The sequence below is a fragment of the Pteropus medius genome, unplaced genomic scaffold (assembly GCF_902729225.1).
Source record: "Pteropus medius unplaced genomic scaffold, Ma_sr-lr_union100, whole genome shotgun sequence".
In the NCBI taxonomy this organism is placed as follows: Eukaryota; Metazoa; Chordata; class Mammalia; order Chiroptera; family Pteropodidae; genus Pteropus; species Pteropus medius.
The window spans coordinates 5726734-5870912 of record NW_024349505.1 but is presented as its reverse complement, the minus strand read 5'-3'; the positions used below and the strand labels follow the sequence as shown (position 1 = coordinate 5870912).

General features: G+C 41.1%; 5 protein-coding genes, 1 long non-coding RNA gene, 1 other non-coding gene and 1 pseudogene across 10 annotated transcripts in view; 6 read left to right on the top strand and 2 right to left on the bottom strand.

Moving 5' to 3' along the window:
• AMOTL1 (angiomotin like 1) overlaps positions 1-10099 on the top strand; it is a 113409-nt gene extending 103310 nt beyond the window's left edge. For all 3 annotated transcript variants that reach the window (XM_039882014.1, XM_039882016.1, XM_039882015.1), the window contains exons 11-13: positions 1-119; positions 2930-3193; positions 4151-10099. The exon at positions 1-119 is cut by the window's left edge and continues 108 nt beyond it. In XM_039882014.1, the coding sequence (XP_039737948.1) occupies positions 1-119; positions 2930-3193; positions 4151-4257 (490 nt within the window). In that variant the 3' untranslated portion in view covers positions 4258-10099. The remainder of the gene's footprint in view (positions 120-2929; positions 3194-4150) is intronic.
• Positions 10100-16968: 6869 nt separating this feature from the next.
• LOC120618111 (uncharacterized) lies at positions 16969-20678 on the bottom strand. Its single transcript, XR_005657146.1, has 4 exons — positions 20505-20678; positions 18903-20422; positions 18194-18430; positions 16969-17136 (listed from the first exon to the last, which is right to left on the bottom strand). It is a non-coding gene; the product is annotated as an uncharacterized LOC120618111 (long non-coding RNA).
• A 43925-nt stretch (positions 20679-64603) lies between these two features.
• Positions 64604-77052, bottom strand: CWC15 (CWC15 spliceosome associated protein). 2 transcript variants are annotated; one of them, XM_039882011.1, is made up of 7 exons: positions 76897-77052; positions 75501-75639; positions 74823-74935; positions 74120-74208; positions 72574-72687; positions 69259-69377; positions 64604-65442 (listed from the first exon to the last, which is right to left on the bottom strand). In XM_039882011.1, exons 2-7 carry the CDS (start codon positions 75629-75631, stop codon positions 65313-65315), a joined length of 696 nt encoding a protein of 231 aa, XP_039737945.1. In that variant the 5' UTR covers positions 75632-75639; positions 76897-77052; the 3' UTR covers positions 64604-65312. The 2 variants fall into 2 exon arrangements, with proteins under 2 accessions (XP_039737945.1, XP_039737946.1); XM_039882012.1 differs by lacking the exon at positions 76897-77052 and adding an exon at positions 76646-76859.
• Positions 77053-77116: 64 nt separating this feature from the next.
• LOC120618109 (lysine-specific demethylase 4D-like) lies at positions 77117-100328 on the top strand. The gene is made up of 3 exons (XM_039882010.1): positions 77117-77475; positions 79067-79160; positions 97884-100328. Exon 3 carries the CDS (start codon positions 98206-98208, stop codon positions 99760-99762), a length of 1557 nt encoding a protein of 518 aa, XP_039737944.1. The 5' UTR covers positions 77117-77475; positions 79067-79160; positions 97884-98205; the 3' UTR covers positions 99763-100328.
• Positions 86348-86466, top strand: LOC120618163 (uncharacterized; annotated as a pseudogene).
• Positions 100329-110825: 10497 nt separating the features above from the next.
• On the top strand, positions 110826-112664 carry LOC120618129 (lysine-specific demethylase 4D-like). The gene has a single exon (XM_039882040.1). The coding sequence runs from the start codon at positions 110826-110828 to the stop codon at positions 112662-112664; it is 1839 nt and encodes a 612-aa protein (XP_039737974.1).
• A 10757-nt stretch (positions 112665-123421) lies between these two features.
• On the top strand, positions 123422-126751 carry LOC120618128 (lysine-specific demethylase 4D-like). The gene is given in 4 exon segments (XM_039882038.1): positions 123422-123467; positions 125498-125538; positions 125541-125618; positions 125882-126751. Coding segments are annotated over 4 exon segments (1035 nt in total).
• A 9326-nt stretch (positions 126752-136077) lies between these two features.
• Positions 136078-136196, top strand: LOC120618144 (5S ribosomal RNA). Its single transcript, XR_005657150.1, has one exon. It is a non-coding gene; the product is annotated as a 5S ribosomal RNA (ribosomal RNA).
• The last annotated feature ends 7983 nt before the right edge of the window (positions 136197-144179 follow it).

The window sequence follows — 144179 nt, the reverse complement described above, 5'->3', positions numbered from 1 at the left end:
CGCCCGCTCCGTCCCGTCCATTGCCGCGGCCACCGGCACACACTCCCGCCAGACCTCTCTCACCAGCAGCCAGTTAGCCGAGGAGAAGAAGGAAGAGAGGACCTGGAAGGGGAGCATAGGTGAGCCCCGCGCCTCCTTCAAGGTCAGAGTCGGGAAGGCGAGAGCTACACAGACGTTAAGAGGCAATGTCATCTGGTGGAAAGGGTCCTGACGCTTTTGAGGTATCTGGCTCTGCCACTCATGGGACACAGAAATGTCACTGAATATCTCCAAGTCTCTGTGAAACGGGAAGGGTAATCAATCATACTTTGGTTGTGGAAGTTAAATGAGATGTGTGGGAGCAAAGGCTAGACCACCAGAGTAGCTATTAGCCATGGACTGAACCACAGAATTATCATTTATTGTTAGAAGTCGAATGACCCTCTACAACATAAAATGTTCTGATGCGAAAAGCCCAGTCAGGCCTCAGAACTCGGCTCTGTCCCAGACCAGTTATAAGACTGCTCCACCTCTGCTTCTGTGCCTAGAAAAGCAGGGTAGTGTCTGCCCTGTTATCACATGGGGCCACGGTGAGGGCAAAATGAGATAACGGGGAGAAAGCACTTTGGAAGAAGTACGCTTGAGCATGAGAGGTTGGTGGTGGTGGTTCTCGTATTATTTTTGCACAGGCAGAATTTTGAGGAGGATTCCACGGATGTGGTCTTCGCCACGAATGGGCTTCCTGGGGCGAGGGCCAGCCGGTTGATGGGGCTAGCCGAGTCTGGAGAGGGAGTAGGCAGCACTCCCAGACACACGTCCTCCACTCTCTTTCCCTGCACTCTGGCAGCTCCAGGAGTCTGGCCCTCCTTTGATGCACTTCCCCGGTCAGCGTGTGTTTTGTTTATCTGTGGAGCCGAGAGCCAGTTTTTGTCAGCACAGAACCCCAGAGGAGCCTGGCCGCTTTGTGCCTAATGGGATGAGAGCTTCCAGCATGAACCTGAGTGGAGGGGATCAAAGGGGCCCAGCCAGAATCCCTGTTTGAAGTTCCTCCACGGGTTGCTTCAGCAGCCCCTGCCCTCCAAGGAAATGGACTTCAAAGGGGACGTGTGTGGACAGCAGCTGGGATCATCAAAGACCCTCCCAAGGACACTTAACTCACCACCCCAGTTAGAGAGCCTGGGAGGCAACACTCAGGCCTGATTAAAGAAGTCTGAAATGTGCTCAGGCTCATCCATGACATCCAGCCAGGCAGGCTTTTCTCTGGGGTCTATGCCGGTATCCTCTAGCGTTTGGCACATCTACGCCAGGCCTGCGAGCCTGAGGACCTGGTCTGCAGGAAGAAATGCTGTGTTCTGCACGTTGTCATTATAATTGTCATCCACATGTCACAGAAACAGAGAGGGACTCTCTGAGGGGCCAGGCAGACACACATTCACGGGCCACTGCGTGGTTCCCAAAATGTTTCCATAGTTAGTCTCTTGCCTGATGGGCTCTGAGGAAGTAGAGGTGACAGTGTATACATTCCTCGTGGCTCAGGGGCTCCCAGGTGAGATGATTGGCTAGTGATTTAGTTTCACAAGAACATCCTTGTCAGGCTGCAGAGTTTTGACAGGCAGCTGATTGAATGGGAAGAACACAGATTGGACTTAAAATTAGGCACGTCTGGGTTCACATCCCATTTCTGCCGCTTTTTAACTATGAGATGTTAATTTCTCTGAGCTTCCGTTTGCTTTTCTGTAAAACAGAGGATAACAACAGAACCCGTCTCATAGGACTGTTGTGAAATATAGAGTGAGATGATGTGTGTGAAGCATCTAGCCGAAGACCCTGGCTACTCAAAGTGGTCCATGGACCAACAGCATGGGCATCCTCTGGGAGCTTGTTAGAGAAGCAGCATCTCAGGCCCTGCCCACTTAATCGAATCTCCATTTTAACTAAGTAACTGATAGGCACATTACATTTGAGAAGCACTGCCGTGGACAAACTGAATTGCTCTGTGTCGAGTTATTAATGGGCACCTTGCAGCCCTGGTAAGGGTACTTTATGAATTGCTGACTAGTTGAGTATACATACATGAACACAAATAGTTGATTGTGCTGACCACATTTTCTATAGGCTTGTTTTCTGGGGTGCTGGCACTTTTCTGATCTTGTGCCATATTTCACTATTAAAAATTTAAAAAGTTGCTCTCCTGTCCAGCTCTGCAGGAAGATATTGAGGAAAAGGGGCAGCACTGTCCATCATGCCTCCCTTTCCCTAGCCAGCACGCCCTCCCTTCCAACAGCCTGTCTCCTCGAGGTGGAGTGGAGGAATCCAGCTAGTTTCCTGCTTCTTGAGGCCAGAGTTCTTGACTGCAGGGATCTGTTTTGAGAAGATGCACAACTCATGGGCATCTGACCTGGAAGTGTGCTTGTTTTTGAGCCTGGGCCTGCAGGAGACTCTCCAGTACCAATGCAGGGTAGAATTGTGGGCCATTCAGAAGCACAGTAGGCCCATGGGACCATGTCTGGGACCTGGGAAGCATCTAGTTTTTCATGAGCACATAGCCATGCTCAGGGCCAGCCCTCCCAGGCCATGTTAGGTAAAGCAAGCTTCAACTCTAGAAAGCCTAGCAGAAATGCCCCCACCCCTTGACACTGGCTATTGGGCACCTCTTACCACCCTGAGAATAATTTTATCCTACTATTTATCATATTATATTGTAACCAATTTACTTGAAAACTCTTCCTCCCCTCAAAAACTAAAGGAGGGGACTAGGTCTTTTTTTAATTTCTTCAGTGCTTGTCGTTTTATCAGGCACATAATAAGTGCTTAGGAAAGTATTTGGTGAATGAATGAATCAATGAACGAATTAAATGATCTTCAGTCAAGAAGGGAAAGATCTTTAAGACCAGGGGGTTTTGTTTTGTTTTAAAGAATGGCATTGAGAAAGCTGTTTTTCTGCCCTCAGGGCTGCTGCTGGGGAAGGAGCACCATGAACACGCTTCCACACCCGTGCTGCCCACCCCACCTGCCGCAGCATTGTCCTCGACAGGGACCAGCAGCGCCCACGCGAAGACGGGCAGCAAGGACAGCAGCACCCAGACAGACAAGAGCACTGAACTCTTCTGGCCCAACATGGCCTCCCTGCCCAACCGCGGGAGGCTGAGCGCAACCCCTTCTAACAGCCCGGTCCTGAAACACCCAGCCGCCAAGGGGACTGCAGAGAAGCTGGGTAAGAGGTTCCCACCTCCTTTTACATTGTGGGGTAACTGTAGGGCTCTCTGGCCTGAGAGAGGAAGCCTGGTGTCGAGCAGGGGAGGGATCAGGAGCCCTAATCAGCTCTCACTTTATGGTATGTTGGGTTTTTTAAATGATTATGATTACCCTAATGCACTTAGGCCACATGGGCTCTTATGGGAATAAAACATGTGTAGATACGCCTAATTCATTACCATTTAAAGGAATACACAACTGGAGCGTGCCTGTGAATGTATGCTTTTTACCAGGCCCGTCCCCAGAAGGAGCGGAAATAGGTACTCCGAGGAATGTTGCAGAGCTGGCACCAGGTGCATCAGAGGCATGAAGTACATAGATGGGGCCTTCAAGGTGCCTGCTCGGCAAGGGTTTGGGGTCTGGAGCACCTCCTGACCAAAGGAGAGGGCAGAGGAGGGGAACTTCTGGCATGGCACTCAGACCAACACTGATGAGTCGCTTTAAAACAATTGTAGAGGTCAGTCAGTGTGGGAGGGGCGAGCTTTCAATGAGCCCAGAAGCATCCAGGGGAAGAGTGCACTTGACTTTGTCAGGGAGTGAGCCTTAGTCATGGGCACGACCCTCTTCAGGAGTTCTTCTGAGGAGGTGGGGGCCTAAGTTAACAATTTTCGCCAAAGGGGCTCTTTATTTACATCCTATAAAAATAGACAAGTATACAGCATTGTTGGGGTTTTTTGTTTTTTGTTTTTTGTTTTTTGTTTTTTGTTTTTAGAGATTTAATTTCTGGAATGAACCTTTCCAAGGAAGGCAGGGGAAGTAAAGTACCTGGCTCCACCACGGGCCGGGTTATGTGGCCTTCCTTACATATACAAATGGTCAGTGGTGGTACTTGACATAGTTTTATTTTAGAGAGAGCCGATAAGACCCGTGCCCCTCTTGAGGAACAGGCTGCCAATGTTACCCTTCTGTTTGGCAGAGAATTCTTCTGGCCACGGGAAGTCACCTGACCACAAAGGCCGAGTCAACAGCTTGCTCCACAAGCCTGAGTTCCCCGACGGGGAGATGATGGAAGTTCTCATTTAATGCTGGCATCCCTGTTGAATTTCGTGACGGGACATGGACAAATGAGGAACATGTCAAAGAGGGAGAAGAAAGATCAAGAAGGTTGTGGTTGGAAAATCAAGAATGATTTGAACTGATAAAGATTTCAGATTAATAAGAACACTTTTTATATATGTTTAAAAAGAAAAAACAGGAGACCTACATGAGTGAAGATGAAGAGAAGGTTATGGATTTTTATTGCATATGGTGGAAGAGAGACGATGCATGTAGGTTTGGAACAAAGAAGAAATAGGAAATGGAATTTTTCATTGTACAGAAAATGTATCTCATGGGGAGGGTCCGTGTACACCCATTCTCTGATTATAAACCAGATAAACCTGAACGTGGATCTTCTTTGGAATACTCCTATTCCCCTTGCCTCTTAGCATCTTTTGTTTAAGCAGAACCTCCTAGAATCTTGGAGAGCCCATCCGGGCATAATGTAATATCCTGTGCCATCCATGGGGTGTCCTGTGAAGGTCTGAGAAGAAATGACCAGGGGCAACAGGCAATTTAAAACGTGGTCCTCATCTAGTTACCTGCTTGGTTTGGGTTTTCTGGAGATTTGGGGACTTCTTAGCTTCTGTGGACTCAGCAGTATTTTCTAAACAGGATGGGGGCATTTTGATCTTGGCGCTCATCCTCCTTAACTTCTCTGACTTCATTTCTGTCTCTGCTTCATTTTCTTTACTCTTTTTTTCCTTCATTTTTTCCCCCCTTTTTAATTAAGATATGGCAGGGTAGGTCTGGGATTTATTGGAGCAGTATCTGAACTGTCACCATTCCTGCTGTGTTTAATAGTGACCAGTGGGACAAAACCATAGGCTGGCTTCCTGGCTGATTCTTCCACCTTCAAGTAGTTGGGCTGCAGCTATTAATTCTGTTCTGACTTTGACAAGGCAGAAGGTCCATGGTCAGTGTGACACCTTGCATTAAGATGATAGCCCTGGCTTTTTCCTCTCATGCACAGAGCTTGGTATTTCCACCGTTTCTCCATTGGGGTCAGACCTTCAGGACTGCACTCCAGGAAACGAATGACACTTGGCATGATGGCATCCAGAACCTCACCAGGCACCTTGTACACTTTCTAGTGTTTGTGGCTCTGAAGCACATTCCTCACCCTTCCCATCCCTCGCTGCTGACGAGCACGTAGGTTCCCGTGACTGTCAGCTCGTGTGTTAACACATCGGTTTTCCTCGGTTTTCCTCTGTCATGAGCTTGCTCTGTGACCTTACAGGCCAGTTTATATACAGTGTGGTCAGGTTTTTGTAGGTTTCAGTTTGGGGCAAGTTGTTCAAAGTAAGATGGAAATACCATGTTAAAGAGCCCAGAGTGAGTGAGGAGTGGGTCCCTTTACCCCTGTGTGTGACAGTTCACGTCTAACTCCTGAGACACGGCTTTCTTTATAAATCTAGGATGTGCTGGATCAGAAAAGAGGAGAAGCTGACCAGGCCATCAGATGTTCTTACAGGGCCCTGATGTTTTTCTCCCTCCAGGCCAACTGGATGCATGTCATTCCAGGTCACTTTCTTTGTGCTTAAATGTGGGGTGGGGGTGGGAAGTTCTAGGTCTGAGACTTTCAGGTCCCACCCAAATGAAACCCTGAAGACAACACTGCTCAGGAAATCTTGCTTGGGTAGTTTATTTGACGTTGGTCTTTGGAGTTTAAGTTGGGTGGAGTTATAGCCTCCCCAGCTTGAGGAGACAGAAGGATGGCAGAGATGTCAGCTAGAGAAGGGGAGGGAGGAAACCAATGGCTTTGCCCAGAGGGGCCTCAGAGCTGTCCAGCCTGACAGTAAGCAGGAACTGACTCTTCTGGGCTCTGCTCTGCGGTGGGCACTGAGCTTTGTGCTTCATGCTTGTCACCTTTCAGTCCCAGGTTAAGCGTCACTGAGCATTGTGCAGCCTGGGAAACTGAAGCAGCTCCAGAGGCCAAGGAGCCCGCTGAATGCCCTAGGGTGTGGGGGAGAGCACAGAGGTTCCATTAGTGAGGAAAGGGTTGATATGGATGCTGGTGTGGATGGGGTGGAGGGTCTCATCCCAATCTCTGTTCCCATCACTTCTTATGGGTGATGAGAGTCAATAGATGGCAGCCAGCTCTCAAGGACATCTGACCCCTGCTGAGGATGTACCAGGAAGACAAGAAAGTGTCTAGAGATAAGAGAGCAAGTCACCTCTGCCAGCACCCCACCTGCCGCCTGCCCTTCCCCCTGCTTACGTCTGGGCCACCCCAAACTTGGGCTGCCTTCCCTAGAATTGGGTGAGAGAGAACCACAGTCTGGTTTTGCCCAGACCTCGTCTTCAGCATACCTCGCTGGCACACTCCAGCAACAGGCTGGCACACACTCATCGGTCCCCTGAATTGCCAGGCATAGCGTCAGAATGCAAGCACAGGCATCACCGTATTTCAGTTGTGCTGTGGTCTTTGTCAATCTTTTTTCTTCTAACCTGCTATGACTCTTCCATAAGAAAAGGGATCTACAGCTTTAAAAAGTCTTCTTTATGGGACATTTCCTGCCAAGCCAGGGCCCCTGACACTTTACATCTTCATAGCTTTTTAAAGCCTTGCTTATATGTAGGAGAGAGGGATGGCCAAGGCTGAGCACCCAGTGTGCGTTCTGAGTGGTTTGCAATGTATTATCTCATTTAATTTTCAGAAAGATAATTCTAGCTCATTTTTCAGTGCTGACTGTATGTGAACACTGTAGAAAGTACCTTTTAATAAGAGTCCTCAAGCCACCTAGGAGCAGGGGCAAGTTTATCATCCTTATTTCACAGGAGGAAACAGGCTCAGGGAGGTTAAGTCCCCTCCCAAAGCCTTGCAGCCAGGAGAAGCTGGGATCTGAACCACGGGTTTGAAGACGAGCTGGGCCTTCATCACAGGCTGGACTGCCTCCGACACAGGAATAACAACTGTCTCTTGGTGTCACGCCTTGGCCTGCTCTATCCCCATCTCCGATGTGTGTGCACACGCATGTGCGCACACAGCTGCCCCAGTCTTGGGAACTAAGAATTAGGACTACAGCCCAGAATTCCTAGATTTGTTCATAAACACCAGGCATAGATGGAGATCTCTGTGTTCTATAATAAGCAGGGCTACAAAATCCATTTAAAGAAATACTTGCACATTGTCCAGAGGCCTGGACTTCTGCAGAATGTCCCAATGGTGTCTTAATTATGGAACTTGCAGGTCCTATCTCAGTGCGAAGGGTAAAGGCTGTAGCTTTGTGTGAAGACATGCCAGAGTAATTCTGCTTCCTCTTAGAATGTGTCATCTGGCAGCTTCTGCATGCTGTCCAGGGTTTATTATATAGACTAGGTGGTATTGCTGGATTCTGGCAACTAATTTCAGAGCAGATACAGAACCTTTCCTTAGCATTTTCTTTTCTCAGCCTTTCTTCTGCTTCCCAGAGATTGGTAGCCAGTGATGGCATTGAGTCCACCCTGTTCCAGCAGGGTGGAACACTGGACAGGGCTGCCACGTCCCATCCAGGGCTCCGGTTGGAGGGCAGAGAGTGATGGGCCTTTTTCCTTCAGTCCTGCCGGGCTTGCTCATTGGAGCACGTGAGAATTTGACTGCACAGGGCTCAGGTTGGATATCGAGATAGTTGCTCCAAAAGAGTTCTGAACTTGAAACAGGGAATTCATTGGTTCTGTTGTTCAGGGAAGAGGCTGTCAAGATGCCCCCTGCAGAGCAGCTGGTCCTGTTTGTTCTCTCCTGGGTTTGCCCTCAGCCACCTGTATCCTCATGATGCAGTGGCTGAAGCACCTTTATGCTCCGTGTTGGTGGAATGAGAAGTTCTCCTTGTCCAGCAGCTTCTGAGTCTAGAGACTGACATGAAGACAGACGTCACTCCTGGGTTCCCAGGAGGAGTGAAGAATAGATTAGGGGTTTAAAAGGCTTCGAGGCAGAGAGCTCACACTTACACACGGGGAGCTATGCTGGGCAAAGAGGTGTGTTTTCCAAAACCAAAGTCCCGCTACCTGTCTGCATTGGCACCAGTGGAGTGTGTGTCTGTGCTCCGAATGACCTTGCCTCCTAAGCAAAGGACAATGGTCTTGGTAAGCAGGAGCCCGTGAATGTCCTTAAATGGTAATGGCCTTAGGTACCAGAGAACATCCAGCCCACAGTTGGCTTCTTCACGTCCCCAAACCTGAAGCGGCCATGGCATATGATTTATAAATGTTGGGTTTCTTTTCTTTTTTCTTGTTAATTAATCTCTGCATTTAAAACGTCTTCATTCAATGTGAGGATTGTTTAATGGGTTTGCCTCTGATGTGTGGCTCCTTGAGAGATGGGCAGAGTAATTAAGAAGTTACCGGAAGCTGATCAGCTGGGAGCATGTAAAGGTCAGCATTTCCGTAAGTGGATTTCTTCTGGAACTAATGGGCGATTTTTTTTCTCCTCCTTTTAAGTAATATATCCTTCTCTCATTTAGTAATTTAATGGTATATAAAGACGTGTGTCTATGTATGTGCATATATGTGAGGTGTGACTATAAGGCTGTGTGTCAAGTTTCCTTTCTTAATATCCAGAAGATCTAAGTGTTTCATCTCACCCCATCTTCCTTAAAAGGTAACCCTTTGAGAGACTGTACTGATCACTGAAGTGCTACCCAAATAGAAACATTTTGCAAATGCCTCTGTTGGAATGGCCTTTGGGGTCTAGTAGTTTCCTTTGATTATTCTTAGAGATGAGAAATCTTCATCCTTTGAGGATGGAATTAAATTTGGAAGTAACCCAAGTCATTGACTCAGTTGGATAAGTAAAGACACGTGATTAAAGTAAGTCACACCATTTTAGCTTAAAAAAAAAAAAAGAACCCTAAGATGTTCCTTGGAATGAGTCTTTGAAAACCTAGAGCCTCTCGAAGAGGCTGCTTCGAAGGAGGACATTCGTCGTTAGTACGTGGAACTTCTAGTGAATTTGTTTTTAAAAATCTGTTCTCTTGCCATGCCTTGTATGTGTTCACATCTCTGTGCACACACAGATGTAGGTGCGTATTCATTAGTATAAAACTCCAGTAGGTACCTTGTAAAGCCGTGTTATATTTAGTGCATGTTATTGTCATGTTATGCTCTGACTGAGGTGTTTATCATGAAACTTTGCTTCTTTACAGAATTAAAATATTGTTCTCAATATAATGAAGTACATATACAGCATTTTCTTGTATCAGATCCTGAAGTTTTGATGCCCAGTGGTGTGTTTACATGTGCTTTTGCCTAGGATTCTTTTCACTTATAGATACCTGTAAGTATTTATTACAAAACAAAATATAAGCAAATTTATATCCACAGTGGTTCTCTTTGAATTAAGGTGTTTCTCCCTTCTGCGGAGGGACAACAGCGGAACCTCCTTCTCAACGAGGCACGTACAGAATATGTGGAATTCTGCGAAACAAGGGCGGGCGCCTGCACTCACCTCAGCCAAAGCTAGGACAGCCCTCATGCCACCGCTCCCTTGCGCCTGCCCTGTGTGTGTCGTTGTGCTTTGTGGCAGCGTGCTGTGTGCTCTCCCGTGGACTCGGGGGTAACATTTTGGCATCTTCATCTTGCTGGTCTGTATTGAAGGGGGTTGTACAGAGCTGCACAGCCGGGTGGGTCTGCGTAGAGAGTGGGGGGAGTCCAAGAACGTGGTGTGTCCCCCACAGCAAATACCGACACTGTTAGTCAGCCAAAGATTTTCCTATTCTTTGCTGCTTAAACTTGTGCCTTAATATTGTATATAATAAATGGATAATAGCTCTTCTTTCCCTTATGCTTGCTCTTTTCATTCCCAAAGAACTGATGTACTGGGCACTCAATAAATGTTTGTTGAAATTCATTTCATTGTATGGCTCGGAGGCGGCCCCACTTGCTGTTTTTCATCCCGGGGCATCTGGTGCCCCCCTCATGGGCTCGCTCGCACCAACACATGCTCTTGATTCCAAGAAGGAAATGAGTCATGCAGACCATTGGCGTTTGCCGTCTACCCACTCCTGGCTCCTCCAGACAAATAAGGCAAAAGGAAATGCAAGGAGGCTGGGCCCAGGGAGACAGTGTCACTTTGATCTCATCTGCGTGTCCTCTTTTGGGGTTCCTGGGTTCAGAGCCTGCCGGTAACCACTGTCACATTAACCCAAGCAGCATGGGTCCAGAGTTGGGGCTGGAGTCAGACATGGCTCTGCAGCCCGGGATGGACATGGGCAATGTAGCTGCCTTGTTAGTGTCTTGGTGTCACAGGAAGGGAGGTGCTTTGGCAGAAAGGGGTCACATGGTAAAAAAGAAAAAAAAAATCACATGGTCAGATTCAAGTGGGAGCTTCTTGACTGAAGCAGCAGAACAGTAAAGCCTGTGAAAGCCCCCAAGTAAAAGCTCCTTTCAAAGAAACTGACCTCCCAAGGGGACGCCATTGGGGAGGAGGAAGTGCCCTCTGTTTGTTCTCTGGTAGTGCCTCTCAGTGGAAGTCTGTCATCTCACTGACCCCTGGGCCTAGCATGGGAAGAGCTTCCCAAGTGTGAGCTCAGAGAGAGAGTAACGACCTCTAGTGCCCCAGTAATGGCTGATGTGATTACATGCATCACGTCCTTTAGTCCTCACAACAGCCTAGTCCTCCCCACTTTAAAGACAAGGAAACAGGCTCAAACAACTTCGGGCAAGTAATGTGCGAAAGATGGCAAAGCAGTATTTGAACCCAGGTCTGCCTGACGCAGAGCCTGTCCACTTGCAGTGGAAGGTGGATAGGTACTGAGAAGCAGCAAAGCTCGAGCTCCTATCTGCTTGGGTTTCTCCCTGCCCTGCCTTCTACCCAGAAGACCTCTCTGCAGTGACCCCCAGATCTCTGCAGACATGCAGGTGTGACTCATGCAGCTCCCACCCTCCAACTCCCTTGACTGCTCTGGGAAGACAGCTGGAGGACCTCATTGCCTGTAGGGCTCAGCTGAAGACCCTTCTGAGCTGGTGTCTGCTTCTGCCATCTCTCTGCCCTGACCCAGTGCTCTCCGTTTGTGTGAGGCACCTCCGAGCTCTGGCCTTTCTCGTGGCTTCTTATACACCACAGGAGAGAAATCTGCGCACCCTCAGCCATTCTGTGTAGTTCTTCCAAGTGGTAATCACACGAGTTGTACCCTGAAGGAATGCTGGCCTCTGTCCTGGGGTCCTGGGCTGGGACCTCGGTGAATTACAGAGGGTAACCGTGCCTTTTAGATCGCCTAGGCTCTTCTTACCAGGAGTTAGGTCCCCAGTGAGGAATGAATTGAAGCTCTGCAATTCTTTTCTTAAAAAAATAAAAAGTTCTGTGACGATGAAATAAAAGGAGATTTCTGTCATCAAAGAACTGTTGTTTTACTGTTTCCCCATTTTTGATCAAGCATGACCGTGTGTTTCTGATGTGCTTCCTTTACTGTCCCTGTCCCTGGCAGGCAGACGGCGATACCATGTCCAGTTGAGCCTGCGTGCTCTGGAGCAGTCTGTCACCCTCAAAACTTCCAGTACGGAGCCCAGGAGGAGGCTCTGCCCATCTGGTGTGTATTTCTGTCAAAAGGTAGCTCTCCCCAGGGTCTTGGTGTAAATACAGAGAATATAGGTCTCACAGCCTACATTGTTGGTAATTTGGAGTAAAATAATGTGAATCATAGTCATATTGCTGGAAACTAATAATACATAACTTTGCATCTGGACTGGTCTCACCCTCTGACTGTTGGCGAGGGGGGACGACCTAACATTCATCGAGGTGACTTTGTGATATTACTTCCCTGTCACAACCCCTGTGGTGGGCATCGTCATAAATCTTCACCCCTGAGTTCCATGTGAGGAAACAGGCTCACGAGAAGTGTGGTGCACACTTGGGCTGCACTGTCCAACCCAGGCCTGCTCAGTTTTAGGTCCCTGTCTTCTCCATGTATGCTATTGTGGCCTCTGACTTTTCGTTTTTATTTGTAATGGCTTGTTTACTTGGTTTTGTTTTCAATAGTTCTAAAGAGATTTGATAGGCACGTGGCTAATTTTTTTAAAAAAGTAATTTTGACGCTCTTTTTGGAAACATGTTATTTCCAGCGGAAGGCCTGTACCGGATGGACAAACTGGATCGAAGCCTCTGGTCCATTTGTAAGATACAGAGTTAATCCAGAGCAGCTTAACTGTTTAATAACAGGGTACACCTGGTGGGCAGCGTGGACAGAAGGGACCTAAAGGCAGACACCGTCTCAGGATCCACTCTCAGGCTCTCAGGCTGCAGTCCCGCTCTTGTTTTCCCTTAGACGTATCCTGAGACCACAGGGCTCACGGTTCAGAGATGCCGAGGGTAAAACGGAAGGGTCTTTGTTTTTTAATCAAATGAAGTTCTTGATTGTATCTGATGGACGTCAATATGTGGGTTTCCCAGTCACTTGAAACATGGCCCCAGTCCAAACCTAGTGCCTTCCCTACCACACTCACTGCTCTGCTAGCCACGCCATCCTCTGGTCACCTCTACCAGGAACCCAAATCATCTTGGGCTCCTCCCTCCCCCTCCCTCTTGGCTAGCCATTCACCTGTTCCTGTCCTCTCCACCTTCCCACGTTGTTTCCATACTTTCATTCTCTCCATCCTCACAGTTCAGGACCTCATCTCATCTTGGACAGTTGCAGTAGCCTCCTGCCTTCCATCTTACCCGACTCCATCCTTGGCACAGACACCAGAGAAGCGAGAGTAATGACTGACATTTATTTATTGTCGTTACACTCCCAACACTCCTGTGACCCTCTCATGTATTAGGACATTGAATTCTTACAATCACTCTGATGCCAGCAATATTATTATATCACCATTTGACTGATGGAGAAACTAAGAGGAAGAGAAGTTAAAGTCTCTTGCCCAAAATTCTAGAGCCTGAGTGGCAGGCTGGGATCTGAACCCAGGCTGACTGCTCTAGGCCATACTATTCCCCACTCTAGAGCTTGTCTGATCACATCAACCCCCCGAGGGAATCGAACAAACAGAAGAATCATATCTCCCTATGGCCTTCAGGATAAAATTCAAACTGCTAATAAGGCACTCATGCCCCATGCAATCTGACCTCGGCAGATCGTCCCGCTGGTTTCTCTCGATTCCCCAGTCCACCCTGCCCTCAAGTTGCTCTGGAACCACCACTCTGGCCTGAAGCTGATCTGCATTTCCATTTCGACCTCTGCCCACTTGGTCCTTTGTCTTGGCGTGCCCTCTTGTCTGTCTCTCCAGGTCTATTCATTCTTTAAGAAGAGGGTCAAATGTCACTTCCGTCAGGGAGGACTTCCAGACCACCAGGGTCAAAATTAATTGCCCATCTTCCATTATTAGATGAGTCACCTTGAGAAAGTCGCCTCACCGCTAAATTTCTCATTTGTGAGATGCCACTGAGCAGGTGCTGTGTCTATTTCTTCACGAATGTGAACCAGGCACCTAGCATGTGCATGACACACCATAAGTGCTGGAGTATTTGATGACCGAATGAATCAATCCTAATAGAGAAGAGTTATAGTGCACCTGCACATAGTAAGCCCTCCACCAGTGACAGCCCTTGGCGTCATGGCATTTATCCCTGCCCTTGCCAGGAGGCATCCTAGTACAGTGAACTACACATGTGAGTATCTTGTCAGCTCATCTGTATGGGGGAGGAACCGTGTCCTGTATCCGGAGTAGATGCTCATTAAAATTTGAGCTAAATGTGAATCATTCCAAGCTTCTTATTACATGTTCAGTGACTATTTTCTAGGAAACTAAAGTAAAATCTTATTTTAAAATTATGCAAGTAATACACATTGTTATAAAAGCAATCAAATGATACTGAAGTGTACAAAATAGAAGCCACTCCCTCCCCCAAATCTCTATTAGTAACCACTGTTAACAGTTGTTAACAACCAAATAAGTAAATAGATGTGTGTGGATGCATATTAATTTTAAAAAATGAGATCATGCCGTTTCACACAATTTGCTTTTCTCACTCGACAGTAGATCCAAGGCAGATTTCTCTACCAGCATATATGGATGTATCTTATTACCTTCGTGGCTGCACAGCGTCCTGTGTGTGGAAGACGGGGAGTTTATTAAAATCCATGCTCCTTTGCTGCCACCCAGCTCCCCCCAGCATATCCCCAACAGCAAAGAGAGGCCTGAGAACATGGGGAACCTGGGGAGATGTTCGATTTTTCTGCTCAGAGGCCAAAGTTTGCAATCTACTTCAGGCTTGCCCAAGCGCTGTCCCCAAGCTCTGCCAGCGCATCATAACATTTCCAGTTGCCTGTCCAAGCACAAATCGGTGATTAATGTCATGATAATGTTGGGATCCCAAGGACTGGACAGTGCCTTGGCCCCAGCTGATGGCTCAGGCCCAGCCTGGACTGGCCTGCACTGCGTCTACCCAGAAAACCTGTCAGCTCTCTGTCTGAGGGGTTCATTTTCCATCCAACGTCCTAGCCTTTGGCCTAGAGAAGAGCACATTTTCCTGGTATAATCCAACTCGACACTAGCCCCAGTCTGACTTTGTCTAGAATGTCGATGGCATCGATCCTGCGTTTGTCTTCAGCACTTCCATTTTGCAGAGTGTCCATCAGATTTTTACAAATATTAAGCTTTAAGAATAGCCTGTACACAGAAGCCCAGTTTGTGATTTACTTATCAAGTTATTACTAAAAATTAATTATGTGCCCAGCATATTTCAGATCCTGGACGGAAGCCAGAGGGTACAGAGTGCTCTGACAATTCCTGTCCTGAAGGAAGAAGAGGAGGAACTGAGGTGAACTCACCACCTACTGTGTGCCAAGCATTTTACATCAATCACTGCATTCAGTCCTTAGGACAGCAAGTGCAGGGAGATTTGGAAAGGTTAAGCAAATGTCCCAAGGTCTACACTTAATCCAAGTAAGTGGCAGGGTGGGATTTGAGCCTAAGCCTCGGTGACTAAAAGCCAAGATTTTCTCACTATATCATGCAGCCTCAGTGTTTAAATCTAATTGGGGTCACAAGACAAGTACAATTTGCTCCTTGCTCATCCTCATTGGGGCATGTGCGCCAGGGCCCCTGGACAGATCCATTAAGATCCTCCCACTTTCGGCACTGGCAGAGAATTCGGTTGATGGTGCCCAGATATGTGCTACAGTCCCCGGCCCCAAGGTGACTGTGTGGACATCCTACCCCAGTGCCAGCAGACATAGGCTCCACCAAAGTTTGCATGGGTCAGTCTCACAGTTAGGACACTCTTAGAGAGCCCAGACTAAATCTCCCCTTTTGCTATCTCTATCAGCTCCACTCCCACTAGTAGGGGTCATCTGCTGTCCCGCCCCAGCCTTCCCCCTACAAAGGAGCCAGTGGAGTTTCATGACCTCCTCTCTTGCTGGCCTATTTACTCTTTCGATATAATTTTACCTGGAAGAAAGGTAGTTGGAGGCAGTCAGTATATTTTTTTAAAAATTTAAATGTCAATAATTAAATTTTTATTTTAATTTGTGTTTTAGTTTAAATCTTTAGATGTCAATCAAGAATAGAAGAGAAGAGAATAGTAGTATAATAGAATATACAATAGTTTATATCTTAGCAAATAAAAAACCCCCTTCCCATTTTTTCCTTCTGTTGCATCACATTCCTCTTTGCCACCGAATTCAAATTCATTCTTGGGCACATGCCACAGCTTGCCAGGCATGTGCAACGAATGTCATACATCAGTTATAAACAGGAGGTAAGAGACAGCAAATGCAAAGACAGCCACTGCTCAAGCTGTATGTGCCTGTCAGTCAAGACCATCCCAGTGTCATGGAGGAGATGATGAAAGCCCACTGTGTTAGGGCTTCCGGTAACAAACAAACGAGACACCACCACCCGCATCTGTTTTCTGTAGAGTAATACTAGGCATTCGATGAGTGGCAAATAAATTTGAAATCTCTACTTAACGTCTCTCAGCCTGTGAAAATGCCTTTTTTTCTCACGAGCCTAAGTATGGCCTTTATACTATTAATGCTACCTAGGGACAGTACCATGATTCCACTTTACACAGCCGGGAGAAACCATGACAGACCTGGAGCACTTTCCCAAGGTCATGGTGAAGAGCCAGCAGAGCTAGCCTACAGCCGGGACCTCTTGTAGCCCTCTTGGCACTTTTTGGGCAGAGTGAGCGATCTGTGCTGATGCCGTGTGGGCACCGGGCCTTTGCAGAGCTCTGCCCCCTTCCCTGCCCAGAGATCGGTACACCGAGAAGTGATGGGTGTGATGTGGATCAGTAGGGCAGTCACCTAAGAAGAAGAGCCCTCACGTCTGACTCGTGTCTAAAGAGCCAAGAGTTTCCGCAAAGGCACTGTTCTGGACTGAGGAGTTAGGATTACTCCAGTCGCAGAGCCAGGACGGTTGGGCCCAGTGTTATGCGATGACAGCGGAAGAGATGACTCTTCCTTTGACAGCCTTAAAACGCCGGGACCTTAAAGCAGGGCCGAGAATGGCCATGGTAGCAAGACGGTAGATGAAACAGACAAGGGGACCTTTCCCCAGGGATAACAGAGCTGATGACAAATGCAAGTCTCTTTTGCATTTGCGATACAAGGTTGGAGAGATGCCACTCACCACAGTCTGGCAGAGACAACACGTAGCAACTGGTTCTTCAGGATTCTCAGTATGTGAAGAATGTATACAACATCACAAATAACTCATGGTGCAAGTAATTCACACTGAGAATAAACTTAACTGTAACGTACACACATATCCTCACACACATTAATTCAACATGTTTTTATTGTGTTAAATGAAAGGTGTAAAGATGAATAAGGTGCTATACTTGCCCTTCTCGTCCAAGTTCATAGTCCGGGTGAAAAGACCAGAAGGGACCATAGTACCATGTATAGTAGTGTCAAAATCACGGGTTGTACCGTGCGTTCTGTTGGTCTGTAGGAGGGGAGAAATGGAAAAGCAGGTGACATGTGAGTTGAACATGGATGAATGAAAAGAGGAGACAGACAGGGCTGAGGTTCGAGGGCCGAGGGAACAGCAGGCACCGAAGCAGGTCATGCTTGGGACACAGCAACCCTGGCAGTTGGAAAGAGGCTGGTGGTCCTCTAGGTGCCTGAGCTGCTGTGCTAATGAATATGACCTTTGTCCTGCGGCAATAGAATGTTGAGAGCTGGCAAAGGTGTATTTAAGCAGGAATGTGATCTGATCAATGTCATTTTATAGAAAAATAACAGGGCTGTGGAGAGTACATACTATTAGGAAGAGACAATAAAGGCATTGGCTGTTTTCGTTTCTATGCTCATGTAACAATTACCCCAAACTTAGCAGCATTAAAACAACCATCTATTTTGCTCGAAACTCTGTAATTTGGGCAAGGGTTCTTGGGGGTAGTTCAACTCTGCTCGGCTCAGTTGATGGAGCACTAAGGCAGGGACTGTAACACTAAGGAGTCCTGGGGCATCTCCAGCTGCGTGGTCTCTCCACAGGGCCTCTCCAGCTTCAGCACGGCTGGACTTCTCACGTGGGAGCTCAGGGTGTCAAAGGCACATATAGAAGAGAGAGAAAGATAGAAAAACAGATGAGGGAAAGAGAGAGAGAGAGAAGGAGGGAAGGGGAGGAAGGAAGAGGGAGGAGAGAGAGAGAGAGAGATTGAGAGAGAGAGAGAGAGAGAGAAAGCGAGAGGAGGCAGAAGACATACTGCCTTTTATGACCTGGCCTCAGAAATCACACAGGATCACTTCTGCCACATCTAGACTGTTTGTCTCTTCTTCAAGGCATTTATAAGGACCTTCAGGGTTCAAGTGGGTGGGAGGCAGGGCAGAGTAGACTTCGCTCTTCAAGTGGAAATGGCAAGGTTCTAGAAAAGCATGAGGGACTGGAAATACTGCTATCGCTGTGACCACTTTGGAAAATAAAGTCGGCCACACTGAATATCAGACAGACCCAATACCTAAGGTTTTACATATATTTTGTCATTTTATTCTCCCCTTACCTGTGAGGTTGGTATTATTTCATCCATTTTATATACCAAGGAAGGAATCGAGGTTTTGAGATGTTAAGCGGTCTGCTTAAGATCACACACCAAGCAGAGATGGAGCTGGTTTCCTTGTGTCAGCCCATGACCTCAAGGTCTCTTTCTCTGTCCTTGCTGCTGCTTCAGCCATAGAAAGGAAAGCACGAAGGCAGACGAACTCAAAGGTCATTGTCCTGCCCTGGAATGTTCCCACCACTAACAAGGGAAGACAATTTATGAGGCTATAGCAACACATCTCACGGACCCATTGAATCCATGCAGTATCTTCATCATAGATACTCTATGACAAGCATTTCTGTGATCATCATTGCAAAGCACCGTGAATACCAAGGAGTCAGAGATAACAGCTACTGACCACTCACCAAGTACCGGCTCTGTGCTAAGCAAGCACTTTACATGCATTATCTAATTTAATATCGCAGTAACCCTATGAGATGGGTATTATTGTTATTGTTGCTTACAGGCTTCAGTAATATTGCACAGAGAGGACGTCACCTCCACGGGGCCCCCACCTCCCTGCCGTGAATCCTTTCCCCGATCAGCAACGTGATTAGAAGAATTGATGGTCTCCTTTCTCGGTGGTTCTACAGGCCACGGAGTCAGACAGGTAGAGTCAGGAACCAGCTCCACTATTTACTAGTTGTGTAAGCTTGAGCCAGTCACTCACCCTTTCAGTGCTTCAAGTGTCCTCATCAACAACATGAGGATACAGCTCCTTTCTTGTAGAGGTTCCTAGCAGGAGTATGAGACAAGCCTGGACAGTGTTCAGTGCAGGCACAGAGAAAGCACTCACTGCACGTGAGCTACTGTTCTGAGCTGGTGCTGGTGCCCATGGCAACTCAGGATTGACTTGCAGACCATTCTCACGGTCCAGGGATCTGTGTTGTTTTCTGCAGAGGGCCAGGAAGCTACTTGTTTATACTCGGCTTATTAGGGTGGGGGGTAGAGTTAATCTGCCCAGACACGTGCGAAGCATAAACCAACCAATAACATGAGGAGTGAGGTGAGGGTTCAGTGGCAGGAATTTGCAGACACTGTGCAGCCTCATGGATCCTGGAAAGTGCAGAGAGCTGGCCCCAAAGCCAGGGGTGCCGCTGATGCACCGAGTCCCGTGGGGCCCAAACGGCTGTGTCCCAGTGAGGGCAGGAGGCCCTGGATTTAGGCTTATGTGCTTTTTGTTAGCCAAGTTGCCATAAATGAGGAAGAAGGAGCCACTGTAATTGTCAGCATCATTCTTAGGCAAACACTTCTGCTTTAAGAAGAAAGAAAGGGAGCGCATTCTGTTGTGCCCAGGGAGGCACAAATAACAGAGACCTGCCTTAGACTTTGAATTAGGTCCATTTTTTTTAACCAGCCCCTGTCCAAAGTCTTCTGTTACATGGAGAAGTGTCCTGGGTGGTGTCTCATCCCGCTGTTGATCAAGCTACACAGAGAGCCTTCTCAGACCAGCAGGCACATAACTGCAAGGAATCAGCCCACAACCAGAGGGAAGGGAGGGCCAAGAGCTCCCCAGGAAGGCTCTGCAGGCTTCATAAAGACTTCCGCAGCTACTTTTGGAAGAATGAAGACAGAACTAAGACTCCAGAGCTCTTGGACAGCCCTGCTGTTTGGCTTACACATTGTAAGGGACATCCACTGTTCCATCGCCTGCAGAGCCCAGCACCCGCCGCCTTCTTCTGAGACTCTAACCACATTCTGGGATTCTAACCACATTCCGGGACTCTAACCACATGGTTAGATGGGAGCTGCCATCCATAAACAAGCCACACCTCCTGTCTGCTCCTGACAGACCAAGCTGGCTCCATCTGGCTCCTCCTCCTCACCTCAGAGGACATAGGTGTCTGTGTTGAACTGGTCAGTCACAAAGTCCCCCCACAACTCTGCATCCCCTCCATGCAGACCTTTTCAACTTGCACCAGGCTGCACTTCTGCTCTGGTGGTGGTAGAGCTGGGATCTGGCAGACAGGTGCCCAGCATCATGGAAGCAGGGCCGAGAAAGAAATGAGCAGAGAGAAGCAACGAGGACGTCTTGGCTGAGCGCCTTCCTGCCTGTGGTTTCCATCGTTTCCTGCCCAGGCACACTCCCGTCTTTCTGGTGATTTGGTAATTTGGTTATGTGAGCCAAAACATCTCTCGTCCCACCCAAGCTGGAGATTTGGGCTCTTTTGGTTCCCATCACTCCGAGTCCTGCAAGCACAGAAATGTCCTGGCTCAGCCAAGGTGGCTTGCCTCCTATGCCCCACAGTAAGGATAGTTAGAAAGTACATACCATGACCTTGACCCTCAGGCTTCCTAAAACCCTCCTTCCGTGTGTAGTTGCTGTGAACCACACTATTTTAAGACCCGCTAAGGCAGCACTCTGGCGGTTCCAAATGCGAGAAGGTCCCTCCCTTCTTTCTATATCATCAACGCCATAGGCTTTCTTGTAGCTAAATCTTTTTGTTCCTTTCCTTTCTGAAAAACAAAAATCAACATTAAAGACTATAGTTACGCCTGGATTTAAAACACAGCCTTCCTGATGGGAGTCCTGTGACAAGGAATGATCTTCCGCGGTGCAGTTCAAGTAGGAGTTTGACAAAACTTCTGTTTACACACAGCTCTCAAAGAATACATCAATTTCACGTTCTGAAAATTTCTGTCACTGCCTTTTCTCACTTCCTTTGAACGTTACCAGCATATCCCCCAGGAAAGAAGAGTGTGGGCTTTTCGCCTTTCTGACATTCGTCTGCTTGCTTGTTTTTTATCTTTCATCTTCCCCACAAGGATTCCAGACGGCTAACAGCAAAGTAAACACACACAGAATAGTTAATAAAATAAAAACAGGAGCCCCTTCATAGTTGGGATTTCAAATTCCCAGTTTCGGCTATTCTTTAATAATGCTGAATATCAATGACAGGATAATTTTGAAATCCTTTGAAATTCGGGCCGCGCAGCCTCAGCCCCATTCCTGGGAGGCAGGACAGGCGGCTGCTTACTCCACAGTTAGTAAAGCGTCTCAGGCCTTTCCCCATCCCTCCCACCCTCCCTCCCCAAGGCCAGCAGCACCCTTCTCTAGGACACAGACAGCAGCATGGCCATCTCATCCAACTTACCTGCCTGCCTGACTCATAAGGCCCATCCAAGGCTGTGCCGATGTCCAAGAGGGCAGGTGTGTTGATAAATTTCAGTGTGCTCTTTTGCTCTTACTCTGCCCCTCGTGTGTTTGATAATCAGATGTAGCTTCAAAGATAAAAAATTTCTAAATGACAAATCCCCGCAGTTTATCCTCCCAACTAGTAGCCTCCCAAAGCCCCCCTTATGGGTCTGGGATTTTACCCTACCCCCAAAATAATAAGCTAGGCTGGTACTGTTTCATGGATGCTGACAGAAGACTTAACACTCCTGGTCAGTGACAAAGGGCTTTGTTATTCATAACACAGAAAGCAGAGTAAGCATCACGTGGGCATTAGTTTCCCTTGTCCCCAAGTCACACAGGACAATGCGGAGGGGCCCAGGGCGATGCTGTCCACACAGTGGGTTTGCAACACAGCTGAGGATCATTGAGCTTGAAGAAACCACCACTTTTAAAGAAAGTGGTAAGCAAGCTTGCTCTTTGTCCAGAGGGAGACATTACCTCATCCCTCAAGGGTGCTTACTGCAAATACAACCTTGAAAAACAGTCTGGGTAAAGAGCAGTTGAGGCCTTGCATTCTTGGCATACCTTGCAGGAATGCGCAGGGGAAGCTCAGAGCCCAGGACAGATCTTCCCCCTCAATTTCCTTCCTGTTAAGCATTCGGGGAGGGATGCCTGGATGGGCCTTGGTGGGAATGAAGCCCACTTTCCCCAGCCGCCCAGGCATCTCAGGCTGCAACCAGACTGCAAAGTGTTTCTCTATTCTAGGTCTATGATTTCCACATTCCCAGCCTAGCCCATTTCTCTGACTGCAGATCTGACATCCAGTAGCAATAATGATAGACAAACTCTGTGGAGACTTGACTGCCTGGCACTATGCCAGGCCCTCTACCTATATTATTTCTTTTAATCCTCACAACCACCTTTGAAAAAGTGTGAGTCCCCCCTCCACCATTTACAGATGAAGAAACTGAGGCATAGAGAAGCTAAAAAACTTAACTGCCTGTCAGCCAGCTAATAAGTGATGGAGCCCAGATTTGGCCTCCAGTTTGGCTAGCTTCAGAATCCATGTTTTTTATCATCCCTCTGGTGCTTCTGCTCCTTTCATGATCAATAGGATATGATTTTTTTTTCTTTTAATTTTCTGCCTTTTTTGGGTGGGGGAGGAGGCAAATTCTTCTAAAAGGCATCCTTCTCTGACCTCCAGCCTCTATCCCAACCCCAAGTCTTGGCTAGAGTTTAGCAGGTTCTCAGTAGATTTTGGAATTAGCCTGAACAAAGGTGCATAAGGAGGCCACCAAGCAGGAGCAGCCATCAAGGCTGATCTTCTAGGCTTCTGGAACAGCCCATCATGGCTCCACTTCTTTGCAAATAGACGAGCGACTGCAGCCATGTCAAGGCTGCTGAGGGCTCCAATGGCACCTTTTGCAAATGAGAAAAAAAAGGCCACCCTCCCTCAAGACATTTGATCACCACTTGCTGGAAAACTGAGATTAGAAACGTACACATCCAGGAAGAGGACAAGGCATGATACCTCCTGCAGTCGGATATTGTGTAACCTGTGCAAGCAAACTGGTCAGTCTGAGTCACACAGACCTGGTTCTACCCTGGTTCTGTCTTTTCAGAAAAGAGTGACCTAGCTGATTGATCTTGGGCCGGTCAGTGGACTCTCTGTGGCTCAGCTGCCAATAGAACGGAGGCAGTATTGTTTCCTGTTCAACTCATGAATAAGTTGGAAAGAGGTGTCACTTAAGACCGAGAGGGAGAGCTTTTTGTCTTAAGATAAGGTGGAAATATTAAAACTCAGACACCGGGACCTTGTCCCAGGAGGATATGCAACCCTCCATGCCTCTCCATCCAGCCACAGGTAGGAAAATGGGAATCCTTTTAAAGTCCATATATGTTTTCCTTGTCACAGTAGAAAAAGAGTTGGGCTAGTAACTGAGTCTAGTCTTCGGTTTCCTTGGCTATTCCCTTTTCAGTGACATATTCCTTCCATAAATCCCACCCTTCCCCACCCTCCTTTTCTTCCCATTTCTCACCTACTCTCTTCCTCCCATTCAAGCCTCTTTTCAGAAAATGACTGGAAAGGCTTAATGAGTCATTGGAAATTTGCCTCTAAATAAACTAGGTAAATGAACAAACAAACAAACAAAAACTTAATATAATCAGTGCATTCTGACCTCAGGGAAAGATATTTTGGAGCCAGTGGCTGTATATGACATGAAAATATCACCAAGAAGTCGGCCGTCTCTTCCACCTTCAAAACACTTCTAATGGAAGAAAATGACCTGGTGTCAGAGTTGCTGCTCTGGCAACAGCCCCCTCTAGTGGTTTGCCGTGGGAATGGCCTCCTTTCTCCCTTGGAGTCCCACTTCGAAATTGTGCTACTGCAATGCTAGCTAGCTCCTGGCATCTGTCCAGCACTTTATACAGTCATGGCAACGAGGCAAGACATTATTTGGACCTGGCTGTCCTCCTCTGATGTTACTCTCCTTGGATTGTTCGTGATCCCAGGACTCTACACCCAGCCTGGTCATTAGCTGGGGGCACTTCTGTGTGCTTGAGTTTCCTTATCTGTAAAGAGGTTAATGGCACATGGAATCTGTCTCACACTGACTGTCGTGAGGATCAGAAGAGACAGTAAGAAACAAGAGAGATGAAAGCTCTTTGAAAATTGCATCCATAAATGAATGTGGTGATGGTTCCGATAGATTGTCTAACACGGTAGCTGCGAACCACATGTGACTAATCAATTAGAACAGAAAATCCAGTCCCTCAGCCACACTAGCCACATTCCAAGTGCTCAGTAGCCACATGTGGCTCGTGGTACCACATTAGAGAGTGCAGAGCTAGAACATTTCCATCATTACAGAAAGTTCTACTGGACAGCCCTGAAGTCTAGCAAGTTGATTTGAAGAACAAACTTCACGTTTCCCAGTTCTGCTCTGCTCCTTGAAGGAAAGAAAGCATTTTAGCAGGAAGAAGATGCCTAGATCATAATCACCTGGGGTACACTTTAATTATCCAAATGAGTTAAACCTCTCAGCCCTGTCTGTTAAGTACAAAACCATCTTCTATTTACAGATAAGAAAATAAGGCAAGGCTAGAATGCTTAGTACACGTGTCTAAGGACACACAGCCAGGAGCTGGCTGAGCTAGAATTTGAACTAGGCTTAATGCCAGAATCTATGCTCTTTTTCAATGTATCATGCCAGCTCTCTGCTGTTCTTATCCAGCTGAACTTGCTCCTAAAAGATGCAGATGCGATTTCAGATGACTAAAATGTATTTCTCATATATGTCCCTGGCTCATAGCATCTTTTGTTTTATTTGGTCTCTTGTCCTCAATTCCCGAAATCAGAGCCATAAAGGTAAGATGGGTGTCTTTTTATTCATAACAAGGCCCGGTCCACCACAACTGGGTTTATGTTAATGCAGTGACTTGGAAAGCGCCTAAGGTGGGGGCTGGTTGCCAGGGAAACCAACTATGAATAGAGAATTGGCACTTTCAGTCCCACACCTCAACCTCCCGGGAGGGCAGAGGGGCTGGAGGATGATTCAATCGCCAAAGGCCAATGTGTCGCTCAGCTATGCCTATGTAATGAAGCCTCCAGTAAAAACCCCAAAAAGAAGAGGTTCAGAGGACTTCCATGTTGGGGAACCAGAAGGCTTCCCTGTGCCAGGCCCCAAGCTCCACGAAGACAGAGCTTCTTTGTTTGGGCCCTCGCCCTATGTATCTTTTCACCAGGCTTTTGATTCATATCCTTTAATATCCTTTGTAATAATCAGTAATGTAGTGAGGTAAACTGAGTTCCGTGAACTGTTCATAAATTAATCGAATACAAGGAGGGGGCCTTGAGAATCTCTAATCTATAGCCGTCAGTCAGAAGCGGAGGTAACGACAACCTGGACTTGTGACTGGTGTCTGCAGTGGGGTGGAAGTGAGGGGTGAGAGTCTTGTAGGACTGAACCCTCAAACTAGATGAAATCTATTTCTGGGTATATAGTGCCAGAAGTGTAGAAACTCACCCCCACTCCCCCGCCCCAAACACACACACATTGGCATTTGTCCCGGAATCTTTAATTCATTTAGCATATTTTAGAAAGTCATAGGAGTCAGGCTTCCTGCCCTTTAAAACTGGGTCTCTGCTGACACAGCAGAGCACAGGCACAGGGAAGCGGCTGCCTCGCTGCCCCCAGGCTCTTCCTCCTGCCTCTGAGAGCAGCCTCAGTCACCGGCTTTGTAAGGTGATATCATTTGTGGCTCAGAGGATGGGCTGTGGGGTCGGAGAGACCTGGATTCAAATCTTGATTTTGATGTTACCACAAGCTTTGGGCAACTTAATCTCTTGAGTTTCAGCTTCTGCATCTGTTTGGGGATGACTTTTGTCTCCCGGGGCTACTGCTGGCAACCTGTAACCTGATTACTCAGATGACCCACAAGTTCGCAGTACGAGCCTGGCACATACTCAGTACTCAGCAAACGTCAGATACGATTATTGCTAATTTTGCTCTACAGAAATTTGGCAAATCTGCCAAAGAGAAGAGAGCATGGGGAGATGGAGAAGGAGTTATTTTCTTTCTGTGTTAATTATCCTACAGCTACTAGAGAATAGAATCCAGGCAGCCTCTTTCTGGCTGCAGATTTCTTATGGAAAATGGGCCTAAAATGGCCCCAGAGAGGCCCTTGGCTATTTAAAGAAGAAAGTGCTTACTATATATATAGGACTCCTCAGGCCTTCCATACCCCCAGGGAACACCAGTTTCCATTCAGTATTTGGCTTTTATGATTATTTAAAAATTTTTCTTTTGATCATATCTGTATGATGGTGTCCCCAGATATATTGTCCAGGTGACAGTTATTTATTAATAGATCCAAAGAAGGGCTACGCCTATCTCATACTTCATTCTAGCATGGCCCTCATAATAATCCACCTATTTTAAAAAGCTGCTTCCTCTCTAAAGTCTTGTGGCTCTGAAATGCTGATGCTTGCATTTCGTTAACAATGGCTTCCTAAGCCAAACCTGGGAAAATCTCCAAAAAGGATCAGAGGCATTCATTCATTCATTTATGAATACCTTAAACAGTGAGATTCTGGTACTGCTTTCCAATCCCTGCTTCCTGGGATTTATTGTTGGTTAACTGAATGTCAGTCATGTGCTGAGAATTATGCTAGGTCCTGATCACACCAAAATGAGCTTCGATCCAGTGGGGGATTCACACCCTTACATAGACAATTATGGTGCAAGAGGATGACATGGAAGAATGGCAAAGAGTGGGTATTGTCCAATTAACTAGAAGAGGCATTTGCCCAGAAGTGGGGGCAGAAAGGGGTGTGAGATAGGACAGGACCTCAGGTTGGCTTCTGGGAAGAAGACACTGAAATGGAGTTTGGGGTGTGAGATGTTTAGTAGGACCAACACCTAAAAGGAAGATGGGGGAGGCAGGATTGAGCCGCAGAAGAAAGAGAAATGCAATGCAGTCCTTACAAAGCCTCAGCCAACCAGGCATGGGGCTCTGGAGAAAAGATCACCTGTCACAGGATCCTGAGTTGAGCTGACACTGCTGGACCTCCCGCTGCCCCCACCCCGCTCAGACGCTGGATGTGGAGCTGACAGCTGAGGCTATCGGCTGATGCATTCCTCCCAAGGAGTCAGCAAGACCTTCCTTGAAGGGGCATCTGAGTCACCCAGTGTCATGTCTGCCTAAGAGGAAGACTTCCTAGAATAGTTAACATCTAAACCAAGGACAAACAGCCAGGGGAAATGGTTGGATGCATGGGGAGTGGGAATTGGTGGAAGAAATAGCCTGTGTGAAAGCTTGGAGGAACCACAGGCAGAGTTGGGTGAGAGGTAGGGATGACATGCGCAGAGCTGAGATTGGAAAAGTAGGGCCACATTAATGGATCTGGACTTCTTCCTAAGAGGCATAGAATATTCGCTGTGGCCTCTGACAGTAGTTTGACAGGTGAGACTAGGTAGGGCTCAGGAGGGTGGAGACTGGAGGCCCTACTGGTAGAGTGTGGGTCTCCAGAGAATGCCCCCAATGAAAGGCCCTTCCTGAGGATGATGCCTCCCTTCCACGTGGAGTGAAGACTGGCAGGTGGTCCTTCTGAGGGCAGGGGCAGAGGCCTCCTGAGACTTAGGAAAGCCTGACAGCTTCCGCCTTTGCGCTTTTAGAAGAAATCCAACTGTTCCACATTTATCAACTTATCACCCATTTTACTTCATCCGTATCTTCACGAATTTCCTTTTTCTCCTATCATTTTGAAGCAAATCCCATACATTATATCATTTAATCTACAAATATTTTAGGAAGTAACCCTAAAAGATAAGGATAGTTTTTAAAAATACAACCACAATACTAATATCACCTAAAGAAACTTCACGGTTTCTTGATATCAAACAGGCAGTGTTCAAACTTCTACTTTCCTCCTAAATGTAATAAATGTTTATTTTTTTTACAGTTGGTTTGAATCATGATCCAAGCAAGGTCTACTCGCTATGATTGACTGATGTATTTTTAAGTCTCTTTTAATGGATGGGTTCCCCTTCCATCCCTTCTCCCCTTCATCCACCAACCACCTCCACTCCTACAATTCATGCGGTTTTTAAAATTAATTAATTAATTATTTTATGCTAACATTGGTTAACGAAATCCAATAAGTTTCAGCTGTACACTTTAACAGTAAGGCATATATATATTTACACTGTGTGTTCACCTCCTACAGTTAGATTTCTCTCTGTCACCACATATTTGACCCCCTTTACCTCGTCTACCTCCCCTTTATGTTTTGAAGAAAATGGGTCATTTGTTTGATATCATTTCCTTGGAGTCTAGATTTTGCTGATTGCATCCCCAACGGGTGTGTGATGGGGCGAAGCACAGCCCACGCTGGCCAAGGATCAGAGCACGGAGGTGATGATCGCCGAGCATCTCCTAGGGGCCGGCTACTGTTGCAGGGAGTGAGTACAGATGTGAATGTTGACACCTCTGTACTCACCGAGAAATGTTGACAATCAAATAAAATGCTCATATAATGACAGGCACCCATGTTCCCTTTGACATCCTTGAATTTTAGAGCTAGAAAATCACCTTTCCAGTCCATCCCACTCTTTAATATAAAACATACTAAGCAAAGATTTTGTTAATGTTTCATTCATGCGGTTCACGTATATTCTCAAGAACATCTTTTATCATGTTTTTTTTCTTTCCAAGATTGATCAAGCACTAGTGTGCCAAGCATTCTGCTGAACACTTTAGTCGTATTAATATTTAATATTAATAGAAGTTATCATCGATAATTATAAATATATCTTAATTTCTATTATAAAGTTACATTAATAGTAAGAGACTAACTATATCTGGCCTGGGGATATAAACATGTTGGTCATGTGTAGGTGCGAGTTAAAAGTACAGGTATGCTTGAGCTTGTTGGGGGAAGAGCACATGGAGTGAGTATCGCAGAGGGCTTAGGCTGAAGCTTTGAGGAACTCCATGGGGAGAACTGAATCAGAGAGTTGAGCCTTCCACGGAGACAGAGAAGGAAAAGTCAAAATGGTAGAAGGAAAACCAGAAGAAAGTGGTGTTCCAGAAGCCACGACTGGATCTGTGTTTTAGAAGGATCCTTGCGGCCGTTGTATAACATATGATGAGGTCAGGGAGGTGGATCAGGTATGCTTTGTGCATTCTAAAAGCTGACATCCTTTAGCCACCACAAAAAAGTAGCTTGAGCCTATGTGAACACTTCTGGCTTGCTGTTTCACTGCTGTAATTGAGGTCTGCTGCCAGTAGGAATAAGAGACTCCTAGCAATCAAACTACTCTTTAGTGAATCGCTCAAAAGGATTCTCGCTCTTGTGTTTCTCTTTCCTTGTTTCTTTCTAATATAATTTTGTTACATTGAAGCCATTTAAAAATAGTTATATCTCTGGAAAATTAGGACTAGAGAGTAACAGGTTCCTTTTGTTTTAAACCTCTACTAGCTTGTTAGCTCACATGAAAAAGGTAGCAATTATGCTTTCATAGATCTTCCCAGGTTTCAAACTACATTTGAAATCCCCATGCAGTGAAGATGAAACAGTTAATGGGAAAATAGGGACAAAGCTACATTTTATCTAAAGGAAACCAGTTTGGATTTTTTTTTTTTTTTTTTAGCTCTAGCTGCTGTGTTTAAGAGCATTTGATGCTCAGGAAAGAAAAAGGCTCCTGAGAAATGGGGCAGTTCTGAGAAGTCTAGGAAACCTCTTCCACTGTAGCTGCAGCAGACATTTTTGGTGAGGATATTGGCCAACATTTTGTAGGAGGCTGTTTTCAGAAGCATTATTCATTCATTCAGTAAATGTTTAAGGAGCACTATTTAGACCCAGGCATTACTAGGATGATTAAAGGTATCTCCAACATTCCCTTTCAATGAATGGCTACGCAGTTGCAAACAGGAACTGATTTTTGGGCGCTTAAAGTTTGTGCAGTTGAAACATCAGATAGCCAAGACAGCAAGCAAGTCTTTGCATATACCCAGTCTAAAACCCTCTGCAGCCGCAGATCTACCATGACTCACGAGAGTCCTCTTTGCTGTGAACTGGTATGTATCAGAATGGCATCTGGCGAGGGTGACCCAGAAACAGGACAGAGTGCAGACTTGGACATGAACTCTAGCCACTTGCCTCACCGTTGTAGGAAAGGCCTGTTTCTAAGACTTGGTATTTGGCACGATGCTTATTTTTCACTATTGAAAAATATACCAAATACCTATTGTGGTGGTTAATGTCGATCCTAAGAACTATACAAACAAACAAAGATGAAATATTACCATTTGCGACAGCATGGACGAATCTTGAGATTATTATGCTAAGTGAAATAAGTCAGACAGAAAAGGACAAAAACTATGATTTCACTCATCTGTGGAATATAAAACAAAAAATAACCAACAAACTAACAAAACAAACAAACAAACAAATTCATAGACACTGACAACAATATGGCAGTTACCAGAGGGAAAAGAGGCAGGGAGGGCAAAGTGAGTAAAGGGAGTCAAAGTCTACGGTACTGGACTTTGGGTGGTGAGCATGCAAGCACACGGATGTTGAATTATAATCTTGTATCCCTGAAAATTATATGATGTCATTAACCAATGTTACCTCCCAATAATTTTAATAAATAGGTAAAAATTTAAAAAAGAACTATACAAACACTATATTGCATTTCATATTCACAGCAACCCTATGGTGGTTACCATTATTATTCTCATTTAGAGTCAGGAAACTGCGACCCAGGCAGGTGAGTCACTTGCCTAAGGATATGCGATGGCAGAGCCCATACTCGGCCCAGACCTCCCTGACTCCCAGGCCAATGCTCTGAGCCACTACACAACTGCCAACCTAGCCTTAATCAATGAGGCCACACTGATGCCATAATGTGCATTTCTGCTCCATTAATCATTTTGCAGTTCTTATGATAGTCTGAATTAAAGAACCCTTTTAGGTGTTATTCGGAAAAAGTTTCTGATGGGATGGACCAACAGCTGGAGTCACCAGTCGAAGGCAAAGATAGGGACAGACAAGGTGTCAGTGCCCTGAACAATGACGATTTCCTCATTTAGTCCTCCCAAGACTTTATGAGGTTGATGTTACCATTGCTAGTGTTACAGCCAGCCTACAGTTACCCTGAGGCTTGGAAAATAAATTCCGCAGCTGGCCAACAGTGGAGCTGGGACTCAGACTCCTGTCACTGCCTCTGGGGCTGCTCCCTGTGCACAGTTGAAGGACAGATGCCTGTCATCTCCATGTGTGCCATTTGGAGAGAAAGTCCCTGAACAGGCAAACATGCAGCCAGTCAGGTGTGTTTTCTTTTTTATTTGTTTCCTTTAAGTCTCAGAGATGAACACCTGGTAGTTTCTCCTGAATCTGGGCATGAATGAAACTTTGGGAGAGATGGGTTTGGGCTTCAAATCAGGGCACAGCTGGTTTTGTGTCCACTGAGGCCTGGGTGTAAATAGCAGTACCAGGTGCAGGTATGGGAACCTGTGAATTAGGGTATCTTATTTTTCACTATTGAAAAATATACTTCTTGGGGTGGCCAGCTCTTTCCCTGGGTGCTTTCCTGCAGCGTGTTTTCTCTAGCTCTGGGCAGAGTTTGGGGCCTGTCTTGAGGCCTGAGGACCTCTCTTGACAGATTCATTTTTTTCGATCCGTTAATTTGTCACCATATAGTGACTAAACACTCACTCAAAGCAGTACAGATGGACATTGGAGCTCATCTGCCTGGCTGGAGTCCTGGCTTGTCTACTTATTAATTATGCAAATTTGGTTAAGTTCTTTAAACTCTTTGTGCCTCAGTTCCCACACCTGTAAAATGGAGATAATACCAGCTCCTACCTTGTGAACTGGTACGAGGATGGAATGAGTGACTATTTAAGTGTGCAGAGCTCTGCCTGTGAGTGGGCACTGTCTGAGTGCCTGCTCTGTCTATTGCTCGTGACAGGCTCTGAATAACTCAGATGGCCAGCATCGCGTGCCTGCCCTCGGGGGCTTGCAGTCCAGCTGCAAATCTAACACAACATAAACACTAACACCAGATCAGAGCAACAGAGGAACAACAAAGCATCATGAGGAGGACACTGGACTTGATGGGCTGTTTCTTTTTCTAAGAGTTTTTTTCTTAAGTGTTCTGTTATTCCTATAGTTTCCATGATGTCATTTTCTGAAGCACAGAACTCTAGATATTTGGAAAAACCACCGATCTCCCAGTCCAAGCTCCTTATTTTATAGCAGCACAGTTGTGTAGCTGAGGCCCAGACAGGTAGAGTGAATTGCCCAGAATCACAAAAATCTTCTGGTAGAACCGAGTCCCAGACTTCCGCCATTATCCATTATTCCAACCAGTTGTTAATTTTTTAAATCTCTAATGTGTAGGGCTCAGACTTCACCTTAATAGCCATCTGTCAGCTAAGATATGATGTTGGGAGAAAATAAATATTTAAGATCTGGAAGATGTCTATAATCTTCATCTGGACTCGGAAGTTTACCCAGCAACCCAGAGAAAGCCTTCTTCAAGACTTCCAAGGACAGAAAGAACCCTGGAGGGCCCTGCATAGGTGTCCAGCCTGGAATACATGTAAAACCGCATTTAGTGGCTACAAAAGGCTGGGCAGCCATGAGTTTTAATAACTCAATTAGTTATCAGTGCCTGCTATGACTCAAGTACTTAGGCATTAGAGATGCCAAAGTAAACAAGGGAGTCACAGACCCTGCTTTCATAGAGCAGTGGTTCTTTATGTGGGGAAGTTTTGCCCCTTTTCCTACCCTGGGGGGCATTTGGCAATGTCTGCAGACATTTTTGATTATCGTGACTGGGAGGGGGGTGCTGCCTTAGGGTTGCCACTCAACATCCTACAATGTATAGCAGGAGCCCCCACGACACAGAATTATCCAGCCCAAAATGTCAACAGTGCTAAAGCTGAGGATCTCTGTCATTGAGTGTAAGATCTAGGATAATTAAACAAAGTTTGTTAAAATAAAGCATGATTAGCTTATGGGTAAAGGAAGCGCAAGACACTGTCAGAAGCTATAATCTGAGAATGAAACCTAGAGATCAGGGCAGGCCTCTGGAAGCAGGGCTTGTTTAAATTAACTCCTCAAGAATGAGGGCGCAACGCCAGGAGGTAGGGGTTCGAGACCCAGGAAACAGGGAGACGAAGACCTGGAGAAGAAACAGAACTCTTTCAAGGAATAGAGAGAAATTTAATCTGACTGGAGCAGTCTGAAAGTGGGAGTCACAACAGATGAGTCGTGGAGGCTCTTGTAAGATTTCCCATTATGACAGAGTAGGTGTCCACCAGGTGCCATGCACTGTTCTCATGCTGGTGAGTCCTACCAGAACCAACTAATACCGTGGCCCTTGAGAAGCTTCTAGTCTACAGAAGTGAAGGATTTGTCTTTTATCCTATGGAAAAATGGGAAGCCACAGAAAGGTTGTGATCTAGGAGATGACCGAGTAAGATTAGCATTCTGGAAAGGACGCAGAGGATGGACTTAGAGCGCAGCAAGAGTCGAGGCAGAGGACAAGCTGGCAGTTGTGGCCATAATCTAGATAACAGATGAAGATGGCCTGAACTAAGAGAGTTCTTGTGGAAGAAAGACAGGTTCCAGAGATATGAGGTGTACGCATATATGTGTATGTGCATGATAAGTGGTTTAAAATTACATTAAAATACAGAATATCGCTGTTTCCCAGCTTAAAGGCCATCCTGAATTTAGAAAGTAGATAGTCGGTGGTCAGATTTGTTGATGAGTACTGACCGCAGTTACCTCCCTCGCTGTTTTCTTTTCCTGCCCCAGCTCTTTGCATGGGCTGGGAAAGCTACTTGAGACTACTAACTATGGCTGATGCTGCCAAAATCCTGAAGTTCATGCCCTTTTTCCCCATCTCCCCAGGCCCCACCCCCGCCATTCTGTGGAAGAGAGAGCTCCATTTTGCAGCCTCCTGAACTGCATGATTCCCCTGAGGGCCAGGCTCTTTGTCTACCCCCAGGCATCCTTCTTTCCCTGATGCAACACAGTCTTACTCATCCCAAGAGCCTGTCTTGTTTTCAGAACCAGGTGCACAGAGGTTTAGAGAAGCTGATCTTTCATGTGGGCCCTTGTTTTCCAGCCACTTTGCTTCTGTGATAATGGCTGGTGCCATTACTGAAAATCAGTCCTTACAGATGGCATAACAAATTACCATAAACTTAGTGCCTTAAAACATTACCTGTTTATTCTCATACAGTTCTGGAGGTCAGAAGTCTAAAATCAAGTTGTTGACAGGACTGTATTCCTTCTGGAGCCTCTAGGGAAGAATCCATTTTCTTGCCCTTTCCAGCTTCTAGAGGTTGTTTGAATTCTTTGGCTGATAGACTCTGCTTTTGTTGTCATATTTCTTTGTTTTCTCTGCTTCCATTGTCACAGAACTGACTCTCATCCTCCTGTCTTCCTCTTATAAAGGCCCTTGTAATTACATTGAGCCACCAGGATAATCTAGGAAAATCTCCCCTATCTCAAGATCCTTAAGTTAATCACACCTGCAAAGTGCCTTTTGCCAAGGCAAATTTATATGAATTTATATTCATTAATTCCAGGGATTAAGACATGAACATTATTCAGCCTGTCACAGGGCCTACACAGCTGCTGCATCCTTGTCCACTGCTGTGAGGAACCCCTACTCCACTGCCGCTGGTGGATGAGCCCAACTGGCTCTTCTGGAAAGGCCAATCCCACCTCTCCACAGTCACTCCTTGCTTGTTCTCTCAACATGCGGCTCTTTCAGTTCCCACCAACATGCTTGACTGTTTTTAAAAGGGGCTTCAAAGCTCAGATCCACATTTGTCCCTAAGACTATGCTAGGGTGTTGAGCTGGGGTGCAGACTCATGTTTCCATTCATATATTCCAGAACTATAGAAGAGGCTGGAATCCAGTATGTCTATAAAACCCTCTGACTTAAAATGATCAGTTACGTTTCTTTAAAGATGTCGTTGTCATGGTGACCAGAGGCTAGTGAGAGAAATTCTCTCACCTCTTTCCCATTTCCCACCCCTCTGTACATTCCCTTAGCAAATCTCCATTGCATTCATTTATGGATATCTCAGAGGCACTCCTCTACCTAAGAAAATCCTCTTTCTGATTACTAAAGCAGGCATCTCTGTGGCTAGCTAATCTGGCTTCCAGGACTGACAGGGCACAAGTTGGCATATCTTGACCTAACTCCTCCAGGCAAATGAAGAAAGAATCGGCTTATGTGCTCTCAATGAATAAATAATAAGCATCCTGCTGCCCTGTCTCTGCGTGCCATGAGTGTCAATGCCGGCAACAGGGAAAGATAGAAGGAGGGACTGAGAGGACAGTGCAGATGCAGGGCCCAGAGGAAACAGGAGCCTCTGAATCTATATGTTAGGCCCTCTCCTCTGCACTCCTTTCCAAGATGACACATCAAGTCCCATGATCACATACCCCAGTACTCCCACTACCATGGTCCGAGGTCCAATCAAGGCTCAAAAGGCTAGACCAGAGGCAGGAAGGTATAATATAAGATCTAGGATGGAAGGGTGAGATTTCATTGCCAGTGCGTGACCTCAGGCTGTACAATCTCCCAATCACAGCTTCTCCATCTGTAAGCTGGGATCAAGACTTCTGCCTTAATGCTTTGTGAGATCCTTGTAAGGATCAGATCAGATGACTGGTGTGAAGGTGCTTTCTGAACTCCATGTGGGACTGCTAACATGATGATGATGAGGACGATGGTGGTGGTGGTAGTGACAATGTCATAAAATTGAAATCATATGGGATGTAGCCTTTTCAGAATGGTTTCTATCACTTGGTGCTTAAGGTTTCTCCATGTCTTTTTATGGCTTGATAGCTCATTTTTTTTTGTGGCTGAGTTATAGTCCATTATATGGATGTATCATACTTTGTTTACCCATTCACCTATTGAAAGACATCTTGGTTGCTTCCAAGTTTAAAGCTGCTATAAATATTCATGTGCAGGTTTTGTGTGGATATAAGTTTTCAACTCATAAGGATAAATATCTAGAGGCATGATGATTGCTGGATCCTAAACATAAGCTAAGCTTATGTTTAGTTTTGTACAAAACTGCCAAATTGTTTTCTAAAGTCGCTGTACCATTTTGCATTCACACCAGTGATGAGAGTTATTATTGTGCTATATCCTTACAAGCATCTGCTGTTGTCAGTGTTTGGATTTTAGCCATTCTAATAAGTCTGTAGTGGTATCTTGTTTTAATCTGCCATTCCCTAATGACATGATATTGAGCATTTTTTTCATATGTTTATTTGCCATTTGTATGTCTTCTTAGGAGAGATATCTGTTTATACTTTTTGACCATTTTAAAATTAGATATTCTTATTGTTGAGTTTTCAGAGTTCATTGTATAGTTTGGATAACAGTCCTTTATCAGATATGTGTTTTGCAGAGATTTTCTTTCAGTCTGTGTTTGTATTTTTATTCTGTTACCAGTGTCTTTAGCAGAGAAGTTTTTAATTTCAATGAAGTCCAACTCATCAATTTTTTTCTTCATGAATTATGCTTACATGGTGTTGTATCTAAAAGCTATTGGCAAATCCAAGATCACCTAGATTTTCTCCTGTGTTAGCTTCTGGAAGTATTATAGTTTTACATTGTACATTTAGGTCTATAATTCATTTTTTTCATTTTTGTGAAAGATATAAAGTGTATGTGTAGATTTTTTTTTTACATGTGGATAAATAGTTGTTCCAAGCACCATTTGTTCGAAAGGCTATACCTTCTTCTTTGAATTGCCTTTGCTCTTTTTTCAAAGCTTAGTCGACTATATTTATGTTGCTTTGTTTCTGGTTTTTCTATTCTGGTCCATTGATCTAGTCATCTATTCTTTCACAGATACCACACTGTCTTGATTACCGTAGCTTTATAGTAACTCTTAAAGTAGGATAGTGTCAGTCCTCCAGCTTCGTTCTTCAGTACTGTGTTGGCTAGTCTGTCTTTTCCCTTTCCATATAAACTTTAGAGGGAGTTTGTTGATATCCACAAATAACATGCTAAAATTTGGATTGAGATTCCATTGAATCTACAGATCCAATTGGGAAGTCCTGACATTATTTTGACATTATTAACTCTTCTATCCACAAATGTGCAATATCTTTTCACTCTTTGTTTTTGTCATCACTGTTTTGTAGTTTTCCTCATATAGACTTTATACAAATTTTGTTAGATTTATAACTATTTCAGGTGTTTGGTGCTAATGTAAATGGTATATAGAGAAACAGCTGACTTTGTATTCTACAAGCTGCTGTGATCACTTATTAGTTTCAGGAGTTTTTTGTTGTTGTTGATTCTTTGAAATTTTCTACACAGATGATTATGTCATCTGTGAACAAAGATAGTTTTATGTCTTTCTTATCAGTTTATATACCTTTTTTCTCCCTGGCTTTATTATATTAGCTAGGATTTCCAACACAACGTTGAAAGGTATGTTGAGAGGGTACATTCTTACCTTGTTCCTGAACATAGGAGGAGAGCATCTAACTTCTCATTATTAAGTACGATGTTAGCTGTAGGTGCTGGTGGACATTCTTTATCAAGCGGAGGAGGCTTCCCGCTATTCCTGGTTTTCTGAGACTTTTTACCATGACTGGGTGTTAGATTTTGTCAAATGCGTTTTCTGCATCTCTTGATGTGCTTATATGATTTTTCTTCTTTAGCTTGCTGACGTGGTGAATTATATTAATTGATTTTGGAATGTTAAGCCAGCTTTGTATACCACATGGCTGTGGCGTATAATTTTTTATACATTGTTAGATTCTACTTGCTAATATTTTACTGATGATTTTTGCGTTTATATTTATTTTTAAAAGCTCCCCAGGTGAGCCCAATATACAGTTTGGTCGAAAGACTCTGACATAGAGAAATACTCAGCCATGTCTTCTGAGAGGCATGTCCTGGGATATTCATTGCAGTATTATTTATAATAGCAAAATGTGGGAAACCACATAAATGTCCATTAATAGAGAACTAGCTAACTCAACTATGGGAACTTTGTGCTATGGAATACTGGCAATTAAAATGGGTTGGGTAAATTTACATATGCTGACTTGTTAAGATATCTAGAAGATACTTTTAAGTGAAAAAGCACAAGTTGTAAAACAATTGAGAATATAATCCTATTTTTATTTACCTCCTCAAAAGTATGTTTCTCCATGTTCATAGATATGTGAGGGCACAGAAAAAGGCCTGGAAGGATGCATACCTAATAGGTTATTCTGGGGAGGATAGTGAGACTGAATTGGGGTTAAGGGGGACTTTTTCATTATTTTATCATGAAAATGTATTAGTGTTAGTGCATTAACATACATTTTAAAATTAAAATGGCATTACTAAATCCCAAGCACTGTGAAAATTGTGGAAATTCCAAAATGAATAATACACAGTTCTTGCCCCGAAAGGGATTATAATGTGATACAAGAGAGAGACCCATAAAAACAGGAACAATAAAATATTATATATATATATATATATGCCGTGATGGAAATCTGTACAGGTCTCAGTGAGAGCTTAAAGGAGGAAAGAATCAATTTGCCCTTTGTGTGGATGGTAGCGATAAAAAAAAGGCATCATAGAGGGAGCAACCCTTGAACTGAATCTTAAAAGATGAGTAATATTAAACAAATTAAACCAGGAGGCCATTAGACTGAGATGGCTCTAATGGTGTGGCAGCCTAGGTAGCAAACCCAGATCTAAGCCTGTAAATGCCTCAAGGTTATAAAATAGAAACCTAAGAACAACCAATCACGAACAGCCAACCTAGGCTCTACGCTATAAACAATCAATATTTCCTTACTTTGCTTCCACTTTTTCTCTACACAAGTCTCTCCCCAGCTCCTGTCAGTGGAGCATTCCTAACCACTTTTGGTTTAAAGATGCCCGACTCAAATCAATACATGCTCAAAGAAACTCTTTAAAAATGTAACATGCCTCGGTTTATCTTTGAAGAGTCAATAGTTGCCAGGCCACTGGGACGTGGAGGTGAGGTGAAGTGGTGAATGCTGGGAGGGAGGCTGGATGGGGATTCAAGGCAGAGGGAATCTTATGAACAAAGGCAAGGAGACACGCTTGGTGTCTTTGAGAATCCTGAGACTAGGCCAAATGTTCAAGAAAAGTAGGACAGAAGATGAGACTGAAGAGGGAAGTCCAGAGCTTGGGGGTCAGAGAGTAAACCTTCATGTTCCGCTGTGACCAGGAGTGGGGTGTGATGCACCTCACTCAGTGGGGGGTTTGCAGCGCCTTCTAACTAACATGCAGAGAGGTCCTCAGGTGAAGGCGGGTTGCTGTGATTGTGGAGTCAACTAGACTGGTGTTCTAAATCCAGCTCTCCCACTTCGGACTTGTATAATAGTTCTCAAATTACACCCGGTCCTCAGTCTCCTCATTTCTGAGATAGAAATAGGTATATCTCCTTCTCAGGGCCCTTGCGTATAGCATGTGATATGAAGTATATGAAGCACCCAGCCTGATACAGCAGAAAAGCAGCAAATGAGAGTTCCCTCACTTCCCTCTCCCACACCCTCTCCTGTTCTCCCGTAGGCAGAGCACTCCTGCACACAAGCCCTCCTCCACCTCTCCTCCACCCCCCAATTCAAGATCAAGAGGCCAGAGGAGAGCCCCTGCCCCCACAGGGGATGTAGGACAGGGCCCCAAGAGTGGTGAGGATTTCCTGAGTCTGGGACTGAGAAGCTGGTGGTGAAGAAGACCTGGGCCAGCTTCCCGATTCCAGCCCCGCTCCCTATGTGAGGCTCCAGTTTCTCCTCTCGCTATTTCTGGGAACTGTGCCTGTAAATATTTCTCTCTGGATTCATCTGTGCTTTCAAAACCTCTGAATTAAAACATTCTAAACTACTGTGAACCAAGAACCCAGCTGGCTGTTTGTTTAAAGGTCACCTTAAAAATCTGTCCAACTAAAGAAATTCGGCTTTCCTCTGAACACTGCATCCCTCATAATACTCAGTGGCATTTGTCTCCATGTCGTACTTTTCAAAATGCCTTTGGATTCTCACGAAACCCCATAAAGTAGCCGGGGCAGGTATTACCAGCCCCAGTTAACAGATGAAGAAACTGAAGCTCAGAGAATTTGTATTTTCCAGAGATTGTCAGTGGCAGAATTTTAGGGCTCTTTCCTTCCATGTAGGACAGGACCTGGGCCCACAGAGCCATGTGGCAGTGGAGGACAAAGACCCTTCTGGGCAGCTGTAGTGCAAAGGAAACCCATCCCTGAGAGGCATACAGTGCAAGGGTGTCCTGTCTGACTCCATAATCGGTGTGGCCCATTTTGTCTGATGCCCTCTGGGACTCAGTTCTCTCTTTATAAAATGGGAATAAAACCCCATGCTCATGGAATTTTGTAAAAACTAAACAAGATGATGCTAATGAGAATGCTTGCAAAATATGGCAAACCAGCTATATCAAGGGATGAGAATGGTTTGGGTTGTTGATGCCATTATTATTAATAACAGCTGCTTCGCTGGCCTATTGGAAGATTAAATGTATGCAGAGAGTCTGGTTCAGTGCCTGGCACATAATAGGTACTCGGTAAGTGACAGTTATTTTCATTATGTGCTGTGGCTTAGTAACTTTCCAGTTGGCTTCCAGATTTATGTCCCCAGGACTAACTGGAGAGTCCTATCTTTAGCTGGAGGCTGACTGGTCCAGATCTCACGGTGTAGGTCGGCAGAAAGGCCTGCAGTTCAATAGGCCAGTAGAACAGTGATCCACACCTCTGACTCTACAGAGAGACCAGACGAAATGAGACCAGGTCAACGAGGCTCAAGGGGAGTTCTAGCCTCAAAATTCATACAATGAAATATCAGTACCATCCAGTTACTGAAGATTTGTGGGAAATCTCTGTCCTCAGTGCTTCTTCCTCCCCACCTACAGATCTTACTGTGGCTCTTTGGCCTCTGTGACTTGGTGAATGGGGACAGGGGAAATGTCTGAAATATAGATCCATTCTTCTGGCACAAACAGCTTTTGCTATTTTGGGAGACTTTGAAATTCTGGGCTTAAATGAGGCTCTGGAACTCCTGGAATTTTCCCTATTCATGCCCCAATTAGCAGGGACAATAAAAAGTTGTTTCCATCTGTGCCTCCCAGTAGCCAGGCTGGAGACATGCATAAGTAAGCTGGTGAAGTGATTTTGCTGGAGGTAATGGGTCTGTTCTCTTGACACTGGTGTTGGAGAACTGGAGCACATTCATTCAAACCACATTTATTGGGCCTTACTTTGAGCCCAAAACTAAGCTGGGACTGGCAATACATCAATAGAAGTGGGTCCCCGACATTAAGAAATTTATAGTTTATTAGAGAATGCCAATAATTAGCCAGGAAGTACGACCCAGTGGGATAGGGGCTCTAGAAACATGGGAAAGAAGTGTTTTACTCAATTTTAGGATGAGTGTCAGGAAAGGCTTAAGTGAAGTGTGAGAAAGAGGAAGCTAAAGATAGGATCTAATGGAACATTTAAAGGACCAGCAAAGCTAAGAGAAGCCACAGAAGAAATGAGCAGTAGTAACAGTAAAACCAGGACAAAACGAGACATACAAGTCAGTAAGGAGAGAAAGCTGAAGGGCCAAGTGGTCGACAGTAAGCCACAAAGCGAAAAGTACCTGCTAGATTTGGCCATGGGGCCAAAGGAAATGCTTGAGAACAACTTCATTGGGGGTGATAAGGGACAAACCCGGAACTTGGCGTTATAGATGGAGTGGGGCGTCAGTACCCATTACCTGTCTAAGATATCTGCCTGGAAACTGGCAATATCTTGAATCTGGGTAAATATAGTACATGGGTGGACATTGTACTATTATATTCTTGTTTGAAAAAATTTATGATGCTAATATTACTGTGTTGACTGAAGGAAAGAAGGGCAAAAGAGCAGTGGTTAAGTTGAACATAAGACTGGGCAGGGGAGTTATTTGTTTGTTTGTTTTAATGAGAGAGGCTTAAAAATATTTAAATCCTGATCAAAAGGTGTAGATAGAAAGAAAAAGGAATAGAAGGAAGATTAAGGGAGAAGTGGGGAGGAATTACAAGGGGAAGGATTTGTCTTAATGAGCAAAAGAGACACTCCTTTTTGAGAATGGAGAAAAGAGGAGAAGCGGGGTGGGTGTGTTAAGCATGCGGACCGGAAATTTACGGAGACCCTTCCTGGATGGTCTTTACTTTTTCTATCAGGTAGAGGCAAGGTTGCCCAGTAGAAATGATAGCCAGAGGCAAGTTCTAAAACAGGTATTGGAGGAACAAGAAAGGCAGAGCATGCCCAGGTGTGTGGTTTTGAATTTCACAAAAATGTTTCTCCGAAGCACTCTCGGCCCCACGCCCAGCCCTGAGTTCTGCAGAGTCCAGAAGAAGGGGTGACCTTGTAATTTGCATCAACTTTTTCTGTGTGAAAGCTGTGGCCTGACACCGAACTGCTGACTAGGGGCCTGTTAAAGGCTTCCCAGATAGCACTGAGACCTTTCTGAATTTAGAGACCTTGTTTTCATTTGCAATGACCTCAATTGCACACGAATATGATGGTCTCTTGCCATTTTTTGAAGTCTAAGAATAGGAAGAGAGAAATAAGACAATCTGAAATCATCCAGAGTTAAGGTTTTGTCAGGTGAGTGCAAAAATAATGTCAATGAGATAAAGGAGTTAGAAATATAACAAGAAAGCTAATGATGGTCCATGGGATCAACACTGCAGAGTGAAGACTGTGAAGACAGCTGACAGACAGGAAGTGGGGAGAATGAAGGAATTGTGAACAGGGAGATTTTGATGACGTCCAAGAACAGGCGAGGTAAGAAGAAAGTGAAAGTTCAGGAAGGATAGAGATTGGGATGAGAGATTATTGTGTGGTATTTATTAGCTAGGAGCTGTCACATTTCTTTTGTAGAACAATTCCAGGCAACGACAAGGTCTAGATATGGTCATGGAGTAAAGGGCTAAAGTGGGGTGGGGATGAACAGTGATGCAACTGTTAGAGATGTGAACAGGGGGTCAGATGGCCTGCCACAGTGACATAGCACTTACCTGGTGATGGTAGGGGTGGGGCCACGTGGGGATAATGAGGAAGACCCAGGATCAGATGCAAGTCCTTGATGTGTGTGTGTGTGTGTGTGTGTGTGTGTGTGTGTGTGTGTGTGTGTGTATCTGAAGACCATATAAATATTGAGGATATTTCTTGTCCCTTTCATGGTAAAATTACGTTTTTGATGTCAGCTGGTATTTCAGAAAAACACAAAGTAGCAAAACCTTGTTTTTGGAGTACTTGGTGTTTTCACATAGGGTTGATTTTGACTATAGTCCTATATCTATGACCTTTATGCAGGGTTTAGAATGTGGACATATCTTTTAGGTGGAGCAGAGGGCCAAATTTAACCCATTACAGGAAGCTAAGAAAGGAATTTAAGCATTTGGCAATGGAGGGACGAGCTCTATGTGAACAGGCAGAGAGCAGCCAGCCAGTCTCTACAAGCAAGAAAGAGAGAGCCTCTGAAAGCCATTCGGCCAGGCCCATGCAACTGTCTTCTGTCACAGCTATGCACACTTTGCCTCAGTAATTGACATCCTATTGTGCAGGCTCTGTTGACACACCAGAGAGGATTCAGCAAGAAGATCTTAGCGGTCCCTTACAATGCTGAGGTTTAGTAAGAGATCCTTCCAGATTCTGGCACTTCTAAGGTTAATGACTATTTTGAACAGATCATTAATCAGCTGTGTGAGAAACTGAGAGAAAGCTAGCGAACGATTTTCTAGAAAGATGAGAGCCCCTATGTTTGCCATGCCTAGCTAAGGTGAGGTTCTGCATGAGGAAATTCACTTCCGGGAAGGGTGTTGAGAACAGGGGGGACTCTCAGCAGCCAGTGCACACACTGGGTGGGCTTCCTCTGGCTGGCCAGCACTGAGCTGCTGCAGGGCCCCCTTGCTGAAGGAGAAGTGATAGATGTGGCACAAGGGTTCCCCAAAGCCGTTCCCCAGGACCAGCTGCAGCCTGGGGGAACCCGTTAGAAATTCAAATTCTCAGGCCCTCCCTAGATCTCCTGAATCAGGCACTCTGGGTATGGGGCCCAGAAGTCCTCATTTCAATAAGTCTTGCAGGTAAATCTGATGCCCCTTATAGGGTGGGAATCCCTGGCCCAGTGGTTAAGAACTCAGTCTTGTGTATCATATATACCTTGATTTGAATTCCAGCTCTCTCATCTGTGTGACTCTGGGCTACTTAACCATTCTCTCTGAGCTCTGGTTTTCTCATAGGTAAAATGATAATAGCTACTTCATAGAGTGTTCAGAAAAATAAAAGAGGTAATATTTGCAAAGAACTTTGCACAGCACCTGGCACATAATGAGCGCTCAACAAAAAACAACAAAAAACAGCTATTACTATTAGGCCAGTAGTGGCTAGTGGTCTCTTCCACACTGTGTACTTAGAATGGCTACCTTTAAATTGTGTCCTCAGCTACCATGTTCCTGGCTTTTCTATACCCATGGGCCATGTCAAGTGAGCCTTCCAAGCTGAACTTCAACCTTTTATTTCAGTTCTGCCCCAGATCCAGCTTGACTGATTTTGTCCACAGAACGGAGAGCGGTCGATCTAACCTAGCCCAATAAATTCATTCTGTGAAGTGGCTGATTCACGTTCTCCATAGGATTGCAAACCAGCACTGTGACTGTGGGAATGGCGACCAGCATGAGTGGAATAGCAAGGCCAGATCATGTTCTGGGGCATCTAACTGCTGCCTGCTCACAGAGAGAGTTGAGCTTCCTGTTGCCAGATTCACTACTGTCTGTTTTTCACAATGCATTTTCTTTGAGTGATTCATAATGCTTGAAAAGTGTTTTGTTTGTATCTCATGTCCAAAAAGAACCTCTGCACACATGTTTTTCTCTCGTTCGATCATCGTCCTGACCGTGGGGTGAAACAGGCAGAACAGGATATGCTCTCTCCGTTAACAGATGAGGAAGACTGAGTCCTTGAGAGGTTAAGTGGCTCGTCTGATCTGAGGTCGCACAGCTGTAGGCAGTAATAGTGGAACTATTATCTAGTTTTCCTGACTCTGGTTTAATACTCCTTCAAATATACCACATGACTTCCTAAATGGCCATAAAACCTACTGCAAACTAGGTTATCTGAGCTCGAGAAGGTCTTCATTTTTGTCTGAAATTCTCTTTTTTCTACAGGAAAGTGTTTCTCTTGCTGCTATTCGACCTAATTTCCTCTGGCTCAGGCCTCAGAGGGGAAGAGGAAGCCCTTGGAATGAGAAAACAAGAAATTCCTTCCCTGCACCTCAAGTCTGGGTCACCATCTGCTCCCCTGACCTCATGACCCTTGACTCCCCGGAGAGCTTCGGACGGGCCAGGCTGGCCACGGGCGATGGGGTAGAAATGAGGAGCTTCTGCTTGTTTTACAAGGAGCATCTGTGACAAGAGGCCCTCTCTGGTATTTTTTGCATGAACTCAACATCTACTGTAGATGTTTCCACTTGGTTCACATAATCCTTTTCTCTTTAATGTAAATATTGTAACAAACTTTCTGGCCTGCCCTCGTCCCTGCCCTGACATGGGGATCCAGCTGGGTGGCAGGGCTGAGGAGCAGGGCTTGACCTTGTGGTGACAGAGGATACTGTCTTTTCCCTGGAACAGATGCTGGCATCCAGCAATATGCCAAACCCACATTCAAGGTTATCAGCTTCCCTACAACCCAATGGTCAGCTCAACCGTGTGGAGGAAAGGTGAGAATTGGAAACTGCTGATTGTGTGTACACTTCTTTGATCTTCTACTTTTTCCAAACACACACACTATTGCTCTTCAGCTCGGAAAGCCCAAGAGTGAGGCTCTGGGTTGTTCTATTGCGAGAATCTGGAGTAGGATGGCGGGAGTTGAAGGGGACACCTGAGATGGGGTGTGGGCCTGAATGTCTTGGTCTGTCTGGTGCATGACAATCCTGGTCAGCTGGGCTCACCCAGGTGAGATGCCCCTCCCCCCGCAATGACTGATTCAGTCATTCCACCAGGATTTCTTGAACACCTTTTATTCAGCAGCACCAGGCCCAGCATTAGCTGAATGCTGAGAGCCTATTCTCAAGGGTTCATAGTCTAGAGAGGAAGGCAAGTCCATAATAATATGACACTGCAGAAATACATGCAATAGGAACAAAGGGAAGGAAGGGGAAAACAGCCCGAGAGACTTCCAGGAGGGCCCCCCGATAAAGGTTTTCGAGGAGGGAAAGGCATTTCAGAAAGAGTGGGAAGGAACATCGTCGTGTGCTGCTGTGGTACCTCTTCCAAATGCAACAAAGTGACTTGTTGAGAGTGAGCAAACTCTCCAAGGAACAAGGACCTACTTTTCCATACAAAGTGTGTCGTATCTACGTACATAACAACGAGCTATAAAGTATTCCTCCAAATGTCCTCCCTATAGAAGCCTGTCCAGAGAAATCATTCCAGCTGACCAAGTGCTCGGAGTCATTCCGAAGTCTTGTCTCCTTGTCTGCTCCTGCCTCCTGGGGGCCTGATTCACCCGTGGTTCCTGTCCTCCCACTCACCCTCCTGGCCTGGGCGTCACAGTCAGGCAAGGTTAGCCTGGTATTTGGTCCTTGCCTTGGCTTTCTAGGCTGCCATGTAGCCTGTGCGATGGTGCCCCCTGCAGGCACGCTAGGCAGGCGCCCTGATTCCACCAGCCACTTGCTGTTTGTCAACATGTCCCATCTGTTGCTGACAGCTTTAGTGACTTTGTCCTGGCTCAGTTGATGGCTTTACAGAATCACAGTTGCAAGGAAGCAAGTACGCGGTTTTTCCAAGTAACTCAGGGACTACCACAGGGAGTGAACAGGAGGCCCTGACACCCCAGACAGTCAGCCAGCACATCTCTCTCTGTCTTCCCTGTTGTAGATGGCTCCCTGTAACGCTTAATCCAAAAATCACAGTTCTGCTATGGAGTTGGAAGGATTTCACAAGCCTCCCCAACACTAGCCAGAAGAACAACCACTTTTGAGCTGAGGGGTGCCCGGAAGATCCACCCCCATCTCTATTCCTGTCTTTCTACCCCTTTCCTCTTCACCTTACTGCACTCACCCCTGCCAATTCCTTATTATTTATAAACGCTTTATTTTAGGAATACCAAGTACCTCGTAGCCTCACTACAGTGGCTAAGGTTGAAAACTTTCCATTCATCATTTCCATGCAACTATTGAATACCTACTTCCATGTGGTTTTTATCAGTGGTTCTCAAACTCGAGTAAGCATCAGAATCACCTGGAGGGCTGTAGAAACACTCAGATTGCGGGGGTGGGGGGGGCTTCCTACAGTTTCTGACTCGTTAAGTCTGACTTAAATACAGAATTTGCATTTCTATCAAGTTCCCAGACCACACTTTGAGAACCACTCATTTACATGAAAACAATCTAACATCAGCACAAATCATTCTTGAGGTATCAAGAAATCATGAACTTAAGAACTCAAGGAAAGGACATGCTGAGTAGTGAATGGTAACTCAGCTGGAGGTGGGCCCCCAAAAGTGAGATGGTGAGTGAGAAGAGGGGGTAATAGAGAGAGGGATTGCTGGGAGTAGGAGGTGAAGTTAAGGATTTCATGTGCTACATGGAAAGTACCTACTTAGTACCTTTCACATCGTAGGAACTCAAATTATGTTAGGTCTCATATCCTCGTCATAAAATTACGTAGAGCTAAATGGGATTTTAAAACATTGTCATGCATGTTCATTCATTGACTTGTTCCGTAAAATATTTGTGTCTGCTACTTTCAGAGCACAATGTCGGGGCGCTGCGGATACAAAGACGCAAAGTTACCTTCCCCGCCTTTGAGTTGTGGTTCCTATAGCAGGTGAGCCAAATGAATGAACACGTGCAATGTGGCGTGGCAGAGAGAGCAGTGGTGGTGTTGGTGATTGTGGTGGCACTGTGGTGGAGGGGGCGCTGCTTTTGTTGGCGGTGGTGATGGTTGTGGGGCTGGTACCGGTGGAGGTGATGGTGGGAGTGCCGATGGTGGTGGCACTAGTAATAACTTCCTCTACCCGGCTTCACCTACGTTCCAGACATAAAGGTAAACACTTTTAAAACCTTATCAACTCCCCAACGACGCTAAGAGAAAGGCATTAATATCCTTATTTCATAGATGTAGGACCCAACTTGTCCATGGTCCACAGCTCGAAATTAAATGGCAAAGGAAGTTTCACACCCAGGTCTGGCTGACTGCAAACTCTCAGCCCTCACCACCCTGCCTGCCACACCAATCTGTGCTGCACCAGAAGTTTGCTGGAGTCACAAGACCTCACATTTTGTCTGGGGGAAAAGATGTGGTTAGGTCAGTCTCCCAGAAGATATACCACTTTCTTGAGCTGTGACCCTGACGGACAGGGTGGAGAAAAGCTCTCCAACAAAAAGCAGTGTTTAGAGTTTGACACTTAAGCCTGCTTAATGAAACCTGCTGTTTTTAGAAAGTAAAAAGGTTGAAGAATGCCAATGTAGCTTGGATGCCCAGATGGACTTTCCAGACACTGGGAGTCTGATTCAGGGCATGATGGGGGAGGTTCCTGGAAAAGCAGAAAGAAGCTGAAGTGCTCACAGGAAGAACACCCAGAGCATCCATCAAAACGAATGCTGTAGTCTTGGAAAATCTACAATTCAGGGTCATAGGAGCATCAGTGGGGGCGTCGGCCAAAGAAAATTATAGTTTAAAAATACTCTGGAGAGAGATGTTTCTAAAAGGTGTATTCCGAAGATGGAATTGCTGAAGCACTTCCATATTTGTAAATGGAAATTCAGTTATTATGGCTGCCTAATGAGTCAGTCCAACTTAGTGGCATAAAGCAATTATTTATTATGCTCAGAGTCTGTGGGTCAGGAATTTGGCCACAGCATACAGGGACTGCTTGCCTTTGCTCCCTGGTGGCCTCAGCTGGATGATTCAAAGGCTCGGGGCTTAAAAGCATTTGAAGGTTTGTTCTTGCACATGTTGGGTGGTTGATGCTGGCTGAGGGCCGCATTTTCTCTCCGCAGGATTATCTCCCTGTGACCTCTGCTAGGCTAGTTTTGGGATTCCTAGGAGCTGGGATCCAAGGGTGAGCATCCTCAGAGAGAGAGAGAGAGAACCTGAAAGAAAACATGTCACTTTGTACGATTTGGTCTTGGAAGTCAAACAGCATCACATCTGTTTGTCAAGCCAGCTAGCTACAAAGGCCAGCCCAGGTTCCGGGTTCACTTGAGATGCATGGTAAGATTCTGAAGAACATGTGGGACTGGAAACATTGCTTTGGTGGTTTTTGAAAAATGCAATCTGTCACAATGAACAAAAGAAGTTGACTCCACACCAAAATTAATCTATAGGCATACTTTAGTCTTTCCCGTGACTCAACCTAGCTGTGGGGTCACAAGCTGGTATCCTACAGATAATATGTTCCAGCTGCTGCTTATGTATTTCATTTAGCCTGTGTGAGACTCAAGAGTGTAGATTATCTTGAAAACTCAGAAGTTCTAGCAATATGAGCTGAAATTTTTGCATGTCAATAATTTGAGCGGCAGCATCAGCCGTTCCTTTTAAACCAAGTGTGTTCTCTCCGCTTTACCTGTTCACTACAAATCTTGTCACTTGGATGTTTTCCATGCATTTTGGCCTGTTTTATTATGTACTGGTCCCCGCAGATGTGGAGTTTATGATTCTTGGTATAGAGGATTTGGCTGCCTGAGTCTGAAGAGATTAGATCTAAGGTTGAGCTACAAAGGCATGAATATAGGGGAAATCATTCCATTTAATACACATTTGAATTGATTACTCGGTTTTCTTGTGTTGGTCCTAAATTTGCCTCCCTGAGAGCTTGTAATAAAAACATTATTTGCTCTTAGCTCCAATTAACTTTGATTTGAATAAAGGTCTGTGGAGGGTTTTGGGTCCCTAAGAGACAAGGGCAGGGGAGGCGGGAGAGCTTATAACACCTTTGTGTTGCCAGAGCTGAAAGAGCCTCACTAGATGAGCCTAGAGTAAGGCTTTCTCATCCTGGGATCAGGGATTACAGAGTCTGTGAACCTCTGAAATTATAATTGTATGTATATGTGGAGAAAGAGCATATATTCATATAGGTTTCTCAATGAGTCCTGAACCCCAAAGAAAGGGAATGCAGAGCTCAGGGCAGACAAACAGCTAGTACTGTGGGAACACGGGCCCAGAAGCCAGAGCAAACTTGCCTGAAGCTACTCTTGTCAAGGTCTTCCAGTAACTTCCAAGTTGCTGAATCCAAGGTCAGTTCTCAGTATTCCACTCCCCAACTTGACCTATTAGCCAGCTGGCCAATTGATCTTACCTCATCCTTAAAATGCTTCTTTTCATCTGGTTTCACGACTTCAAATTCTCCTGAATTGGTCCTGCTTTGTTGGCCATTTCTTAATCTCCTTTGCTGGTCTCCTCTTCTCCCTGACTTCTAATCTTCGGAAGGTCCTAGGGCTCTTCTTCTCTTCTCTATAAACATTCACCTCTTGGGTGATATTGTCCGGTTCTGTGGATTTAAACAACACCTATATCCCAAACGTTCTCAAATTTCTCTATTTATATTTATTATATCTTTAACCTTAACCTTTTTCAGAACTCCATATGCAGGTATCTAACTGTCTACTCTGCATCTTTATGTGGATGATTTAAAAGAGATCTCGAACTTTCCAAAACTGAACTCTTGTTTCCCCTTTCTTCCACAAATTCCTCCCCAAGACTTCCCCATAGTCATCTGGGGTGCCAGGAATCCAGGGCCCTCTCTTGTCTTATGTGTCACTACACCCTTCCCAGCATCTTTCCTACTTTAGAACTAGGACTGCCACAATCAGATCAGGAAACCAGAGATTATGGGACCAGTACCATACCTCCCACTGTTATTAAAAGCAGTTTCCTGCTGTTCCACAAAATGGACCCCAAATTTGGGTAATTGTTAGACCTGTGGCCAAGGGCCAGCCCATCTTACTGGAAGTCTCAACCATGGCCATCTCCCAGAGGAGGCTCGAGGAACATGAGCCCATGGGTTGCATTTATTTTAGGAGAAGCCTAGTGGGGGACGTGCATGAAGTGCGGGCTGAGAAGGCAGAATATGAACCTATCAAAAGAGTAGCACAATTCGAAGGAGAAACAGGCGGAGCAGGAGACAAGCGGCAATTCCCGTAAGGGATGTAGTCGAGGTCTTTAATGGGGTGGAGGCACCTCATGCAATTGTTCTGTTAATGCCCGGCAACAAAGGAAGGCAAAAGGCCCTGATGCCTTATGCGTTCCCCCAGGAGTCCCAGGAAAGCATTCAGAGGTCAGCATCGTTTATAAAATGTTTAAGAGGAACATAGGAAGGCTCGCGACTATCATTGTTATTATTTCTGATTCACTGGGTAGTTCTGCTATTTATACGTGTAATATGATTTGAGAGGCAGCTGGTTCCAGTAAAGCAACATTTCCCTGAAAACCTGTAGTTTGCCCCAGGCCAGGTGATGGCAGGTGATCAGTATGATGCTCAACATGTTTCCCTTCTCACAAGGCTCCTTTCTGCACACTCCCAGGCCCTGTGGGGCTAGATTATGGCATTTATGAACCAGGCTTCTTCTTATAAGGCTACTAATCCCATTCACGAGGGCTCTGCCCTCTTGACCTAATCACCTCCCAAACTCCCCACCTCCTTATACCATCACGTTGTGCATTCAGGCTTCGACGCATGAGTTCTGGGGGGCACAGGGACATTCAGTCCATAAAAACCTCTTGTTTTAACTATAATCTATTTAAGAACATTAAATGTATGTACAAGAAACTGTTAGGAAATCATTCAAGGCATCTTCTAATTTCTGAAATGTATTTATAGTTCCCTCTTTTTTTTTTTTCCTAGAAAGGGGTTTGTGGTGCTTACAAAAATATATATTGCCAAAAGAAAAAAAATCAAGAGTGGAAGAAATTCAGGCAAAAGAAAAATAGGGCTGGAGAGTAGCAAAGGAAACATGGAGGTGGGTGAGATACAAGGGATCTGCACAGATCTCCCTCAGAACTTCCTGGTGACTGAGCAGAGAGTTGCTGCTGGCCTTTTCTCATCAAGTCTGTGAGGCAAAGCCAGTCCAGTCCCTCCAGAAGATGCACTGCTTTTCCAGCTGTCAAAATTTGGTGCCATGAGGAATCTTCCCACGGCTCCTCATGGGAAGACCCATTGCGATGAGGTGTGGGGACGTCATAAACAACACCCTAGAAAAGCTACAATCAGATATTGCTCAGGGCTGCTTCTCGTGATGGTCTGGAGAGCAGTGGCCCACTCTGAGCAATTGTTCAGTGAAAGTGATTCTTTGAGGGTCAAATTCATTGGTCAAAAGCACAGCTATTGAATGATCTAGCTCACATAACACGTAAATGAATGAAAGAATTTGGGTGTTCTTCATTCACCCCTCCACAAACATGAGTTCTCATAAATCAGGCTCTTCAAATGACTGAAATGTGAAAGAATTCATAGTTGTAGCCTTTTGTAGGACCTGAAGTGTAACTATTATGTGTTGCTAAAAAGGGCAAATCCATGTGCTTTGACAATCACCTGGAGAGGGCAGGATTAAATTTCTCCTTAGAAAATTAATGGACTGAATCAAGACAGGTGCCTAGAAGTGGTATAAAGGGAGATAATTTCCAAGCAAACACTAAATTTGTACTTATAGGGAATGTGGAGAAAAGAAAAAGGGAGAAAATCTTAGCCCATCCCCATCACTCATAGGCATTCAACCATAGGCTCATAGTTACGCCATTGTTCTAAATAATAGCACAACATAGTTCATTTCCCAGGGTCGCTCAGCCAAGAAAGGGCAGAGACAATTTCTAAGCCAGTGCTCCTTCTACTACATTAATTTGAATGATAAGCCCAGGCACTGATCACTTTAAGTAAAGATATGGTTGTGCTGTGGGCTCAAATTTCAAGACTAGCTTAAGTCACCGTAAAAATGTGGCCTAACTTGAGAAAAGCAAATTGAGTTTAATGGAGAACTCAGGTAAGGAAACCAATGGGATTCTGGGGCAATCAGGTTATTTCTGCATCTCTTCAAGTGTGTGACTCATAATCATATCAATTCTACTGCCTCTCAGGCCCCATTTTTCTGAACTAAAAGAATTAGAACCGAGGGGTATTTTTCATAGAACATTATCTCCACAGGAACTGTTATTGTTATTATTCTCCCTTCAAGCTTTAGCAACAAGAAACTGACAGCTCCTACTTTTCTATAAGGACTAAAGTAGGTGAAAGAGGGAGTTTAAATGATGCCCTGGATTTGCAGGACACATGTTTTTCTCTTTATTTTCAGAGCAAGAAACCCCAGGAGAGGAAATGTGCTTTGTAGAAATAGCAGGCACCAGGGACGGGGTGAGCCGGCAACCGCAATGTTCCCTTCTGAGTTCACATTTAGCTCTATCAAGGACAGTGGGCTAGGTGGTCTCCTGCTCTTCTCAAAGCATCTGCTATGGAATTAACTGCTTGAGAAAGAAGGTAGCAAGGAAGATATTATTGCACCAAATACCAGTGATATTAGCCACTAACACTTGTAAAGGACTTTACATTTTATTCTCACATCATCCTGAGAGCAAGCTGCAATCCACCCAATGTGACAGATGAGGAAACCTGGGCTCTGTCCTCATGGCCTATGACCTTGCTGAAGGTCGCCCTGTTAGTATGTTCTGGGGTTAGAAATTGAACTCAAATACACAAAATTGTGCTCCTCTCTTCTAGAGATGTGTCAGGGTTACAGCAAACCACAGTCATTCATAACATATAAATAGTTGCATTGCTCTTTTTTTCATGGACCCAGGATATGAAGAGACAAACATGGTAAACAGAAACTGATTATAAGTTGGATTTTGAGTTTTGCTTGCTTGTTTTGTTTGTTTGTTTGTTTGTTTTTGTTGGGGAGAAGAGAATGTATAGTTACTTACCCTATCCAAGCAATTAAAAAGCAATATTGAGTAGCCAATTTTTTTTTTTTTGCAGGAGTTGGGGAAGTGAGACCAAATAACACTAAGCCTCTGTCAGACTCCAGAAGCTCCTAATCTAGTGTGGGAGAGAGTTACACCCGTGGGATCTCTAATACATGGAAAAGGAAACTACTGTGGAAAGATGGAAGAGAAATCGCTTATTGCACCTGTGGGATCTGGAAAGGTTCCTGATGGATTTAAGCCGGACCTCGAGGAATGGGCATAATTTGGAAAGACAGTTTAGAAGAGGGGAGATGGCAGTCGAGGGAGAAGGAACGGTGTGTGTGAGGGCAAGAAGCGGAGATAGTGCTGGAACATTTGAGAAACTACAAGCAGATGGTGGTTACTATCTCAAACAACAAAATTTGCACCATTATTTAGGAAGTGGGGAAATTCCAAGTGAGGTTTGGAATGGCCACAAGTGGACAACCATTGACCTCTTTAGACGACTGTTTCTAAAAGAGCAGAATTCTCAGAATCAGAGGCTTCGGGGTCGAAAGGGGTTATAGATGTTGTCTCCCATTTCCCAGCACGCAGCCCTTGAGCCTCCTCAGAGCTGCAAACACGCGGGCTCCACTCTCACCCCTCACCACCGCCAGAGGGCGCCCCTCTGCACCTTGAAGGCTCTGCGGAACAGGCTTCCTCCCACCACGCTGAAATCCATCTAGGTCCAGACCCATCAAGGCTCATTCTCGTCCGCACAACAGCCTCCCCCGCAGGTGGATACAGGCCTCCGACCCTGAATCGCCTGTTCTCTAGAGTAAATTTGGGGTTCCTTCAACAGTTCCCATTCACTATTTTTGTTTTTTCTTGTTCTCTTCTGAACGTGTTCATTCACTTCTGAAGAGCAGCTTTGCACTTTGACACCCGGCTCCCTACCCCGCACCTCGTGTGCCAGGGTTCACCCTTCTAGGTCCTAGGAACACAGCAGTGAAGAAAGTAGATATTCAGCTTGTTGATACGAGGTGGGAGAAGGTGGGGGTGGGGCAGGAGAGACCATTTACTATAGTAAATGATTATCAAAGAGCCTTACACATGTTCCATCTTATTCTTACAAATGGGGTTATTATCCCCAGTTTGCAGATTAGCAAACTGAGGCTCAGAGAGATGAAATAACTCGACCAAAATCAAGTACGTGGTGCAGCTATGATTCAAACCCACCTCTGTCTGAACTCAGACAGGCAGAAAGCTTCATCAGAAGAGGAGCTGTGCCTTAAACACCTGCAAATCTCCACGTTTAGAACACTGTCTTGGGCATAGTAGGTGCTCAGTGTTAAAGCACATTTTAGACCATCCTCTGAAACCACTGACTATTTACTGCAAGCAAAATAGTCTAGCCATATTTCCCCCATATTTTTTTATCTTTATGTTTTTTTTCTGCTTCAAAACCACAAACTTCTCTACACAAGAGATCTTTCACTTTTCCTTATAAGATGCCTTGGTGCTCTCAGGCTTCTGGCAGCCTATTAAATAATTATGTTCTGTCTTCATATGTTTTATGAGCTTTTTCCAATGACCCAGCCAGCTCAGGAGATAATGGGAGGATGGATGTGGTATTCATCTGGGCCTGATGGATGTGCCTGCAACCTTCAGTAATTTTCAAGTGGAATTAAAACCGAAATTCAAGAGAAACACTTCTTTTTCTCTCTCTGATTTATTTGGCCTCAGTGAAACAAGTCCCTCTTCCCCAGCTTGGCCAGCACCCTGATGCACATAATCAGCTCAAGTGAGCTCTGGACAGGAGCCCCTTTGTATGATGACAAGAAAGCCAGGATAAGCCCAGTCTGCTCCGTCCTCATCAGCCGTCTCATCTCACCTTTTATGCGAGTCTCGGTAAATAAAAAAGTGGTGAAACGTGTAAACTTTCCTCTTGAGACTCTCATGCCTAGCTTCCCTGTCTAAAGAACATATTCTACCTTTAAGTTCAAGCACATTTGATTCGGCAACTTTATGAACTTTGCTTTTTCCCTAAATTGAGAGTTTTCTTCCTCCAGAAAAAAGAGAAGAAAGGAACCGAGAGAGACAGAAGGAGAGGGAACTAACATTTGCTGAACACGTTTTTACATATATAATATCATTTAAATTCCTACAGAAATGACTGTTCTCAGGGTACATACCAACGAAGAAGTGTTCATATTGCCTCAAGTCATGGTGTTGGTAAAAGGCGGAGATGGAGAGAGGCAGGGTTCTATTTTGGAGATGTTTGTAGAGTGTGAGGTGCTGTGAGCCATGAGTGGAGATGCTCAGCAGACAGTTGGAAATACGGGCAGGAGCTCAGGAAATAGATGTGGGTGAAGATGCAGTTTTGAGGAAGCTGTACTATGCTTTCTGAAAGAGCTTAACCCAGGTGGAGCAAAATTCTTCCCATCTCTACCCAACCTCCATTCTCATAATCCCCCAAAGTGCAGAATTTTCAAAACCCAGGGAACTGTGACTTTGTTATTTTATGTGGCTCTCCTTCAGAATGTTAAGGGTGGAGGAGCAGCTGAGGGCAACAATCAGGAAGGGCTTAAATGGAAGAAACTGTGAAATGGAAAGAAGGAAGAGTTGTTAACACTATGGGTGACCCTCATAGAAACTGTCCATACAAGGCATTCTCAAAAGCAGAGGCAGCAAGGGAACAATGAAGTAGCTGCAGTTGGGGTCTGATACCTGGCGTTCCCCTGTTATCCTGTCCAGCTTGCACTCGGAATGACTTTGGGGCAACTGCCCAAGCCTCTTCTTTCAGCATTGCTCAAATCCTCTGAGTTTATTAAAATATTGTCCACAGTCAGAGGAGAGACAGAAAAGAAACAGAAAAGAGAAATAAAATGAACAGCCAGTCAAAAGGTGATCACTTGTATAAATTAGTATAAACTTTGCCCGGTGGTATGCTAGCTCTCTGAAAAAACAAAGGTCCTGATTTGTAGTGTTTGCCACCTTCCATGGTGTAAATTCTTTTATTATGGATAATTTCAAGCTACTTATGATTTATAAGTAGCTTATAATATTATTGAATATTTAATAAGTAGCTCTTGCAAGAGGTAATTATTACATACCAGATGGTTTCAGAATACCACTGAGTCTTGCACAGAGCCATTAAGAAAAATGAATTAGAACCATATGGGTTATCTTGGAAATATTTCTATAAAATATTGTTGAGCGAGAATAACAGTCAGAATTATGTCATATGATCCCATATATGTAAAACAATGTGTGTGTGTGCGTGTGCATGATTATATGAACACAGAGGAAAATGTGGATGATACACATTGGGTTGTTAACATGGGCTACCTGGTGGGATCTAACATGAAAAAGTAAGAGCAGAGAGAAAAAGAAAAGCAAAAATTAAAGTAAAAGAAAAGTATCTGTTCTTTTAACCTTATTTTTTTAAAGCACACATAATATATGAGATAGAATTATATTTACTTGATGTGAAATTAAATATATGTATCAAAAATTTAAAAAACAGAGGCCAAGTGAGGCGAAAGCAATGTAAATAAGGTCTGTGGTGAGTAGTATGTATCAGCTGACATGGTGAGACTTTTACAAAGTAATTATTAAAGAGGAAGAATAAATAATGCATCAATAAAATAATACATTAAATTGTTAAAAATGCTCATTAGGGACAATGTATTCTGTTTGGGAAATGAGAGGAAGGTAAGCAGGGAAATCTGAAAGGGGCAAGCCTGTCATTTGATGGCTGTTGACCTTGCATTCACAGTGGACCACTAGGCAGAAGGAGGATCCACACACAGATAGTTGTTCTCTTGGAGAAACAGTAAGACAAACCCTGACTTTTCCTGCCCTGAGAGTGGCCACAGAGTCAACCCTGGGTCAGAGAGGAGGGGTCTTATCACTCAAGCTGTCCAAACTTACCAGAAAATAACTTTTACAATACTTTTAAATAAACTATAACATTATACAAAAATATATTTGTGGATATGAAAAATCAATTCACATAAGTCACAGAATCACTAAATCGAAGAGCTGAACTTTTGGAAATCAATCATTTAGATCCCTTAATATAGTATCAATAAAAAATTTCCCCTGACATTAGAATGGTCTCCCAAGAAGAGAAACGTAGATCTCCCAAGACCTTTGAGAGTCTCTGTATCTAGAATTCCTGCACAAGATGTATTTAGTCTAGCTCTGGCCAAACTATGCTGGGGTTTATAACCCATAAATCAGCTTGAGCAATATTTCATTGTGGGTTAAAAATACATTCAGACCCTATACATTTTCCTAACATGATAAGGCACCTTATCCTCACTGTTCCAAAAGTACGCTATAAATACAAGAGCTGCTTGAATCTCGAGAGGGAAAGGCAGAGGGCTGGTTTTGGTTTCCAACCTTGCCAAGGATAACTTCATCATCTGCTCTGGGACCCGGGGAGTCCCTTCTCAGTGCACTTTCTTAGGTTGCAGTTAGTGCAGCCATGACAGCATGCCGCCTCCTGGATCGTGGAGAAACAACTGGGTTGGTAAAAGCTTCGCATACTGCAGCAATTTGGAATAGGCTGAGGAAACAGATTGTGCTCATGCATATATGTGTGTGTGTGTGTGTGTGTGTGTGTGTGTGTGTGTGTGTGAGAGAGAGAGAGACAGTGAGCAAGTGTCCTTTGTGCTTGACTGTGAAAGCATTTCATTACAACTTCTTTGAGCCCAGACTAGTTCATGAACACCTGCTCTGATATCTAGACAAAAACACAGAACTCAATATAGAAAAAATGAGTCATGTGCAATGTACAGTGCTGAGAACTTGAAATGCATAACATGCAATTCCTCCTTTCTAGAGAGAAAAATACAGTCTACTGGAGGGATAAGACAATGGGACAAATAAACTTTTTAAATAAAAGACAGAATATATGTTAATATTTGTGTTGTATCAGAACCAATGATATCCTATCCATTTCTTAGTACAAAGAATGTTAAGAGGGAAAACAAAATGTTGATGGCCCTCCTTCATTTTGACATCTAATGACTTACTCTTGAATAATGACCAAGCAATTTTCTCCTCTTTCTAATAAGTAACCTGAGAAAGAGTCAAAAGATATTGCAAAGATTCTAATTTAATTGGTTAGGGTGTGGCCCAGGCATCAGTTTTAAAATGTTCCAGGTAGTTCTGATGTGCAGCCAAGGCTGAGAACCACTGGGGTATTAGGAAAGAGGCTTAGAGAATAAAGAAAATATTTTTAAAATTTTAAGTGTGATTGTCAAAATTTTTTAAAAATCAGTAAAATAATTGAAATAAAAGGAATAGAAAATGCCCTAGAAATCAGAACAAATAAATAGAGACCAAATTATGAGGAAGAAAAATGAAAGATAGAGGGTTAATCTATCGAACAATTTGAATTCGGAACAAAGACAAAAGAGGAAATGGAGGGGAGAAATTTTCAAAGAAATGAGAATTTTTTACTAAACCTGAAGGCCATGAATCACTGAAAGACTCACTGAAAACCCAACATTATAAGTGGTAATAGATTCACAGTTAGGTACATCATTATGAAATTTTAGAACAGGAAAGATAGAGAGAGAGAGGAGAGAACATATCCAAAAATTGCGGACATTAAAAACAAAATACTAAGACATATATAAAGGAATATAAGAGATTGACATCAGAGTTTGCAAGAGAAAAACTGAAGTTTAGAAAAAAAAAACAAAGCAAAGCTTTAAAATTCTAAGAGAAATTTATTTTAAACCCATACTCAGGAAAACTATTAATTAAGGGAGTCTGGGTGGGTGGAGTAGACTAAAACTAGACATACACATACAAGGAAGGACACGGATGTTTCACCTTATTTATCCTTTCCTAGGAAATTACTTCAGGATGTATTCCATGAAAAGAAAAAAACATATCAAGAAGAAGAAAGACATGGGACACTGTAAATATGGGGTTCTACATGAAAAAGCATTAGAGGCAGTCCTATAATTATACTCATTCTGGGGCCACTATTCCATTTGGAAAGTTCTAGAAAAGAGAAGTTGACTGCTTATCTATTATAATGAAATCACTTTTTAAATGAGGATAAATAAATGAAGACATTAAAGAGGAAAAGAAACGAACTCTAAGAAAGTTTAAAAAAAGCTATCTAAGCAAAGAAATTTAATCTTATCATTGGTATTTTAAATTCTTTGATCTATAAAATCTTTTTATGTAATCAATTTATCTGCTGTTCTTTTATGTTTTCTGCTTTTGATGTCATGCTTAGAAAGGCCACCCCTCAATATTAAACACATATGAATCTATACTTTTCTCTTTAATTTTTTTCTTTCAATCTTTAAACCACATGGAACTTAGCTTGGAGGACTTGTCAGGTAGGTGTCAGAGAACACCTCTGTGCTGGCACCCATGACCTCGCATGCATTTTCACAGGCCACCTGAGCAGCACTTGACCTCAGCTGATCGAATCATGACAGAATGCCTTGGAATCCTCTGGGAACATGGGAACATGGAAGGCTTGTGAGGAGCTGCTAAAAGGTTATTTCTCAGGCTATGGGAGACAGCTTCCCATGGCCTCCTGGCTTTGATAAGGTTTGAGGTTTTATTACTCACCTCCTTTAGGGTAGAGTGGAAAGCTTTGAAACTTAGCTGCAGCATGGCACTGGTGTCTCTGCACCAGGATGTCCTGTCATTAGTGTAGCTGTGGCCTAGTCCCTTCTGTTTTGGGGTTGCCCTGCACAGGGAGCTAGCACCCTTGTTTACTTCCTTTTGCTGACTGTGTAAGTACCGAACTATCTAAATCTAAAAAGGGCTTGTTATTTCTCTACTGGTGGAATCTATCAGTCTTACCTTGGCCATCAGCTTGACAGTAACAATTTATTTTCTACCAAATGGTTGGGAAACTCTTGGCATCATCTACTGAATAGTTCATTCTCTCCTATTGATTTTCTTTTTTCTTGTTTTTATCCTTTCAAAAATTTTCTTATATGCAAAATTATTTTATGTATTTGCATTTGTTTCTGCTTTTTATTATGTTCCATTTTTTTCCCCATCGCTCTGTGTTGGTGCCAGAACCACACTCATTTTTATGTATTTATAATCCATTCTAAAATTGGTGGGGAAAACCCCTCTCTTGATTCTTCTTTGCCAGATTTTTTTTCTTGATGTTTTTACACATTTATTTTAACAGAAAATTTAAAAATAATTGGTCAAAACATTAATTTTTAAAAATCCCAACCTCCTGGAATTTCATCATAATTTTTTTGGCGTGGAGAACTGATATCTTTATACCATTAATTCTTCCCATTCAAAAATAGGTATTTCTCCACATTTTTTTCTCTGCATTTATTAAAGCCTTTTTTAAATGTCCCACAGTAGTGTATTAAGAGTTTTCTTCTCAGAGTTCCTGCACATTTCTTGTTCAGTTTATGACATTGTTTTTTTGTAACTATTATCAATGGGATTGCTTTCCATTGTTTTTCCTAAATGGTGATTGTTTAATAAAGGGTTTAAACAGCAGTGGATGGTAGCACCTCTTCCAGGGATGGTGGGGAGGGGTGGCCTGGCGGGAGGCAGGGGCCTGGTTAGCAGCTCTGGTGACTGAAGAGCCCGCTGCCAAGGGGAGCAGGCTTAGATGCTCTGTGAGCTTTGCCACTTCTCTTATCCCAGTTTTTCTCCTCATTGGCGGCTTATTCTTCCTTGGGGCTTCTTTGAAGTAAACACTTCAAGAGGGTGATGCGACTCCCAGCGTTTCTTTAACCCACCCTTGGGGAATATAAGTCTCGGAGGACAAGAGTTAGAGGAGGTGTGTGTGTGTTCAGGAAATCTCATCAGGACCTTAGAATCCTTCTGTCTGAAAAAGTCAGAAGGTTATTTAAGCCCCCACTCCTCTTTGCTCCTTCCTCAGACTCTAGCACATACAGAGACGGCTGACATCCCAAGAAACTGCTTCCAATTAGTCTGGGGCTGTTAGGAGCCATTTCTCTGCCTGTTTCTCAAAAGGGAGGCTGTTTGAAAATACAGCGAGATGAAAAGATCACCCTGCAGAGGAAACCTGGCAGATGCCTCTCTCAGGAGTGTGAACGTTACTGATTCCTTCCTCCTCCTCTTTTCCCTCTTAAAGTGCCTCCAAGAACTAGGCCAGGAGAGAACAGAACATTTTTTAAAAATAAAAATGAAAAATGCACCAAGAGAGCTTCTGTATAAAAAGACTCCGAGAGCTACGATATATGTGGGGGCCTCTCTGAGAGTGCGATTTAGAGAAAGGTGTGCGTACAACATCCCAACACCACCGCCACAATAAAATGGCCCCTAGCATTTACTGAAGGGTGACTCCAAGGCTGGTGCTGTGTCTTTCGTGTTCCGCTGACATTGGCCCAGGGAAGAAGGGATTGGGGCCAATACCCCAGCCCTCAGAAGCTCCAGCTATTTCCTTCTCCCTTTCACTTGCTCTTCCCTTTCCCCTCAGGAGTGGTTCAATCCATTAGTCCTACTTCTAAGAAGGTAGGACAAGAACAAGACAAGCCCCGCCCTGCTCCCTGATGCTGGTGCTTCCTGTGTCCAGCAGGAAACTGACCCAGCAGGGCCTTCTGCTAGCAGGACTCCGAGGCCTCTGGTAAGTCCCAGCTTTTCCACCTGTGTCTGGGTGGGTACTTGACCCTGATTATACCTGTGCCCAGGCCTGCACTGGGGGCAGAGGCCAGCCCCTGTGATGTGCCCAGCATGGCGCAGGTACTACCCCTAAGACTGGAGTTACAGCTGTGATATCTGTTTCCAGGTTTTGTCTACCACAGGAGCAGCTGAGTATCTCAAGCTGTGTCAGTACCAGAGATTATACTATCAACATCTCCCTGCTCTTGCCTACATTTGTACCATGTAACCTGGTTCCTGGCCACTACTCACTGGAGCAGCTTTGTCTCAGGACACAGCAGCTCTGCTGACCAGTTGAGCTATAAGGTCATTAAGACTCCCTTCCAGGGAAGCCAGGAGCGTGAATGAGTGGCCTCTAGTTTTTTGGTGCAGAAATCTAGTCTTGCAGAGGAAGTATGGTAGATGACTAGAGAGAGGCAGAGTAAGATCTAGATAGAGGAGGTGCCTTTGAAGTATTCTTAAGATAAACCTCTATTTCGCTTGAGTTTCTGTTACTGGATTTCTAATCCTTGCAACCAAGCAAAAACATCCCTGCCCTGCCATACCTATTGCCCAGTCCAAGCTCTGAGGGGCTAGGAAAACTCTTCATTCAAAACCAGACCTTTATGATAGAGCGAAACAGGCTTTAAAACTTTTAGCCATCCCCTGCTCTGTGCCAGTAGAGGCAGGTAGAGAGAGAACATGTATGAAATCTCTCTATGTACCTGCCAGACTCTTATACCTTATACACCTTATATTATTAATTCCCACCAAACTCCCTTACGATTGTCTCTGCTATCGTTTCATTGGTGAGAAAAGTCAGAAGGGCTAATTAACACGAGGAGGCAGGCAAGCACATCAGTTAGAGGGGTGGGCTTTAGAATACAGTTCCAGGTTTGAATTCTGCCCTGCACCCTTAAAGATTTGACTTCGCTTGTTTTTAAAGTTCTCTTACAAATGTCTATTTCCTTGTCTATGAAACAGGGCAAAGAATGATGCCCTTCTTACAGGGACTGGTGTCAAACAGCTGCAGTCCAAGCCCACTTGGGGAACATTCAGCCTGCTTTAGCAGAGCCTGAAATGACAGTGCTGGGCATCATATCCAGGTCTATCTGGCTCCAAAGCCCTGCCTCTTGATGCTCAGCATGGGCCCTTAAAGGGATTAGATTGATTCTTCAATCAAGTCAACACAACGAGGAAGCAAGGCATTTTAAGGCTGTTATCTGCTCTATAAATCTGAGCTGAAACTGTAACATTTATGTGTGTCCTGGATCTATGATGGGTTATACAATGTTTACAGTGGAAATTATTACAGAAAGGAAAAAAGTCATTGAAATTAGCCTCTGATTCTTCCTCAAACTGTCAGGCTCTAATAGGAAATAGTGGATCTTGGAGTAATGGTTGTACCTGTATTAGACTCCTGAATATGAGTTATATGTCTTTCGGATGTTTAAAACACAGAGCTTCTGTAAAGTGCTCACTTCTTTTCTTCAGGACTTACTCATAATCCCAAGAACCAGTTTTGGAAATCGAACAATGCTGCTCACATCTGTAAGCATATTTTCATGTAGTTTTAAGGCACTCATACATGTCCCAACAGTGAGGCGTATACACAATTTAAATGGTGGGAGGGGAGGGAAAAAAAGTCAAAATGACGTTTACATTTTACAGGTATTAACCATCGCTCAGCCTGAATTTCATTTTCCTTAACTTTGAATAGCCCAGTGCTTCCTTCCTATGTAAGTGCTGCTATGAAGAAAATGGAAAATATAAGGCCACCTTACAAACTGTAAAGTTGGAGATAAAAATGTTTTAATAAAGGCTTTAAAAAAACTAGTCAAAGTATTCAAAATTTTGTATGTATAGGTCAGTTGGGAAATAAAATGCAGAACATGAATGTGGAGTCGAGACCTGGGCTCCATTTCCAGCTCTGCTCCTGACTCGGGCTAGATATATACATCCTGTGTCCAAGCTTCCACTGGGGAAACGCTGGAGTAGTGGGTAAGGTCTTAGAATGGGTATCTGTTATCTGTAGAAGGCTTAATTTTTGAGCTCAAACTTTGTATTGAAGTGAAACCCTTAAATCACAGTCCAAGTTTATGAAAACTTCATTTCCCAGCTATGTTGAGACATTCCCACATAAACACATACACATCCTCCAAGACAACAAACAAGCAAAATTCTATTTCCAAAAATTTTATTTTATGTATTGATGTTAAACTTTCCTAGGCTTTACATCTAATATGTGTCACTCAAGAGAAACAAGGCAGTTGAGTATCCAGGAGAACACAGGTGAGTCCCACCTGCTCCCCAGGCATGCTTCAGAAGTGCTTGTCTTGGGCCAAGAGAAAAGGAACACCTGCAGAAGAGATACACACACTCGGGACACTCTTCCATAGCAACGTGTGGTCCAAATTAGAATCCCTTCAATCTTTTATCATTCTCTTAAACACTGAGAGGATCTCATGAAGTAACTGATCTTAAATCAATGTTAGAGAAATGAGAAAACGTTCGTGCACAAAGAAATACAATATACAAAAGAAAATATGCAATATTTTATAAGCTGCATACATTTCAACAAAAAGTTGGGGGCACAGATTTGGTTATTTAGATTCTTAAAAATATTTATTACAAGCAGATTCTCTTTCCCATATTAAAAAGAAACTATATGATTGAGAACATTCAGAGACTGGAAACTGGGTTAAACCAATGCCCAAGTCCTTATCAAATAAGGTATCAATAAAGGAAAAGATATTTTGGAACTTAAAATTAGAGAAGCGTATACACAATTTAATTGGGGAAAAGGGAAAAAAAAAACCAAACTAACCAAAATAAAGTCAAAATGATTGTTTACATTTTACAGTCTTTAATTAAGCACATAAAACTGTACTATTTAATATATTTCTCCATGAACTTTTTGTGAAATTCAGATCGCAGTGTATCATTTACAAATCTTTTGTCTTTCTTCTGATCATCTACACCTTTTGCACAGTTCTTGAAAACAACATCATCATCCCACCTGAAGGAAAAAAAAAAGAACACTCTTACTATTGTTGTATCAGGAGACAACGCTGTGAATTGCAAAACTTGGTCCTTACACAGAAAGATGTTCAACATATGTATGTATCATTCGATGCAGCAATTACACCCAAAAGGATAAAGTAATTCTGAATAGGTTGTAATCTTGTTTTATAATAGCAGAAAGGGCAATTCCTATTCTTATGACTTCTCTATTATAAGAAGCTTTGAGTTAAAAAGCAGAAATACATAAATTTTAATTGCATAAATATTGAATGTTTTCAGGTCTAAAACAAGAGAGGCAGCACCAGATACTATCCTGATTAGTACAGACAGCTCTAGATGATGACCAATTTATTGTAGTTCAGATTGTGTGGTTTTAAGCATATATACGCTTTCATCAGTTAACATTCAGTAATCATCCAATACAGTATTTATATTTTTAGGACAACAAAAGGATAAGAAACTACTGGGATGTAACATTAAGGCTCATATAGTGCCAATATACAGAAACAGCAGTTGAATGCAGGACTCTGGTTGGATTCCTCTGGTTGGATTTCATAATATACAAGCAGGAAAAAAATACCCACGGATAGGCTATAAAATATTTGTTTTATAGAAAATAAAGAGTATAATTTCAAAATACCATCTAGCATATAAAACACAAACCCATATATATAATATATACATTTTCAAATACATATAAAATAAAAGCTCATAGAATATATGTTTATTACATGCCAGAAGAGACTGCACCCGGAAAATAAGCAAAGAACATGGGCATCTTTGGAAGAGTGTTAGTAAAGACATCACTGGTGCAGGACACAGAAACATGAAAAGCTGAGCAGAGCTAGGTCGCATGTGACCTGCATATTAAGACATGTTCCAATTGCCAAACAATTCCAACTGAATCCAAACAAAACAGAAGAACAAACTATATACACTCGTCCCTCGATCTATGTGGTATTTTTTTAATGTGTTTTTTTAATATGTGGTAAATACCCTCCGTTTATGTGGGCTTTTTATATGTATCCATCTATGCGGTGTTACTTTTACACAGTTCTTTTTCACTTCTCTTACTGGAGATTATTCTTTCTAAAAAACAATAGCTTAACTCAGCAACGTACAAAGAACTAATACTTACTAACATACAATTATTAATAATCTTCCCGTTCGTTGGATGGCAAGTAAAAAAGCATGCGTGACTACTGATGATTTTCAGGATTGATTTTACCAATGTTTTGCTGTAGAAGCTGAAAATTATATGAAGGAAAAATGTCTTCCTTTTAAAATACTTTTACTTTAGATAATGCACCTGGTCATCTACACAATTTTTTTAAAACATGCAAATATAAAAGTTGTATATTTGCCACCAAATACAACTTCCAACTTCCAATAATGCCTTGATCCAACCTTTAGATCAAGGCATTATTTCCACCTTTAAGATTAATTATATTAAATGAAGTTTTAATGCTATTTTTATTAGACTTGAAGATAATGAATCACAGTTACAGAAGCCTGGAATAAATACACAATTTTAAGTTGTATCAAGAATATTGCTTTAGCTTTGAGGGATATAAAGCCATCAACTTTAAACGTTTGCTGGAAAGCAATATGGCCAGAAGTGGTTGTACCAACAAATATGGTTCCAGCAACTGAAGAAGGATTAGCTGACATTATTATTAAATAAATTTCAAGAAGACGGCTCTGATAATTTGAATGTAGATGATATTAACAAATTACTGGCTGATCAAGAATTAACTGACAATGAATTAATTCACTTACTATACGAAGCCCATCTTGCCAATGAATACGGCAGTGACCTTGAACCAGTTTCATTCACTGCAGAAAATATTTGCAAAACTCTTCAATTGGCCACAAAACTGGAAACTGCAATTCTAGATATTGATCCAAACATTCAACGAGCCTTAAAATTTTTAAAACATTTTTTAAAATGTTGCACTGAATATCGAAGAATTTATGAAAACTTAGCAAAAGGTAGGGTTGGAAAAAGATCATCCAAAAACATAAACATAAATAATGAAACCATAGTAGTACTTCCAAATAGTTCAAGTGATGAAGATAGTGACTTCGTGTCAGTTAAAAAGAGGTTGATTGCTTTACAGTACAGACACAGAGAGTGGACAAAATTTATCTTTTCTGAATTTTCATTAGCATTTTTTTGTGAAAATATGTGAAATAAATATTTTTCTGACTTATATTATCTTATTTAGTACTTTTTTGTGTGTTAGTGGATTCTTTTTATGCGGTTTTCTTACACGTAAAAAAAAGACGCGTGGAACAGATAATCCACGTAAATCGAGGGATGGGTGTAGTTTAATATTAATATAATCAATTTTCCTCTATCCACTCTCTCCTCAACTCACTCTCAAAAGGCTTTTAGCCCATCCCAACATCAAAACTGCTCTCCCATGTTGCTATATCCAACAGCCACTTCACAGTACTCATTTTATTTGCCTTGTCATCAATATTTGACCTAGATAATCACTCACTCCTTCCTCTTGAAAGCAAGCTTTGTTTGCTTGGCTTCCAAAATACCCATCAATCTCTTTTGGTTCTCCTCCTTTGTCACTGGCTGCTCCTTCTCAGCCTAGATTTTTCATTCGTAATTCATTTAATCAATATTTATTGAGTGCCTAGTATGTACTGGATGCTGTTCCAGGTATTGATAGCTAATTATCTACTCAGTCTCTAAACATTATCCCAAACTTGGTCCCCTGACTTCTCCCCTCTGGCTATATTCACTTCCTAGGTGATCTCATTTAGTCTTCATGGCTTTAGAAAACTTCAGTAAGTTGACCCATCCCAAATTCATTATCTCTAGCCTAGACTAACTCTAGAACCGTATATCAAGATACCAACTCAACATCTGCACGCAGATGTATGTAACATCCCAAAATTAATATGTCTTAAACCTGTCACCTCCCCTGCCCCCAAGCTTAGTTTAATTCTTCCCCATCTCTATCCTTTCAACTGTTCAGGTTAATAATCTTGAAGTCTAGTCTCTGAAAAATGTCACCTGCCCACCAAATCCTTCCTTGACTATGCTGTTGCTATTTTAGGGACTTGAGTTTTTACTATGAATGAGTTGAGAAGCCACTGGAAGGCTTAGAAAAGCATGTTGCAACCTGTCATTTTAAAAAGACCATGATGCTGCTATGTTAAGAAAATAACTGGGGTGGGGATGGAGAGAGTGGTGAGCATGCAAGCAGAAGACCAGTTAGGGGAGCTGCATCACTTCTGCAGGGAGGTGGTAGCAGCAGAGGCAGTGAGAAATAACAGAAATGGCTTAAAAGTTAAGCCTACAGGGTTCTTTGGTCACTCTGCACTTCCTATAAGCTATTCCATTTTATTTTCCCATATTCAGTACTTACTGTGCACATGGGATTCCTTCTGTACCTTTTCCCCGCATGATTTGACTGTGTATCTTTACTATGTTTGTCATGAATACAACTATATATTGAGTCCCGAGTCCTTCTAGTGAGTCTCAGAATGTGAAGAGTGGTCTTGGGGACCCCTTGACACATACACCCAAAATGTAAGCTTTATAGGTTCAACGGCTCACAGTGTACTACTCTGCCTCTAATGTTTAGAACAGTATCTGGTATACAGCTGGTTACTATAAATATCTAGCGAAAATAAATTATTTTCTTTCATTCTCCTCCTTCCATTATTCCAAAATCTGACAGAAAAGAATATCAGTGGCAAGTGGGATTTTAGAAGCTTTACATAATATAGTTTGCGGTAAAACTCATAATCTGTGTGTATATATTTCCAACCCATTACTGTATAGTACCTTCGTTTAACTTTGAAGTTAGCCTGAGGCTGGGATGGGCCAGTGAGATTAAGAAGAGGGTTTCCGCTCAGAATGTTTTCCATACGAATCCTTTCTTCTTCAGCTTTTTGTTCTTGTTCCTGCCAATGACAGGGAAAGTCATATTTACTTAATTAAACTCCAGGGGTCAATCTTCTTATACAGCTCATGTTTAAAAAGAATGTTAGGGATAAGCACCAAAGTAGTGGGGTTTTTTGTTTGTTTGTTTTCAAGACATACCAGAAAAGTCTCACTTATCAAAATAAAATAATTTGGCATTTTTATTATAAATATTTCATGGCTTGCCATCACACATTACTCCCGACTTCGAAATTTTTAAGATGTGTATTTAAATCTGTTTTCTTTCTCAAGTACATTAAAATTGCTTATTTTGAGAGTACACCAAAAAACATATTTTAATAATTTAAGAACATATTAAACATCAAAAAGACACTTAGCAGAGCAAGTACCTCAATAAAGGGCTATACGTAACTGTAATTAAATATAATTTTATTTTGAATTTACTAACAATGTAAACTTGCATCTCTATGAATTATGACAAATTATTATCCAAGAAGTATCTCCTAAAATAAGATAAACTATCAAAATGTGTTAGTGTACATATATTCGGTTAAGATGTATTTCTACTAATTTACCTGAAGTTTATCCATTTTGTTCTTATGATTTATTACTGACTTTCTACTTTTATTACTCATATCTTATCAATTATAAGCCTGTCTTTCTTCACTTTTAGCATTAACCTCTTTAAACTCAAATCTCCCTCAGTTTCATTCTTAGAATTAGGAATATAAAATGTCTAAAATCTTAACCATAATTTCTAGATCTACCTGATTCCACGCTATCTTAAACCAAAGATAAATCTGACTCTGCTGTGTGTTGGGAATGACTGAAATTGATGACTTAATAGATGAAGGAAAAAAAAGTTTCTGGAAGTCCATTTAAAATAGACCTATGTTAAACCACTTGGAAAAAGAGTCTGATTTTCTATATGGGTCAATGATATCTCATTTCAACACCCAAATGTGAACCAATGGATTTCATTTTTATGAAGCAGTAACTGGGGGTGAGAAGATGTGATTTTCAGGGAGGGAGTGGGAGGGAATTCTTTTAGGTCACTGCTCAAAACTTAAAGTTAAGAAAATCCACTATAGATTAAGAACAGATAGCTTTCTAAAAGTTACTTATTTTTAATGAATTATACTGATGCTGAACGAAAAAAGACATTTCTTTGAGATGCTAGAAAACTAGGAGCTAAAGTATTCAATATATCCAAATTTATAATAATAATAACAACGTGTGTAATAAGGTCCTGGCCATTCTATGTTTGGAATATTATTTCCTTTAGAGTTACTGGTTGGTTGCCACACAGCTCTGGGAAAAAAGGTACCAACTCCTTCCATATTCAAGTACCAGGGACATAACGCTTCATGAACACAGGCTAAAGGCTGAATAGCCTGCAGGTCAAATCCACACCACTTTGTTTTGCCTGCATTGTAACAAGCAGTGCTCAAGTGTTTAAACAGGCTGTGTGGCCTGCAAGCCTAAAATATTTACTATCTGGCCCTCTATAGGAAGTTTCCCAGCCCCTGACATAGGCTGACTGGTTGGAAAATTTTATTTTGGGACGCCCAAAAAATGAGTCACTAGGCCAAACAGAGAAATAAGGACAAAAGAAATAAACTATTATTCAACCCTAAGAAACATTAACACATTTTTGTAGCGGTTAGATGAATAAAATGACAAGGTATTCTGTCTAAAATGTTTATCCTTTCTAAGGGTTAACCCAATGCATTTAAATTGCTCATCTCTTTATGTTAGATAACTCAAAAGAATTTGGAACAGAACTGCCCTCTAGTGGTGCGCAAGTGATATTAGGAATGTTATAATTCTTTGATTTTCATAATTAGATATACAAATTATAAGTTATTATAGAAGTTATGCTATCCTATGCCAAACTTTAATGAGAATTATATTTTAAAATGTTTCTTCTTCCAATGTGAATTCTAGTAGTCTGCAATGCCTATCCTAAATTTGACCTCTTTTCTGAATTCTTCCCTGACCTTTCTGACCCACATGAACTCTACCTTCCTAGATTCCAAGCATTAACCTACATTAGTCTTTTTTATCAAGTCGTCTTCCTCCTTTCTTAAAACAGAACAATTCTTGGCTCAAATGAAATCTTACACAGAAATCATAAAAAATGGGCTCTGGTCTGGTTCAAAGTGGAGGCAGATACCTTTAGTTGAAATGTCTCACAATGTAGCAAATTCGACATGTACCAAACAGAACTCATTATCTCTCTTTTCTCAAAGTAAACATGCTCATCCTTCAGCATTCCCTATATTAGCGTATGGCACCAACATTTACACAGAAACTGGGGGGTGGTGGGGTGGGGGTCACCTTTGCTCCCACATCTACTCACTTTATCTAGTCAATTCTACCTCCTTGATAGCTCTATCAGCACCTGTTTAATTACTTCCAGCAATTCCAATTCCTACTATGCATGATTCTCGTGAGTGCATGTGAGGATTACCGGAAAAGCCTCCTAAATCAGTTCTTCCCAATCTACCCTCCATACTTTTACCAGAGAAATCTTTCTAAAATGCATATCCAATCTTAGCAATCTCCTGGTGAAATGGACTGGCTCCATATTCTTCAGAACACATTCCAAACTCCGTTAGCACTGGTTTACAAACCTCTAATGCTCTGATATGCTCTTACTTCTCCAGTTTCATCTCTTATTTTTATTACTTTGGGTAACTTAAAGTTTAAAGGTATGTATTATGGATCCTATTTAATCCTTTTAACTATCTTTGCATTAGACATTCCTTTCTTCCATTGTATAAACTGTTGGCACTCAGAGAAGTTAGTCCGAGGTTATACAAAATCTACTGAAAGATTGCCTCGACAAGTTCTTGGAAAAAAGCTTGAGGCAGGAGACAAGGACAGAGATGAAGATGGCCTCATTATATCCCTGGGTTCTTTGTAGGCTATGACTATATCTTAATCATCTTTGATTCTTCCGACACTTAATAGAATAAATGTCTTTTGAACAACAAATAAGTGAATGAAGAGCAATTTGATGAGTATTATTAAAGAATTTCGAACATAATCAGGAGATCTAGGATGTCACAAAAATTATCGGATTTACAGATCTACAGGAGCTAGAATACCTAGACATGATAACAATGAATTCTAATACATTACTTGAATTAAAAAATATTTCTACTTATAGTTCACGTAAAAAGATGTTAACATTTAACACTTCAATTTTACTTTTCTGGCTTGCTCTTCGGCTCTTTCTTTTTTAATTTTTTCTAGTTCTGCAAGAAGAGCTGCAGTATCATCGTCATCACTCTCTTCTTCAAAGTCTTCATCTTCATCTTCCTCCTAAAAAAGAAAGGTGAAGGTCCAGGAGATTGGGAGAGAAAATGCATATTATTCATTTTTTTTCCATAAAAATCGCACTTACCAAATCTTTGGAGCAAGATTAATTTTCCTAGTGGGAAAGATAAATGCACCTAAATATGATTAAAATCAAAAACCAATCAAAAAATAAAAACCCACAAAAGAGCTTATGAATACGTACTAAAATGCCAACCGCTGATGTGTTTTAGAGATTGTAACAGCAAATAGTACAATAAAGTACCTTTCATATTTACATGGTTGACAGAAAATTTATATATGAAAATATTTCTAAAACCAGAAAAGGAATACTTTACACTGATAAACAATACATATGTATATTACCCTGAGAATCCATAATTTTACATAACTCAAAACAACTTTAAGCTAGGAAGTAAGGATAATCAAAAGTACAAAAAGGGTGCTAAATTCTCAGAAGAAACTAATTTCAAATGAATAATCATTAAATCTCCCTTAAAACTGAGTTCTTTATATTTAATTACTTAATTATTTATTCAATCTGTCAACTCGGGAATTGCTGATACATGTGCTTAATTAGATGCTACTCATAAAAAGTAACTAAGATTTTTTTCACTGTATACAGAAAACTGCAAATTAATTATACTGTGGGTTTCACTCAATTTCAATGTTAATTTACACACTAATCCTTAACAACCTTCTACTTAGGTCATTTCCCTCCCTAGGCACAGAGGGGGCCATTAAGTGCTCTGCGCACCTGGAGGGGCATCCCTGTTATATAATGTGGAAAGGCACCTGACTTCAACTCTAGGGGGTGCTACTAATATAGAGTCCAGTCTGAAGAGTGCCCTCTGGAGGACTATTACATGGTAGCCCAATCTCCATAGTTTAATTTTTCTTTTAAATTTTAAAAAGTGAGACATTTATACAATCCATGAAGTGATCCTTCTGACTACTCTAGCCCCAATCTGGCACTATACAACCATTATAATAATATTGACTATATATCCTATGCTACACTCTAAATCCCCATGATTCTTTTTTAACTACTAATCTGCACTTCATCCCTTCACTTTTCCCACCCAGCCCCGCAAAACCCCTCTCCTCTGGCAATTGCCAGTTTATTCTCTGTATCTGTGAGTCTGTTTTCATTTAGTTTGTTCGTTAATATTCTTTAGTTCAGTTAATATTCTTTAATAGATCACTCCCTTATTTGGTTCTCCAAAGATCAAACTTGTTCTTGAAGTTTGATTAACTATAATATAACTTTTTTGTTTTAAAATCAACTATAAAGTTTACCATTGAAGTCAGGGCTATGGTAATTAAATAAAAATACAGTAAGTAAAATAAATGCAAGGCAATGAAAGCCAAAGACTAAAAAAGTATTTCAGAAAACATAAATTACTACACGAAGAAGAAAGGAAGAAACAAAACATACATCTGTTAGAGGATCATCTGCATCAAGGTTGGCAGCGGGAATCTGGTCTAGCCGAGGCTTCTTTGACACAGAAGAGGAGGTTGTATGTTCTGAGGAAAAACAAAGATCACTTAGTTTACTGAAATGAGTACTGCATTTCTTATAACATTTTAGGGACTTGTGGGCACACAGAGCTTAGATTATAACCATCATGACCGCAGGGAGAAAAACCACAGTGCCTGGCAAATAAGCTCTTGGAAAATATTTGTTGACTGAATTAATGATTTTAATATGGGAACTATAGCCTTTCTCAGGAAATTTAGAGAATAGTTTACATATGCTAGAAATATAAAGGATATTATAACTGTTGCCCTTAGATGCTTCATTATCATCTAGCCAGTGAAAAAAATGAGAAAATTTAATAGAAATAATGGGACCTCAAAAAGTCTGGCTCTCGTAAATAATCAAAGTCTGTTTGATCTGAGCTGAAACAATGGCTACTAAATATCCCCAGCTCACCCTGTTCCTTCTAACATACAAGCATAAAAAGATAGTACTGAAAAAAACTTATTATCATCTCTAACCTAATCTAATCATTTTAGAAAGTATTGCAAGCTCACAACAATATTTAAAAGCAAACAAAAATTGTAAACCATTACCATATGAAAGAAAAACAACTGTCAACCTAATCTTACAAGACACGAGTATGGGGTAGTGTTTGTACCTCGGGTTGGACGATCTCTATTTTTTTCTCTTGCAGCAGCTCTCTCTCTCTCTTCCAACTCTCGCCTGAAGTCACGGTTCCGAACCTCTTCAGGGGCATCCTGAGTAGTCTGTCTAAAGTAGAAACAAACCAGGGCAAAAGTGTTCCCCAAAAGCCACATAGCTGTAGCAATGGAAAACAATTCACAAAATGCTACTTTGTCCTTGAGTCTCTCAAGCATAAAAGAGGGAACTGGACAACATTACTGCCCTAACCTGAAGATTATTAACAGGCGTCCTTGTGGCATTTCCAGTATTTCAAGCTCAAACTGAATCACACATTTTCTCATAACACTGCAGACTGATTAAAATTCTTTACATTTTTGTTAGTATGTCAACTCAGGGCCCATTACAGGAACACTTTTAATCTCAGACTGATTAGTGCTAATAGTGCATGGTCGCTATGAGGTAATATATTAGATATTGTTCCATCTCCATACGAAATTCCTGGTTAATGGGAATTTCTGGTAGCATTTTACAATCATAGAACATAATTTTAACATTAGACACCACCACATTCCACTCTAATGAAAATAGATTATTTAAGTGATGTAACCCAAATGTGCTGATATGTCATGACCATGCCATTTAACAGATTTGGTTTTGCTTCATAAACAAGAAAAAAATGAGTCTTCATTACCTATATTTTATCTTTGTATGAGAAGGTAGGTCTCTACTTGAGTACTGCTTTGAGAGTTGGCTCAAATCACCTTCTCCTTTTCCTCTGCCACCTCTTGCAGGTTCAAAAGTTGGCCTAGCTGCTGTTGTCATCTTTTATGCTTTAAAGAAAAATAGTATCAAGTTACTTCCCCTATGACAAACTCCCATTTTATAAAGTATTAATCAATATCTATTCTTGTGAAATAATTTCCATAACTCATTCCCCAAAACTTACTTAACGTCAAACAAAAATTCTAAGGAAAAAATTAGGTTCAGGGTGTACAAAGGATATAACGTCTTAGGAAGCTCCTATTAGTACAAAAAATTCTGTCATGAAGATCTGAGTTTGTGTTCCTGTTTTCCTTCTGGTTCTGTGACCTTGGGCAAGTCACCTAGCTTAAGTTTCTGTCATAAGTGGAATGAGAATATTCCTCATAGACTATGAGATCTGATCTGGCAAAACTCTTGTAAAATACAATACTGCCATGACTGAGTTTTAAAAATTCTCAACTCAACCTTATTCCACCAAACTCGCTAAGGTTCGCATTTTATCTAAATCTCACACAACAGAAATAGGCTAGTAACTACAAAAACAAAAAGAATATTTTAAAAATCATTAAAAAAAATATCTTAATCACAATTACTGAGAATCCTGGAGAAAAGTGTGCTAAACTTTAATGACAGGCGGGCAAAATTCTCCGAGAACCTTTTGTTGACCCAACTTTCTCTTACAGCTGCCAACATAAATCAGATGCTTTGCAGGTCATAAATAAAGGAATGCTCAAAAGACAGGAACCTCACTCCCAAAAGATTCTGATCAAATCAGGGACTCGTTCCCTATGTTACTTTTGGTTTTGAACATCCAAAAGAATACAGCACAGCAGACGTGGCTACTAAAACCCCGTTAAGCATCAAAAAAAAAAGTAAGTGTGTGGGGTAACTTGGGGGAACTGGTATACGTCTCTAGATTTTCAAAAAAGAGAAAAGGATGTATCCAAAGGGGGGCTAACTGGGTTTCATGATGCTGGGGGCGCCGCCGTCTCCTACACAACCCCGCGTAATTATCGCTCCCGCCTCCCGGGAGTTCGTCTTCGGGATGTCACCAGGAACTAGCTGACTCTTCACCTTGCCAGACTCTGCAACAGATGGGAGGCCCGGACCCGGCTTAACGCCGATTGCAGTGCTGCCTTAGCGCTGCGCTATCCGCGGCCCCTAGCACTCAAGACTTGCCCACAGGCGCTGGGCTCCGCCACCCTCCCACTGCTCCGGGGTCTCCTCTGCCTGTGCTCGGTTCTCCGTCGGCGATTCCGGTCCCAACCGCCCTCTCCCGCCCCACTCGGATAAAGAAGACAATCTGCTATCCTCCTGCTGCTCACAGTGGCCGAGGTCCGATGCAGCAGCCTCCGGTGATCATACAGACACCATTACGACTCTTGGCTCCCAGAATCCTCTGCGCCAGGGGCCAAAGCCCAAGACCCGGAAACAAACTCGAAGCTCTTATCCGCACTTCAGAGGTGGAGGCAGCGACCAATCCTCAGAGACCAAAGTGGAAGTCCGCGTGACGACAGCAAGGGGTGGGGCCGAAACGGCCGAGGGGGCGGGCGTTTGAAATCGGTGCGTTAGAGCAGACCCTAAACATGATTTTATACCTTCAAGAACCAATTACTTAATGTCTTTTCCGTCTATTCCTTCCCCGACCCCCTCCCAGACTCCTTCATTCCAGTACTGCGTGGACGGAAAGCCCCGGGTAGCCGATACCAGGTCCCCGGCTAGCGAGAGAGAGCGTAGAAAAGGATTACATCTAACTGTTTAAATCCAACGGCTCCTGCTTCCTTTCTCCTGAGCTAGACCCAACAAGCCCAGAGAGTTGGGCTACGGAAAAAACTAGTGTTTTCATTTAATTGGATATGAAGAAAGAACAAATATGTACGGGGGCAACCACGATCTTTATAAAGGTACCATTCCTGCCAAAATATTAGTCTTCAAAGCAAAGGTTGTATTCGTATTGTTTGGTAAAATTTTTATTTTAAAGAAGCTAAGTTCTAGCGGGAGGGGAGTCGTCACTGTTAGAGATTCATTTATTAATTGCTTTTGAGCGTTAAGAACGGTGGGCCCAACTGCCTGGAGCACGAGGTGTAATTATTATAAGATGGCTACTCATGCGTTAGATGAAGTTTTAATAAGACAACGAAGAGGAAAAAATAAGTATTAATTGTCCTTTCTCCTCCCCGCCCTCCCCCTCTCAAAAAAGAAAACAGTCTGGGAGTGGAGATCTTGTTTGCTTAGTTTATCTTGATATCTCATCACAGCCCTTGACCACAGTAGATGTTTAATAATTTGTTAAACAAATGAAAATCAACTCCCTCAACTTAGTTTCAAATGTAAAGAGCTCATAAAATTGAGCACTAAAATGCTTTTTTTCCCAGAACTCTTTCTTTGAAACTTTTAAACAAACAAGTAAAATAAATAGAAAAACTCCCTTCCTCCTAAAGTTCAAGATGTGAATCTTGACTTTTCTTACTGAAGGTATTCCTCTAGTTTTACACATCTCAGTAAAGGACACAACCATGCTAGTTACTGAAACCCAAATCCCAAGGCTCCTACTTAAATCCCTTTTCTTTCACTCTTCACATCCAGTTCCTTTGCAAGTCTTGCCAATTCACCTTTCAAAATATACTCTAAATTTAATTATACTGCCACTATCATTTTCCCCCTGGATTGTTACTGCTTCCTAATGGATCTTCCTGCTTCCTCCTTTGTCCTACATTCAATTTTCCATATAGCTGTGAATGATTTTTTTAAATTATAAATCAGGTAGTGTTACTCTCCTGCAGAAAAATCCGTTGCTATTGGAATAGAAATCAACTTTCTTAATGTAGCCTGAGGACCCATCAGGCCTGGCCTCCTGCCTATCTCCCTGACTTCACATCTAATCAGTCACTCCTTTATACACTCAGTTCTGGCCACAGCCAACTGGGCATTTCTGTTTCACAAACAAGGAAAGGTTCCTTTATACTAGCTTTTCTCTGCTGCTTGTGCCCCAAGATAACTATGTTACTGTCCTTCAAGTCTCAGTCCAAATGTCATCTCCCCAGCGATGTTTTCCCTGCCATCTACATTTGAATACCTAGCCCTCCCACACACAAATACTGTCATATCACCCTGTTTGTTTGTTTTTTTTATAATGCTAAACCTACTTGCATTTATTCTGTTCATTATTTGCTTATTGCCTTGTCTCTTCTCTGAGAAGCAGCATAGCAACGTTATTACGAGAAAGAGATCTGTAGCCTGCCTGGCACGGTTCTAAATTCCAGTTCTGCCCTTTCCTAGCTGTGTAACCTTAGGCAAGTTATTTTCCCTTTTGTGCCCTCAGTTTCCTCATATAAAATGGGAATGATTCTAGTCTGTACTTGATAATCTTATAAGAATTAGTGAATTTATACTTGTAAAGTGCTTAAAACTGTCTCAGCAAACTACTTGCTAAGTAAATGTTAGCTATTATTATTATTAATATTATTTTTATTATTGTCTATCTTCCTGTATTAGAACATAAGTTCCAGGAAAGCAGGAACCTTGTCTCTCTTGTTCACTGGTGTATCTTCTGCATATAGAACAGTGCCTGGCACATAATAGGTGCTGAGTAAGTATTTGTTGAATGAATGAATGATTGATGCACTTTTGAAGTGGAGGAATGAAGTAACAATGACAAGATGGTGACACAATGTAGAAAATACCCCTGCTTTTTATGTTCCAATTGCCCATTTCAACTCTGAGCCAATTACCCTGATTCTTTTAACTACTAGCCCACCACCTAATCTTTTGATCATCAACCATGATTAAATAACCTCCCTAATTTCATTAACACTAACATATAATCAGTCCACAAAATTAAAAGTTTGACTTAAATGCTCTGAAAGTATTAATAAAAAAGGAAACTAAAATTTTTTTTACTTTGGTGATTTTAAAATACTAATAAAAACGTGAAACTGTAAAGCTTTGGATTTAAATGCTTTGAAAGTATTAGAAAAAGAAATGAAAAGTTTATTAAAAATTTAAAATTCACCCTATCAGCTACCTTTGCTGGCAAAAATCGTAACCTCCCAAGAATTCTCATTTTAAACCCATTACCACAAAAAAACTAATTGGTTCCTTAATTTTGCCTGCCAGACCTCTTATACTGTTCTAATTGTTTATTTTTCCACTCTGCAGTAATATGATTTCCCACATTTCTCTCTCTCCTCAAATCTACATGCCTCTTCCATGCTCTTTTCTTTCCCTATCCTCGTTCCCTGGGAAAATAAAACCTCTTAAACAAGGATTCCTCAAGCTCCCCAGCAGATCTACCAAGCTGCCTTCAACTATATGCTTAGCTTTCCATGTTTAGTAGAGATGCCATGACCCAAACCCTCTCCCTGTGCTCTGGGTCCTAATCCCCCCAGCCTGCTTAGTGACTGGCATCCTCTATTTCCTGTCTCATTACCTATTAATTCACCCCTTTCAGATCATTCTTTTGGATAAGCTATATTATATCTTAACCTTAAAAATTGCTTCTTTTGGATAAGTTATAGTATATCTGAACCTTAAAAATTACTTCTTTTTAATATGACAAATCTTAATTCAACGTGAAAAGGATGTTTTGTATCATAACTGTGATAGGAAAACTGACTATTCTTATAGCAGAATGTAATGTAGGAATTCCAGCGTTAAAGCTTATATGAACACTGTGTCCAGTTGAATTAAACACCCAAAAGGAAAAAGTAACTGTAGAAATCTAAGTAGAAAATTTAAGAGATTATTTATACAACCTAGGGTTTGTAAGAGACCTTTTGATCAAGGCCGATCACCTAAGGGCTATAAAGGAAATTAAAATTCATATATATAAACTTTTAGTTTTATGGCAAGAGTTGTCAAAAACAAAATCAAAGATAAATGCCAGATTAGCAGGTAAATTCTGTAATGTCTCTAATGTATAAAGGGTAACAACTACCACTACTACAGCTGATATACATGATATAAAAAATATAAACACAATCCAGTAAAAAAATTTAACAAATGTAAACAGGCCATTCAGAAAAAGCAATTCCAGATAGACAACATGAAAAAATCTCAACTACCCTATTAAGAAAATAAAAGTAAACTAACAGTGAATTGTAACATTATAGCATCAGCTTGGCAACAATTTTTAAAAATTAATAATACAGTTAGATGGAGTTGGGAGAAAAGGAGATCTAGTCAGACAGTGTGGAGGCGTTGACTCCATTTTTCTCACAGTAAAAGTCAAAGGTGCCTACAACAACTTATCAGGCTGTTCCCAACCTAGTCGACCTCTCTTGATCATGTCTCTCTAGGTTGCTGGCTTTCCTGTTGTTTGAGCATAGCTCCTGCCTTAGGGCCCTTGCATTAGCTCCTTCCTTGGTGAAGAACACTCTTGCCTGTCTTATTCAAGTCTTTGTTCAAAGGAGATCAACCAACCATGTCAGCCCTGTGTAAAGTATCTTTCTCCGCCTTTGTCTGTTAATATCCTTGAGTTCCTTATATATCTTATCCTGCTATACTTTTCCTAGTGCATAACATTTTCCATGATCCTGTATAATTTAATTATATTATTTCTTTCTCTACCTATCCCATGCAGAGTATAAATTCTACAAGGGCAGGAATCTCTGTTTTGCTCAGTGGTGTAGAAAAATATACCAGGCAAATTCTAAACAACAACAAAAAATTGTTGTAGCAATATTATGTAGCAATATTAATTATCAAAAGTATTTTTTAAATAGAGCAGCGTTAACAAGGACGTATAATAGGGATATTGCACTGCATCACAAAGAAAAATCCACAGGAAAATATTACAATCATGAATATATATACAACTACATAACTGCATAGCCTGGAAAAATATGAAATAATTAAATAAAAATAATTAAAAGGAAAAACTGAGAAATCTACAATTGTAGTGGGAATTTTTTTAACACAAATTCCTTGGATTGATAGATCAACAATTTAAAAACATTTATGAATTATGCGCATTCCTATGTATTTAAATATTTTGCTTATATATGTAAATGAAATCCTTCAACCAAAACAAGAGAATACACATTCTTTTCAATAAACAGTGAACATTTACAAAATTTAATCTAATATAAAGCCATCAAATAAATTTAAATAAATACTTATGTATTTATTTCTAAATGATGTTTAGTCTTGCCAATTTTTGAACTCTATGTAAATTTTCAAAATGTTAATATAAATGAATCATATGTGTTCTTTAGTGTTTTTTCCTTCTTTATATGTAGCTGTGGTATACTACATAGAATATCATTGTGTAAAAATACAGTGTTTATTCTAATAATTATGTTTCCAGTATGAGTGTATTACAGATAATACCACTGTGAACATTCTTGTAAATGTACAGAAGTGCATGTATGTACATATCAGCACGACAGTAGTTCTCCTTGTTCCATAATCTCACCACACTTGATATTCTCCAATTTTTAAATTTTAGCTCATCTGGTGGGTTTATAGTAATATCTCATTGAGGTCTTAATTTGCATTTCCTCGATTACTAATCAACTTTTATATGTTTATTGTTCATTTGGATTTCTTTTGTGAGGTGTCTGTTCAAGTCTTTCTATTGAATTGTCTTCTTATTGGTTTCTATGAGTTCTTAATACTTTGGGCATCAGTTCTCTGTCTTCTTTGTGATACACAAGTATTTCACTTCTTGGCTGCTTTTTTAGTATATTTTGATATGTAAAATCTTTAATATTAGAGTAGTTCAATTTATCAATCTTGTAATGCATGGTATTTCTTGATTAAGGAATTATTCCTTACTTTGAGGTTATGTTGATATTCTAATATATTATCTTCTGAAGGTTTTATAGTTATGCCTTTCACAGTTCCACCAGGAATTCATTTGTGTGCATGGCGTCATAGAGGGGTCTTGAAATCTGGTAAAGCAGGTCTTCTTACCTTGTCTCTTTCTTATGAATGCTTTGCTGTTCTTGGCTCTCTCTGCTTCACTATAAAATTAAAATGTCACGTGCTACAAAAATACTTTCGAGATTTTTATTGGGATAACATTGAATATGTAGATCGATTTAAGAAGAATTGACATTTCTACAATATTGAGTCTTAAATCTATTAACAGGTTATGTCTCTCCATTTATTTAGGTCTTCTTTAATTGTCTCTAAATAAATTTATATTAATGTCTTCATAGAAACCTTGCAAATTTTTGTTAGCTTTAGTTTTAGGTACTACTTAATTTTTAATGTTGTTATAAATGGCATCTTTCTTAAATTTTGATTATTTGTTGCTGGTACATATAAATGTAATTGTTTTTATATATTGCTATTTTAAGTTCAGAGACCTTGCTAAACCCTCTTATTAATTATTAGTTAAAATAGTTTATTCATAGATCTTTTGGAATTTTCACATATACAATCATGCCTATGAATAATGACAGCTTTGTTTCTTCCTCTCCAATATTTTTTCCTTTCTCCTTCCTTTTTATCCTTGCCTTTGTATGTTAGCTAGAACATCCAAGACAATGTTGAACAAAAGAGATGATCACAGGCATCCTTATCTTTTTTCCTGACCTGAAAAGGAAAGTTTTTACCTTTTTACTGTTAAGCATGATGTTTACTGAAGGTTTTAGATAGAGTCACTCTATTCCCTACAATATTTAGTTTGCTAAATAAATGGTGAATTTTATCAAACAGTTTTCTGCATTTAATGAGATTCTCTTTTAATCTGCTAGTATGTATTATGATATTAATTTATTTAACTATCACCTAACCTTTCATTCCTGGAATAAACCATCCTAATAATGATGAATATATTGCAGGAATCAGTTCACTCAGATCCTATTTAGGACTTTTGCACCTATGTTCATAAGTGAGATTGGCCTATTATTTTCCTTTCTCATAGTGTGCTTGTTAGAGACTTGTATCATAAAGTTTTTATCATAAAACATGTGGGAAATATTCTTTCTTTTTTCGTCCTCTGGGAAAATTTGTCTAAGATCGAAAATACATTTGCTGGTGTACCCATCTGGACCTAGAGTTTTCTTTGTGAAAAGAATTTTGACTACTGCTTCAGTTTCTTTGATGGTTATAGATATACTCACATTCTGTTTTTTTCTTGTGTCAATTTTGCAATTATGTTTTTCTGAGAATTTATTTATTCATCTAAATTGAAAAATATATTGGCTTGAAGTTATTTATACTTTATTTCCATTTTTATGTCAGCAGCATCTATAATGTTGACCTCTTTAATCTTTCCTGACACTGGTTATTTGTGCCTTCTATTTTTGGTCTTTACCATTTGCACTAGAAGTTTATTAATTTCATTAGATTTTTCAAAACACCAACTTTTGGTTTTATTTATCCTCTCTGTTTTACATTGGTTTTCTATTTCATCAATTTCTGGTCTTATTTTTATTATTTTCTTCTACATTCTTTGCTGTACTTTTTTTCTGACTTCCTGAGAGGGATGCTCAGCTCATTTAATTTTCCAGCCTTTCTTTTCTTAGCTGTTTATTTAAACCTATAAATCTTACCATTTACCAGCATTTCACAAGATTTGAAATGCAGAATTGTCTCATTTAGTTTAAAATATTTTCTAATTTCCATATTTATATCTTTCTGATTAAAGGTTTATTTAGAAGTCTGTTCTTTTACAAAATTGGGGGTTTTCTAGTTATCTTTTTAATATTAATTTCTCTTGTTATGTGATCAGAGACTATGTCCTGCCTACTTTCAACCCTTTGAGATTTGTTAAAACTTTTTATATGGCCACAATTTTATGGCCAAGTTTGTAATATTTCCATACTACTGGAAAAAAATTACAGTTTTGGATTACAAAGTTCAATATATGCCTGTTAGGTCAATTTTTAAATTGTATTGTTCGAATATTCTATATTGCTTTTCAACTCTTTGATCAGTTATTAGGGTCCTGGTTTATACCCATCTTCCTTGAGTCCCTGTCATTCTCAAAGTATCTCAGATTAAGTGATAGATAATAGGATATAATTTACTATCAAAGTTTAGAACCATTCTTATTAAAATATGAAATAAGTGTAGAATTTCTACTAACTTAGTCAACATTTAACATTTTACTAGAGATCATATTTAATCATATAAGACTTCCAACTCTGCCCAGCTCCAAAATTTAAAAGAATAAAAAATAAGAGCTATGACTACTGGAAAAGAAGAGATATACTTTTTTTGTATTTTTTTCTGAAAATATTATCTACATGGAAAACTCTAGAACCAGTGGTCAAGCTTGTAGAAATAATAGAAAATAAGAGGTATAAAGTTTGAAAAGAGATAAAAGATCAATAAATAATAAAAATTAATAGAAAAACATGTCCGGTCACATAGCACTCAAAAAATTATAAAGTTCCTAAGACTATAAGGAAACAGATACATTATCTTTATGTAGACAATTCTGAAACTTTATTCAAGTACACATAAGATTTGAATAAATGAAAGAATATACCAGTTAATGGGTGAGAATGCTCAATGCGGGAGCTATGTCCACCCCAAAGTTTTCTTTAACTTCATGTAATTTCAATTCAAATCAATAGGATTTTTATAGAACTTGACAAATGCAGTCTAGAATGAATACTGTTTAATTCTATTTATCTAGCCAGATTAATTCTGAAAAAGATGAATAAGGACATGGGGATTTGCCTTGCCAATTGTCAATCTTAAGTGTAAAGCTAGGTAATTAAAATAGTACAGTTTCAACACAGAAATGGGCAAATAAATCAGTGGACTTTAGTGAAGAGTTTAGAAGGAGATCCGTGCATATATTGGAACATGGCATATGAGACTGCAAGATTCCAACTCAGTGGGGAAAATGGTGGTAAACTATTGGATTTCTACAAAAATATCCACCACCAACAATAATATAGATCCTTACCTCTCAAAAATAATGACAATGTTCTAAATGGGTGAAACAAATATAGATGAAAACCAAAGAAATTAAAACAATTAAAAGAAAATAAAATCTTTGTGACTTCAAGGTAGAGTGGATTACTTATACAGGACCTAAGAGAACAAATCATAATGAAAAAGATCAATAAGTTTCATTATTTAACTTTTCAAAATATCTAAAAAAGACACTATAAGCAAATTAAAATAAAGATGGTGGCCTGGGATAAGATATTTGCACAATACAATAGACATAGAATTAATATCCCTAACATTCAAATAACTTTTGCCAAGCAGTAGAAAAAGAAAAACAATCTAACTGAAAAAATGAGCAAAGGATATAACTGGTAATTCACATAACTGAAACTCCCAGAAGGCCAATAAATTAATGAAAAAGTATGTTACCTCATAAGAAAAGAGGCCACACAATATTAATAATAATACAAAAGATAAATTAAAAAAAAAATTACCAGCAACTAAAAATTTGACATTATCAAGTGCATCTGCTGTGTGGAAAAAGAAACTCTCCTTCTCTGTTAGTGAGTGTATTAACTAGGAAAGTCACTAGGTAAAGCAACTTGACATTGCCTAATAAAATATGGCTTGTAGCTTCTATATTACCTAAAAAATAACACTTCAAAATATCTACCTTAGATAATTTTTCACTTATAATTACAAGGACATGTAAAATGCAGCATTGTTTATAATAAAAAATACTGAAAGTAATGTACCCACCAAATAGAGAACTGCATTAATAAAATATGTTCTTATGACAGATTATATGTATGTATATATGTACATATGACTATATCTTGAAACTGTTAATGTTGAGTTTAAAAAATTGCAAAAATGTTTGCATATTTGGTATAAATCATTTATATAAAATTAAAAATAGTCTACGGCCATGCCACCCCAAACAAGCTTGATCCTGTCTGATCTCGGAAGCTAAGTAGAGTCAGGCCTGGTTAGTACTTGAATGGAATACCACCTAGGAAGACCAGGTGCTGTAGGTGTAAAAAATAAAAAATAAGGGATTGTAAGCTGACAAGGTCCTTGCAATCTGTGAGGTCAACCAAGAGTTGCCTTGCCAAATAAATAATAAATAAAATTTAAAAATAAATAAATAAAATCAAAAATAGATATGCCAAACAATACACACACATACACACAAAACTGAAAAGACATCCATAAATAGAAAATGTACCAAATTCATAGTTGTTGCTTATGGGGCTGGGAAGGAGAAGTAGATTAGGATTTGGAGTTTGGATCCACAAGAGACTTTCACTTCATCTGAAATATTTATTTATTCTTTTTAAAAGTACTTGAAGCAGTAACAAGACCTTCAAATGTCTGTTGTCACTACATATATTCAGCATTACACTGGGGATTCTATTTAGGGCAATAAAACAAAGAAAAGAAATAGAAGGAATCCAAATTGGAAAGAAAGAAATAAAACTATCTTTATTGACAGATGACATGATTTTATATGGAGAAAATTTAAGGTACCAGTAAAAAACTATTAGAACTAATAAATTCAGCAAGATTGCATGATACAGATCAGAATACAAAAATCAATTGATTTCTGTACACTCACATTGAAGAATCTGAAGGTGAAATTAAGAAATTGGTTCCATTCACAGAGCATCCAAAAGGATAAAATGTTTAGCAATAAATTTAACTAAAGAAGTGCAGGACTTCTACAGTGGAAATTACAAAACATTGTTAAAGAAGAGCTAAATAAATGGAAAAATATTCCATATTCATGGATCAGAAGACTTCATACTGTGAAGATGATAGTATTCTCAAAATTCATGTATGGATTCAGTGCAATCCCTATTATAATTCCTGCAGGCTTCCCCCCCCAAAAAAAAAAAATTAAAAGTGGATCCTAAAATTGATATGTAAACACAAAGGACCCAGAATAGCCAACCAATCTTGAAAAAGCACAAGAAATTTGGAGACTCACACTTTATTTCAAAACTACAAAGCTGTAATAATTAAATGCTGGTATTATAGAATCGCTATATAGTAAAATGGAATAGAATTGAAAATTTGAAATTAAATCCTTACATTTATGGTCTGTTGATTTTAACAAAGGTTTCAAGACAATTCAACAGTGAAGGAATAGTCTTTTGAACAAATGTTGCTGGAACAGTGGATATCCACATACAAAAGAATTAATTTGGATCCCTACCTCACACCAGACATAAAAATTTAGTCAAAATTGATCATAGACCTAAAATGTAAACTAAAAACATAAAAGTCTTAGGAGAAAATATAGGAATATATCATAATTACCTTTAACTGGGCAATTTCTTAGATACAACATCAAAAGCACAGCAATAAAATTAATAAATTGGACTTCATTAAATTCAAAAGTTGTGTACTTCAAAAGACATAATTATGGAAGTGAAACTATCACCCATAGATAAAATATTTACAAATCATATATTTAACAAAGGAATTATAACTAGTACATATAGTGTGACCTCTTGCAACTCAGTAAGACAAATGACAAAAAAATGAGCAAAGGGTTTGAATAGAAATTTCTTCAAAAAAGATGTAGAAATGGCCAGTAAGCATAGGAAAAAATGCTCAACATCATTAGTCATTAAAAAACCATGAGATCTTACTTCATACCAACTGGCAGTGCTATTTAAAAAAAGACAGTCGCAAGTGTTGGTGAAGACGTGGAGAAACTAGAACCCTCATATATTGCTCGTGGAAATTTAAAGTGCTGCAGGCACTTTGGAAAAACAGCGTAGCAGTTTCTCAAAATGTTAAACACAGAGTTACTTATGACCCAGTCATTTCACTCCCAGGTATCTATCCAAGAAAAATAAAACCGTATGTTCAAACATTGATTCTTACATGAGTGTTCATAACAGCATAATTCATAATAGCCAAAAGATAAAACCAACCCAAATGTTATCAGCTGATGAATGGATAAATATGGTATATTCATAACAATGGGATATTATTCAACCATAAAAAGAAACAAAATACTCATATATGCTATAACATGGATGAACCTCAAAAACGTGGAATGACATAAGCCAGATACAAAAGACCACATTTTGCATTTATGTGAAATGTCCAGAATAGGTAAATCTGTAAAGACAGAAAGTAGATTAGTAGTTACTTAGAGGTGAACATGGAAATGGGCTGTGGCTGCAAGTGGGCACCAGGTTTGTTTTTTATTTTTATTTTTTTGAAGTGATGGAAATGTTTTAAAATTAGATTGTGGTGATGGTTGCGCAGCTCTGTAAATATGCAAAAAAAAAGAAAAGAAAAAAAATCATTGAATTGTATACTTAAAATGGGTGAAATTTTTGTTATGTAAATTATACCTCAATAAAGTTGTTTAAAAAAACCATTGGAAGCAAATATGACAAAATATTAAGATGTCAGTTCTGGCTGGTTAGAATTGGTTGGAATGCAGGTTTTGTTATATATTCTATTTTCTCTATTTTTAATGTTTCACAAAAATAAAAAATTAAGATGCCATAAATTCCTGGGCCCCAATTTCAAGTCAGATAGATGCATACAATTATCTTACCTTCAGATACCAACAGTTGCCCCCATTCCCCCCCAAAATGACTGGATTCTTGTCAGAGCACTCTCAGTGAAGTCTACCAGGCAGTCATAGCAAATGCAACATTTAGTGTCTGACTCTTAAATGTAAGCCAAGAATAACTAGACATGACGAAGGCATTTTACATGAAATAGAGAAACCAAAAACATCCTGGAAGGGTGAACTCAGAGGAAACAGATGCAATGTAGAGAGCAAACAAAACTTTAAAAATCCTGTATTTAGATAGTACTTGTCGAGAATGAAGAGAAAATCTGTAGCCATGGAAAATAACAGAAATCTAATAAAAGAAATATTTAGAGAACAAAAAAAAGAATTTGTGGAAATTTTGCTACAAAGTTTGGAATAACAAAAGAACAAAAAGATGGAAATAGGAGAACAAAGATAAAAGGAGAGAATCAGTCCAAGAGGTTTAATATTTAACTAATTCTATTTCCAGAGAGAGAAAACTGAAAATATAGTAGAAAGGAGTATATTAAAGAAATGATGAGAAAATTTCACAGCAACGAAGAACATGAGTTTCTGCATTGAAGGTCTATCAAAATAGTTGACAAAAAAGACTTACTGCTCATATCTTAAATCTCAGAAAATAAGGTGCAAATGAATATCTTAAAAATGTTCAGAGAGTAAAAACAGGTTGTACATAATCGATCAGAAAACAGACTGCTTTTGGATTTCTGGAAGCTAGAATTCAGTGGAACAATGTCTTTAGAATCCTGAAAGAAAAGCCTAAGGGTAGAGCAAAGACACTTTTAGACATGCAAATTCTAGTAGATAGTTATATTTGTGACCAACCAATAACTTTAGAATTACCTTTTTATATTAGGGGAAATTCCCACATTGTAAGCCCTGCCTTGCCAGAATTGAAATCAGAACTCAATTATCCAACATCAATTGCAGCAAAGACAGGCATGTGACCTAAGCCCTTTCAATCAAATTGAAAGACCTCAATTTGAAGAAATGTGAGGAAGTCGATTTTGCGTAATATCTATTCCTAGAGGAGGGTGGTGAGAGACAGCTTTCAGAGACAGCAGTGGCTGTTTATAATATGCTGTTTATATTCAACACTTCCTACCATGTATCTTTCTCCTCTATATCTACACTCTTAGATGTTTCTAAATAGGAAGTGCACACCAAATATTGGCATTCGAGACACACAGGGTATAGGAAAAGTCACCTTTAAAAAATATATATTTTCCATGCATCATATGAAGATGGGAATGTTGAAGCGTGTGGGGCAGAAACGTGGATATCTTGGAGAGAGAAGCAAGCACATCTCATGGAAGGGATTTATTGCTTTAGACAAGTATACATTAGAGGTGAAAACTGTCAAGTTAAACATTCTGGAGAGCTCCCACCTCAACAGTTTGTATTAAGAACCCAACAAATGGCCCAGGCAAATAGTGCTCAAAGAGTGTAGAGGACAGAATGCTTACCAAGGTCTGTGGTTGGTAGGGAGGATGCCTCAGGTAGATTTGTCTAGAAGGCAGTGGTTATAACTTATAAAAGGGAAGAGAAATGAAGGAGGAAAAGCATAAAGTCATGGAAAATGACTAGAAATATTTGACTAGAGCCAAGAGTTTGTATAAGGAACTATTGAGGGATATAGTTGAGAAAACAAAGAGATAAAGATAGTTTAAACACAATCATTTACTTCACTTCCCCCCAGACTCCACTAAAGTGATAAGAACAGGAATTTTTGTTTTAAGGAATAACTCACAAAGAGAGAAATAGTAAAGGAGATAAGATAGTAGCAAAGTTTGAAAACTGGTGGGCAAGTAAAAACTGATTTACCAAACACTGAAAAGTTGAATCCTAAATTGTCAGTGAGGAAAGCCAAGAAGCAACACAATTCTCTCTACAGAACTTAGGATCTCATGGTACAGTATAGCTCTGGATGTGGCACTTAAAATGAGGATAAGGAGGATTCGTTGAACTAAGAGATCAAAGCCTTTGATCCCCTCCCTTCCTTTGGGCAGCAGGGTAAACTGCTCCTCTCACCCTGACAGAAGATAGCTTCATTTTCTAGAGAGATGAAAAAGATTGTCTATGGACTGAGAATTTCCAGGAACCATTGAGAATGTGGTTGTCATAGGGGAAACAAGTTGATTTAGTGAACTTCACAAGTTGGATATTGGATATTTCAGGACATTTTTTCCACGGGGTGGAGAAACCAGGCCTGTCCCCTCCAAGAGGAAGATTGGAAGATACTGCCTGTTCTCTCTAGGAGGAAGATTAGAAGATCCTTCCCGTTGAAGATGACCTGCCCTAAACATGCCCACATCAAAGGTTCACCCAGGAAGCAGCCCAGCCAGATCACCATGCTGGGAAGCACAATCGATAAGCCTTTCTACTCACCCTGAGCTTCTAATCAGGTTTTTGTGCTATACTCTTACATTTCAGCCAACTATTAAGGATCACCAGACATTTGAGGAAAGACTTCAACCTGAAAGATAGAGACCAAACCAAAACAAACCAAAAAAAAAAAAAGTAAGTAAAAAGAAATTTCAGAGAAACAGACCATGCAGGGTGGGGGGAAAAAACCTCCAAAAGCCATTAACATTTCAGTATTTTCAGAGAGATAGAAGAAATGCACCCATAAATAAGAACAGGATAAGAAAGAGGAGGGAGAAAAGGAAGCTACATACACATAAAAATCTAAGGGAACAGAAATGACTTGTTAGAAATTACAAATTTGATAGGAAGAATGAAAAAGACAATAGTAGGTTTGGAAAATAAAGATGAGGAAAATTTTCAGAAGATGGAGCATAGTGATAAAGGGATAGAAAATTGGGAGAAGAAAAGATACAAAAATTAGAGGTCCAATATCCAAATAACAGGAGTTAACGTACAAAGCAAAAAAGTATAGGAAGCCATCAAAGAAGTACCTGTAAAGTTACCCTAAAACTAAAGAACCTGAATTTTGAGACTGAAAAACTGTAAGGATGCTGGGACAAATAAATGCTTTTTATAAACTAAAAGGGAAGTAGAAAGAGAAAACACAACAAAGGTCATATATAAAGTACTAGGAATCAGATTTACATTTTCCATCATTTCCTCTCATACCCACAAGATAGTGAAGAATAATAGTAAAGTTAATAAAACAAACAAAAACTCAGTTAAAATTAAAGGTATATTTAAAATAAGAATTAAAGGTACAATTAGCATATAAAAAGAAAAAAACTATGACAATATTTATCTGCCTCTGGATGGTGAAGTAACCTTCTAAACATAAAAGCCAGGACAGATATTACAAAGGAAAGGATAGACTCAATGACATAAAACATTGAAAACAAAAGTTAAATAAAATGTAAGTTAAATGGCAAACTAGGAAAAAACAATGAACATATCTAAAAAGGGTTTAGTATGTAAAATAGTCATATGAAAAATATGTAAATGTTCCTACACATGTAAAATAATATGTAAAATATTCATATAATATGTAAAATGTTCATATAAATAGATGAGAAAAAATACTAGAACCCTGTTAAAGAAAAGTGTCAAAGGATATGAAACAATACATATGATGAAATCCAGATGCCTAATATTCATGAGAGAAAAAATCAATCTTAGTGATAATCCAAGAAATGTTCATTAAAACTTGAGCTACACTCTTTCACTTACCAAATTGGTAAAGGTTTTTTTTTTTTTTCTAAAGTAAAGTTACTAATGATGAGGATGTAAAATGATACTCATATTCTTCTAGGAAAATTTTGGCAATATATGTAAGGATCTTAGAATATTTAAATTCTACAATATAGTAATTTCACTCCTAAATATGTACCCTAAGGAATTTAATTCATTCAACCAATATTTTATTGGATATGCTGTTTTAGGTACAGAAATATAGGGTAAATACTTATAAGTGATTAGTAATAAATGTGAAAAAGTGAAAGCAAAGTAACTGTCCAATAACAGGGAAGTTTAGTCACTTATCTCTATATAATAAAATTTATTTAACCATCAAAATTTATTTAACCATCAAATATTATGGTTATAAATTATTTTCAGTGAATGTTAAGTAGAATTTCTAACTTGAGAAAAATTTATCGAACATAGCATTTAGATATTGACTGTCAGCAGAAACAATGGCTAATATCTGAGACATTTTGACAGCAATTACCATTTGAAATAATAGATTTGAAATATTCATGCAACAAGAAAGACAAAAAGGTTATCCTGCTGCCCTGAAATTGGTAAACAATGTGGACAATAAGCAATCTGGACAATGGCTACAGTGAAAGGGACTATTAAATTAAATTTACTTCGCTTCTCACCTTCTCTGTCTTAAAACACACACACACATACCAGGGAAGCTTGGAGGAATTACTTTTAAGAGACATAAAAGAAAAGCTTCTTAATTTCCAGAAATCCATCGAGTTTAAGAAACCAGGTATTTTTTAATCATTGTGATAAGAGGAAAATACTTTTCTTCAATTGTCAGAACTGTCAGGTTTCCTTAGATGAAGAATTTCTGTGTTACTGTGGATACTATGGATAAAGATAAAATGGAAGAGTATCTGAAGTGCAAAGGTATTTTTCTCAACTGGTACCTGTGGCTTCAATTGAAAGAAGCACAAAGGCAGTCTCACAGTAAAAGCAACCATTTGAGACTCATAGAAAAGTGACCCATTTGTCTGGAATACTGAAGGAACGATCACTGTCATTGTGCCTGGCCAATTCTGAGCAATATGTTTTGAGCACAGAGTTACATTTACTAAATCAGAATATTTCTTTTTAATGCTTACTATCTGAAGAATAATACATATACATATATATTATTTATTATATATATGTGGTGGCCCTGCCTTATTCTTCCTAGAATTCTTAGAAATGTAGAAAGGATGTAATTTAGTTTTTAAAACAAATACGAAGTGCTGAACTCAAAGTTTATTTGTATATTAATAATTCAGTAAGAAATGAGTGCTTGGTAGGTAGAGTGAAGGGGGTCAAATATGTGGTGACAGAAAGAAATCTAACTATGGGAGGTGAACACAGTGTAAATATATGTCTTACTGTTAAAATGTACAACTGAAACTTACTGGATTTCGTTAACCAATGTCACCATAAAAATTAATTAATTTAAAAAATAAAAATAAAAAAATAAAAAATTAAATTGACAGGTCTGAGACAAAAAAGGAAGAAAGAAAGAAAGAAAGAAATGAGTGCTTGTGTGATGTTCATAGTCAGCATTTTATTATTTCTTAGGAGAAAGGCCCTTAGCATGGTATATAAGTTTCTCATATTTAACTCTCCTTCAAAATTGTTCCACTTTTCTTTTTTCATTTCTTTAGATCAAGTTTTTAGATAGAAAGAATGAAATATTTGGTTATGTATTCCAAAATACATATGAAGAATTTGTAGTAAAATTATTGTAGAAGAACTTTAAAGATTAAAAATTAGGGTGAAATGGGGAGACTGTCGTATGATACAGGTAATCCTGGCACTTGTAGATCCTCAGGGTCTAGCTTAGGTGGTGACAGTTCTTAGTAGAAGAGGAAGGTAAGCTGGATCCTTGGAATCTTAGTAAGGAAGGTAAGGAGAGCACAGGAAGCCTCTCTGGGGTGTATGGATGTCCTTGGGGTCTCACACAGGCTATCATGGGATCCTTTGACAGTTACCAACTATATGTCTGGGAAGAAGGAGATGTAATAGTCTAGGGAGGAAAGGACTGCCACCCTTCAAGTCTGAAACCATATTTTAAAAATATAAACAATTTTTAAGCTCAAACAGCTTCCTCCACAGCTAGAACAGAGTTACTGTGACTAGAAGAATTGCTAAGAAGACAGCATATAACCCAAAGACAAAGGAATGGCAGATGATATGGAAGGGTTCATGTCGGGCTCCCTAGTAAAAGAAAAATTACCTAGACTCACCAGTCAGGAGGCACAAACATGCCTACTGCTACCTTAAGTTGGTGCATGAAACCAGAGGAAACTTCTTAGAGATTTTGACTCCACTTAGAGTCACCTTACAAAATTATTGGAAATTTCTGAGGTACTGGTTCTGGATAAATTGCCTGGAAGTTTGCCAGAAACCAAAGACAAATCACCCCACAGTCTCCCCAATAAGACCACAAAATATAAGCTTGCCTGCCACTGCTCAAAATAATAGACCTCCCCCTACCCGCCCTCCGCCACCCCCCTATCTTCCTTGGTCTCCTAGAGTCTCGGTGCCAGAGATCCATTCAGACAAGAGAAAGCTAGGGCTGGGGACTACAATTTGGCTTCTTTGACAAAACATAAATCCTTTTTCCTTTGTGCCTGGGTCCTGGGGCAAAAAGAGCCAAGGAAAAGCTTGATCTCTGTAACCACTGGCCTGTGGCTTTTATAAGTATATTAAACCAATGTTTACTGCTATCCCAAATGCTAATGGCAGGGGCCCTCTGAGTGAGCAGTGCAGTTCTCGTCACCTCTGCCCTAGTTGCATCCTCATGCACTAAGGAATCTGCAGAGGGTGGGATAAAGAGAATTGGTATGCTGATAACAAGGAAATTAGGCTATTTACTAGAACAAGGAAGGGTGGTTCAATTGGAAGAGATAGCTGATTGGATTCAGTTGTGATTGGACTAGGGCTAATGGGATTAGGGTGGGACTAGAATTTTTGAAGAGATATATATGGGTTCTGATTATCAGTGCAAGTTTCATTTGGAGATGTTTTCTTGAGGGAAAATGACCTCTATTTTTATCTAAAACAAAACTATCATTGGAGACCTTACTGAGAAGGTGATATTTGATGTGAAACTTGAAGAAGGTAAGAGTTGCCTGTGTGCAAAGACCATCAGGCAGGAGAGTCCCAGGCTTTTTTGAGATACAGACAAGAATATGGTTGGAACTGAGAGAACAGGGGTGGAAGAGGCAAAGTAACAAGGTAATGGGCCAGATCATATAGAGAATTTAAGGACATTTGAAAGATTCTAAGTAGGATGGGGTAGATGTGCCCAAAGTTTGAGGAGAGGGGAAGGTGAAATAGAATGTTCGAAGAGTGGAAAAACTTAGAAATTAAGAACATAAGTGGATTAGCAAACAGTATTAAAGGACTGATACTTGAGATTGTGTTAATGAAATAGTTTTGATGCATCTTTTTTTCTAATATTAATGAGAATGTTTCTTTTGACTATTAAGAATGATATTTGCTATTTATTTTTTACATTGAAACTCTGTACCTTATAGGAATTTTTTTTAGTGTTTTACAAGTAAAGAATTTTAAAATGAATTGATGTTGAATTTCATCAAATGCTTTTTGGTAACTATATGATATTTTTCATTTCCTTCATTAATATTCTGAATTATATCATTAGATTTTCTGTTGTTGAATCATCCCTGCATTCCTGGTATACATCCTATTTGGTTATGATGTATTATTCTTTTAATATATTGGCATATTTGATTTGATAATATTCTATATAGCAAGCTTTCACCTATACTTATAAGTAAAGATAGCCTATAACATTATTTTATGTTGCCCTGTTCTGATTTTGTTATCAGAAATAATACATTCATCTGAGTAGCTCTCCAACTTTCTATACTCAGAAAGAATTTGCATGATAAGAGTTTCTTAAAAATTTGCTAGATTCACCTATAAAATGATGTGACTAATGGGTTTTTAGGAGTCATACTTTGAACAAGATTTGTACTGGGGTATTCAGGCTTTCTAGCTTTTCTTGCATCTGTTTTGGATATATACTCTCTCTAGAAAATTGTTCTCTTTTGAAAATTTTGATGTCAGATTACTATGGTCCTCTTTTGAGATTAAAAAATTCTTATTATCTTACTAGCTTTGTGCACTATTTAATTTCTAGTATTGTTTATTTCTATCTTTTTTCCATGATGGGTTATGCCCAGATTTGTTGCTTTTATTAATATCTTTAAAGAACATTTTTGGTCATCATCTCTCTGTTTTTTATGTATTATCTTCTATTAATTTTGTCTATTCTTTGTTATTTATTTACTCTTCCTCTTCCTCCTTCTATTTTCTAGCTTCTTTATTTGAATGTTTAGTTCATTTATTTTTAATCATTCTTTCTTTTCCTTTTAATACAGTGAAATATGTCCCTTACTCTTCTTTAATGCTTTTCACCCTAAACTGTATTTTTTAAATAAACATACAGAAATTTGTGAACGTCATCATAACTTCATGAATTATCCATTAACTATTCTGATGGCCGTAAAACCAGCACCTAGGTTCAGAGAACAATCTTTCTCTTTCCCGAAGGTAACCACTATTCTGACTTCTAACACAGATTACTTTGCTTCCTTTTAATCTTTCTGTAAGTGTAATCATGGAATAGGTATTATTTCGAGTGTAGATAATTTAGCTCAGTATTATGTTTATAAAATTATTCCTATATTTCCATCTAGTTTTTGTTCATCCTCATTGCTGTACTATATTGTGTTGTATGAATACACCACAATATATTTACCCATTCTACTGTTGGCTGACATTTGGGTTGTTTCCAGTATGTGGCTACTAGAAATAATGTTGTTATGAACATTCTTGAACGTGACTTTCAGTGCACAGCTGTACACATTTCTTAGGCATGTGTTAACAGTTGGATCATAGCACTTGCATATGCTCTCTTTTACACGTGCATATGCTCAATTTTAGTAGATACCGTCCAAATAGTTTTCCAGAGTGAATGTAATGATTTCCATTCTTTCTACTATGGTATGAAAATTCCAACGGTTCCACATCCACACCATCTCTTGTACTGTCAGCCTTGTAAAATTTTAGCCTCTCTGTGAATGCAATAATATTCTATGGTGGTATTTTATTCGTTGTTCCCTAATAACTTTTTCTAAACATTAATTTTCAATCTTTCTGTATTCTTTCTTTTAGGTTCTGAAGAAACTGCATTTGAGAGACCTACCCCAGGACTGGGTAATTCAATAGACCTCAAGAGGACAGAGCCAGGTACCAACTGAGGAAATCACAGAGTTGCAGGTTCAGCCACCATCACTCCTGGACAAAGCTTCTGCCCAGAGTGGAGTCCACTGGTGACTTAGCAAGCCTAAGAAACATTATATTCTCATTTGCATTAAAGTCCACTGATGGGTTCCTGCTGACTCATAGATATTCAAACTCATTTTTGAAGAGTAGCTTTTTCTAGCATCTTCAGCTATCCAAAACGCACATAAAATCGTGGGAGTTTGTTGCTTAAATGGAAGCTATGAAGTCTAAGGCCACCTGTGCCCAGAACCCAAGTTGTAATATAATGATATTTTATCCAACCAAAGAAGAGTTTAATGATTTCGATAAATATATTGCTTACATAGAATCCCAAGGTGCCCACCGAGCTGGCCTGGCTAAAATAATCCCACCCAAGGGATGGAAAGCCAGACAGACCTATAATGATATCAATGATATCTTAATACCCACTCCCCTCCAGCAGGTGGCCTCTGGCCGGGCAGGTGTGTTCATTCAATACCACAAAAAGAAGAGTGCCATGACGGTGGGGGAGTATCGCCGCTTGGCAGACGGTGGGAAATATCGGACTCCACCACACAAGGATTTTCAGGATTTAGAACGAAAATATTGGAAAACCCGCCTGTATGATTCACCGATATATGGCGCGGACATCAGCGGCTCCTTATTTGATGCAAACACTAAACAATGGAACCTCGGACACCTCGGAACCATTCAGGACCTGCTGGAGCAGGAGTGCGGAGTTGTCATCGAAGGCGTCAACACACCCTACCTGTACTTTGGCATGTGGAAGACCACCTTCGCTTGGCACACGGAGGACATGGACCTTTACAGCATCAACTACCTGCACTTCGGGGAGCCCAAAACTTGGTACGCGGTGCCCCCGGAACACGGCCAGCGCCTGGAACACCTGGCCAAGGAGCTTTTCCCGGGCAGTTCGCGGGGCTGCGAGGCCTTCCTGCGGCACAAGGTGGCTCTCATCTCGCCCACTGTCCTCAAGGAGAACGGGATCCCCTTCAGTCGGATCACTCAGGAGGCTGGCGAGTTCATGGTGACGTTTCCCTACGGCTACCACGCTGGCTTCAACCACGGCTTCAACTGCGCGGAGGCCATCAATTTCGCCACCCCGCGGTGGATCGACTATGGCAAAGTGGCCTCTCAGTGCAGCTGCGGGGAGGCCAGGGTCAGCTTCTCCATGGACGCCTTCGTGCGCATCCTGCAGCCCGAGCGCTACGAGCTGTGGAAACGCGGGCAGGACCGGGCCGTCGTGGACCACGTGGAGCCCACGGCGCCGGGCAGCCGGGAGCTGAGCGCCTGGAGGGAAGGACGGGCGCCCGGGAGAGCCGCGCTGGGCCTGAGGCACCTCCCGCCTCGCCTGGCCCCGCGCGCGGCTCGGCCGGTGGCCGCTGGCAGTGGACCCCGCCGCTGCACCCCGGTGCGCCAGAAGTCCCCGCGTCCCTCGCCGGCCCGGGTTTCTGCCTCTGCCTCCCAGTCCAGGGCTGCTGAGACCTGCAGCTCTCTGTTGCCCGACCCATCCCGGCCACCGACCCCGGGGCAGTCTGCAGCAGATCTCCAGCCAACTGGCAGATGTGGTCGTGGTCGTCGACCTCGGGAAAGGGGGAGTCAAGAGTCTGTTGTCCAGGCCCGGGCTAAGAGGCGCCTCTCAGGGGGTACAGCGCGCACAGCTCAGGATCCCGAGGCCCAGCCCCTGCCTGCTGATGAGCCCCACATGGACAGCCCTGCAGCTCTGAGCCCTGGGTCCCCGCATCCTGCAAAGGCTTCTGGGTGCTGATGTGCCCCTGTCCCCTAAGCCCAGTTCCCCACTGTTCTTGTGTGTGGAGACTCTTTGAGACTGGTCATAATTACATCTCAGAACCTTGGGCGAGTTTGTAGGTCACTGGTCTTGCATGAAAGTCCCGGTGTTGCCGCTGTATGGGCTGAGTCCGTGGTATGTACCAAGTTCACCATACTTTGTTCCTCCCAGAACCTCGAATGTCTTTGGACACTGCCTACTCCTGTGTTGCCAACTGAAGTTTCATCCACTGGACACTCCTGTGTGTCTGCAGACGAGGTTCTGCTGAGTTTGCCAGAGCATGATCTACCCACACCCCCATCCTCTGAGACAATGCTGTATTTGCTAAGCTTCTGAAGAATCCTGGGCTTTGGTCCCCACCAAACTCCCTCCCTTTTCTCCTCCTCCTCCTCCTTCTCCTTTTGTGCAAAACTAGGCCTTTTTGACCGATTAGGTCAGTAGAATCTCAGAAAATAATTTATGATCTTTCTGAGTTATTAATGTATTTAAAATGTATTATCAACAGTACTCGTTCACAAATTTATTAAAGGCAACCAAAATGTTAATGTCTGACTTTATTTCTAATAGTATCCATTCAACCAATCGAAGGGTTGAGGTTATTGTTTTCTGCACTTTTCTTAATAACTATATCAAAACATTTTAACTAAAACTTCTTTTTATGGGCTGGTAAATTGTGTGGTATTGATGAATGAAGTTGGGGATGATAGTTGGTTTCTAGCTGGCTGGCAGGCTGGGGGGATGTGGTTTGCAACTATTATCATAAGGATGACTTGGCTGGGCGGTAGGACCTCGTTGCTAGGACAGATGAGCACACGTAGGACAAACGTGCCATCATCCAAATATCTTCTCTTTAAGTCTCCATGCTGTTTCAAGGCTGTATGTATACTTCATGTGCTTAATTCATTCTTCCCAAAAAACAAGTCCATAAATAAATGAACAAGATAATTTCAATTGGTTAGATATGCTGTGAAGAAACTAAAGGTGATGGGACCATAGAGTAGAATGGGCAAGGCTGGACTAGGTTCTGGTCATCGGGGAAATCATAGACGAGACCATTCCAAGACTCAACTGACGAGAGGTCCAGAGCTGATCTCCACCTAGAAGAAATAGCAAGTGTAATAGACCTAATGTGGAACCTGGTGCTTTTGTTTTTTTCAGGAGTAGAAAGGAAGCTCATTTGTGTCTGGGGCATAGAGATGAAGGAAGGAGAGAGTCAGGGTCCAGGATGTGTAAGACCTTGTGACTCATGTTAAGTATCTGAATTTTTCTCAATTTGAAATAAAGCATTGGAAATAGAAAACAGCACTTGACATGCTATAATTTACATATTTAAATAATCTGCTTAGTTCTGTGGACAATGTGGGGGCAGGAGAAGTAGAAGATGTAATACAAGTTAGAATGGATGATTACTTAGGCTTAAGCATTAGCACTGAAAATGCACAGAAGTGGACAAACAATAAATTTTGGAAATTGAAAATTGTAGTTTGATACAGAGGGAAACATTTCAAAGAAGCAAACCACCTTTCTCCCCCTTCCCCGCCCTCCCAGCTCTCCCACACTGAATTTTAGTAAGGCTCAGGAATTTGAAACAGCTATAAATCTGAAGGCAGGAGTGATGAAAAAGTAGCGACTGAAGTTCTATTGAGGAGTAGTTAAAACCCATGTCACACCCCCACCACCATGCAGCTAGACAAATTTATCTTTCTTAATGTACCAGGAGGTGGAAGTGTATTCTGTGGAAATTGAAGCTGAGAGTCTGAATTCAGGGACTCCGGGCACAGTGGAAGATGGGAGTGAGATGCCTGACTGAAAAGGAGATTAAGCCGAATATTGAGATGGTGGAACCACATGGTGGAAGCAGACTAGAATCACTTGGAAGGTAGCGGCCCTGGAGAGCAACTGGCCTCACAGTAGATCTTACATGAGCAAGAAATAAACTTTTATGTGATAAGTAACTGAGATTTTGAGGGTTTTTCCCACCTTCAGTTTCGGTCTATTGTGGAAATGGCAGTGCAGAGAAATAAAGGAATTCCGAAAAGTCTCTCTGAAGACAATAGTCTTATCTCAGGTTCCTTTTTAAAAATTTAGAAACTGAAATTCTCCTTGTTATATATAGTTGAGAAATATAATCTCTTCCTTGGCAGATAGATACCCTTAAAGCCTAGCACAAAAAAAAAAAAAAAAAAAAAAATGGGGTTTTGATAAAAAAAAATTTTTTTCCCAGGAAATATTGTTTCTATAGTACTCATATTTTCACTGTTACTTTCATACATTTTAAAATTTTATTTTGCCCAATAAGGTCGAGTAATGTTAAGAATACAGTTTAGCTGTACCAACAACTGGTTTCTAAATTTGTCTTGAAAGAACAAGGAACTGGAGGTGGTTGTGGGGGTGGTTCTTCAAGAAAATCTATTCAAAATTCTTTTACTTCATGTTGACACACTCAATTTGGACCACTCTTCTCAGCAAAAGATGCCCGTATCCAATTGTTTCTCCATGTCCAATAAGTTTTTGCTATGCTTGGTCTTTGAAAAGCAAGGAACGTTGATCACAAAAATATATAAAGGCAAGGGTAGACCACCTCTGTTCTCTCTGCTATGGTCCCTCCTAGGCCTCTCACTGCTTCTGAGAAATAATCATGTGTTTAGTGTATATTCTTCGAGTTTCCAGATGAAAGTCTTCACAGTCAAAAGTCACATGTCATGTGGTTTTATCAATTTATCCCCTCCACCATCTTTTTAAAGGGTCAATATTACAATTACAAGATCTAAAGACATTGTTACATACAGATCCTAGTCAGTCCAGCAAAGTCAACTAGGTCTGTGTAACTTTTTATTCATTCACCTGCTGATGGACAATAAGATTATTTTCAAATATTCGTTAATTCAAACAACACTTTACTGAATAGCTGCACATAGAAATAAAATTGCTGGGTTGTATTTACGTTCATTTTCAACTTTAATAGGAACAATCAGATTGGCCTCCAATTTCTATCTCCATTGGCAACGGGGGAGAGTTCTGGCTTTTCCTTATCTTGGGCTATTTTTTATATATTGTCAGACCTTTCATTTCTTCTCATCTAAATGTGTGAAAAAATAGTATCTTGTTGCATTTCCCTAGTTACTAGGGATCCTGCACATCTTTTCATATATTTATTGGCCATTTGGATTTCCTCCTTTATGAACTGCCTATCCTAAAGTTTTGCCCACTTTTTTGAGCTTGAGTTTTTTTTATTGATCTATGGAAGTTTTTTGATAATTCAGTGTCTATTTTATGTATGATGAAAAACTTCTCATAACCTGTAATTTCATTTTTTTATGTCATTGTATTAGTCAAGGCTCTCCAGAGAAACAGAATCATAGGATAGATACAAATATATATGAGGAGCTTTATCACAGGAATTAGTTCACATAGCTATGGAAACCAAGAATTCTCATGATCTGCCAGATCAGCGGTCTGTAGCCTGGAGAATCAGAAATATGGTGGTGTAATTCAGTTTGAGTCTGAAGGCTTGAGAATCTCGGGGTCAATGGTATAAGTCTAAGTTTCAGGCTGAAAGCCCAGGAACAAGAAATACCTATGTAAGATGTCCCAGGGTAGGCAAATAAGAAGGTGTTGGCTCAAGCAGAGAGTGAATTTGTTCTTCTTCTGCTCTTTTTGTTCTGAATGGCTTGGATGTTCCTACCTGTATGGATGAAGTTATTTTTACTTAATCTAGTGATGCAAATGCTAATCTCTTCCCCAGACACCCACACAGACATACTCAGAAATAATGCTTTACCAGCTATCTGAGCATCTCTTAGCCAAGTCAGATTCATACATACAATTCATCACATTTGTCACCACACTAGAATTGGTTAAGTAGATCAGACATTTCAATTTAACCAATTTTAAGCATTTTTTTAAGACTTTTTTTCACCCTGAGTTCGTAAAGACCTTCTTCAATATTTTCCCTAACAGTTTTAAAGTTATGTTTTGTATCTTCACTCTGTAATTCATCTCAAATGTATGTAAGTATCACTTATTGAATAGTCCATTCCTCCCCACCAGTTTGGGGTGCTGCCTCTACTATATACAGATTCCCACATATAAGTATATTGTGTCTGATCCCTCTATTCTGTACATAGATGTATTTATCCATTGAAGCTCAAATATCACTTTGATAGGGGAGAAGTCACCCCTCTTTTTTCTCCTTTTAAAGAATCGTCTTGGAGATTCTTATTTGAATACCTGACCACCATTTACTAGATCTGTCACCTCAAGCAAGTTGCTTAAAGTCTCCTTGACTCAGTTTCCTCATCTGAGAAATAGGGCTAATAGGATTTCCCTTATAGGGTCATTATGAGGATCGAATAAGTTGTTCTATGCAGAATTCATTGAATGGTGTCTGGCATTTGATAGTTACCATATGTGTTAGCTACTTTTAATATTTTTACTATTAGAGGTAAAGAGAGACTTCTGTTCATCAAAAGATATGAAAAAGAGAGTGAAGAGGCAAATCAAAGAGTGCGAGACTGTACTACTCATATTCAGTCAAAAGCTAGTATCCAGAATATATAAAGGACTAGTACAAAGAGAGAAAGAGACAAACCAGCAGAAAAATGGACAAAAATACTTCATTAGGCATTTCACAAAGGAGCACATCCAATTGGCAGATAAACATGAAGAAATTACTCACCCTCATTAATAATTAAGGAAATGCAAATTATAATGAGATACCCCAATACCCTCACCTGATTGGCTAAAGCTAAAAAGGCTGATTATCATCAAAGGTTGGCAAAAGTGAAGAGCAATGAGCACTCTCATATGAAGTCAGCGAGTGTGTATTTGCTAAAAACTGGCAAAAAACTGTCAAGATAAAATTTGAAATCACATAACCTATGACAAAGAGATTCATTTTTATGCGAGAGTGAGGGGTGATCCAATACACATGTGGGAAAATGTTCAGAGCAATGGTGTAAGAGGCCAAAGTGGAAACAACTCAAAGGCCCAGAAACAATAAAAACATTTATATGATTGAAAACTTTACAACCCCAAACAGCACAAAGTCCAGGAATATGCAACGACATTAATGAAGAAAAAATAGAAAAGAACACATGAAAATACAGAAAGTATGATTCTATTTTTTAAGGTTTTATAAAGTTTTCAAAAATGGGTACAGTTTTAATTTTATATTGTTTACTATAATTAATATGCCTGTTCTTAAGATAGGGTTAGTCTAAGAGGCAGATAGGACTGTACTCCTGGAGGAGGAGCACAAGCCAGGCTCCCGGGTGCCTGGAAATGTTGTATTTTTTAACCTGGGTGGTGGTTCCACTTTTGTTCACTCTACAGTTATTAATAGATATTAATGGTTATTAATATGTACAACTTAACTGTACATATATTCTTTATGCATTTCTGTAAGCGCATTCTATTTCATGATTTTAAAATGTTAAAAAAATGTTAAAAAAAACCCACCTGTTTTCTGCTTTAACAAAGTTGTCATATAGTGATTTAGAGAATCATTTAGTTTATTGTGCTGTATTGTTTTGTAGACTTAAAAAAATCTGATTATATGTAATTTTTTTCTTTTTTTTAAAAAAAATTTTTAATTTTTAATTTTTTTCTTTCTAATAGTGTTTGGATGCCTTTATTTATTTATTTATTTATTTATTATTTATTTTATTACACTTAGTAATATTTTATATTTTAAAACAGTTTTAGATTTATAGAAAATTGAGCAGATAGTTCAAAGAGTTCCCATATAAGCACCCCCAAATCACCCCAAATCACCCCACTCACATTTCCTACTATTATTAATATCTTACGTTACTATAAAAATTTGTTACATTTAATGAACCAATACCAACATGTTATTGTTCACTATAAAGGCCACAGTTTATTCAGATTTCCTCAGTTTTTATCCAATGCCCCTTTTCCATTCCAAGATCCCATCCAAAATACCAAATTACATTTAATTTTTATGTCTTCAAGGTTTTTCTCAGTAATAACAGGTTCTCAGACTTTCTTTGTTTTTGACAAAATGTTTATATGTGGGACTGGTCAGTTGGAATGCCCCTCTATTGGAATACGTCTGATATTTTTCTTATGGTTAGCCTGGGTTTATGCATTTTTCAGAGGAAGATTACAGAGTAAAGAGCCATTTTTATTGCATCATACCAAGGGCATTACTATCAACATAATTTAGGACTAACGATGTTGGCCTGGCTGAAATAGCGTTTGTCAGGGTTCTCCACTATAAAATTACTACCCCCACCTCACTCCCACTTGCCACTCTGTACCATTGAAGACAGTCAATATTCGCAACTCACTCTCGGGGGCAGGGGGTTGCACTCACTTCCATTAGGGTGAAGAACTGTATAATTTATTTGCAATCTTCTGCCGGAGAGATTTATTTGTCTCGTCTTACTAATTTTTGATTTATTCATTTACTTATGTCATTATGAGTCATAGATACTTATTTTATACTTTGGATTATAATTCAGTACTACTTTACTTTGTTGCTGAAATCGCTGGAGTTTTGGTCATTGGGAGCTCTTTTCTTTGGTTCCAGTGTCCCCATTGATGTATTTGTTTTTGGCGAGTCCTTAATTTCAGGCACTACCAGATGCTCCAGGCTCATGTTGTGTATTTTATGCCCTAGTCCTATAAAACTTTTTTCCTTCAATGGTATCATTAGTTCATTATTTTAATTTTCTTTAAAAGTATCAAATTTCTGTTTTTATTAATTATCTATATTTTTGTCTGTTCGTTTTCACTTTTGTTTCTCTATCATTCTATTATTATTTTTATCTTTTCTTTTGCATATTTCTGTTTTTTTTTTTTTACAAAGTCCTTGAGTAGAACACAGAAATCAATAAGTTTTTAGATATTATATGGATATTATCGTAGGTATGTGGGTATTAATTTTCAAATAAAAGTGATTGGGTTCAGTTTTTTGTTGACTTTCAATTTTATTTTATTGTGGTTAAGATTGTGCTCAATATGATGTTGATTCTATGAAATTTTTATTGATTTTTTTTTTGGTGGTCTTTTTTTTTTTTTTTTAACGCCTACGGCACCTGGTATTCGTAGGTGGTCTCCCATCCAAGTACTAACCAGACCCGACCCTGCTTAGCTTCCAAGATTAGATGAGTTGTGGTTTTATATGGATAAATTTTTGTATATGTTTTATATGTATTGAAAAGCATTTTCCATTTGCTATGTAATTGTTGCTAGTTATATGATTGAAGTTGTTAAAGTTGTTCAAACTTTAATAGCATTATTAATTTTATTCTCTACTCATCTATCATTTCCTGAGAGAAATGCGTTTTAAAAAAACTTCCACCATAATCACAAATATGTCAGTTTTACCTTTCTGTTCTATGTGGTTAGGTGCATAAAGTTCATCATTGTAATATCTTCTTAGTGAGTTTTTCCTTTTGATAACTATAAAATGTCCTTCCTTTATCCTATAAATAAATACATTTGATATTAATTACTGCTTGATTAGTTTATTTTTTAAATATTTGCATGGTTTTATTTTCCCACTGCTTTATTTTCAACCTCTTAGTTTGCTTTGTTTTAAGATTGCTTTAAAAAACCAAAGGCATGGACAAAGTGAGATCACCAACAGGACTTTTAGCCACGTGATCACAGTAGATAGGTGCTGATTAGACTATTGCCCAGGTATAAAGCCAGACCTATCAAGATGTGGGGCTGCATTCAGAGGCTAGCTGTCAAGAGGACACTGTCTCTGTGGCTCCTGCAGTACCTTCACTTGGAATAAGGATTTTGCTGGTAGAAGGTAGGTCATTTTATTTCTGCTATTTGTGCTTATGAGAAAAGTTATTTTCTTGTTATAAGTTTTAAGAAGCGATTGTAGTTTTATAGAGATTTATGACTGAGAAATATGCAGTGGGATATTATTATTCCTTGAGTTAAAACAAAGTTTTATTGTTAAACTGTGTTTTTCAGATTTGTGTGGTTAATTTTTTTTTAATATTTTCTAGGTAAAAATCGCAGATTTTTAGCAAAAAGCACTGCATTTAGGGGGCTGGTATCCAACGGAAATAAGAGGGTTTTCTAGAACTAGGAAAGAACCTGGAAAATATGTGAAATTAAATTAGGGATTTTGATTGGATTTGGAGGAGTTAGAATTGGGATAGTGCTGATTGAATTAGAGTTAGGATGGGACATATATAGCCTGACCTTGAGCACAGCGTATTTCATTTAGAGGCTGAATCCTTAAAGGAGATAATTTTCTGGATCCTAGTGCATTATCATTTGGAACCAAAATTTTAGATTAGCAGAAAGCAAACACTTTTTTGTTTTTGTTTTTCCTATAAAGCATAAAATGGATGAAAACAATAATATTTTATATCACGAAGCAACTTTTTCCTGGTAAAATTTATTCATTTATGCTTTCAAGGTACAAATACTATGTGTGTCGCATTTTTTAATTCCTTCATTGGGACCTTGTATTTCTGCTGTTAAAGGTACTGAAAACATTTTTGCTCTTCCAACTTATAATTGATCGTTAACTGGTGTTTTAAATGCTATTAATTTCTGTATGCTAATCTGTGTAGAAAGTTTGTTGAACCCTATATTTCAAATAATTTGTTAATGTGAGTTAATAATTAGATTTTAATTATTTAGATTTTTTCCCCAAATGTTTGTTCATTAAGGATAATGCTTGTAAGGAGTGAATACATTGGTATTCTGTATTTTTTGCCTGCTCGTGGCTTGCATAGGCACTATTTTTTTCTATTATGGGAATTCTTTCCTCTTTTTTTAAAAGCATGTATTAAAATAATGAAATAAATGTTATTTCAAATATTTTTCTGTATGCAATAGATGGTGACTTTTCCATATACTTATTAAGGTATTCAGTAACACTGATAGAATTTAAAAACTATCCTTGGAATAATTTATCATCATGTGTTATCCTTTTAATGCCCTGTTGCAGTAAGATTTGATAAAATTTTATTTAAGATTTTTGCACCTTTGCCCCTAGATAAAACTAGCCTTATAGAGTACTTAGCCAGTGTTACCTTCTTCTGGTTTTGGCTTCAAGATTATGCCTTCAACTTCATAAGGTAAACTGAATATCACACCCTAGAAAAGTTTGCATGAGGTAAGAGTCAGAATGCATTTATGGAATGATGTGTTAGGTTTTATGAGTCATATTTAAACAACCGTCATATTTTTTATTAAGTTTATTGGTATATCAGTATTTTACTTCTTTCTTTGACCACTTTGGGAGTATTTGTATTTTTTGAGAAACGATCCATCTTACTTTTCAAAATTAGCACCAAGATGCTCATAAGATAAAACTATAATTAAAAAAAAATTCTCTGCTGGATTTTTAGCTATGTCCCTTATTTTATCGTAATGTGGTTTATTTGTACTTTTCTCTTCATGCTTATTTATGTCTTTTCACTTCTAATGGTCTTTTCTAAGAATCAGGTTTTGGGTATGGTCACCATTTCTATTGCGTGTTATGTTTTCTTTTGTAATTGTTTCAGCTTATATTTTTGTTTTCCTTTCTTTAATTTATCTTTGAGGTTAATTTATTCAGCTTCTTGAGCTGAGTGCTTAGTTCATTTATTCAAAAACTTGCTTAATTTTCTTTTAGTTCAGTTAGATGTTTCTCTTTTTCTGTATTATGATTTGCCCTAAAATTCATTTTTTAAAAATTTTAGCTTTACTGTGAATAATTGACATACGAAATTGTAAATTTGAAAGTGAACATTGTGATTTGACATATGTATACATTGTGAAACAATTACCCCATGTCGTTAATTAACACCACAATTGCTCCCATATTTACCTTTCTCCATTCCCCACTCCTTTGAGAATATTTAAATTCTACTCTCTTAGCAAATTTCAATTACATAGTACGCTGTTATCAACTATAGTCACCATGTTTTACATTAGATCCTCAGGCCTAATTGATTTTATAACTATAAGTTTGTAACCTTTTACCAGCCTCTCCTTTTTATCCAAGCCCCTTTCCCCGCCCCCGCCCCCACTCCCGTCCCCAGGCAACCACTTTTCTACTCTGTTTCTCTAAGTTTCACTTAAAAAAAAAAAAAAAGATTTTACATGTAAATGATACTATGCAGTTTTTGTCTTACTGACATATCTCACTTAGCATGGTACTCTCAAGGTCCATCCATGCTGTTGCAAATGGCAGGATTCCCTTCTTTCTTACAGCTGAATGATATTTCATGGTATATATATATTACATCTTCTTTATCTATTCATCCATTGATGGACACTCAGATTGTTTCCATATCTTAGCTATTTTGAAAAGTACTTTAACAAACATGGGCTGCAGATATCTCTTTGATATTCTGTTTTCTATTCTTTTGGATATTTAACCAGAAGCGGGATTGCTGGATCATATGGTAGTTCTATTTTTAATGTTTTGAGAAACTTCCATACTGTTTTCCATAGTGGCTGCACCAATCTACATTCTTTCCAACAGTGGGGGTTGGGGTGGTGGTGGGAGGGGGGTTTGCCCTTAAATTCTAATGTGAAATTAACATTGCCATGCCAATTTTCTTTAACTTGGTGCTAAATCAGTATTTCTTTTGCCATCCACTTATTTTCAAATATTCTGTATTCTTTTCTTTAGGTTTAGCTTTTAAATTTCCTTGAAGAGACTTTCTGTTACAGTGGGACAAGAAGCTATCCATATACTCAAGCCTGTGAATCAGGAGAGACCTCAGAGACCCCAACACCCCGACTGAGGAACCTCACAAAGCCACAGGCTAAGCTTCGACTTGACTTGGTTCACAGTGCCTCCTGCACTAGGAATGCTCCATTTCTTTTGGGTACAAAATGCTGACCAGAGTGGAGTCCCACTGGTGAACTGGCAAGCCTGGAAAAGGTATCACCTCATTTGTTTAAAAGTTCAAGTCTGAGTTACTGCCTCAGATATATCAAAACTTTTTAAGAATAAAGAAGGAACAGAGAAGGCCTTACTCCAACATTCTTGGATATCTAAAACATACCTAAGAACCTGGGAGTTCGCTTCTAATTATATTGCAGCCATGAAGTGTAAGCACCGTGGTACCCAGAAAGTAACTTGTACAGTCATGACCTTCTACCCAACCATGGAAGAATTTAAAGATTTCAACAAATATATTGCTTACATAGAATCCCAAGGTGCCCACCGAGCTGGCCTGGCTAAGATAATCCCACCCAAGGGATGGAAAGCCAGACAGACCTATAATGATATCAATGATATCTTAATACCCACTCCCCTCCAGCAGGTGGCCTCTGGCCGGGCAGGTGTTTTCATTCAATACCACAAAAAGAAGAGTGCCATGACGGTGGGGGAGTATCGCCGCTTGGCAGACAGTGGGAAATATCGGACTCCACCACACAAGGATTTTCAGGATTTGGAACGAAAATATTGGAAAACCCGCCTGTATGATTCACCGATATATGGCGCGGACATCAGCGGCTCCTTATTTGATGCAAACACTAAACAATGGAACCTCGGACACCTCGGAACCATTCAGGACCTGCTGGAGCAGGAGTGTGGAGTTGTCATCGGAGGCGTCAACACACCCTACCTGTACTTTGGCATGTGGAAGACCACCTTCGCTTGGCACACGGAGGACATGGACCTTTACAGCATCAACTACCTGCACTTCGGGGAGCCCAAAACTTGGTACGCGGTGCCCCCGGAACACGGCCAGCGCTTGGAACACCTGGCCAAGGAGCTTTTCCCGGGCAGTTCGCGGGGCTGCGAGGCCTTCCTGCGGCACAAGGTGGCTCTCATCTCGCCCACTGTCCTCAAGGAGAACGGGATCCCCTTCAGTCGGATCACTCAGGAGGCTGGCGAGTTCATGGTGACGTTTCCCTACGGCTACCACGCTGGCTTCAACCACGGCTTCAACTGCGCGGAGGCCATCAATTTCGCCACCCCGCGGTGGATCGACTATGGCAAAGTGGCCTCTCAGTGCAGCTGCGGGGAGGCCAGGGTCAGCTTCTCCATGGACGCCTTCGTGCGCATCCTGCAGCCCGAGCGCTACGAGCTGTGGAAACGCGGGCAGGACCGAGCCGTCGTGGACCACGTGGAGCCCACGGCGCCGGGCAGCCGGGAGCTGAGCGCCTGGAGGGAAGGACGTGCACCCGGGAGAGCGGCGCTGGGCCTGAGACACCTCCCGCCTCTCCGGGCCCCGCGCACGGCTCGGCCGGTGGCCGCTGGCAGTGGACCCCGCGGCTGCACCCGGGTGCGCCAGGAGTCCCCGCGTCCCCCGTCGGCCCGGGTTTCTGCCTCTGCCTCCCAGTCCAGGGCTGCTGAGGCCCACAGCTCTCTGTTGCCGGACCCATCCCCGCCGCCAACCTCGGGGCGGTCTGCAGCAGATCTCCAGGCAACTGGCAGACGTGGTCGTGGTCGTGGTCGTGGTCGTGGTCGTCGTCCTCGGGAAAGAGGCAGTCAAGAGTCTGTTGTCCAGGCCCGGGCTAAGAGGAGCCTCTCAGGGGGTACAGCGCGCACAGCTCCGGACCGCAAGATCCAGCCTCTGCCTGCTGCTAAACGCTGGAAGGACAGCCCTGCACCGCTGAACCCTGGACCCCTGCATCCTGCAAAGGCTTCTGGGTGTTGTTGTGCCCCTGATCTTCAATTCCTGGGGCCCCCATTAGATCCCGATGAACCGATGCACCCTGGCCAGTGCCTGCTATCTCTGGACAGTATTACAGCCAATTTCCTTGACGATGTCCCACTAACTCCTCCCATTGTCACTGGGACTCTGACATGGTTCTCCAGGGACGCTGTTGGAGACTGCAAGGCCCCTGTGAACCTCGCTGAGCTCGTAAGGATGGATCACCCTTATGCCTCTATGGTCCTGGCGCCCAGTGCAGTTGCCAAAATCTCTTAGGACCCTGACTGTGATCGTCTAGGGCTAAAGCCAGAGGCAGCTGCATCTCTTGGGTCCTGGAACAAGTTCACAACCAGTGGATGGTCTTCAGCCTTTGAGCCCATGGCTATTGAAGATTTTGCCAAATATGACTATATCTGACCCTCAACACTGGGAACCCCAGAAGCTCCCAGCCAAGCAACAGTCTGTGCTGGGCCCGTCCCCAGTCAAGGTGCTGTATCTCCCAGAAATGACACATTTCCTGAGCCGCCAGATATTTCTACTATTAAGACAAACAGAGCTCCTAGTTGCCACTGAAGTGGACCTCCCCACCCAGACAGCTGCGGTAGAATGCTACACTACCTCTCAGGGATTCTCAGCTGGCTCCTGAATATGGATAGGCCTTTGGCTTCTGTCTTGCCCTAGATGCTGTGGACACTGCTTGCTTTGATGGCACCTTCAGGATACCTCCCCTTCAGTGGGATGCCTTAAGGAGAAAATTCTGAGATGCCCTAAATTAAAGTACAGAAGCAGTAGGGTGAGAGAGACAAAACTGTTAGTCTGTTAATGGCTGCTCGCCAGCTAAAAAAGACTTCTCACATTCCTGTGGATATCTGTTGGAACTTCAGGTTAATTTCAATGTGCCTATTTCTGTAGATTATTTTAGGTAGGTATCATCTAACTCCAGGAACCTCTGCTTGTTGTTTACATGTGGGCTTTCCGCACTGCTACCCACTGCCAATTTACGGGAGCAGACTCTGCACCTATCCTAGAGCTGTCCCAGCTTCATCTTCTCCCACCCCTTTGCCTATAGTTAATGTAAATTTCTTTCAGACTACCTCCTACTTGTGTATAAAAATGCTTGCAAAATTCTGGGACAACAGACACGTTATGTTGTCTTTTCTATCTAGCCATGCTGCTGGTGGTTTATGCCCCAAGACTGATCTTCCTTGTGTCTAGCATCTTGGCTCAATAAAACCTTACTTATGAAAAGACTTTTAGCCTTGGAAGTTAAGGATTTTTGGTTTAACATCCTCTGACCCCCACAATAATTTGGGGTGACATTGGATGATGCTGAGAATCTGGCTCAGCCCCTTCATCCCCAAGTAGCACCTAGGCCTCTGGACCCCTGGCTTCCACTGGACATTGCTACAGCCACAAGTGGGCCCCAGGAGCTTCTCATAATCCCACAATTCTAACATACCCTACCTCCCACGCCAACACGCAGGCCACCGTTCATGCTAAAACTAGACATATTGCCCAATGAATCTGTCATCCAGATCTGCCTCAGGGATGTTTGTAATTTTTATTGATGTTTATTAAAGTTATTATCCCTAGTGTGTATCTGCAAAACAAAAAAGGTAAATCTTTAAAATATGTTTTTAAAATCAGAATTATATAAAAGAAGTATATTTTATTAAAAACTAGACAACAGGTACAAAATGGAGTCACTTAATGCTAAACCTCACATCACCAAACCAAGACTTAAATACAGTTTCCATTCTTCCAGAAATGGAATCTTGAACCAGTCAATCAGGAATCACCTGTTTTCCTAAAGGAAAAAAACCTTACATTATCTAACTCACTTTTTTTTACCTAGTATAACTTCCTTGTTACCGCTCCCTTTTTCCTGTAAAAGACTTTAATTTTGTACAGCTCCTTAGAGCTCCTTCTATCTGCTAGACTGGATGCTGCCCAATTGAAATCAATTTTTGTTCAAATAAATCCTTAAAATTTTTAATATGCCTCAGTTTATCTTTTAACAATCTAAAACAAAGTGATTCAGAAAAGTTGAAAGTAAAGAACAGGTAAAAACTCTATTAAGAAAAAGACAAACAGAAAGCAGGAGTATTGCTCTAAATATCAAACAAATTAGAATTGAGGCTGGAAGTTACACCGAAGGGCTCTTTATAATGCTAAAGACTAAATTTCACCTTGAAAATATGGCGGTCGCAAATATCCATTCAACTTTGATAAAGTATAAATTATAAGAAATAAAACAAAAGCAACACATTAAAAATAGGATGTTTTATGTGATATTATGATTTATAATACGAAATACATATTTGGTCTTAGCACCTGTTTCTGGCATAAAGCTCTTAAAACCCTTGGAATTTCCCAAATGATGAGAGCAATCATGGTGTCTTTTGTTGTGTTAATGAGATTACCTTTGGAATGCCCCTAGTCACCTAAGGGTGAGGGCTAGTCACCAGAGAAACTAACAATGTGATTAGAGGGTTGAAACTTTAAGTCCCACCCTCCACCCCCTAGCCTCATCCCCTGAGAGAGGAAAGGGGCTGGCTGGAGGTTAAATCAATCACCAAGTGGCGGTGATTTAATCAGTAAAGATAAAACCTCCTTAAAGAGTCAAAAAGATAAGGTTCGGGGACCTTCTGCGTTGGTGAACATATGGAGGTGTTGGGAGAGTTGGCGATTCTCGAGAGGATATAGAAGTTCCTTTTCCCCATACGTTGCCCCATCCATCTCTTCGATCTGGCTGTTCCTGAGCCTTTTATAAAAAATTGATAATCCAGTAAGTAAAATGTTTTCTGAGTTCTGTGAGACATTCTAGCATATTAATAAAATCCATGGAGAGGCTATGGGAAACTCTGATTTATAGCCTGTCAGTCAGAAGTACGGGGGCTTGTGACTGGCATCAGAAGGGCTGAGGGTGGTCTTGCAGCACTGAGCCCTTAACGTGGGGGATCTGATGCTGTCTACAGTTTGATAGTATCAGAATTGAGTTTAATTGTAGGACAACCTCCTGGGGTCCTGAGCACTGTTGCTATTGGTACATTGGAATTGGGTGTTCAGCACTCCCTTTTACCTCACTTATTGCAAGACAGATAAAATAGACAAGCTTAAGGATACAGAAAACTTAAACAATGTTAACAATAAGGTAGAATTTATGTACCAGGTAATAGAATACTCTCTTTTGTCAAATGCCAATAGATCAGTTACAAAATTGACAATATATTAAGGTGAAAGGAATACATCAATAAATTCCAAAGCAGAAAAAAAATCAGACTTCTAATTTTCATACAATAAAACTAGACATTAATTTTAAAAATCAGAAAATATAGAGAGCTTCTTTCTGGAAAGTTAAAAATTCTCAGTTGAATGACTTGTAGATTAGAGGAACACAGGAAACAAAGAAACAAAATATTTGTTAACTCTATGAACTCTGTAGCCAGACTGCCTGGCTTTGGATCCCTGATTCACTCTTACCAGTTTGTGTGACCTTGGCAAATTACTTAGTAATAGCACCTATCTCATAGGATTGATATGATAGTTCTATAAATGAATATTTGTAAAGCACTAGGATGGATACCTGGGACACAATAAACATTACTGAAGTGCTTTTAGGTTTAAAAATGAACAAAATATACATAGGAATATGTGAGATTTAGTTAAAATAGTACTGAAGGAAATTTTACAGCCTCAAGTATGTTTTTATCAATAAAATTGAAAGAATGAAATTGACTGGATTAAGCTTTTATCTCACAAAATTAGAAAAAAAAACAAACTAAAAAAAGCAGCAGGAAGGAATTAATAAAGTTATACACAGAGATAAATGAATTAAAAAAACCATAATATAACTAATAAACCAACAAAAGTTCAGATAATATGAATACTTTTCTAGGAAAAATTAACTAAAACTTATTTCAGAAGAGTTAGAAAATCTAAGTCATAAATTTCTATGTTAAGAAATATATTACGTTCATGCTATCCTTATGTGCCCGATCTCATCTGATTTAGGAAGCTAACGGCAGGGTTGGGCCTGGTTAGTACTTGGATGGGAGACCACCTAGGAATACCAGGTGCTGTAGGCATAAAAAAAAAAAAAAAAAAAATATAGAAAGACATGTGAAAGACCTATATAATGAAAACTACAAGACTCTATTAAAAGAAATTGAAGAAGATACAAAGAAATGGAAAGATCCCGTGTTCTTGAATTAGAAGAATCAACATAGTTAAAATGACCATATTACCTAAAGCATTATACAGATTTAATGCAATCCCCATCAAAATCCCATCAGCATTTTTTAAAGAAATAGAACAAAAAAAATCATCAGATTTGTATGGAAGCACAAAAGACCCCGAATCGCCAAAGCCATCCTGAGAAAAAAGAACGAGGCTGGAGGCATCACTCTGCCCGACTTCAGATTATATCTCAAAGTGACAATAATCAAAATGGCATGGTATTGTCAGAAAAACAGACACACGGACCAGCGAGAACAGAATCAAGAGTTCAGAAGTAAATCCATATTTATATGGACAAATAATTTTCAACAAAAGAAGCAAAAAAATACAGTGGAGAAAGGAAAGCCTCTTTAATAAATGGTGCTGGGAAAACTAGAAAGCCACCGGCAAAAGAATGAAACTAGACTGTTGTCTATCACCACACACCAAAATTAACTCAAAATGGATTAAGGACCTGAATATAAGACCTGAAACAATAAAATGCATAGAAGACAACATACGAATGAAACTGAAGGACCTTGGACTTAGAGAGGATTTTATGAATTTGACCTCAAAGTCAAGGGAAGTAAAAGAAAAAAATAAATGAATGGGACTACATCAAACTGATAAGCTTCTGCAAAGCAAAAGAAACCATCAACAAAGTAAAGAGACAACCATCCAAATGAGAAAATATATTTGCAAGCAACGCTTCCGATAAGGGCCTATTATCAAAATATACAAAGAACTCCTATGACTTAATAATAACAAAAAAACAAACGATCCAATCAAAAAACAGGCAGTGAACCTGAACAGACACTTCTCCCTAGAGGACATACAAATGGCCAACAAATGTATGAAAAGATGCTCAACATCACTAGCTATTAGGGAAATGCAAATCAAAACCACAATGAGATACCATCTCACACCTGTTAGAATAGGTATAATCAACAGGACAAGTAATAACACATGTTGGAGAGGATATGGAGAAAAGGGAACCCTCATACACTGCTGGTGGGACTGCAAATTGACACAGCCACTATGGAAAACAGTAGGGAGTTTCCTCAAAAAACTAAGAATTGATCTACCATGTGATCCAGCAATCCCTCTACTGGGTATTTACCCCAAAGACTTGAAAACTCATATCTGAAAAAAATATTTGCACACCAATGTTCATAGCAGCATTATTCACAGTGGCCAGGACATGGAAGCAACCGAAGTGTCCTACGATAGATGATTGGCTAAAGAAGCTGTGGTACATATATACAATGGAATATTATTCAGCCATGAGAAGAGATGAAATACTGCCATTTGTGACAACATGGATGGACCTCGAGATAATCATGCTAAGCTAAGGAAGCCAGACAGAAAAAGTTGACAATCACATGATATCATTTATATGTGGGATATAAACCTAAAAGCAATGAATGAACAAGACGAACAAACAGACTCATGAACATGGACAATGGACTAGTGATTACCAGAGGGTAGAGGGTAGGGGGTAGGGACGAGGGGTGAGGTAGATAAGGTAAAGGGGGTCAAATATGTGGTGACAGAAAGAAATCTAACTGTGGGAGGTGAACATACAGTGTAAATATATATATGCCTTACTGTTAAAGTGTACAGCTGAAACTTATTGGATTTCATTAACCAATGTCACAATAAATAAGTAAGTAAGTAAGTAAGTAAGTAAGTAAGTAAGTAAGTAAATAAATAAATAAATAAATAAATAAATAAATAAATTTAAAATAAAAGGAAAAAGAAATATAGAAGGAGGTCAAAGGATCTGCATCTTCAAGAATCAACACTTAGTCTTGTTTTAAACACCAGACCCTCATAGAATCAATGAATTCTTCCTTAAAATGAAATCATTTTCTCTATTTATTTAGTTAGCTATTTTAGCCCCAAAGCTAGCATTTGACTTAAGAGGGAAATATTTGAGACATTTCTGCCAGAAATTAAAATTGAATTAGAAGTATTAATGAATGGAAAAATACTTGTGCTGTAAATGATGAAAGAGAAATGATGATTTTCTTTTTAGATGATACAATTGACTATTCGGAAAACCCAAGGTAGTGGCTAGTATATCTATCCTTTTTCTCTTACTCTTCACTCTTGCAGGACTCTGTGCTTTCCAGATTTTACTTCTTGAATACTTGGGACACATTCAAGAGCATTTCTGCAGTGAAGAGGCAGACTAATCCTTCTAAGTCAGGAAGGTGAGGGAGAGGGAGTTGTGACGGTGATTTTTATTACTACTCTCTTTTTAGGCAGATGACCTTGACCCCTATTTACTGATGAAGGTTCCTTAATTATCCCAGACTGCTCTCTTCTGAACTACTATAATACTCAATTTATAACACTTTCTTGAGCACAGACAAGTATGGCAGGGATCATGCCAAGCATCAAGATCGGCAGTTTGTTTAAGACACAAAATCATCCTTTGAGGTAGAGACTCTTATTATCTCATTATATGGTTGAAGAGGCAGAATTACAAGAGTCTTTCCTTATCATTGGTTTCATTTTCCATATTTTTATTTATCTACGGTCAACCACAGTCCTAAAATAGTAAATAAAAAATTCCAGAAATAAACAATTCATAAGTTTTAAATTGCACACTGTTCTGAGTAGCATGATGAAAACTTTCACCAGCCCCTCTGTGCCACTCATCCCTTTGTCCACTGTCTCCATGCTCCCCACCCATTAGCCACTTAGAAGCCATCTGGGTTATGAAACTGACTGTTGAGGTATTGAAGTGCTTGTGTTCAAGTAAGCCTCATTTTACTTATATTATTATAGTTATTCCATTTATTAGTTATTTTGTTAATCTCGTACTGTGTCTAATCTGTAAATTAAACTTTATCATAGGTGTGCATGTATAGAAAAAAACGTAATATATGTAAGGTTTGGTCCCATTTGTGGTTTCAGGCATCCACTGAAGCAGGGAGAGTCTTGGATTTCTCCCAGGATTAGGGAAACTACTGTATAGAAAAGCTGAATAAAATATTTAAGGCCATCACTTAGTAAATGCTGTGGTCAGTATTCAAATCTGTCAGTGCTGAGCTGATCCAGAAGGGAAGGTTTAGGTGGTGAGATGCCCAGTTGAAAGAACACACGAGAGGTTGACATGAGAATGAAATGGCAGGCACCATCTTTATTGCAGGGAACGCGCTTCTGCTGTGCTTTGTCTTCTTATGCTCCCCTTCTGCTCTCCTTCCGTTCTCCAGGGGACTGCATGGCTCCATGCATATCAGAGTACAATAGTGGCATTCAGCCACACATGCGTGATACAATAAGTCGAAGTATGTTTGCATATTTTAGGTTACATTACTACACTAATGTAACATTCTAAATGCAGGGTCCTATTTCTAGCCGCAGGCCTAGATCACAGCCAGACCCGGGATCAGCCAGGCCTGGGACCCACACTCCACCCCTACAGAGTCATGGTACAGGATCTGGCCCAGAGGGCGCTATTTTGGGCCCACAACCCACTTGCCATTTCTAGAGTGGCTTAGTCCCACAGGGCATCACCCCTGGGGTCCTCTTTACCCACGTTCTCTCTGGGTGCTGCTCAGCATACCAGGGGCATTGTGATATGTCAACTTGTGTTTGTGGCTGCATCAACGATAGCCCCCATCGTTTCACTACCTGTTCCCTGGTATGAGCCATCTGTGTACCAGGCATCCTCAAGGATAGGAGTCCGACCCTCTACATAGGGACTTGGTATGTCTCTCATCTCAGTAAGCTTCGCCAGGAGCTCTGCTTGGACAGCATAGGGGTCTATGCAATTCCTGTACAAGGAGTCTTCCTTAAGGTCGCAGACACCACTCCACGGGTTACGTGGACTGCACCATTACAGGATTATGGCCAGTGATGGCCTCACTGGCCAACAGGGCTGTGTATATGGCAGCCAGTTGCTTCTCTATCAGAGAATACTGCTCTTCCACACTTATCAGCGAATATCGCGCTTCCATGCTTTTCAACAATTGGGACCAAAAGCTATTGTCACCTTCTGGGAACCGTGTTTCTGGGAACTGTGCAACAAGCCCCATCCAAACCCTATATCATCCACCTGCATCAAAAGCAGGGATGGGAGTGCTGGATCTACTATGCGTAGAGTTTGGGCTGTGCTACAGCTTGCTTTGTAGCCTTAAAGGCCTCTTCTATCTCCAGAGTCCAATCCCACTGGGCACCGCGTCACACTAGATGGTGCAGGGGACACATCAAGGAGGCCAAATGGAGGATGAACAGTCTCCAAAACCCTAGCAGTCCCAAATAGGTTTGGAGCTGCTTCACAGTCTCAGGTGAAGGATATGCCCATGTCTTATCAATCACTGCCTCTGGCATTACTTTTGTTTTACCAAACCAGACAACTCTCAAAAATTAGACAGAGAACTCAGGTCCCTGGACCTTGTCCTCATTGATTGCCCAAACCCAGTCAGCGAGAGCTTCTCGCAGGCTGTTAGCTGCTGCTTCTAGTTCTGTAAGAGAATCAGAGGTTAGCATTAGCATTATATCATCAATATAATGATACAAGTACACTGCGGGCAGCCGTTTCCATGTGGCTAAATCTTGAGCCACAAGACTATGGCACAGGGTAGGGCTGTGCAGATAGCCCTGGGGAAGGATGAGGAATGTCCACTGTCGCCCTTCCCAGGTGAAGGCAAACTGTTCTTGACTTTCTGGAGCTATAGCAATAGAGAAAAAGGCATTTGCCAAGTGCACCACATAATGGTATTGTCCAAGTTCATGTGACGACCGGTCCATAATGTCCATGACATTCGGCAGGGCAGCATGCAGAGGCGGTGTAACTTTATTCAACTTCCAATAGTCAATCGTCATGCACCAGGAGCCATCAGGCTTCTTCACTGGCCACACAGGAGAGTTGTATGGGCTACGAGCAGGACGAATAACATCGGCTTTTTCCAGCTCCATTATAGTATGTACTATTTCCTCATGGCCTCCCGGCAGGTGATACTGTTTTGTATTTACTACCTGGGTGGCCTGAGGCAACAACAGTGGGGCATGGTGTGGGTGTCCCCGGATAATAGTTTTCACTACCTGAATGCGAAGGTGGAATTCACCAGCAGTGGTATTCACAGTCAAGCCTCGCAAAAGATCAGTTCCCAAAATATACTCCTGTATGGGGGATATGTACACTTGGTATGTCCGAGGAGGCAATCTGTCAATACCCAATGTTACAGGGTCCTGCTGCATGCAAATGATTTGACCCCCATAGCCTTCTGTGGTTACAGTGGGCCCAGGAAACTTGTCTGGATTCCTAAAAAGCAGGGTGCTGTCAGCACCCTTGTCCACTAGGGCTCATACCCTCTGCACATTGCAGGGGGACCAACGTATAGTCAGCTCCACATGTGGCCTCGGGTCAATCGGCTCCCTTGTCAACTGGGTGCCTCGGCCTGATCCCTAATCAGGGAGATAATCGGCTCGCTGCACCTTACAGGTGGTGGATTTCCCTGAAATAGGAGTAGGAGTGAATTGCTGGTCAGGGCACAGCTGATTCCACAGAGCTAGCAGCATTTCATTAGGTTGCTGCTCAATCTTTCCTGCAGCGACTCCTGCCCAAGGAGATCAAACCGCATTTGCCTGCGGCTCATTTCACAGCTCATTGATCTGGGTGTTGCTCCACCCCTCTTTTTGGCCACTCCTCCGTTCCTGCACTGGCCAGTCTGGGAGTGGCAGCAGGTGGTACCTCTCGCACCTGGGTGGAAAGCTCCTTGCATTTCTCTTTCACATCCCCCATCCTAGCCATAGTGGACATCACCTCGTGGATCCTCCTATCCACATAAAAGGACAGCAGTGCTGCCATGGTGCCAAAAGTACCAGGCTGGCCAGAAGTCAAAATCAAGTCCTTCTTACGGATTGTAAATACCTCTCCATCAGGGCTCGTATGTACTGGGCCTGAAACATCATCTGTCACATGCCCATTTCCCTAATTATCTGGACCGGATCTAAGTACGTAGTCCATCTGCTCACTGTCTCTGGCAGCACCCCTGGGTCGGCCCACGCTGTCCGTAACATGAGCCAGTTAACGAAGGAGTGATTGCCCGCACCCTGCGCCGTGTGAGCCACATTCTGGAGGCACTGCCTGAGGGACAGTATCACTGTTATGGAGGCTAGCTGAGCCATCTCTTCTAGAGATAATTCAGTCCCTTCAGCCCCGATATCCCACAGCCAAAGCAGCCACCCTGGAACTGTCTGCCCGGCTCTCTGCTGTACCTGTTTTATCAGGTCTCGGAGTTCTGCAGGGGTGTACTGGATCAAAGTAGTTTGCTTTTTGACCTGGGGGGGTGCCATCAGCTTGCCCCCCCCGCTCCCCACAACAGCTGTTCCACTTCAACCTGCTGCCATATCTATCACTGGCCGCGCCTGCCGCGGTAGTGTCGGTGGGCTCCCAGACTGGGAAGATGGCAGTGACTCAACAGAACCCTACGGCATATGTTCTGCTGCTGTCAGCTGCTTTTCCAGTGCTTGTTACTGATATTGTAGCTGTTGCACCTGCTGAACCTGATCCTGAACCTTCAGGCTGGCCTGCCGCAGCACTGCCAGGAACATCCAGGCCACCTGACCCGCTGCCTCCCGGTGAGTGGTCAGGACATTTGGCTCCGACATCTCCAGGGCTTTCCGGACGTCCTCTGGACGCAGATCCACTCCATCCTCCGCCAGCATCCACGTAGCCAGATATGCGGCCACGGGGTACCACTGGGAGGCAGGGAGCCACATGTCCTCCACCCAGGTCTCCTCCACCCAAGAACCATCCAGAGCCCTGGGGACTGTACACTCGCCTCATCCCGCAGACTATGCCACGTGTCAGCACTGAGCTGATTGAGAAGGGAAAGTTCGATGGTGAGATGCCTAGTTGGAAGAATGCACAAAGGGCTGACATGAGAATGAAACGGCAGGCACCAACTTTATTGTGAGGAGCACAATACTGCACTCGCTTCTCCTGCTCCCCTTCTGCTCTCCTTCCACTCTCCAGAGAACCACCTGGCTCCACACATATCAGAGTATAATAGTGGCATTCAGCCACACATGTGTGATACAATAAGCTGAAGTATGTTTATATATTTTAGGCACAGGTGCCTTACTACGCTAATGTAACATTCTAAATCTGGGGTCCTCACAAGCCTGGATCACAGCCAGACCTGGGACCAGCCAGGCCTGGGACCCACAAAATCCATTAATGCTAATTCTATCTTATTTTCCTTACTTGTCTTATCTTCCTTATTTGTCTTATCTTCCTCATGAAAATGAACACCTTTTCAGGAAAATCTAAGTCTTATTTTTTTTCGTTTTCTCCATTGAACCGATCTTGATATTTTAAGCATTGTAGTCACTTGCTTCATACTTATTTGAATAAATGATTATGTAAAATTACCTAGCTAGCGTTTCTCATCTTTCTCTCTCCTGACTAAAAATTTCTCTGGATCTTCGCCTTTCAACTTTTTTGTGGTTTTGTGGTTTTAAGTTTAAGTTTAATTCTATCTTGAATTACAATGTGGAGCCATGGGATTGGATTAAGATGTGGCTGATTGAATTAAAATATTAATGACCTATCAGGCCATTCCCTTTCAGGAGGTCTCCAAGTAAGAAAGCACTCTGTGAGGCTGAGATTGCCTCATTTGAAACCAGGATTTCAGATTAGTGGGAGGTAGGCTATGTACTATTCTCCTTTTTTTTTTTTTTACATGTTAAATATGAAATTAATAGAAAGGGAGAACTTTCTCAGTTAAAAGTTTAAAGTATTTGTTTTTTAGTTGTGGGAATGTTTTTTATTTTTATATTGGAAACTGTAATTGATGGAGTTACCATTTCTCCTAGATTAAAAATGAATATTTATTTCATTAAAAAATATATACATATGTATTCAGCTAGTTTTGCTATGTGGTCATGTTGAAAGTTTTAAAGATAGATTCTTTTATCAGATAAAATCTTTTTATTTTATGGGAAACTGAAGGAGTAGACTAGAGTTGGACATGAATGATTTTAGAGGATATTGATGGATTAGATAGGGATGGTGCTGAATGAATTCAATTTTTGGTGGAACACATAGAGCTAGACCATCAATCCATGCTGCTTCATTTGGAGGTTGAGTCCAAAGGGGAAAGCATATTTTCAGAACTTGGAAAATGTTCATATGAAATCAGGATTTCATATTATTAGACAATTGCCTATTTATTCCCCCACCTTTTTTTTTTAGTTTAAAAAATATTCAAAGAGATTAAGGCAAAAACTATATATATTTTGAAAAGGAATTAAACATGCTTGAATCTTTTACTTTTTGTTTTAGTGATTAACTTATTTTATTTGATCAGTTTATTGAGGCACGTATGGGTTTTTGTATCTTTCCATATTCAGGTTTCAAAGATATATTTTTACTTAAAAATAATTTCCTTTAGTGAGATAACAAACTGAGATTTACTAACAGTAGAAAAGAACATTTTAGAACCTGTGATTGAGCTGCTGACAACAGAATTATATTGGAGCTGATTGAATAAAATTATTCTTTCAATCATATCTATCTATCTTACTAATATATTTTGACTGAACTATCCATTTCTTTTGTGTAAGTAACTGCTGAATCTAGGATTTAGTTCCTGGATGATTTGGCAAGCTGTGAAATATTTTTTATAATTGTAGTTGCTTAAAGAGTTCAAGTTAGAATTGTTGGTGATGTGTTATTGTTGTAGTGGTGAATAATTATGTTTCATATAATAGTGGTTTCATGTGTCTCTTTAGCAACTTCATCTATATTCAGACTGGGATTTGGGAATGTGATGCTTATTAATTTAAAACCATAGCATCTGAAAAACATGGCATCTAGCATCTCAGATTTAAAACAATGACAAATTTCATCCTGTTGTGAAAAAAATGAATATTTCACAAATATATTGCTTACGTGGAATCCAAAGGCAGGCACAGCACAGAAGGGGCCTGCCTAAGAAATGGAAGACCAGGATGTCTGATACCATTGTAATAACCACTCTTGTCCAGCAGGTGGCGAGGGGGAGAGGAGTGTGTTTACTAAATACAGGAAAAGGAAGAGCCCTAGAGATGGGACAGCACCGCCAGTTTTGAGAAAAAGCTAAAAGTTTCCCATCCACGCACCTAGGATTTTAAGGATTTGGAGCAAAAATATTTGAAGAAGCCCTTATAATACAACCAAATTATGGCGTTCAAAAACAACAAAAACCATGACTCCTTGTATGATGAAAACATTGAAATCTGGAGACAATTCAGGACCCAGTCTCCTCCAGCAGGTGGCCTCTGGCCGGGCAGGTGTGTTCATTCAATACCACAAAAAGAAGAGTGCCATGACGGTGGGGGAGTATCGCCGCTTGGCAGACAGTGGAAAATATCGGACTCCACCACACAAGGATTTTCAGGATTTGGAACGAAAATATTGGAAAACCCGCCTGTATGATTCACCGATATATGGCGCGGACATCAGCGGCTCCTTATTTGATGCAAACACTAAACAATGGAACCTCGGACACCTCGGAACCATTCAGGACCTGCTGGAGCAGGAGTGTGGAGTTGTCATCGGAGGCGTCAACACACCCTACCTGTACTTTGGCATGTGGAAGACCACCTTCGCTTGGCACACGGAGGACATGGACCTTTACAGCATCAACTACCTGCACTTCGGGGAGCCCAAAACTTGGTACGCGGTGCCCCCGGAACACGGCCAGCGCCTGGAACACCTGGCCAAGGAGCTTTTCCCGGGCAGTTCGCGGGGCTGCGAGGCCTTCCTGCGGCACAAGGTGGCTCTCATCTCACCCACTGTCCTCAAGGAGAACGGGATCTCCTTCAGTTGGATCACTCAGGAGGCTGGCGAGTTCATGGTGACGTTTCCCTACGGCTACCACGCTGGCTTCAACCACGGCTTCAACTGTGCGGAGGCCATCAATTTCGCCACCCCGCGGTGGATCGACTATGGCAAAGTGGCCTCTCAGTGCAGCTGCGGGGAGGCCAGGGTCAGCTTCTCCATGGACGCCTTTGTGCGCATCCTGCCTCCCGAGCGCTACGAGCTGTGGAAACGCGGGCAGGACCGAGCCGTCGTGGACCACGTGGAGCCCACGGCGCTGGGCAGCCGGGAGCTGAGCGCCTGGAGGGAGGTCTGCCTCTAATCTCTACCCATCTGGTTGACATGGTCCTTGTTGTGGTCCTTAGGAGCAGGAAGCTCAAGAGGCGACTGTCCAGGCCTGGGTCAAGAGGCGCCTCTCTGTGGGCATAGAGTGCGCAGCTCCGGACTCTGAGGCATAGATCCAGTCCCCAGACAATCTGGATCCCAGAGCCCTGCAATCTGTCATCTTGCTAAGGCTTCCATAGATGAGGGTCCTTTGATTGCCTCCGGATCTTGCTTCCTCCTGTCCCTACTCCCTTCTTTCTGGCTGCCTCGTCTGTGCCACCACTTGAGGCTCTTAATCATCAGAGCTCTGGGCCAAAGTCAAGTTTGCAAAACGCTATTACGTTTCTAATAGAGCTCCCCAAACACTACTGAATGCTGATGAATTCTGGATCCCTGGCAGTAGCATAAGTCCTTGGTTTCATTTGTCCCACTGAGCTGCTTGTGGTTAGAAGAATTAGATTTGGCATCAAGCAGGTTCTAATCCTAGTTCTGTGACTCACTGCAAGTTATGGGAACTTAAGCAAGTTAATTTACCCTCTCAGAGCTTCAGATTCCTCATCTGTAAAATGTGGATACTATGCCCACTTCACAGCATGCTGTAAAGACCATAATAGCCAATTCATTAAACCATCTTAATTCACAGCAATTTTCATTTGATCTCGATTGCCTCTTTATAGACCACCTGGGAATATGCGTTCTGTATGATCTTTGGAAAAGTCTGGGTCAGAATAAGGGATCTCTTACGTGAGCACCCTTAGGAAAATAAAAATAGAGGGGAAAGTCCAAAGGGGATCTATAATTACTGTCTGGGAAGTGAGTTGGAAGTTAGACTGATGACATCAAGACAAGAGCTTTGTGAGGTACTGAAGTTGTGTGAGTGTGAGTGTGTGTGTGTTGCTTCCTTTTGCGTTCCTGTAGCAGTAAGGAGTGAAGTCACTGTTTTCTTCTTGGAGTAACAAGAAAATAGGGAGGTGGGGAGATTTTTATCTTCCTCCCCAGCCAGGCTTGGAGATAGAAGAATAAAGTGGGTGTGCAGCATGAAGAGGTACAGAAGATGGGTGAGTTTCTGGTGTACTGTAGCAAAGAAGAAAAGAGACTTGGGGAGGCCTGCCTGGGTCTAGAGAGGTCTGGAAACTTAACCTCAAAAAAGGTTAGTGCTATTCCTCATCCAGTGCTGATGAGAGGGACTTCTCCTTTCTCTTAATAGTATAATCAGAACTGCAGAGTGAGGTTCTGGTGTCTGTGGAAATGCCGACTATAGGGGGCTATATGAGAGAAAGTCTGCCTGCCTCCTATTAGTGGTTCTGATGTAAGATGGGCCTCAGGATGGTGGGTTACATATCTTTGGGGACCTGAGAACTGCTGTTGGCCAAGGAAGACAATCAGTCCTGTGGGTGGAGAAACCTCTGCAGTAACCGCATTTACAAAGGACATCTTGCAGCATCTAAGATAAAAAGTTAAAAAGATTTAAGTCGCTGCAGTGAAGGGCACTGTGAAGGGAGTGGTCATGCGGCTGAATTGGAGTTTTAGATTGGCTGCCCTGAAAACGGAAGCATTGAGACTAAGCCTGAGTCCTGGACAGCCTAATGCTTTCTGCTCTGAGTTCCCGCACTGCTTCCCCTCTGTCGCTCTGCATTTCTGCGCCTTCTTGCCACTTCAGTCCTTCCATCAGTAAACCCCGGTACATGAGGCCTGCTTCAAAGTGGTGGCTATGACAACTGAGCCAGATTTCCTGGCGTGAGCCACTCCCTGCATTGTTACCCGCCCTGCTTCAAAGTAGTGGCTGTGACAACTGAGCCAAATTTCCCCTGCCTGAGCCACTCCCTGCCTTGTCACCTGGCTGTGAGACAATCTTCTCTGGCCTGGTTACAGGGAGGCGGCAGCTTTCCTTCCTCACACTCACTGAGAGGGTGACTCCAGGAAAGTCTGATTCGGCTTGTCCATTACAAATGGCCTTTCGTCCTTGGTATGGGAAATTCTGGAAAGGCCATTACTCTGAATAGTGATAATGATTCTTTATTTATTATTCCTTCCCTGTCGCCTCTCCCACAGCCTATTTTTCTTTTAATGGTGAAGTGAAGAAGTGATGATGCTGTTGATGTGGCTTTATGTTTTCCGTCTATCTACAAACTTAGTCCATCGTCATATCCGCTCTGTATGCAAATGTGCAAAGTTGACTCTGTGGTGTGATGTGTTTATTAAAGCAAAATTTCCATAATCACAGCTTTTACCTTTCCAGCAGTTGCTGGACTTAGTCAGAAGAATGGCACTTGAACTTGTGCTTTGCCACTTTCTAGGTGTGTGACCCTCATCATTGTCTTTGAGACAAAATTACAGTGTGAGAGTTTTGTGAAGACACTGTGGGATATAAATGTGGCAGACATGTAGGAGGGGCTCAAGTAATGTGGATGTGCATCCATACACCCGCCCTAACTTCTGAGACAGCACAAAGCCAAGGACACACTCTCACGTTCTCTCTTTCTATGATGCTCAGTTGTACTGTTGCTCTCATCACCAGCCCCATAGGTTTACCCGTTACTTTTTAAAAAGTTAATAGACTTTATCCTTTAGAATAGTTCACTACAAAATTAAGTGGAAAGTACAGAGAATTCCCACATACTCCTCTCCTGCCACCTTTACCGGAATCTATAGCAAAATCTTACGTTTGTTAGAATCAATGAACCTACATGGACACCTATTGTCCCTTTAAGTCCACAGTTTACTTTAGAGTTCGCTCTTGGTATTGTACATTCTGTGGGTTTGACAAATGTGCAATGACATGTATCTGTCCTTATAGTACTATACAGAATAGTTTCACTGCCTAAAAATCCTCTGCCTATTCCCCTGGCCCTCTTCCCAAACCCTTGGAACTACTGATCTGTTTATTGCCTTCATAGTTTTGTTTTCTTCAAGAATGTCATATAGTTAGAATCATACAGTACATTGTTTTCTCAGATTGACTCCTTTCACTTAATAATATACATTTAAGTTTTCTCCATGTCTTATGGCTTTATAGGTCATTTCTTTATATTGCTGAATAATATTCCATTGTATGGATGTACCACAGTTTATTTATCCATTTACCTACTGAAGGACATTTGGTTGCCTCCAAGTTTTGGCAAATATGAATAAAACTATTATAAACATTCAAGTGCAGGTTTTTGTGTGAAAGTTAGTTTTCAACTCATTTGGGTAAATACCAAAGAGTGCAATTGCTGTATCATATGGTAAGAATATATTCAATTTTATAAGAAACTGTCAAACTGCCTCTACCTATTATTTTTACTGATAGAAAATTGTTCTTTTTTCTCATGATCTACTGCATAGAATTGGTACAAAAGGTCACACGTGCTCACTTGCAAATTCCACTTCTTGTCGAGTTTGGCCGGGTTGCAATGTTGCCAAGGCAGGGTCATGATTTCATAAACACTCAGGAGCCAGAAGACTTTTATTCAGACTCCTACACTGACTCATTGAGTAATCCTTTAATAAATCAGCTCTTTCCTCTGGCTCTCCACTTCCTCACTTAGGCAAAGAAAGTCCTTAGCCACATTGCACCTATGCTAGAGTTTGCATAAAAGTTCAGTGCAAACATAATCTGTGCTAAATAAATATTAGCTATTAACATTATTACTTATAAGTAAAAACTTGTAAGAACGAACATAAGAAGTTGTACTTGAATGTAACTTGGAGAGGTCCGTGTTCAGGTCTTGGGATTTTCCTAAGATTTATAAAAAGTTTCAGTTATAGATTTGTCTCTATATCTGGCCACACTGAATTATTCATAAAGATTAACCATTACACCAATTCAGTTTCTGTGTGTGTAAAGGAGTCCTTTCCAAATACTTAAAAATAATTTCACGTGATCTTTATTTCACTGGACTGTGGCTATATATGGATTCAAAGTTGCTTTCTATCCAATGTTGATGTTACCTCTCATCACTTTAAATAGGAAACCACAAACAGTTGCTAGGAATTGGCTATAGAGATAAGCAGAAAGGAAACTGATCTGAGTTGAACAGAATCCTTGTGAAGAACAGCTTCTCATTCCAGCTGCCTTGCCCATCCTGCTCAGGATACTGGCCTCTTAAACTGAAATTTCTCACATGCTCTTGGTGTCCCCTCCTTGCCACTAGCCTTCAGTGACTGCAGGGAGATAGTGAGACCTTCTATTATTATGCTGGTTGATGTTACGGACATAAGCCATTTCAGAGAGGACATGGAAGGGGCAGAATAGAGTCATTTTGGAGGTTCCACCTTACAAAAATGTAACATTTGTATTGCTGGGCTTATGCATTTTCTTAATTCACCTCTCGTGTCCTTATGCCCTACTGGTTCATGGCTGCCTGTCCCGAAAAAGACTGCACACAGGCCTATAGACCTCAGAGAACATCTTTTTTTTTATCCTATCCCTTAGAATCTCTTCTCAAAAGATTCACATCGTCTGCGTATTTCTTTTTTTTTACTTTTTAAAAATATGTATTTATTTTAATTAGTTTCAAGTATACAGTACATTCTTTAGATATCTATATAGTTCATAAAACGATCCCCCCAATTCCTTCCTCCCTCCCCTGACCCTCCACCTAGGTAATGAATTAATGCTAACTGCATTCCCTATGCCATGCTCCCCATCCCCGTGACCATCCTTCAGCTACTAATTTGTACTTCTTTAACTCTTCATCCCATTCTTCCAGCCCCCCAAACTTCCCTCCCCTCTGTCCGTCACCAAATTGTCCACTATATTTGTGAGTCTGATTTTGATTAGTTTGTTCTTTTTATTCCTTAGATTCTGCATATAAGTGAAATCATATAGTGTTTATCTTTCTCTGTCTGACTTAAATACCTTCTAGTTCTATCGAAGCAATATCTTTTTCCATCCCCTTTCTTTTCGTATGTAGGGGTCTTGTTTTCTTATCCTTTCAGCCACTCTATCTTTTGATTGGAGCACTTAATTATTTTCCATTTAAGGTAATTATTGAAAGGAATGTAGTTGTTACCATTCTTTATTCCTGTTTTTGATACATGGTTTTTCTTCTTAAAGAAGTCCCTCCAACATTTCCTGTAATATTGACTTGCTGGTGATAAATTCCTTTGCTTATTTTTGTCTGGAAAGCTCTTTATCTGTCCTTCACCTCTAAATGATAGCTTCGCTGGATAAAATATTCTTGGTTGCAGATCCTGGGTCTTCATCCTGTCGAATATTTTGTTCTAAGCCCTTCTGTATTGCATAGTTTCTTTTGAGAAATCAGCTGCCTGTCTTATGGGTGTTCCCTTATAAATAATTATCTGTTTTTCTCTTGCTGCTTTTAATATTCTTTTTTTGTCTTTAATCTTTGGCATTTTAATTATGATGTGTCTTGGTGTGGGCCTCTTTGGATCCCTGATTTGGGGAATTCTCTGAGCTTCCTGGGGTTTTATGTCCATTTCCTTCACCACATTAGGGAAGTTTTCCATCATTATTTCTTCAAACAGTTGTTCAACATCTTGATCTCCTTCAGATATGCCAATGAGACGAGTATTTTTACCTTTAATAGTGTTGCATAGGTCCTTAAATAAATTTTTATTATAGTCTTTGCATCTTTTTTCTTGCCATTCTGATTGAGTGTCATTGGCTTTCCTGTCCTCTATATAGGTCATTTGATCCTCTTCTTTATTCACTTTGCTTATTCCTCTGTTTATTCCATTTAATATACTTCTTATCTCAGATAATGTGTTCATTTCAGACTGATTCCCTTTTATAATTTCCAATTCCATTTTTATGTTTTTTATCTCTTTGTTGAAGTTCTCACTGAGTTTATCTATACTTCCCATAAGTTCATTGAACATCTTTATAACTAGTGTTTTGAACTCTGCATCTGTTAGATTGCTTGACTCCACTATTCCTGGATCTCTGTTCTGTTCTCTCATATGGTTTCTGCTTCTTTGTCTTCCCATTATGACTATCTTTCCGTGTCTGTTTCTATGTACTAAGCAAAGCTCCTAAGTCTCCCAGTCTTATTAGTTGGATTTGTGAAGTAGGTGTCCAGTGGCACAGTCCTGAGAGGGGTTCAGCTGCGGGCCAAATTTAGCACCAGCCACTGCTCCTCTGGGGCCACCTGTTAAGATTCAGCAAGCAATCCACAGATGCTGTGCTTATAGTTGCCTCAAAAGGCCACACCAGAAACCGAGGCCAGCTGCCTCCAGAGTGAGTCTAGGCACTGCTTAGCAAGGAGCCCTGACTTGCTGAGGATATACTTGGATGTGGCTTGGGTGGGGCTGCGAGTTGGGGGAGGCGGGGTTTCAGGGAATCTTCTGGGTGGAGCGACCTTTGTTATCCAGTTTGATGACGTCTGGGCTATGGCAGCGCTGCGTCCTGCGCACTGGTAGGGGGAAGGCTCAACAGGGAACAATAGATACCTCTGGCTCTTCTGTACAGAGTGAGTCTCCCCTTGGCCCTCACTCCGACAACTCCACGTCTCCCTGTAAGTCCCTGATGTTCCCTGAGTGCAGATGAATGAGCAATAGTGCTCAGAGCAAGCAGGTCCGTCACTGGAAAGTTCGCTTGCAGACACAACCCCTTTAAGAGGCTTTGCTGCTGCTGCCGCTGCCGCAGCCTCAATCTTCCTTAACTGCTCAAGACCGGGCAGCCCCGCGTCCTCGCCCCGTCATACTCTCTGCTGTTGCAGGGTGATTTCTTGGATTTCTCCATAGTTGTATGGCTTGTTCATCCCAGGCGATTTTTCCTTGCTGCTTGCTCCTTATTTCCTTTAAAACTTTGGTTTGGTCACCAGAGGGATGAACAGAAACTCTATCATCTATGCCATTTTTTTTCCTCCTCCATGTCTGTGTATTTCCGACCCCAATCATTCAGTCAGTCATTCAGAACATGTTTACCGAGCACTTACTATGCACCAGGCATTGTTCTTCTAATTGGTGACATAACAGTGAAAAAGGCAAAGTTTCAACTTTCCTAAAGAGTGATGTATAAGAGCTTATCCAGTAGTTATAAGAGCTATGACAAAAATAAAGCAGAGTAAGGGGTTAGAGAGTGAAAGAGCTGCTATATTTGAGAGGGTGGACTTTTGGGGGTTGTGGGAAGAGGCTTCTTTGATTTAGAAGGCCTCTTAGGGACATGGTTTTTGAGTGCACCATGTGAACATGGGAGTGGAGATGTTATTATAGGCAGAGGAACAACATGCGCAAATGCTCTGAGGTGGCCGCATCCTTAATGTGCTCACAGATTAGCCAAGTGGCTGGAAAGCAGGTGAGGGAGTAGGGAACAGGGATCTGGATTGGAGGAGGGGCACAACATGTCTGATCTCCATGAATATGTTAGTGTTTTAGGTAAGCTGGAATGGAGGAATTTGAGGACCACACAATTGGAAAGCATTCATAATATGCAGCAATCCCTGAGAATGACTCTGTCTTTTCTACCAGAGGCAAATCCTGAGAGTAGGAGCTCTATATGCATTGGTTCCCTGAGGTATCAGTTAACATGGCATGCATCTGACTCAGTAGTTGCTATGGACTAGTGTTGAATTAGATGGGACTCTAGCAGACAGAGCCGATACCTGGCACTCACTAAGTTGACAACAGCCACTTCAACTATCTCTGAGCCACTCTCAATCAATGGCATGCAGTCAATATTTTGGAATTTTGCTGAGACCCATATTTGAATAATGCAGAGGGCTATGAAGGTAGTGTGAAAGAGGGAGACATTTAGCTCCTGGGGAGTCTGCAGCAGAAATTCTCTAGAAAATCATCTACCAGGTAAGAGATCAGGTATGAGAGTTGAACAAGCAATATATTTAGAGTGTAAAGCTATGCACAGGAAAATTCTGGTTCCAGATAAGGATAATATTCAGGAAAGTGCTAGGATTAGGAATTTGCAAATATATCAAGTTTCATTCCCTGTGGATGTCAAGGGACCACTGAGTATGTTCCTCCTACATGAGAAACTCCTTAGGAACTAGGTGGCCTAACCTCATCTCTCTTGTCATATCACCTTGACTGTACTTACAGATGATTGTCTAGGATTCTAAGTACTTTATTTTACCTATATTTTATCTCATGGATTAAACCAGATAAATCTAATTGGTTGTTATCTCACTTGGTTTTCTCTGTACAGTGAGGACTCAATGAATATTGTTGAGTGAAGGAGTAAATGATGTGAAACCATCAATAGGAATGAAAAACGAGATAGCATCATGAGAAATAGCCAAAATAAATGAATGCGATTATAGCATTATTGCTTTCACATTGATTATCTTTTAAAATAAGATACCCAGTTCTAAACTGGGGGTTGAAATAACTTACAGAGCCAGAGAATAAACTTTCTCATATTCCAATACAGGACCTTCATTCATTCACTCAACAGATATTATTAAGCACTCTCACTGTGCCAGGTACTGTACTAGATGCTAAGGTTACAACATAATCTGGAGTTACAGTCTACTTGGAGACACAGACAAGCAATTAGGCTGTTTCACCATGCTACAGATTATCGGCAACCTTAACAATACCCAGTTCTTCTCAAGCCGATGGCTCTAGAGCTCCTGAAGAAATGTATCATTTGTTGGAGGCAGTCAGCCTCAAGTTCCAGGCCAGAGCCCCAAAGGGCTCTCAGAGGTGTTTCAGTCTGTTCCTGGGCTCATGGAAGCCCTCTTGGTCACTTTTTCTCAATCATGCCTGACAAATGGACATATACCACCTTTCTGGGGGAATGATGACTGCTCCAGGCATCTATAGTCCTTCCCTACCAGTTATGCAGGGCATGGAGGCTATCTTTGAATGCCTTTACTGGCTGCTTCACTCTAGAGAGTGAGCATGGCTTACTGTTAGATCCCTCCCTTCCTCTGCCCATGCCACTGATATACTTTGGTTTCTTTAGGGAGCCAGGTCATTTAAATTCCATTTCCTGTGTTCCATTCTGTTTTCCCACTATCTACACCCCTGTTATGGACTGAATGTGTCCCCTCCCCCAAATTTATACATAGAAACCCTAATCCTCAATGTGATACTTGCAGGTGGGGTCTTTGGGAGGAAGGGATTAGGTCATGAGGGCTGTGCACTCATGAACTGGATTAATGCCCTTATAAGAAGAGACAAGAGAGAGATGATCTCTCTCTCCACCATGTGAGAATACAGCAAGAAGGCAGCTGTTTGTAATCTAGGAAATGGATCCTCACCAGGAACTCGACCATGCTGGCACCCTGATCTCAGACTTCTAGCTTCCAAAACTGTGAGAAATAAATGTTGTTTAAGTCCCCCAGTTTATGGTATTATGTTAAAACAGCTGGAATAGACAAAGACACACCACAAGCTGCTCATCTAAAGTTCACACTGGTCTACGGCCATGCCACCCTGAACGTGCCCAATCTCATCTGATCTTGAAAGCTAAGCAGGGGCGGGCCTGGTTAGTACTTGGATGGGAGACCACCTAAGAAGACCAGGTGCTGTAGGCATATTAAAAAACAAAAAACAAAACAAAACAAAACAAAACCAATAAAGTTTACACTGGCTACTCCAGGGGGAAGGTAAAAAGAAGGAGGCTAAGGGGACAGGTGAACACAGTTACCTTAAAATGAGTGTCTGCAGTGTGCCAAGAACCCTGACTAGAGGTTCATATACATCATTCATTTTCCTCAGTCTGTAGACTCAAGCAGATGGAGTTATGCCACTTACTAGTGTGACTGTGGGCAAATGACTCACAAGCTCTGCGGCCCCATCTCTGTGGAGAGAGAGTGGATCTGAGTGGTCACCGCACACACACTGTGTTCAGATCCAGTTCTGCGTTTGTGAACTGTGTGACCTGGCAAGCTGCTTCATCATGTGCTTCCTGTGCCTTTTCTCTGAAATAGAAATGGTCGCGACAGTGCCCACAGCAATAAGGGTCGAATGTGTTCAAATAAGTAAGATGCTTGGAGCAATAACCAGCTTGAGGAAGGAGCAAGCTATCATTTCGCATGTTACTGAACATTTTTAGAAAGTAACTTTAACACAGTCTTCGGCAAGAAGCACACACCGGTCTAGCTATCATCGACTTTTTAAAATTATTACTTATTTTGTATTATTTTAATATTATTAGTATTTTATTTTTTATTATTACTATTATTACCTTCAGAATTAGAGATGACAAGCCTGCAGTCTTCCTTGCTAATGTACTTGAAAAGAGAGTGACAAAAGAAAAGAGCTGTAGCTTCTTGTCACTCAAACCACGGGCCAGATGGAAAGCCAGGACATCACCTTTGAGCATGGTAGAAATACAAAATCTCAGACTCCAGTTCAGACCTGTGACTCAGAATCTGAATTTTAACTAGATTCCAGGTGAGTCGCAGGAGAGTTTAAGGGTGAGAAGCACTCTGCTCTAACACTCCGGTTCTCAACCCGCTGGAATTACATTTGGAATATACTGATGTCTGGATGCCCACCACCCCTCTCCTCTGAAGTTCCATTTAATCAGCTGGAGCTTGAAATGTTAACAGCTCCCTGGGTGATGCCTATGTGTGCAGTCAAATTGAGAACAACCATCTAGCTTTTGGTCCACGGGGAGTTGGGCTGTAGGGGTGACAGGAGTTTAGTTTCTTCGGCAAGTGCCAATGAGAGTTCTGGTTTGTTTTCTTTCTCTTCGGGCCCAGTGGAAATATGAGGGGACACGGAGAGGACACATTCTTCTCTCCCGCCCCCGCCATTCCCCAGTCTTCATTCCAGCTAACGGGACACGTGACAAGGCTTGTGCACACTTCCTGGCCAATGTTGCTATTTCTCTTTGTTGCAGGTCACAGTGTCTATCCTGTGTTGCCTGGTGCTGTCTCTCTCACTCAGTCCTGTGTGAATGGGCCTTGGCTTCTCTGCAGTGGGAGTTTGTATTTCCTTGAAACGGGGTGCTTCTACTTCTTTCATCTCCTTCCCACTGTTTATGATACCTAGCGGCTGCTTGGTTGGAGAAAACCCAGCCAGAGAGCTGACCTTTCCTGTGAGGCCCTCAACCCCTGATGGAAAATTCACATTCCCATCAGGCTCAGGCAAGTGATCCAAGTGAGTGTTGCTGTCAGGATGACGGCTCGCGCCCCATCGTAAGGCCGAGGACACTTCCCAGGGCCAGCCCTCTATTTTTTGGGAATGAGGGTCATGGGGCTGTCATTTTCTGAATTTTTAAGAGAAGCTGCAAACTTGGAATTTTATGAAAAAAAGGTTCCAATTTTTAAATGTTGGCAGCTAATTCAAAAAATTCAAAAGCCCTGTTGGCTAAATAAAACATTTCCAGAGGCCAGAGTTGGCCCATTGACCTCAGAGACATGTCCCCTGTTCTAAATTTCATTTGGGTTACAAAAGTTCCAAGAGCGACTAACCTAAGTGATCTTGCTCTACACCTGGAGCTAGTCAAAAGGTGAGACAACTAGAGTCCTCTAAGTCACATGCTCAAAGCTTTGTAATTCAGGTGACTTGGTAGTTAGATAGACCCCCTGCCAAAGGCACACTTCCATATGCCTAGGCCTAAGCATGGCTGTTTCTGACTCCCACCATTTAAGATTCCTGTATGTCCTCCCACGGTCACAGTGGACCCCTGCCTGACCTGGGGCCAGATATCGTAGGAGTTGTGCAGAGTATGTTGTATTTCCCCAGGATAGCAGATTAGAAGGAAAGAAAAAAGGATTTATGCTCTCAGTCTTTGCCCTCCCCCGCTGAACAGCAGACAGCCCAGCATTTGACAGAGCTCCTTGTTTTGTGCTAACACATCTCTCCTAGTGACCAAATGTTTCTCCCTCAATATTCCCTTTATACAAGATGATGTGACTTGTGCTTGTTGCTAATATTAGATTTGCAACAGATGCCCTCATTGTTGGGTCCTGGGTACATGTAGAGCAGATTAATAAAGCAAAGACGAAGGCCTCAAATGCCCAGTGAATTTAATAGCACAACTTGCTCAAGGGGCTGGGGTTCCCACTGTGTTAGGCTCGGTGAAGGGGACAGGACTGTGAGAGACTCAGGAACTGAGTCCACAGTCTAGGAACCTTTGGAAATGTAGGGAGAGCTCTTGGAGGGAGCGGCAGGGGGCATAAAGCATCAAGGGGAGGCAACTTCAAGCGGAGACAAACAGTAATACCCAGGTCTGTGGTGAAAATGACAAGTCATCTAATCACGACTGGTGGCCAAAATTAGGAGCCAGAGGAACCAGATAGCAAGTCTAGGGAGAGAGTAAATAGTTTAATAAATGCCACTGATGTCATGGCTCTTTCTGTTTCATTTGTTTCAATAAAACAAAGCCTCTTCAGACAAATCAGAGGAGGATGTTTACATACCACGAACCTCCTAGGTCTTAGCGCGAACTGCTGGGACTTTGTTTGCCCCACCCTCATCTTGGGAATGCTCTCATCTCACTTCTGCAAGATAATTTAAGTGTTTCTTAATATCTACTGAATGTGCTTTTTCTTTTATTTAGTCCCCTCAAATTTTTATTTAGTCGCCTTAACGCTTATGGAAGTTAACGTACTGCATGGTATAGTTTGTGTCTGTCTGACTCTGTTGCTTCCTACACGTGCCGCGTGCTAGCAGACATTGTCCTAATGGACATTTTTTGCCCACAGTGATTTCAGTGCTAATGCATCGGAAGGCTAGCTGAGACTTAGTCAAAGCCGGTGGATGCAAGGTCTTTTGGTCTCAGGAGGGTTGTGCTGGAAAGGTTCTGTGCTCTAAACATCCTACCTTGATTTAGAATTGAATTGTCAAGTTGAATCCTGTGCTAACCTGTCTGCAAACTAAATTTAATCATTCTGAAAGTAAAACCAGAGCCCTAAAATATCTGTCTCGTAAGTTCCAGATTTCTGGAATTGTGGGTTTTTTTTCCTCTAAATGGAAGTCTGGCAAACTACTTATAAAGGAACTATATGGAAGAAATGAACTAGCATTTACTGAATTTTGCTATAGGATAAGTGCTTTACGTTGGTTATTTCATTTAATTCTCAGGTCAACAATATGAGGTAAGTATTATTCTCATTTTGCAGATGAGGGATTTAAGGTTCAGGGAGCTCAAACAGCTTGTAAGTGGCAGAGTTCAGATTCAAACAAAAGTTTCTTGATGCTCAAACCTATGCTTTTTCCATTTATCTGCATTATTGGAGCTTTTTAAAATTCACAGATGATGTTACATGCAGAGTAAGACGGATACACATAGACAGAGATAGGACTGAGTATTTTCCTTAATTTTTTTCTAGTGATAAAAATAAACAGTTGTTTTAAACTCATAAGTAATTACAATAGAATAGATACTTGGGCAGATGGATTTTCTGAAAGAAGTGTTTAGAGTTCTGTGTTGAGATGACCTGATGGCTTAGACTACGGATTCCAGGACAGCCGAGACGATATTTCATTCCCTCTGTATCCCCAGCAATTAGCACTAAACCTGTCCCACAGTGGGGAGGGTGGCACTTCTGTTGGTTGAATGAATAAATTTCTCCTTTATCCACATCAGTATTTGGAAGAAAGAAACCACCTACTTATTTAAACAGAGTTCCTTCACTCACTGAGCAGACTGCTGTCTTCAATAAAACTGCCATAGACTGAACATTTGCATCCCCCAAAAGAAGTAGTGCCTTTGGGAAGTGATTAGGTCAGAGAGTGGAGTCCTCATGAAAGAGATTAGTGCCCTTATGGAAGGGACCCAGAGAACTTGTGTGTCCCTTCTGCCAGGTGGGGACACATATCTAGAAACCAGAAGGTGGGCTCTCACCAGGCACTTTGATCTTGGACTTCCCAGCCTTCAGAATTATAAGAAATAAATGTTTGTTGTATATAAGCCACCGGCCTATGACATTTTGTTTCAGTCTGAAAGGACTATGACAAATACTAAGTAATATTAACGAGGGTTAGGCAAGGAGCCAAGCCAAGCAGTTTATCCATATCTGAGAAGGCAGATTTTGGTCATCAGGCTTCAGCAGAACCTTCATTTCATGTTTTCAGTTTAAGGTAGAATGACTAAGCACCTTATTCATCTATGAACAACTATGGAAAATGAGAATTTTTCTAAAATTTATACTTAACTAAATCTACAGTCGTTTCCAAACTTCAACTGAATTAAATAGTATTTGCTTAAAAAGAGTATTTTTTCTCATAAGATAGTTTGTTTTATCTCTATGTGAAATTTTAAATATATAAAAATAGAATAAAATAATTTTACTTATTCTAACATACAAAGACAATTATTGAACTCTTTTCAAAGATCTTTTAATATCCTTTGCATGTGTTCACACAGTATGATCATACCATGAATAAAATTTTAAATTTTACTTTCCTAATTTTTCTTTCTATGATAAACATGTTAATAGACTTTAGTTTTTGCCTGGAAAGTTTTTTTTTTTAACTTTTTTAATGCAAAAGAAATATATATTCTAGATAAATAAAAATATACAGATAAAAAATATAAAAATTATTCAAAATGAGAAAAATGAAAAATGTAACTGTTAGAATGTTGTGCGTTTTCACATTGACAGTTGAATAGATTTTAAGAGGGAACATTAAATCAGCAAGAAACAAAAAGTCAGGGAGGCTCGTTTTGATCCTCTTTCAAAATATACAACATTCGCTTGTATCTGCATATATATTATCTAAATAAACTTATTTTGGAGCTCAGAAGTTGAGCCGAATTAACGTTGGTGGGAAGAGACTTGGGAGTCACTCATAGGACCAGTCTCTAAGGTTTGCGAAAGCATTACTGGATATGTGATATTTTAAAAAAATATATTTATTAAAACTCTTAAGGAGAGTGCTGTATACGATTAGATAACAATACTTTGATTAGCTACTTGAGGAAGGGTGTAAAATCTCTTGAGTAGCCAGATAGTCACTATTCTTCTAAGAAAGCGATCACTTAACCATAGGGCTTTTGTCTTGCTCCTTGGGATTTGCAGATTCACAGTCAAAGCTGGATTGCTGAGCCCTACCATCAGAGATCCTACTTCTTCGCTGTATCTCAGAGCATCCACTCTCTCCGATAAATAATTAGGTAAAGAATATTAATCTAAAGGGGCTCCTGTCCAAGGCATACATGTCTCAGCAGTTTTTAGTGAGATATCACCTTTCTGAGATCTTGGCTAAGACAGAGGGTGGGTACCAGAGGTTTCCTCCAACCCCAAGCCAGGTATTAAGAGCACCTTCCCTCTTTCCTGGGAACTGGGTCAATCATGTTATTATTTGACATTGTTATCTTGGACCTTTGTTTAAAAATGAGTTATGTTGATAGGCTCAGATGAGGTCAGAAGAGCTATTTCTATATCTTATATATATGTCTATATCATCCATTAAATAATTATTTAGTACTTTTTATGTGCTTTTCTAAGTCTTTTGTATCCTGAATATCAGCACTTCTAAGACAGCACTGATTATAAGATGCATCATTATTTACGTACCAGCGAGGCAATTAAATTATGCCACACTATCAATTATAAAATGCACCTCAATTTCAAAGATACTAAAATGTGAAAGAAAAGCATGTCTTAGAATAGATGAAATATGGTATATGAATGCATTTAAAACTTAAAACACTAGGAGGTAGATTCTGTCATTATTCTCATTTTATAGGCGAGAAAATTGAGACATAGAAAGGCTCAATAATTTGTCCAAGATCACATGATCAGTAAGAGGAGTCAGCATTTGAACCTAAACAGTCTAACTCCAGAGTTCAAGCTCATACACTGCACTCTTCTCCCTATAGATATGGAAAGCCAAAAAAAAAAAAAGTTTCAGAAACATTATTTAAAATCGTTTTTATTAACTTATTTTTTATGGAAGTATATCAGAAAAATTATTACAAATATTTTTCTGCATGAGGGATTCAAAGTTATTCCAGTCTGAAGTACTTCTCTAACATCTGAACGAATATCCAAAAGACAGTTGAACAACTCAGAAGTGCCCAGTAGTTCTATGGGCAAAGTGTCTTTTTTATTGCGAGCTAATGGAGAGAGAGTATGTTTGTGTACACACGTGCACTTCTAGGGGAACTGAAGTTGTCAAATATTACTTTTAGACATCATCCAAAGTGTAGCTTTGCTAGAAAGAAGACAGCTCTGCCTACAATTTCAATTGAGCATGACTCAGCCTCCTGTTGGCTTGGTCGTCAGCCACCTTTTTGACTCAGAGGCCTTCCGCCTCTCACTAGAGGATTTGAGCCAGGCATGCTTGCTTAGGTTTAGTCATGTTTAGGAAAATAAATCAGGTATGCTTTTTCTTAATTAATTAATTAATTTATTTATTGTGGTGACATTGGTTAACGAAGTCCAGTAAGTTTCAGGTGTACAATTCAACAGTAAGGCATATATATATATTGCACTGTGTGTTCACCGACCATAGATTTCTTTCTGCCACCACATATTTGACCCTTTTACCCCATTTACCTCCCCCCCACCCCTCCCCTTTTCCTCTGGTAACCACTAGTCTATTGTCCATGTCCTTGAGTCTCAGTTTGTCCTGTTTGTTGCTTTTAGGTTTATATCTCACATATAAGTGATATCACGTGATTTTCAACTTTTTCTGTCTGGCTTATTTCGCTTAGCATGATTATCTCGAGGTCCATCCATGTCATCACAAATGGCAGTATTTCATCTGTTCTTATGGCAAATCAGGTAATCTAACCCAAATAGGAGCTACTCCTTAGCCTCTTCACCTCTCCTAGTAATTCGAAGAGGGTTAATTTACTCATTATTTGCCAATTTCACACAAGTGCTAGACAATCTACAGAGAAGAGAGCCAAAGAAGTAGCTTCAAGCACCTAGAAATTAATTATTCTAGTTCGTGAGCCACTGTTTCAACATATGTTATCATTAAGTGTGATTTTCTGCCATTCCCATTGTCCTGAGCTTCTTCCCCGCAGATTAGCCTAGGTGACCTTTATCTATCCTCTTAACACATAGTACTTCCCTTAAAGAGCACTTCTCACATTGTATTGTAATTGCTTGTGTGTCCATCTGTCTTCCCTACCTACTTCAAGTTCTCTGGTGAGAAGGTCTTGCTCTGGAATGGAGCTGGATACAGCATGAAGTCAATGTTATGGAACTCACTGGCTGCATGTGAGTTCCCTGCATTGCCCTTCCCTGGTCTAAGGCAGAGCAGCTTTGTTACCTTTGTGGCATGGAGAGGGGCTAGCATGAGTGTCATGAGAGCAGGGGCCAGGTTTAACTTTGCTGCCCCTGAATACCTGGCATCTAGCATAATGGATGGCTCATGGTAGATGTTTTAAAAAATGTTTTGAAAATGAATGAATTAATCAGAGCATGAGAATCCCAATGAAGTTTCATGGAGAAAAGTTTTTCCTTTTATTTATTCATTTACTCACTCACTCACTGTATTGAATACTTACCCTATAACAGGCACTATGTTTATGTCTAAGGAGGAAGGTAGTGGTTAGATGTAGGGGAAATATCGGGCTTAGTAGACACTATGAAAAGGGGCCCTTA

Bases quoted from the DNA above. Each gene is read 5' to 3' on its own strand.
- CWC15 (XM_039882011.1), bottom strand. From the start codon at position 75,631: ATGACAACAGCAGCTAGGCCAACTTTTGAACCTGCAAGAGGTGGCAGA. The intron at 69,378-72,573 runs GTAAAATTGAAG...TGTCATTGGCAG, and splicing joins CCGAAGAGCAAGCCAGAAAA to GAACAAGAACAAAAAGCTGA. The intron at 65,443-69,258 runs GTACTATACAGT...TTTTTCCTTCAG, and splicing joins AACTTCAAAGTTAAACGAAG to GTGGGATGATGATGTTGTTT.
- LOC120618109 (XM_039882010.1), top strand. From the start codon at position 98,206: ATGGAAGCTATGAAGTCTAAGGCCACCTGTGCCCAGAACCCAAGTTGT.
- LOC120618129 (XM_039882040.1), top strand. From the start codon at position 110,826: ATGAAGTGTAAGCACCGTGGTACCCAGAAAGTAACTTGTACAGTCATG.